General features: G+C 46.4%; 3 protein-coding genes across 5 annotated transcripts in view; all 3 read left to right on the top strand.

Annotated features, from left to right (window-relative positions):
- The first annotated feature begins 5121 nt into the window (after positions 1-5121).
- On the top strand, positions 5122-66658 carry LOC8040021 (b(0,+)-type amino acid transporter 1). Its single transcript, XM_029982156.4, has 13 exons — positions 5122-5433; positions 39030-39218; positions 43059-43160; positions 54459-54734; positions 55656-55781; positions 55870-55969; positions 57901-57945; positions 59018-59141; positions 61921-62024; positions 62122-62218; positions 62313-62462; positions 63181-63349; positions 65221-66658. Exons 1-13 carry the CDS (start codon positions 5400-5402, stop codon positions 65292-65294), a joined length of 1590 nt encoding a protein of 529 aa, XP_029838016.3. The 5' UTR covers positions 5122-5399; the 3' UTR covers positions 65295-66658.
- A 15869-nt stretch (positions 66659-82527) lies between these two features.
- Positions 82528-99087, top strand: LOC115322536 (protein O-glucosyltransferase 2). The gene is made up of 8 exons (XM_029982900.3): positions 82528-83256; positions 83800-83999; positions 84153-84361; positions 85273-85350; positions 85458-85630; positions 93776-94013; positions 95843-96244; positions 97365-99087. Exons 1-8 carry the CDS (start codon positions 83048-83050, stop codon positions 97383-97385), a joined length of 1530 nt encoding a protein of 509 aa, XP_029838760.3. The 5' UTR covers positions 82528-83047; the 3' UTR covers positions 97386-99087.
- Positions 99088-101918: 2831 nt separating this feature from the next.
- Positions 101919-121896, top strand: part of LOC8040022 (nuclear receptor coactivator 5) — a 46330-nt gene continuing 26352 nt past the window's right edge. Inside the window, exons 1-6 of one of the 3 annotated variants that reach the window (XM_029982898.4) lie at positions 101919-102311; positions 103609-103750; positions 110718-110828; positions 111238-111304; positions 113155-113265; positions 113784-113999. In XM_029982898.4, coding sequence (XP_029838758.2) covers positions 103618-103750; positions 110718-110828; positions 111238-111304; positions 113155-113265; positions 113784-113999 — 638 coding nt within the window. In that variant the 5' untranslated portion in view covers positions 101919-102311; positions 103609-103617. The remainder of the gene's footprint in view (positions 102312-103608; positions 103751-110717; positions 110829-111237; positions 111305-113154; positions 113266-113783; positions 114000-121896) is intronic. The other 2 variants (XM_029982899.4, XM_040498824.2) reach the window with 2 other exon arrangements.

The raw sequence follows: 121896 nt of genomic DNA, 5'->3' as shown, positions 1-121896 counted from the left end.
AACCAATCAGCGTCGAACTTTGGTGTGACGTCATACGTGACGTCATACCTGGCTCAGTCAATCATCATCGAGATAATCGGCGGCTTCACACAGTTTTTTTCATCCCAACGAGGCAAAGAACGTCTCATCTTAAAAGGACAACGACCGGTTAATTTCATCGCACTTGGAAAGCATACAGACTGCAATTAATAAAAAGGGTGTTTGCTGACTAAATCACCGACCTGGAAGCCCCGATGCCAAGACTCAACGGAGTTGTTTGTGCGTGGCAGTGTGCGCCTGCAACGCGGCATCATGCACTGAACAAAGGCTTGTTGGAAGTATGACAACCTGAATACTATTACGTCTTCTGTGAGCGATGTAGTTACTCTCGAAGTACAGACCAGTTGGCCTATGACGAGTTCTCCGGGAACGGGTGGGATTGTGACGGGTGGGCCGGTTCCCGTTGTCCACAACATTTTTTTTTTTTTTTTCAACGATGTACCTAGCAGGGGTGGGTATCATTTGAAATAGTTTGCGCATTTTGAATTTTCTATTTAATTATATATTAAAGAATGTACTTGTTCATTTTAGTTCTTGGTAACGTGAATCGTATGTCAAAAGCATGAATCTTGCCGCGGTTTGAGCACAATTAACATCCCATAAAAAGCAAGGAGAAAATAACAAGGAATGAACAAGTGGGATAGAATTACTGACTTTGGGGTTTTTTGTTGTTGTTTTTTCTAACAGGTTTCGCATTCACGTAATGTTATCTGAAAAGGCTTTGTTGCATAAGTGGTTCTAGACGTTTATTTTGAACATTTGCAGTAAACCTCGAATTGAACTTAATTTTGTTTTCCTGGTGCTATACCTGCCTATGTCACCTCAAGCAAATTTTATTCATAAAGCTGCTATTTTCTTATAAAAGTAATTGATTATCGTAAAATACGGACATACATTTTTATTTGGGCACGGCGGGCCCTTTCTATTCGGGGCAAAACTTAATTTTAAGGTGTCTAACCACGGAAACTAAATGGTATTTGGAAAATTATTCTAAGTATCACAAATAACTCCCGTTGTACTTGTACCTTGTAGCTAAACACTTACGCGACAGTGTAAATGCATTCGTGTTTAAATAAATTTATGAAGAACTTTGTATAGATCTGTATTTCGGCACATTTTAGCACGCGTTTTCTCCATTCCTGGTAGCTAGTATAGTATACATATTATGTACTAATTATTTAAATATACTACAAGCACAGCGTGAATTTTCTTTTACGATGCCGAAAATAGCCATAGAGCTCTCTCAGTAACTGAAAGACCGAAGAAGGTTGGGTACTACTTGCTCACAAATAGAACTTGCGGCATCTAACTTTCAACACGGACCCTTCGCAGAGCAGCGTCCCCTTGTTTCTATTTTTATCGACGCGGTTTGGGCCAGGGAAATGCGCACGCTATGCAAGCGCGTTTTCGTCCGCATAGGGTGATGCAATCACTGCTTCAGTTGCACAAAACTCTGCAAAATTGCTTATACGGCTACGTTTCTGCTACATTTCAACCAAAATGTGAGGAATTTGTACCGATACAGCGCCAAATATTAATTTTACTTCTTCGGTACTGAACCTAAAGCTTAGTATCGTTGCTGTAGACTTCTGCAAACTTGCAAAACTTTCGATTGTCGCCCTCGTACGACGCACAATTCTATTTGGCCTTTGCATCGAACACTGGCGCTGCTTCGAAGTATCGAAACATTTATCGATTCTGGGTTTGTCCGGGCGGCTGGGTAGCTTCGTTGAGTGCGCTTCTCACCGCGTGCCTCTGCACTGTGGAGAAGCAACACCCGCGAACGAAGACCACTTCGCGATCTCTCGTTCCGTTCCTCGCTTTGCCGCAGCGCCGTCGCGTGCTCAGGCGGAAAGCACTGGGAAACAAGACAGAACTTTGTGAATGTAAATGTGATGAATGTACCTTGCAGTTGAATTCTTTGATATCCTGACGAGTGGCGTGCAATACTGGTCGTGATTTTGTTTTCAAGATTTCAGACTTGGTTATGTGTAGCTCGGCAGCAGCCATCTTAAATGTCGTCACTTCTGGTATGCGTTAAAAGATCGTTTTGATCTCTCCACGCTGCTGGAAGGTGTACGCGAAAAATGCGTGACTGGCACACATTCTTGTTTTGCCTCACCAATATTTTTTTCGCATATTCCGGGTAGAAATGCTTTACTATGTTTTCGTCCCGCATTTCAAATACGGAACCCACGTGACTGGGAAGGAAATGAAACGAAACACGTCAATGGATCTCAATTTTTATGTTAAAGTCCTCGTTTAGTTGGTACCTTAATATCGGCATCAAACTGTTCGAGGTTACAGTCCACAAGTATGAACTAAAAACTAAATTAGCTTTAGCAATGTAGGAATGAAAGCTTAGCGAGTTCCGCTTGATTTTTTTTTTTTTTAAGAAGGCATCTTTATCACCAACATACTGATTTTTCATCATCATAATATTAATAAAATTTTGCATTATAGCTTAAAAAACGAAAAAAAAACTTTCAGTTTTATGTATGCAACCAACAGAAGGTTGTTTAACTGTGTTATTGCACAGTTTTACTGCAACAGAACATGAACAAAACATATATTTTTACAAATAATTATGTTATTCTAATATTATTTCAGTGAAATAGTATTTGGTTTGCCTGTGATTCCGCACCTAAAAATACAATTCGCAGATACTAATATGTGATTAACATCATCGGCACGTGTTTCGAACGTGACTGCTGATATGGGCTTGTTTAAACAAAACTAACGTTCTCGTAACAACACTATCTATACCTCGTTTCAGCTTCAGTCCAGACGCAGACGCCACTACGAGCTAATCGCACCAATCAAGCAGCTTCAAAAGCACGAGTCACTAGGCCTTTTCTGTTTATGATTGGTTCGGCGATGATAGGACACGTACGGAAACTTGACAAACTCAATGATGGTGACTTTTGACACTGGCTGATTGCTACCATCAGCTCGTAGCGTCGGCTGCGTCTCGACCTATGGTAAAACGGTAAAACAATGTGTAAGAGCGGTTAGTTGTTTTTTTTTTTTTTTTTTTTTTTTGGGGGGGGGGGGGGGGGTGTGTTTGAGGAGATCAGGCAGTCTGATGTTCATTGTGCTAACGAGTGGTTCCACAGACGTGGAAAAGCACATAAGACATTGCGTTTTCGATGGGAAGACCATCACGTTAATGTTAACATTGTCGTCGCAATAGAATATGAACGAGAACGAAGTAAATCCCTGTGACCCAGAAGTTGTTTTTTTGGTGCTCTAAAATGGCCCTTCCGCTCCATCACAAAGATTCGGACCAGACACATCTCTGCGGATGTCTTTAAACGCACTAAAAGCCCGCTCAGAATTGGGGGTGGTGGTACGCGCTATTTTATCTTGTTGAACGCGCGCAACAAGGAGAAAAGCAGCAATAAAGCTTTGTGATAACACGCACGTGAAATTATTTATTGTAGGCGCGATGTTTCCGTCTTATGTATTTCTACCTAATTCTATACCTGGTTGTTATTCCTGCCATAACATTTGGATTATAGAAATCTATAGTTATATTATAACGTACGCTAGGGAGCCAACTGGCGCTAGTGAGCGGTCTCTAATTGAAGCAGGCAGCAACCAGTCTGAAAATGACTTCCGGTAATGCATTTCTATGGGAAAAAGGAAGGGCATTTTCTCCCTGCGCATGATTATCAGAGCAAACATCACGAATAATTCTTATCTACAAGATAGCTTGGAACATGTCTCTACCGTAACTCCGTAAACGTAACTGACCAAATATCGGTCAGTTACGGCATTTTTTCTTTCAAATTCGTGGAATTAAAAACCGTGCTAAAAGTATTACATACCTGTTTTTATGCTGTAGTAAAGTGGTAATTTGAGCTAGTTGGTACATCACTAATTAGCGCTCTTTCGTTCTACTGTCCTTTTCTCTTCCGCCGACTTTTTGTGCGCTGTTTAATATTAATAAGTGTATTTATGCACACTGTCCGACACTGTTAGCGCGAACACGGCATCGGCGCTTTTCTGCAGGGGGGTTTACGTGCCAAAGCAATGAAGATCGTCCCGAAAACCAAGAAAGATGTCAAGAACGACGCACTAACACTGGGTCAGTACCCAGCTGTGCATGTGGACGATCAACATAAAGTAAAGCCGAGTCATGAGTGCGATTTGCAATAAATAGCATTCGTTTCATTCACTCCGCTGCTCGTGTATGGGTGCAAAGGTAGGTTTGTTAAGCGTTCAAAACTGATATTTGCATGCTCGAAAACTTTTAATACGGGGAAAAGCCAGAAAACTCTTACCGCCCGATAAACTCAGCACAATAATAAAAATTCAAACACCTTTTATCGAGCGCTTAACTCATTCGTAAAAAATGGTATGCAATACCAACGCACTCCCTAAAAACGAGTACTTATACTGTTTTACGTTTTTTACCCGCTCGTAAATTGGGGGTCATTTGAGTGGCATATAAACCCCGAAGATTTTCAATATTAACGCCATCAGGATGTTGGCGCTCCTTGAACAAGTCCTGCGTTCTTTTCGACTGTTATTCTTCTTGCTTAGATGCGCCGCTTGTCTTTGCACACTTGCCGTGGAACGTAGGACTAAAACCGGAATACTGGGAGGAAGAAACATTGCTCGCTGATCGGAAAAATACTGTGACTAAATCAATTTCAGTTTTATAATGTTAATATAGTTACCTACTATTCGCTGCGACCCAGGTAACAAAGGTAATTCCTGCTATACTACGGCGAAGAGACGAAATGCACGCGTGGCGCGTTTGCCCATAGGAATGCACAGGAGCACCGCAAAAGTGAGCTGGTTGCCGTCTGCTCATATTTGAAACCGGAAGTCCTATAGACACTAGCGCCAGTTAAACCTCTAGCGTACATTATAATAACTCTATGATAGAAACACGGTAAACAATCTAAGCCTCGCTTCTGAAACAGGCATCGAAAACGCACAACTGAGCAAAAATTTCGTTGAAAATTACCGTTATTTCAGACGCTTTTTGTCAAACAGAAACCAAACGGCCCTCAAAACAGGAAGTGCTAAAAGTGGCCAATAAATGCGCCGGTGATTTCAAGAGACTCGTCTAGATGGCGCGACGCTACAGGAAGACGAGAATCGTCTGCTCCACGGGAGCGCTCTCGAGAGTCCACTCCGTCGTTCCACGTTCCACAACAGCGGGGGAGGCTGGCGATCCGTCAGGCGCTCCGAACATCTGTCGCCTGAGCACGAAGACACCAAAACAAAGTTCCCGACGCCGGCAACGTGTATAGCTACTCCCCCGAAGGTCCAAGTTCACCTCAGAGAGACAGGTCGTCCGGCATCGTCTACTTTATATCTCGGATTACAGGTCCACCACGTTCATCATGTCCGCCGGATACGAGTACGACTATGCGCCGGGTAAGTCTCGTGGTGCGCTGTGCTTTATCTGGCCGCGTTTCCGCCGCATATAGAAACGCCCGATCAGTCTTCGAGAGGGCAGTTTCTTTATTCAACGCAGCGGTTGTCCACAAGTGTTGTGTCATCTGTCACAGGTTGGACCATGACGTGGGCCGGTGAAGCAACCAACGGCCACGTGATGTTGTCCGACCGCGTGTTTCTTCTAACTATAATGCGCATTTAAACGGTTGTTCTTTGTGAAGTTGGGAAATTAGCTGTTGAGAGAAGGAACACTTATCTTCTAGGAGTTGCTCTATATAGTTTCAATCCCATAGCGAAACCTCTACTGCGGCGAATTCTTGATTTCGTAGTGCATTCCTCATCTCTTGTCTTTGCGACACCTGCCATGTCTTGCGGACATTGACCGATACAAAAGACAACCTGTCAATAACAATGCTTCAATCTCCGGCGCATGCCAATTGTTACGTCTACTTCTGCTCCTCCCATCCAACGGATTTGAAAACTGCCGGTTTTCAATCTCCGGTGCATGCATGCCAACTGTTATGTTCACTTGTGCTTCTCCCATCCAACGGCTTTGAAAACAGCCGGCTGACGTATATGTAGATGTCATTACTCCAATCAATGCCTCAACACGCAGTTTCGTCAACAACCTCTTGAATTCGTTCGGCGTTCAATATGAATTCCAAAATAAAAAAAAATAAAATAAAAAATAGTTTACGATTTTTTTTTTAATTTTATTCTGACGATTCCGTAATGCTGTCCGCATTTTGCTGCCAGTCACCATCCTGAAGAAAATGAGACATATTTGAAAACCCCGACAGCAGTTCTCCAACCGTTCGGCTATGACCTGATACTCCACGGCTTTATGATGCGGCTCTTGGTGCAAAGGCTGTCTTGAGCGCCACTGAACCTTTACGACCGGCGCTCTTTTCCAGCTAAATTATTATATGATGTCTTTCTTTCTCTTTGTTTTTTCTTCATCGAGCAACGATAAGTTATGTGAACCCAAGTAGGTGCGGACGTATTTGTTTGCATTAGAGTCTCAGGGAGGGGCCCCTTAGAACGAAGTAGCCGCTTGAGAGACAACTTTTGCATGATACCAATCTGCCTTATTATTTCGCAACACCAAAGATTGTTATATACTGTTTCGTTTTATCGCGGCGATTTAAGGTAAAAGTCGTCGAACAGTGTATTAGGCACTAAAAAAATTGAACTGATTTTTTTTTAAGGTTATATTGTTTTGCAAATAGGCGACTTACAACGTGGAAATATATTTCAGTACACATCACAAAAATTTCTTTTTTTATATGACAGTGGACGGCTCCAATTTGACAATTTCACAGAAAAAGTAGTTGTAATTGTTATAGAAAGTCTTCAATTCGGTCGTGACATTACAGCATAATTCAGTTTTGTTACGGTTCATTTTTGGTCGATCTAACGAATTAAGCTTAGACACTTCTAAAGAAAAGCAATTAAATTGCAATAATTCAATTACCGCAATTGAACTGCTACCCCAAGGCGTGACCGTAGACGGGAATATCGTGCGCGAAGGAAAAGGAGAGACCAAAAAGTAGATACAAGTGTTATAACTTTAATTAGTCGTAGTTTTATCAAGACAGGAACGCTCGTCACCTGTGCCGCACGACACACCTGCGTGCTCTGCCGTTAGACTAAATGGAGAAGCTGATTAGAATTCAGTTGAAGCCTCAGAGCGAGGGGCGCGGTGTAACGGCTGCTTTATAAACTTGTTTGCGACAGTTGTGGGGAGAGTACTGATTTAATATTCATGTATCCTTTGCATGAATTCACGTAAGGCGAAAATGTCCACGCCACAGTTGGAAACTATTCGTTTCCAATATTGTGATCTGCACCTAAGCTACAGGCAAAATATCTGGAACCCCATGTGCATCAGCAGTTTGACGGCTTGGAAGACTATGTGAATGTATAGCAGAAACCCTTTTTTATTTGTTTTGTTTTTAACAGTTGCACAAGTCTCGTCACCAGACAAAGTACCCGATATGTCACACGCTTTTCACCCGGTTTCTGGTACGAAGAAAATGAAGCCTCTACTGCTACAAAGTTGCGGCTCCAATTTCCTCGCACGATTTCTTTTACCTGCGTCTCTTCGGCTATCAGCTTTCTAGAGACTGTCAACAGTGTCATGAGAACGGACCGACCAGACCGTAAACCTGCAGAGGGCGGTTTCACGCCACCTGCGTTCGGCTCAAACTGTAGCGAGAGTCCACGCTGGGTGAACCTTCGCCCCTTGCTTTTCCACGCTCGGAAGCAGACTGTTTTCGAACTCGCTCAAGTTCGTTCGAATTGCGATCGACTGCTTGATTTGGAGTAGTTGGCAACATAAAGGAGCGTCGGCTGATAGTCGAGTTTGACAAAACCGGCCGAGTCGGCGCTTGAGCTGTCGCTGTTCCTGACCAAAATGCTTCCGGCGGATGCGTAAGGGCGACTTCCACGTGGGAAGAACCAAGCACGGGTGGTTGCGACCCAATTACGTCCGCGATCATGCTTCCTGAGTTCCTCGTCGGTTGAGCTACTCACCATGCTTTTGAGGTTTTATCATCGCAGAAAAACGACGCTAATGAAGAATCGCTTACACACAAGCAAATAAAAAACATGACTCAAAAAACATATATCACCAGACGGTTTGATGGAAGTGGAACGGCCTTTTGGGAGACCGCCCATAGAGCCTTCGATTGGTCAAATTTCAAATCATCAGGTTTGGTTTCAAGACGAACTGGGTGCATTTCGAAGCGCACTTGTATAGTGAATGTTCACAATCGATGGAGTACGTTTAATTATGACGTTACCTTGGTGACTCCGAGGCAGAGTTTCGGTCTATGCATTCTCTTTGGACGGGTTTCAATCCCAGACGAGATGCCCACAATGACGAAGGTTTGTACACCAACGCGCTGTTTACAAATAAGTCCGCGTTTGCCTACACGAGGTGTGCGCACTGCGCGTGCGCAGAAGCGTGAGATGAAGCGTCTGCGCATAGGCAGCGCCGACAGCAGCGCCACCGCGGTGGCGTGACGGTCCCCGCGTGGCCTAAATTAATCCCCAGCTCTCCCCAGTGGCAGACCAGATTTATTTTGCAAGTCTCAAGCGTAAAACCACCGAAATTTTCGATTGCCACCAAGCAATTTTTTTTTCCTTTTCTGTTTACATGTGGTAACGTCCACAAAGATCGGACATTATAATACCCCATATTCCCGTGTTTCATTCGCTTTCTACAATCGCCTGTGCTCGGTGTACTATCAATAATATATATACGTACACGTATAGATTCCTTGGAGTGGTATACGGAATGACGACCCACGTCACGGATTTGGTCCTTGTTCTGTGCGCGCGTTACCGCCCGTTAATCCAATTGCACGATGTCACGGCGCGATAAATGTCTTCGTCTGGTGGACAAGACAGTGCCTGACTTTACTGCTTCCCCGAGAGGGCATGAGGTGATGAGGAATCCAAGCCTGCGTCCAAGGCCCCAACCCCTCGATTAGAAAATTGTAGGGTGTGTTGATATTCCCGCAACGCAGGAAATTCCTCGAGATCGGTGCCATTTGTTCAAGAAGCCTAGGTGCCCATCGCCAAACACGATGATTATCTGACTGAGACATGTCGGGGGTCGAGCATGGTTCCTAAGGTACATCCGACTTCTCCGAAGTTTTGAACAATCAATGTCGTGATCAGTCCTTCGATCCCTGCCGAAGAATCTTCAGCTATACGGGTTTCGGGCGGGCTTGAACCCAAAGGAAGATTCGGCGCTGCTGAAACCGACACGTTGGGCGCTGCAGCAACGTCGACTCGTGGGTGTCGCTCTCGATCGCCGGAAAAGGGCAATTGCCTCGGCCCTCTCCCGACGTCGAAGCGACATCCACGCGGCACCAGCGAACCGACTGGTTTTCCGAGAGCGTGTATAGCCGCCGACGCAGTCCGAAGGGTGGGAGGCGAAGATATCGTGCCCCATTGGGCGCCGAGACGTCCGGCCTGTCTTTCGAGCCTCACCGTGGCCTCGGCCCGTAGCGGGAAGATCCTTTGGCGGTTCCCTTTGTGACCGCCGAAAGCGAACTGAGGAGTGCCTTTCGGCGGTCCCCGGGTTCGTTTCCCACAGCGAATTCCGTCGAAACCGAACTTCCCAGACGACTCTCGATCCTCAAACTTCCGCATTATCGAACTTCACGTCCACGCTCGGACTTTACAGCAAGATAGTGTGCGCACTGTGTGCACGCCTGTCCGGCAAGGAACCTACCCACCTTTGTTTGTGGAATGATAGTCGGTCAGCGACGACGTGTGATAGATGACTTAGCAAAAGTGAAGTGCGCTGTGACAACACCGACTATGGCGCGCCCTTCGTGTTCGGTGTCACGCGTGAGTTGGAAGTTATTTAACGATTAATCATCGGACCCTCGCCACGTTTTGTAAAGAACAGTGCACAACGCTGAAGAAGTTAAAGCATCCTCATTTGGTATTTTGAGCGATATTCACCAGACGGCGACGGCTCGGAAAGTGTTCGCTGAAGCTGCGTCTGGTTTCGCTGCACGAGCACATGGCCAACGCGCTATCAGCTCGCGCAGATGGCATTTGGTACTTGTGGGTGGAACGGCTGCAAGCGCGTAGCTTTAGAATGCGCTTTCCTTGCGCGAGTGCTCGTGCGAGGAAAGCCGCAATTATTTTTGATCTTGAGTTTCTCTCTCGTCGGCGCGAAAGTCCTCCTCTCAACCAGTCTGCGGCAGCAGTCGACCGGTTTGAAGCGATCGTCGCGGGGTAATTTCATTTTTGTCGTGCTTTGTCTCGTTTAACATCGCATTTGTGCAAGGCCTGCGACGTTAATACGTTGAAAAAGGCAGGCGTTTATCGCATATTTCTGTTTCATTTCTGTATTCTTTATTTATCCATTCTGCAGCAGAGGTACACGTAGCAAGAGAAAAGTAATCGATCCTGTTCCGACATAATGAAAAGCACAATTTTTATGTAGCGGTACACGAAAGTTGAGGAAACAATATTAGGAACATAGTATAGTGAGACAATTACCAGGCTTGTCTTCGCTGTCCGTGCCACGCAATCCCAAAACGGCGATGTATCTAAACTACGAAAACGAGCAAACTTTTTCCTTTTTTTTTTCTTTTTTTTTAATCTTAAAGTTTCTACAATTATTGACGTACCCAAGTTAGTATAGTCTCTTCTTCGTTTTGGCAGATTTACTTCTTCTCTGGTTATTTATAAAGCGATTGGATTTTGAAGTGCGTGATTATGGAACATGCTGGAGCTAAACCAAACATGCACGACGAAATCCGCCAAACGTTTCGTCGTGCATATGTCCTGCCCTTTAATTATACACAAATTCATTAGCTATCGCGCACAATATTGCTCAAAACATGCATATAAACAGGCGGCATAAAACGTCTGAAATTATCTCACGGTTAATTTTATCTGTGTTTAGCCGGAAAAAAAATTATGTTTTCCACCCGAGTTTATACATATATATATATATATAGAGAGAGAGAGAGAGAGAGAGATATTGACGGTTACAATCTAGTATTATTGTGACATGTTAAGTCATCAAAAAACTCAAACCACGAAGACATGATCGTGGTGTCAGTGATTAGACTTCGACTCGACCCGTTTAACACGCACATAGTGCAACACACAGATGGCACAGCACATGCACGTTGCGCGCAGTCCTAATTCGTTTGTCCGTGCTGTTCGGATAAATACGCGAGTGAGATCGCACGTGCCATGTGTGTGTTGCACTGCGCTGTACGAGGGATGTCCCACAATGTTATCGGCCTGGTGCAGGGGTGCGAGCAGAGAACGAGACTTTATTATAGCATATGGACACTTCTTAAGATTCGCGGCACCAAAAATGGCGCACGCGCACAATTCGGTTTTCCTACGGCGGCCGGCAACATGTGGCAATCCGCGCAGTCGAGCTAAAACGAAGAAAATGAAGACATGTTCGGATATTGAATAGTTGTCTCAAAAACGCCCAACACCGGCAGGCATCCACAAAGACACGGTGGCGGCGACGTAGGCACACGATGCCCCATCCTTGTTGACCGCGACATTCAATTGAGGATGGGTCGAAGACGGCCCCTGCCTTGGCAAACCTGCGGAAGTAATCGCGAAAGAAAACATCGATCCACGATGAGGTAGCGGCAGATTGGCGAGTAAAAATTCGGGCCATTTCACAGGTTGCAGTTGAGTGCATCTTGACCCGACATCTTGACATGCACAAAGTGTCCGCAAGATGGGTTACAAGATTGCTCTCGTGCGACCTAAAAGGCACCCGCTACACCACATCCACGGACAATCTCGAGCTGCTCAGGTCAGATCCCGCGGCCTTCCCTTGCCCGATTTGTGACTGTGGATGAAACCTGGGTTCACCACTTTCAACCTGGCAGCAAAGCCTGCTGTACCTCAACGGTGGAAACACTCCTCCTCTCCAGCGCCGAAGAAGGCTCGGTCCGCTCGTTCCGTGAGCTGTCAAGGTGATGGCCACGGTTTTCTGGGATTCGGAAGGCGTGTCATCGGAAACTATACTGCGCAACCGTGATTCATCGCCTGCAGGATGCCATCGAGGCCTAACGTCGCGGTATGCTCCGGAAGGGGGCATGTCTCTCCATAGGGACAATGCGCCCCCACACCGCGCTGCTGTGGCGATGGCTGCCATCCACTCCTGCGACTTTTCGGTTGTTAACCATCCACCGTATACTCGCCAGATCTCGCCTCGTCAGACTTCCATCTCTTCCCCCAGCTGCAAAATAAACTTTCTGATGTTCGCTGTTTCGGCGATGATGACGTCATTCATGCTGTGACCCGCTTTTCAAAAACCAAACTTCCGATTTTTTTTTTTTTTTTTTATGAAGAGGATCCAGGCATTTCTGCATCGTTGGGTGAAGTGCGTAGACTTCATAGGGGACTATGTCAAAAAGTAACATAAGTTCATTCACCTCCGTCGCCTCCCTCTGGGCCAGGCCGATAGCTTTTTGCGACGCCCCTCGTATTTACCGACTTGAACTTATTATGAACAATTCTTATGCTCCTATGCCGAGGATTCCATGAAGCCAATCAAGCAGAGCCAAAAGTGCCTCGTCATGGCGCTCGTAGTCTTTGTGCGTTTGCTATTACCGAGCACACCAATCGCGCATACAAAAAAAAAAACAAATTGCAGGAGGGTCCTTTTGGGAATTCTTCGGGAATCCGTTAGCATGTCCCTTAGAAACGCCACACACATACCCCTTTTTGGGAAACGCTAACACTAACCCCTTCACTTTTCTCTTTTGGTTTTCTCTATTGCTCCCTCTATTTTTTATGCCTCTTTTTGACCTCGTTACGGGGTCAGCGTTAGCGTTTCCCAAAGGGGGGCGTGTGTGGAATTTACCAAGGGTCATGATAACGCATTCCCTAAGAATCCACCAGTGGATCTTCCTGTATTTTTTTTTTTTTTCGCCCCCTTTTCTGTACTCTGCCTGTCAGAGTACGTCGACGTCCTTGTATACGGTCATCCAAATCACTCGCGGAAAGAACCCCATCCATACCACTCGTGGAAGGAACCGCATCCATATCACTGGTGGAATGAACCGCATCCATCATTTTAACTACACACATTTCACAGCCCACGCACCGCTACTGCGGAAACCCAGAGCGAAGAACAACCGGCGACGGCAGAGCGGCCACTAAGCACGCCCGCGTTCCACCGCGCCGCGACGCAACACCTCCTAGATAGGTAACAAAAGCTGTAGTGCTGAATGAGATGGCGTCATCAGAAAGGCCAACGCTGGACACAGATTGGAGACGATTGTGTCAACGTTCGGCTCAAACTTGACTCGAAGCCGAGCGTTGACGCAGCACTCGTTCCCAATCTGTGTCCAGCGTTGGCCTTCTCTGATTAAGCCATCTCATTCAGCACTACGGCTTTGTTATGTAGGAGGTGTTGCGCGGCGCGTCCTCCTCTCTGACTTGGTGCCAGCTGTGCGCGTGTCTGTCAGTTTGTCAGCGCTGGGGAGACAGAGAGAGGTTGACGGGTGCTCACGTCAGCGCTTCGGATCAATGGGAGCGTCGCACGTGACAACTGACAAACGAAACACACCGCCGGGTTTTCGTCAGAACGAGCGTTCTATATAATGCATTAAAAGCTCACGATCGCGGCGCCTTCACAGTGCGTGATTAGCTTAGTCGGTGAGAGCGAACGTATACAAAGACGACGAGCACCGTGACGATGCATTTTTGTCGCCGCTTGATTGGCTTCCGAGGATAGTAGCGTCGGCTAGTGACGTATTACGTAATGCCATTGACGATTACGTTTAAAAATCTGTAACACGCCAAGGTATCTATAGCGAGCCTTCGTATACGTCTCGTTCCCTGTGTATACACACGGCTGGTAGCTAACAACACGGCGCATCGACGTCCTCTAAAGTATACGAGGGGCGCTCGAGCGCGCTGTATACGTTGCGTCGCACGGTTGCCTCCTCGAGTATACCTGAGTCGATCGATATATTGTGGGCACGTGTTTCTATTGTGATGCGCACCTGTTTGCGCTCGGCAGCGGGAGACCAGGCCTCCATAAGCGAGCCTCTTTTTCCGGTCCGCTTCAATCGCTTCACGTGTGTTGCCCGTTACAAGTATACCTGCCAGGTGCTGCGAGCGTTTCATAAAAGCGTTGTATCGTTGACGTGAGCGTTTTATCGTGTGTCGGCAGGAAGGGAATTTGAACTTTCGACGTCGGATGTTCAAGTGCAAGGGCACCTGCCGCGATGCTGCGTAAAAACACGCTCGGTGACCGGTCGAACCTCCGTTGCAGTCGAATGACGTCGGCGAGATGTTCGCATAATACAACTGCGTGATAGCGGAATCATATGTACTTTATGCTCATACCCTGTCAGAAAACCCTTGTCATACCGTAGGGTCCACATCGCGTATTGGAAATGGATTAACGGAGGATACAAAGTAAAACGAGAAAGAGCTACCAGTTTCCTGTGGCGGCATCGAGCCAACTTCCGCCCCTTTCGTTCCTGCCGCATCCCGTCACGTGGAGAGCGATACACTCCGCTATTTTTCGGCGTTCCCAACAAGCCCAATCACCTCGGCGCTCGTAAAATACAAAACCGGCGCCAGCGTGCTTTTATTTGTGTGAAAGTCGTTTTCAGCATCGCGGCAGGTGCCCCTGCACGTGCGTGCGTGCGTGTGCGTGCGCGTGCGTGCGTGCGTGTGTGTGTGTGTGTGTGTGTGTGTGTGTGTGTGTGTGTGTGTGTGTGTGTGTGTGTGTGTGTGTGTGTGTGTGTGTGTGTGTGTGTGTGTGTGTGTGTGTGTGTGTGTGTGTGTGTTTATTTATTTTTAAACTTTTGAGGGATACCGAGGACTACAGAAGGGAAGAAAGAATTATTGGCCTCTCAGCCTTTAACGCAGCTTATTCGGTTTTTTTTTTGTTTGTTTGTTTTTTTTCTTCTTTTTTTAAAACAGAAACAGACTAAAAATAGCCCAAACAGCAAGAGATGGAGGAGAGGCGAACGTCATGTCGCAGAGTATGAGAGCTAGGGGGTCCTTAACCTTAGCCGTCTGCTGCAACCGGAAAAAGCGAGCGAACCCTGCCGAAAATGAAGTACATGTATATCATGGCAATTCGGAGGTGACGCTGTTGGGCGTCGTCAAACTTTGTCGTTGTGTTCCGCCCTGTGGCTTTATCCTATATAAACCCTGCTTGGAGTCAAGCAAGCTAAGAAACTGAACAGGTTCGACGGAGAAAACCGGAAAGCCTCAAGACCTGAAGCGACGTGTTTCCTGTATGTACGAACGAGGGTTGGCTGAAAGTTTGCCACGCTTGTTCAGGGGTCGGCCAACACCTGAGGCAGTGCGTGCAAATAAACTCCTCTTTTGATAGCTGATTGGATAGGTCTACGGTAGCTCATTAATGTAATGGCTATAGTTTTTTTCCTCTTCTGCGTTCATTCCGTCGCTCTTGGAACTCGCATGTCCTTGAGGTCAGCGGAAATGGGAGAGTGGGGAAGAGCACAAACATTTTCATTTTTCGTTGCGTGGCTCAAGAACGGCAGACATGTTCAGCACTTCATTACGTCGCTGAATGGTTTGGCGTTGCGAACCATGTTTTGTTCCTTCATTTCTTAGTGATGTCCCCTCCGGAGGTATACGTCTTTCAGCATATTTTGGCTGGGTGCTGGTGCTTTGAGTTTCTGGTCATAGAGAGGCGTGAGGACGATCTACTGCCCATGCATTCTTCCCAGGCGTCGAACAGATTGATTCATGTTAGCTAATTTTAGTAACGATCCTGTCTGTAATTACTGATTCTTTTCAATGTAGCACCAATTGCTCCACGGAACCTGCCGACTACGTGCACGGTGCTATCTGGAGAGGCCGGCGTTTTAGATTGTCCCATCCGACTCATTACAACGTTTTGTTTCGTAGGCGGAAGGCAGTAAGGTGCTCTGAAAGGGGATAGATACATTTATAGATATTGCGATGTTAGGATGAAGGTACACATCGTGCAAGCGGAACACGTGTCAGGGTTGTGCGTCGCGCGCTCGCACTTCTATCTGACCATCTTCGAAATGCAACGTGTTGTGACTGTGGAAGAGGAGCGCTTTTAAGCTGCGCGGTATACCTGTTGCACTGACAAGACTACATTTACATTCGTCTTCGGCCTTGTTAAACGCGAGGAAAGTGTGAGTAGAAATGTCAGTCAACACCCTCACAATCCCTATAAAAAAATAAAAAAAAACTGCTTAAGCTGAGTGGACGGGGCGAAGGTTTGATCATTCAATCGGTCTTTGCGTATGCACGTAGCCAGTGGTTTAACCCAGAGCCTTTTATACTGGGAGAGTTCGGCGGGTGGGAGGGGCTTACGGCCCGCTAGGTCTAGCGGACTCAGCGGGCGCCGCTTCCGCCATGATGTGCCTCCCGGCGAGTGGGTCCCCATTGACATGCGATGTATACGCGTGTAGGTTTTGCCGTTTGTGCTTTTGTTGGCGTAAGGAGAAAGTCGAAAAATCAAGCATTTTGTTACGTTAATCATACGTTAATCATAAACTTACCTCGCACAATCGAGAACTCGGCTTCCAGTCAGCCCTTCTTGGTTTGGTTTCCCAGATCTTGTGCCTTGCGCGGTTTTCTTTTCCTTGCGGGAACCGGTACATCCTGAACCCCTTTTTCGCGTTGTTCGAGCACCCAACGGCACTGCAGCCCCCCATTTCTTTTTCATCTAACGTCTGGCAGAGCGCAGCGCAGAACGATCATTTTCATCGTCGTCTCTCGCTCCATGGACTCTAGCGAGCCGACTGCCGGCTCGAGTCAGCAGGGCAAACGGGTTTTATCAGCCGCCACCAGCCTTACACCAAACAAGGGTGAAGCTTGCAATTTAAGGTTATAATTATAATGCAATTAAATGCAAAGGTGCAATCAAGCTAGACGGCAAGGCACATCATGGCGGATGCGCACAGTTGCCAGACTGTTTGATCAGTGCTGCCAGATTGGCGGCTGGATCAAAGAACCGCCGAACTCTCCCAGTATAAAAGGCTCTGGTTTAACCATCAGCGACAGCAGCGTGAGCAACGTGATAGATTATAGGCGTTTATTTATTGCTTTGGCGTACTTCCAGAAGGTTCGTTCATGTTCGCATGGCGACAGGCGAAAGCAATGGAGGTTGAAAGGATATGGCTGGACTGGCATGCAGCACCGGCAACGCCGGTTATTCAGTTTCAGAACGAAAAACAAAAATAATTCGGAATGATAGTATGCTTTCTTTGCAGAGGCGAACGATGTACAGGCATCTCAAGTACGTGGAACGAAAAATGAAATAGATATGCGGTTGCAGGTCTCCGTGGCTCTTGTCGTTCGAGAGCCCGACTGTTATCGTTTGGAGAAGCGATATTGTATCGCCGCTTGAGTTGAGCGGGAGCTGTCTGAGGAGAAATAGGCGGTGGGACGTAGTTTAGAGACAACGGTGCGGTTTATAATCCCTTCCCTGCTCCCAGCTAAAGTGCCGCGTTTGAAACACTGTGATTTGGTAGGGGCAGGGAACTGCGCTTCGAGACAGAAAAACTATATGTCACCATCCGTGTAGCCACACCAGTGATGCACCTGCCTTCCTGGCGTTGGAGGTGTCACGCAACAAAGAGTGAACTGGGCCAGTTGGTAATAATTAAATATAATCGATAAAAATCAACTTAAAAAAAACGGGGACGAGGGAAGGAACAAACACGACAGGACGGAGCTGAACTCGCAACTAAATTCAGAACTTGAAAAAAAAAAAAGAAGAAAAAAGAAAGGAGAAAGAAATATATACACAAATCATATCTTCATCAGATAGTATCGTTACACATAAACACACTCGTCATCCCGGCTGCTCGTTGTCAGGTAAAACGTTGTTTCCCTTTCCCGTCATACGTGTTCTATTCGGCAGCCGTTACATTAGGTCTCCGCAATCTCCTGCCCACGAAAGCTTGTGCCCACTGACCTTTATTCAGCGACAGATAGTGAAGTGAATGACTTTTAACAAAACCTCACTCCTTTATTTCTACCGCCTGTGTCAGGGAGAGTTTTTCAATAGGAATAAAAAATGTTCCGTCCTTTTCGAGATCACGCACGTTTGCAGCCAGACTAAAGATAGAATTCCTGTGTGGCGCCATGCTTTGCAGGGCTTCCTGACAAGAGAAACAGTCGATAAAGGCTTTAAATAAGAAGGATGAGTTCTCTGACGTACATATACAGTATGTAGATGTCTTAGGTCAAAAGCACAAAAAAAAATGCGCCACGCACGCGTTTTTTTTTGTTTTTTTTTTTGGGGGGGGGGGGGGGGTGTTGATATCGCCCGAGGACCATCGAAAATAGGGCATAACAACAACCGCGCACCATCATTAGCACAATGAATAGGGCGTATGCTATATGTAAAGCCAGAAAGACCTTCTAACGACGCGTCATTATGGCCATCATATTACGTGCCATTCTTGTATGTACGAGAAGATAACCCAAACATAAGAGGCGCTACTTTGAAGGCTGCGCCGTATTGGTTCGGGCTGATCGAGTCATCTTGCATTTAAAAGTTGTTCTCACTCCGTTTTGTTTTTCGGCAGTGTTTTTTTGGCGTTTTGTTCATAATTGTCCAATGATTTACAATTTGGTGAGGTTTTCTTCGTAATAACATGCCGCAGATATTTATTTATTTATTTATTTATTTATTTATTTATTCATATTAACCTGGCTACGAAGGGTCGGGAAACCTTCTACGGGCTTATGCGGACATCTCTGGAGTCTGAACATGTACGGTCATAGGCAAACGAGGAGTATATAGATATACCAATGGAGTGATAGGCATGGTTCTGTATGAACTACAGGGGGCAGAGGCGCTGTCAGGCATCATGCCTTTATCTCTGCCCCCTCTGCGGATGGATAAAATCCGCAAAAAAATGAAGAAGCAAAAAAAAAACTGACACCAGCTAAACTTCGAAAAGTACGGTCGATCCAAGTTGTGTACCGCTGCTCGAGACGGATATCTATTTTGACTTTCTTGTCCATATGCACTTGGCAATAGGAAGAAAAGAGAACCGCGAGTTTCGTCCTTTTTGGCTCTGCTCCCTCACTCCCAGGATGGCCCCGTCCTCTCCCTCCTCCTCCTCCTCCTTCAGAATACCGAGAGCTTAAGAAACGCAGGGCGTGACAGGTCCCAAGTATCTCATTATCGTTCCACAGCCAATCAAATTGCGGCTTTAGCCGAAAGGAGCGCCGAGGAACCAATCAGGAAGCAAGAAGCCATCATAAGCCACGGCCTTTAATAAGCTGTCAGTGACAAAGCCTAGAAGACAATCAAGCGCATGCGCAAAGGCAGCGTGAAGTCACGGCGCTCTCTCTTGGCTTGGTTACGCGTTGAAGAGTGGAGTGCGTTGCTCGGCCGATGCTCCAACCCCGTGCTCTAAAAATACTTGGGACGCAACCGATGCATTCCCGATAGTGGACGGGCGAGGCGCGTGCATTTCTCCGCTTTGCTGACTCCCCTTCTCAGAGCCCGGTAAATGAACGCGGCGGATCAGGTTAACAACGCCCGAATCGCTCATGAGACGCGCCGTATAGGCCCACATTGATGACTCGAGAGAGTTCTTCGCGTGTGCTGGACTGCTATACCGCGCGCTTTTATAGGCAGTATTCACTGGCCGCCATATAAACCTGTGTGCACGACTGCTGAGCGCGTGCTAACGGCCAGCTTCCACAGTTATCTTGCAACCTGCATTCCGCACCATCAGGATTACCGGTCTTAGCAACCTGGTAATGTGAGCTCGTTCTGAGCATGCGCTCTAATATGGCGTTCAGTGAGTACACCGTAGACTGGAGATCGCTTTCAAAGGAGACCCCGTTTGCGCGACGCATGCCGGAAAAGTGTTCTTTTTTTTTTTTATTCAAGCTTATGTTTGATATTTACCGCGTAAAGGTGATAAATTATGCGAATAAAAAAAAAATCTGGTTTTTCGTGGAAGGCATGGGGCATTGGACCTTGGCAATCGCGACTATGTTTCGTTGCGTTCCAGTTCGAATACTAGACTGCCTGGTTGTCCGTGATACCATGGCATAAAGCGTAGCAGTTGACAGTTCAACAAGTTTCAGTTCACACGAAGCGGATTTTGGAACGGTGCAGATTGACGTTCTGATATCCGCTGTTGAGAAATTATATAATCATTTCCACGCGGCAAAAGCTTTGAAAACTAGACTGGTCACTGACTACGCTGATTTCACCTAGAAAACACGACGCAAAGGGGGAAAATAATAACCACGCACAAACGCTCGTGCGTGGAGCGCCGTGTGTGTTTAGTGTCTTCAGTTGAGCTGTGTTTTCCGAATAGAACTTCACTGAACGAGAATTCCACTGTAAAAATGGTATGGGAAAAAAAGCAAAGCGCCTTGTTTTCAGTAAATTTTTGTTCAAGTTGAATTTATATTTGCTCGTTGAACGGGGGAGTTTCTCATCTGAAAACCATGTTCAGTTAAATGTGTTCTTGTAAACTCCTTTCGAAACGATAGTTATGAAGTATCCCTTTTGTGACGTGTGCAGCATCAGCAGTGCACTCTCGCTAAGGGAGAGTTTAGTTGCACTTATGCATTGCAGAGTAAATATACTGGACTATTAAAAAAGAAGGAGCAGATTTCACATTTGTATTTCGAAGTTCGAACTGTAAAAGAGAGAAAAAACATTCCGTACATCGCTGGATAGAGGAAGGTACAAATATGACAATTCTATGGTCCTTGAGGTTCTCTGCTCTGTACATGAGCATCGTGTGTTGCGCGACAAACATCAAAACAGAAGTTCGTTTCTTGTCACACACGAATCAACTTGTCTCTAGTTATCGAAGTCACAGTTTCAACAATTCAATGTTTCAGATATTGCATTAAAGAGTATAGCAGGCGTAGGTGGGCGAGATTTTAAAGACGTTTAACATTTCTTTGTACAGTGATGTGCGGAATGTATTTCTGTTTGTTTACAGTTCTAAACCTGCTTCTATATATATTTTTTTTTTAATAGCGTACTTTAAGAATTGTTTTCACTCAACTTTTGCTATATAGTTCCTGCTCTCGGGGAAATTTCGTGTGGTAAATGCGCACGTAAATGAAAACTTCATATTGCTGGATACGGTCAAGCATGGAGGGACACTAAACGCGCCGGGGAACCTTGTGGAGACCCTTTACTCAATGATAATGTAGTGATTGCGCAGGCGAGCTGGTGGATGTTAACCATTTTGTTCTTAGCCCGAGACTGAGGCAGGAAAAGAGGAAAGTTTCAAAGTAGAAGAAAAATGAACAGTCGAGGTTAGCCCGAGACTGAGGCAGGAAAAGAGGAAAGTTTCAAAGTAGAAGAAAAATGAACAGTCGAGGACACGTCTCTATAGAGACGTGTCCTCGACTGTTCATTTTTCCTCTACTTTGAAACTTTCCTCTTTTCCTGCCTCAGTCTCGGGCTAAGAACAAAATGGTTAACCCTTTACTCCTTTGCCTTGGCCTCCACGTGCCCGGTGGCGAAGCCCACATTCCCCGCCGGTGTGAACACTTGTTAACTACATCGTCGCCTCCAGTGCCGAAGCCGACATTCTCCGTCAGCCTGGGACCCTTTGAACCTTGCCCAGTAAACAGCGCCGAGGGCGGCATGCCCCACTCACTTACCGGCGAACATCCGTTGAGGTTCGCGTTACAGTACCGAGCCGGTATTTCTCTCTCTTGTCCCATGACCATATGTAACACCCCTTGTCCCGTATGTAACACTCTCTTGTCCTATATGTAACATCCCAAACTACATTTGACCGTTCAGTCCACTGACGTCGAGCTGGCCATACCAACTTTTACGAGCGGCTTGATAGCTGTTGGATATAACGTACTAAATAGCTAATGTGCGCATCAAATACTAGAAAAAAAAACGAAATAAAAAAACACTGAGGTCTTGCAGCAGGGCCAAAAAAAACCTTGATTGTCTTACTGTAGCCTTTAATGCGTATTCTGACGTCTGTGGACTGAACGTCGAATTGTTGTTTTGGGGTGTTACATGTGGGACAAGGGGTGTACTCCTTTACACCCCCTATTTCTTAGAGTGTAGCGCTCGCCCGTGACCGTGGCCTTATATGGGCATGAGATCCTCGATTGGAGCGTGAGGGGGCGGCAGACGAAGGGGTCCGGCTGGTTATATAAAGAGATATTAGGCCGGGGGTCAGGACAGTCTTGAATTAAGAGTCTTCACCAGAGCCGGATTAAGGCATTTCGGGGCCCTGGGCTAAGGACGCTTCAGGGGCCCTAATGATGATGATGATGGCGACGATGATGATGATAATGCGGTCTGGTTAAGGCAATGAACCTGGGAAATACTGCAGTTTTCTTTAGTTTTTAATCAATAGAAAGTAGAGTCTATATTTTTTAGTGTCATCGACACATTCATTACAACTCGCGTTTGATTATCGTCTAAAGGATAACTTGTTGAGTTTAGATTGTCAACAATGATCGCTCTGCCACGTAGTCATAGACCGAAGTGCAGAACAAAACCTTTTCCATGAGAAACATATTTTATTCAAACAATCACGCTCGAAATTGAATGAAAGTGCAAAAAGGTACCGCAAATATACAAGTATTAACAATATTTACAATGCAGATTTTAGCTATACAATGCGTACATATCGCATATTATACACAATGCAATGATATCTGTGATTTGTCAGTTTCCCTACGTTGCAAAGGAACGCAAAGGGCCATCATGTTGGACCGTTTTACATGTCTCCGTGCAATAAAATGAAAGAGGGAATAAACAGCAGTGTTTGTCACGGGTGTCTTAAATACAACAATTATTAACACAACTAGCAAAAACTCAATGCGAACTAACTTTACATTCAAAACGGCATCTTGCGACTCTTCAAGCTTCAAAATTCAGATATCGTCTCGTGGAAAGATATCTGTCGCAATATATCCCTTTCGATAGACAAGATAGTTAGAGAATTCAACTTTTCCTCGCTGAGAGTGGAGCGAAGGCAATTCTTAATCAAGCACAACTTCGAAAATGACCGTTCGCTCTCGCAATTCGATACAGGAATACACAGGTATATTCTAAGGGCGATGGAAACATTGGGGAAAACGCTTACAATGTCTCGTTCCTGCAGAAGTTGTAAAAGTCCTCGTGCACTTGTATCCTGTAAAACGCAACTCTTCAGATAGTACGAGAACTGAACGACTTCAGTAGAAAAGGTCAGCTCAAGATCCTCCTTGTAGGTTTCAGCGAGCCTATCAGGCTTGCTCTCTTAGTTCGTCTTCGCTTCCAGTTTCCCTAAGAAGTTTTAACAACTGAAATTTTTCACAGAGATCGGTATACGCGACTTTCCGAGTCCTCAGCGCTGAGCTCAGGTTATCGAGAATTACGTAAAACGTGTCAACCTCGAACCTTCTGCTACCATGTGCCCTCGAATCTTCCTCCACTGCCGTGAGTTGCCTTGAGGTGTCTCGAGTGAGTTTAGCTTGGTAACACTGCTCTACGCTCAGTGCCATTGCCTTCTCCTCGAAAGCTTCAAATTTCGGCCGGAGAGAACTCACGAACCCGTCGAGAGAGTTCAGCAGGTCAACAGCCGTTGATAGGTCTAAACCAGGTTTCTGAAGTGCGACACTGGTCTTGTCAAAACGCTCCAGGATCTCGTTCCAAAACGTTGCCATAAACGCCGTTTCGAGCTTAGACAGCTTCTTGAGAAGAGATCGCGCTTCAATGCTGAGTGTCGCAGGTCTCTTTTTTGTCGCTCATCATAGTCTGCAGACAATTTTGAATACGTCTGAAGTTGTTTACAATTTCTTTGCACGAATCAGCGTGCCTTGACCACCTCATGTGAGATAGGCTTTCCAGGACAGATGGCTTTCCTCCCTGTTCTAGACTGTTGATAAAACATCTCCAGCGCTTTGGGGAGGCAGAAAAAAATACGTACAACTTCTGAGTAAGGATAAAAAACTTCACTGCCTCCGTACAACAGTCAACACTCCGAGTTACTACTAGGTTTAAAGAGTGACCCGAGCATGGAACATAAACAGCGAGTTCGTTTTTCTCTTTTATCTGGGCTTGGAGACCCTTATACTTCCCTGCCATGTTGCTGGCATTGTCATACGACTGACCCCTGCAGTTACCAATTGAAATGCCGTTCGTATCAAGAAGGGATAGTACTGTGGCTGCCAGGTACTGCCCAGTGTGCGATTCAATTGGAACAAATCCAATGAACCTCTCGTGAACATTACCCAGCAAACAGTACCGAAGTATAACAGACAACTGTTCAACATGGGAAATGTCGGAAGTAGAATCCACAATCAGTGAGTAATATTTGGCACGTTGTACCTCCTCGACAACTGGCTTCCTTACGGTCTGCGCCATCAAATCAACAAACTCGTCACAAATAGACTTCGAGAGATACGACGGATGACCTTTTCCCTTGTTGCCATAGCGAGCGATGTGATCGCTGAGAAAGGGGTCAAATTCCGCGATCACTTCAAGGATCCCTAAGAAATTCCCATTTCTAGGAGAACCGAACGCTTCTTCGCTGCCCCTAAATGCCAGGCCTCGCTCAGCCAGCAATCTAATAACTGCCACGACGCGCTTCAGTACTTCTTTCCAGTAGGCGCGTTGGGTTACAAAGTGTTGAACTAACTCTTTGTCAATAGTTGCACGAGCAGTAGAGCGAGCTAGCCACGCAAGAACAGCATTTCGGTGGTCAATGCTGTCTTCGTGGGCTCTTGCCTTTTCTTCAGCCTTTTTCCAATCACAAAACCCATCCGTCGCAAAAGGACTGTTTGATGCGGCGAACAGCTTGCACATGAAACAATACACAGACCCGTTGGACTGAGAGTACAAAAGCCAGTGCCGCTCAAATACCTCCCCGTTAGCGGCCTTCCTCACAAAAAGTTGAGGGGACAGATATCGTTCCTGGCTCGTGTACTGTCTCTCTGAAGTGGGGTAATATTCCGATCGATTTTGAAAGTACTGCGGTCCTCTCTCGATACACGCGGTTCGAAATTTGTCAGGCACAGTATCAGGCCACTTAGCTGGATCGCTTTCAACGCTGATGCCCCCTACCTCGAGAGGTTGCGGAGTCAAATCCACGCACTCGTCAGAAGCGCTGGGCGGTGACGCAACTGTTCTTGCGACATCCTCACTTCCATGGACAGCGACCGGCTCCAGTACAGTTGCCTGCAGACAGTCTCCGACGCCTGTGGAACACTGTTCAGCACGCTGTTGGAAGGGCTCCTGGACCTTGAGGCAATTTCCCGTGTCTGTGGTGGCGGGTTTCTGGGTGGTCCGTGGTAGCAGAGGCTCACGCGTCACAAGAAGGGGGCAGGGCAGAGGAGGTGGATCAGTTTTTTCACCAGTTTCTTTGGCATGATCGGTGGATTGCTGCACTTGGGAGTCAGCTTTTAGTTTTGGTGATCCCGATGGTAGAGGCTCATTCGAAGATGTCTTAGGGCAACTGGCTAAATATTTAGTCAGCTTTGGCAACCTTTTCTAACTTTATTCCCTCTCGAACTTCGTTTTTCGTTTAGCAGCTCCACTCAGATACTTGCGACCTGACATTTGGACTCCGACTTGGAAGGATTTGTCCCGCCGGAAAAGCAAGGCCTCATCATATAGCGAGTTTTCGTAACTTTGAACAAAACGCTAAAATATGGTTGGTGCAGACGAACGAAGTGATATGATTGGCTACCTTCTACTCTCACTCTCTGGTTCAACAAAATCGGTCAATCTGCAACTGAAACGTAAAGTCCAGTAACTATAAGACCGTCATTCATAGGCTGTTCGAAGAGTTCACTTTCTTTCTTTTATTTCTGGGAATCCGGAAAATTACTACCATGTGCTGCTTTTTCTTGGGGGCTGATGGTATCTCTACAGGCTTGTCATAGGCAGGGCTTTCAAGCTCATTGTTACGGACAAAACTGTCGCTTCCCTAGAAAGTCGTGTATCGAAAAGGAATTACTCCGCGCCACCCGGACTCAGCTTCTCGCGAAGTGGAATCATGTGTGCATCCTTCGGCATAAACAATCGTGCACTTGCCTAGAGGGCCACCATTGTTCGTAAAACTAACGCTCCGAAATAGCCTCAAAATAAAAAGATTTACCATTCCCGTCTGGTTTAAACTAGGGAGCACTCCGGCAAGACCACCGCGGAGGCGGCATGCAGCTTTGTTCCCTTCCCCAGCAGCGTCAAAGGCCACACTTTCAAAGTGTAAGCGCTGCTCAAAAACACGTGTTTTCGCGTGTTTTTGATACCTATGGAAACGCATGAAGAGTGTTTTTAATACCTCATGCAGATTAAATCCGATTGAAAATATAGAACATAATGGGTGAAGTTTCGAATGGATTGAATCAGGCAAATGTATTCAACAATTTTTTTGCTAATATACAGGGTGCGGCCGTAAAAACTTTCACATTTGGCACGCCTAGCAAAAATCGAATTTCAAACATACATACCTGAAATTGGGCGCACGAACGTCGTTTATTCCAAAGTTTTTTTGCCTATTTTTTTCAGACGTCAACTCTGGAGTAGCGAATTATTAGAAAGATAACAAAAATGGCCATTTCCTATGGCCTATACCCGCCCGTTCGCCGTCTGCTATCTGGTTCGCGACTCCGCTCCCAGGTGGCGCACTGAACGCAAAAACGCGGGAAACCCGCTCGAAAGGCTGGTGTCGGGCGAGATAATCGCGATAAAAAGTGATTTGAACCAAATATATGAACAATTGCTGAAATTACCTGTTTCAAGTCAAGTTCTGACAGATCGTCATGCAAGCAAGAAGACACCATGATGCGACGAGATCATTTATTTACAGCTGCTCGTCTTGTTGACAATTGCGGGTCGCTCTCGAAGACAGCAAGCACCGCTTCAATGAGCTCCTCATTTTTCAGTAGGCTCTCACGTTCACTGACTGGATTTTTCTTTTTACAGTCTTCTCCACTCACAAAACGATCCGCCCAACTCAAAACAGTTGGGCGTGAAGGCGGGCGTTTATGAAATGCAGTGCGAAATTTTCGTTGTGCTGTGGCCACCGAGTTCCGCTCCACGTACCACTTGACTGCCTGGGCACACTCACTTGCCGAGTATTGCGGCATCGCAGGGCGGCGCGGAAAATATTTTGATAATAACTGCAGAAGACAGTGCAACAAAAGCAATAAATAGGAACAATCAAGATGCCTCAGCAGCGGCACTCTTGATTCCAAAGTTGAGCTTCCACCGGGAACGGACCCGTCAACAGATAAGCAGACGACAAATGAAGACACACGTTCGTCTGCTTTAGAACATATTTTTATTAAACGAGGGCGTCCGCTAGTTTCTAAATTTAAAGTAAAAGGGCATAATCGTTCACATATTTCGGTAAAATCACTTTTTATCGCGATTATCTCGCCCGACACCAGCCTTTCGTGCGGCGTTTCCCGCGTTTTTGCGTTCAGTACGCCATCTGGGAGCGGCGTCGCGAATTAGATAGCAGACGGCGAACGGGCGGGTATAGGCCATAGGAAATGCACGTCTGCCATTTTTGTTATCTTTCTAATAATTCGCTACTCCAGAGTTGACGCTTAAAAAAAATAGGCAAAAAACTTTGGAATAAACGACGTTCGTGTGCCCAATTTCAGGTATGTACGTTTGAAATTCGTTTTTTGCTAGGCGTGCCAAATGTGAAAGTTTTTACGGCCGCACCCTGTAGGTAGCAGTTACTATAACCCAGAAGCGTCAAAAAATGTCTTATCAACTCCAGAATCACTCTATATTCCCAACGGATGAAAGTGAGGTTTGTTCCTCTATCATGTGTATGAATAATAGCCGGAGTCGTGATGCAGACGATCTACAAATTAGACCAGTAAAATACGTAATTAATATCATTGCCCCATGCCTAACTTTTATATACAACCTCGCCCTATCATCTGGTACTTTTCCGCAAAACATGCAAGTTGCGAAAGTTATACCTTTGTTCAATACTGGAAACGAAAACGAATTAGGGAATTATCAATATATATCTATACTTCCAGTATTTTCAAAAGGTTTAGAAAAAATAATTCACTCGCGGATTGTAAATTTTTGTGACAAACATTCTCTTATAACACACTATCAATTTGGCTTCCGGAGAAATCGGTCTACAGAAGCAGCATTATTAGTTCAGGAAGAATGTATACTTAAAAAGTTCGAAGAAAAGAAATTGACACTTGGAATGTTTATAGATTTCAGCAAAGCTTTTGATTGCATTAATCACACTATTTTGATAGAAAAACTCTTTGCTTATGGTATCCGAGATCTTCCGCTTGTACTTATACAATCTTATCCACAATATCGCTCTCAGTTTGTGCTAATTATTGACCAAAAATCGACCCTTTCAAACATATCGCCAGGAGTTCCACAAGGAAGTATCTTAGCACCCCTTCTTTTTCTACTATATATTAATGACTTAGTAAACATTGATCCAAGTTGCAAATATATGATCTATGCGGATGGCACTAGCATATTGCTTTCAGACAGTTGTGAGCAAAGCTTAAGAAATAAAGCCAATGCATTTCTGTTAAAGTGGAAAGCATGGTCAGAAAGAAATTGCTTAAACATAAATGTCTCTCAAAAAAAAGCAGTCATGTTCCGACTACGTGGTTCAGGTGAGAGACTTCCCACACCCCTCAACTTTGGATCTTTAAATATTGAGTTTGTACATAGTATTAAAACGCTTGGAATTATTTTTTCTGAAACCTTGCTATGGAATGATCACATTAAATATCTTTGCGCTAAACTAGGAAAAGTGGTAGGAATTATGAATGTTCTTCCCACGAGTGTAAAAAGGGTGCTATACAATTCGTTATTCTATTCCCATTTGTGCTATTGTAACTCAGTCTGGGGAAATAGATCCATGTCAAATTTAAATGCAATGCATTTGCTCTAAAAAAAGATCGTAAGAATAATTGAAAACGTTCCTTACATACATCCAACACCCAACCATTTTTCAAAATCTACAAAATTCTTAACATACATCAAATGCATGATTATCGACTGAAACTCTCGTATAAGTATGCGGCATGTGGACGTAACGATATAATCTTTGAACTCGCTCATTTAAAAGAAAAATGTTACTATTACCCATCTAGACATCGCCAGCCTTGGCATATTCCGAAATGCAGAACCAATTATGGTAAGCAGAAAATAAGCTACACGCTACCTATGTTATTAAATGATTATTTTATTCGGAATATAGATGTTATTCAGCTTTCAAAGAATAATATCCTCGATTTTTTTTTTTAATCTTGATCATGCATATGTTACTTATGATCATATATAAATGCACAAAAAATTAAATGTTCATTGTAAATACATTATGTGTCGTGTCGCAGCTGCTGAATGGGGGGTCCGGAGCTTCGTCAAGCTGCGTTCATGCAGCTTTTTCTCTGGCCTCCCATTCACCACATCTATCTGTGGTGATGAATAAAGTTATTATTATTATTATTACAGTCATCTTTGCTTCGTTGCACCCTCACCACCATACCAAGCTTGGAAGGCACACATGACCTAAAAATAGAATTTTTTTCAAGTGGTCTGGATTGTACAGCGAAAGTTAGCTCATTCCATCTTTTCACCCGATTTTAGGTGCGCTATCTCTCGAGATATTACGGTACGTAGGCAAGTCACAAATCCGGAATATCCAAGAAACTAGGAGTTTCGAGATCCACTTCCAGGTTTGTAAACACCACGATTTCGGCTGTAGAAATCCTCATGTTTCATATTGCTTACTTCGAGCACGAAGCACGCCTACACTCTAAGAAATACCTGCGCGTCTACTCACCCAGAAAACACTCGAAGAGCCAATCTCTGCGATCTAGGAAATCAGCTCAGCGAATGATGAGGCGGAACATCTGTTTAGACCTCAAAACTGAGTCTGCGCTGTGGCATGACGCAATGCAGCATGACGTTTTGCATTGCGTAATGCCACAGCGCAGACTTCATTTTTAGGTCTAAACGGATGTTCCTCCTCATCATTCGCTAAGCTGATTTCGTAGATCCCAAAGATTGACTCTTTGAGTGTTTTGAGGGTAAGGAGACGCGTAGGCATTTCTTAGAGTGTATACTCCGTTCCATATCAAGTCCGACAGCAACGATCCGATAGAGTCAATCACGCAGTGCTAAAAGTGCATCGTCACGATCTTTGTGCGCATGTCCGGCTGGACTAATCACGCGCAGTAAAAAGCGCAGAATCATGAGGCATTTACTACACCTGATTGGTTGAATCGCTGACGCACAAAGACGACGAGCGTCGTGACGATGCACTTTTGTCATTGCTTGATTGGCTCTACCGTACAGTTGGCTGCGGTCGGGCTTGAAGTGAAACCGAGTATAGACAACCACGAAAGCGCTCCTTATAACGCCAGTGCAGCCAGTTTATAAGACTTTCAGCATAAGGTATGAAAAACTACATCGAGTCCGGTTCCCATTCATGTAGGAGAATCAAGTTAAAGCGGCTCGCCGGCTTATATATATATCAACGACAACAACAAAGGTGCAACGGAAAAGGGGACCCGCAGCTATACCACGACCTTGCGTTTCTTCCGAGTCATATCCACTTACACTCACTTGAAAGTTCCGATAACGATGTCGGCCACCACTGCGCATCCCAGGCAGCTGTTTTTGTTAGTTCACTCGTGGTCGTTGTTTGTTTCTGTCGCTCTTGTTGTTGCTGTTTGTGGTGTCGCCGTGTTTACTGTAGTTTGGGACGTAGACAGCATAAACCCGGAAGTCGCCTCTATCCTCATCCTCTTCTCCCCCCCCCCCCCCCCCCCCCCCCCCCCCACACACACAGTACAGGAGGTGGTTATCTCAGAAGTCGAGGGTTCATGGGCCGAACCTTTCGAAGCCCGTACGAAGAAAACGAGTGCCGATATCGATTAGTGAAGAGCGCTTTTATCTTGTTGAAATGACTTGGCGTGTGCGTGATTGTAGCTAATTTGTTGCGACAGCTGTCTCTGTAGCCGCTCGCGATAAACTTTCGAGAACAATTGTCCGCCTTTATCTTTATCTCTCGAGACAGAGCACAAAGGGGCGAGATAAATTGTGAACAAGTCGTCTGTATAATAATCGCGCGTATAATTTCGTATATTGTTAAAAGCTTGAGCACTACAGTCGATGCGCTGCGTAGATTAGCCCAACGTGCTTTGCGCTCCCATTCCGATATATTTGATGCGGTGACTGAGAGAACACCAGTGATTGGTGTTCCGAGCGCGGTATGTTTGTTATCTGTGAATACTGTTCACCCCGAATTCGGGGCTTTAACAGGTGTGAGGTGTAAGAGGACTCTCATACAACATCAGGGCTACAATACAGTAGACATTCAGCGACGCACAGTAGACGTGCCCCTGCACATCCGTGTAGGGGCACGTCAACACCATAGGCGTGAGTCCAGAGCCTCCCGCTTTGGAGATACGTTTCTGCACGATGTGGCATGACTGACAGCAAACTTTTTGTTTTGTTATAATACGGCGAGCAAGTGTTCGAAACTGCGTCTTGGCCTTTTTGGCGCATCGGAATGCAAGGAAGAGCACGCCAATCAAAGGGGAACATAGGTAAGGAGCAGACACGTCGAGGTCGGGGGTAAACGAAAGCACGTGGGCGCGTTTGGGGTAAACAGGAGCAGACCGACTTGCACGCCGTATTGCCGATGAAGAGAGGTACACGTCTTGGTTGGACGGCAGCCGTATTCTAAGATAAATGCATTAGTAGTAATTCAATTAACTTTAATTGAAACAAGCTAAACGCGAGGGCGATCAGGCTGATTGGCGTTGTTCCCGCGAGCTTGCGCAGTTGAAAAATGTTATGTCCAATTCCCTTGGTGGATTCGGAACACACACACACACACACAGACACACACACACACACACACACACACACACACACACACACACACACACACACACGCGCGCGCGCGCGCACACACACACACACACACACACACACACACACACACACACACACACACACATACACACAATTGTGAGGCAGTGGATTTCTGTTTTGATGTGCATACAACTTGGGCGTACATGTTATTTCTAATAAACATTTGTTAGTCAGCGCGCTCTTTGTTTTATACTCATCGTTACTGGCCCCTTGTGTTTAATCGACTCTGTTAATCTATCGGAGCATTCGAGATAGTTGTTGTAGGGAAACAGCAGAAATGGAAGTGACCATGCAGCGTTTTTTAATTGACTAAACGGCTCTCGAGTGCGCGCACTTGCGCAAATGGGGCAGTCGAGTTGGTCGCCGCTGTACAGAGCTTGAAAGAAGAGGCGACATTTTCTTCCAAGTCCAGTCAGGTCATGTGCACCTTAAAAAAGCAAACAGGAGACGGGCGGAGGCAGCAGACAGCTCTCCCACTTAGACCACTCTGGAAAAGCTTGGCGAAGCAGCGATAAGATTAGACGAGGGCCGAATTACTCGTCGCCTCCTCCTCACTGATTCGGTTTTGCTCAGGAGTGTGTCACTGGCGAAATGAGACGTGGAGTTTCGTTGAGACCGACATTGATCGTCTGCCTTCGGGCTGTTTGGTTCACTTTTTTCCCAAGCTACTTGTCAAGAACGACGAACACCTTCGGGCCGTCAATGGAAATATTTCACAAAGAGTTCTGCGCGTGCGCAAGCCTTACTCACGCAATAAAAAAAAAGAAAAAAGAAAGCGAGTTGGACGGGTTGCAGAGGAGGCAGAAGAGGCAGCGCAACCCCCCTGCCAACAACCGTGGTTCGAGCTTTTCGCCGCTTGGTGTCGTCGTTGTGTGAAAAATGTTAATCAGATGTACCGATGGAAGTTGATTGACATATAGTATAATGCGTGCACGCCAGAATAGAAAGGTGGGAGCGAGGTTCAAATAACCAGCAGCCGTGAACGATGATCGGTTCTCGAAAACTCGGAACAAAGCCCTGCAGGGTGTAATAAATGCCTCGCTGCATCCTTGGAGCTTTCTTCTTTGGTGGAGAAAACCGACATCGCACACCGTTCAATTCGCTCTCCTTCCGCGACAGCAAGGCGGTCACGTGGGTGGCCCCGACAGCTAGACACTGTTCGGCCACAGGTTCTTGCAACCCGCGGACGGGCATCTGCGTCGTGTCCTGCTCTAAGAACTGGTTTCTTGTCATCGTCCGGCGTCGCTCTCGGCTGCTCGGGACCAGTTTAAAACCAAACGCAGGGAAGGGGAATCGTGTCTCTAATAAAGCGGAGCGAAATTCTTAAAAAAAAAAAAAAAAACAAGAAAAAAACACCCAAGATTAACTGGAGAAAGTCGACGGACGTCTGCGGGTGACTGAACGATTATGAGACTGCGTCTTGGGAATTTATTATAAAAGGCGACATCATGGACGTTACTAAAAAGAACAAAAAACCCATTGCTGATTTTATTTGCTCACGTAGTAAAAGAAGTCAATTACTCCTTACCGAGTCTCAACAAGGAGAGCGTTACTTGTCCCATTCGTTTCAGGTTTAAGTAACTGGTGGCTGGCATTCCCTATCGCAACGCAACAAATCTGGCAACGCAGACAATATTCTCTTTTGTAGGTCTGTATCTATACTACACTTGAGGGTTAAGATTTGATGCTTATCAATATGCTAAGTAAAACGAGAAAAAGCGCCAATGTCGTGTTCACGCCAACTATACGTCGTCTTCTGTACTTGCTGCAAAATACTGAAACATATTCTTTAAAGTTTTTAAAATAACCTTTAAAACAAAAACAAACAAAAAAACATGTCAGTATAGTTTTAGGAGCGGTCTATCAACTTGACTCTTCACGACTTTCCTCTTGGTATGAATTACAGAAGCCAGACGGGAAAATGAGATGAAGGTATAAGACTATTGTGTAACGAAATGGTTTAACGATGTCAATACAAAGCCTTATCACTCTTGTATTCGTACGAGCATGCATACCTTCACTGGAGGTGCTAGTTATTTCGTCGGAGTCTTTAGTCTTCGTATAGTGTTGGTGATCAATAATTCGTCTCACGTCCCACAAAAAAGGAAACGGCGGTTATGTACGATCTGGACCATAAAGCTCGTCATCCGAGCTAGGGCGCCCTTATACACACGCGGAACCTGTGAACCCAATGCGCGCGAAACGTTTATTTACTTGCAATTATTACGTAACAAACACCCTACGTATATTTCATTTCATTTCATTTATTTACCTTGAGGACCCGTACGTGTCCGGATATTACAGAAGTAAAAATCACGCAAAAAAAGGGAAAAACATGGTTGAAATGTTAAATGGCAATAACAAGTGAACGAATCATTATACACATTTATAAATATTTCATTTGATCCAAGAAAACATTGAGAAGTTCACAAAACTTGGAGGTTTTGTGAGGTCGTTGGGTAGTAAATTCCAATCGTCAATGGCAAGAGGTAGCATGGAATTTGCGACAAAAAAAAAGTCCCTACTTCCACCGTGTTTGTTGGTGTGTATTTACCGCGTTGATCGATACAGTTTTCACCCCTGTAGTTCGTGTAGTTTGTTACTGACAACAGTTCCACTCAGGAAACAGCTCGTTATTCGTGCGCCTTGTTGGCCAGCCAGGTCGGACGGCGGGCTCAAACAGGTTGTCTGTCGATGACACCGACACGTGTCGCTCGTTAAGGTCGGTCGACGTCGGCTCTAAATGTTTGTCGCGCCTTAACAAAAAAAAAAAAAAAAAACTGTTTTTTTTTTGCAATGGCGCGTTTTTGCTTTTTTTTTTTTTTTGCCGTTGACAGTGCTGCCTTTTTTTTTTTTTTTTTCGCAACTGCGCATTCTCGCACCTGTGCCTTTGGCAGTGCTGCACGACGCATCAGAAAGGTATTCCCACCTGTCACATAAGGGGTCTGGTTGCAGGCTTGATCTTATCAAAAGGAAGGGCATCCGAATGACTAACATAGAAGAGCCGTATATGTTAGTGCATTTGTGGCAAATAAGTAGTTCTCATTGTGTCACTTATGCGCGTTATTGTAGTCGAGGCTTATCGTTTACGCGCTAAAGAGACGTGCGCGCGAAAAAGTGACGTTGAAGTCCTTTGTCTTTTCTGTGGAATCTGGAATGTCACTGTCGCACCACGGCATACCAACCTCGCTGAAATTTGGAAATAGCAATGTGTTGCGCGAGTTGAGTCGAAGTAGTCGATAGAAATTGGCAAACAGTTCTGATATCTTCCGTACTTTTGGTCGTGGAGATGAGGTCGTTTGTTCACACGCTTTCCAAATCTGCGCACCCGTCCACACCATTCGTGCTCGCACGCACCACGCATAGGACATAGCGGGCTTTGCTTGCAACCTATTGGGGATCGGTGGCCACGAGTGCTAGCGCACACCAGCTCGGAGCACGTGGAGCAAAAGCTCGCCCTGCAGAACCCAGCGATCCTGGGCTTAATCCCCACCCCTGCCCGTTTCGGTCTGGGTGGGCATCGTACCGGCGTGCGGTCGTGTATCACTACTACGTGATGCAAGTTAAACGCCCTAGGCTAGCGGTTGTACCGCACTGGCTGAATTGCTCATCTACAGCTGAGAGAGAAGTCGCCCTTTGAGGCAGACTAACTTCGGGCTGTATAAACATACACCAATTTTGTTTGCAACCTGTCAGTGATGAGTTACCTGTCAGGGGGCCCGCGGTAGCCGTGTGTGTCAACGCACCGCAGCTCGGAGAGCGAAAGCTGGCACTGCAGAACCCAGGGATATCCTGCATGCTGCAATCCCCACCCCTGCCCGTTTCAATCTGAATGAGCGTATCACCGGCGCGCGGTCGTGTATTACTGCTGCTTGATGCACATTGAAGACCCCATGGCTGGCGGTTGTACTGCACTGGCTAAATTTGTCATCTGTACGGCTGAGACACCAGACGCCCATTGAGGCTCAGCTTCCGGCAGTTTCAATATACATACAACACAATCACCTTTTTTTCACCTGTCAGTGATGGGTTATCGTGATCATCTTATTTGCGGGAGCTCTTGCTACGCAGCGTTTTGGGAACCATAGGCAGGAAGGAGCACGTGGTCCGTAGAAAAGTATAGGGGGCATTCACTGGACGCCATGTTTGAGGGCGATGTTTAGGGCGCATGCTCAGAACGAGCTTACATTAATAGCCTGCTAAGACCGGCAATCTTGATGGTGCGGAATGCGCGTTGCAAAAGAACTGTGGAAGCTCGCCGTCAGCACGCACTCAGCAACCACGCACACAGATATGGCCGCCAGTGAATACTTCCTATTTCCTTGTCCGAGGGTTGGTGCGAACGAGGCATTTTCTCGCACCTGTGCTTTTGCTGCACTCGCCTTATGAGATCAAAGCACGGGCTCGCTCCAGCAAACCATTTTTTTTTTCTAAATTATTATGGAGAGTGAAATTGAGTCTGTACGCGTTTCATGTAGCCGTTGAAATGCGCTGTCGCGGGGAAAGTGAGAAGTTGGACGTTGGGTGTCGATTTTCTTTTTGAGCCCCACGTCTCGCTCTCATCGGTGATTCAGGCTGGACCCTGTAGAGCCGGGGAAACGAAACACATGTAATCTAGGAACAAAGGCGGCTGTATGAAAAATGAGCGTCGTTACATTAACCTGCGTCCTTTGCTTCTTTTCCTACCTTTCTCCCAACCTTACCGCTTCTTATTTCTTCCTTCCATGCGATGTGACTTGATTTCACATTTTTGCCGTGAGAGGTTTAGGAGACTGCGCGACTCACTACAGCGCGAACATGATTGCCGCGCTGCTGAGCATTTTACTAGTTGGGGGACCTTGGTCGGCGCGCCGTATGAGCACACGTTCTGCAGCAATAGTACTTTTGATTACATCATTTCAAAATATTTCTCTCTCTGACCAAAAAAAGGCAGCAACAAAAAATTATCATGGGAAGAATACAACTCTTTTGGTTTTGCTGGCTAACTCTTTTGTACTCTGCACATCTGTTTTAGAAGGATGAATATACCGCAGCGACACTTAAAATAAAAAAAAAAGGTTTGCGAATAGCCTCGTTTTATTTTTACCCGTATTTTTTACGTCTTATATTCCTTCACATGTGCTCCACAGGGAGCTATTTCTCGGGGGAAACGAATCGTCTGTGTAGTTTAACGACACCGTTGTTGGGCTGGTTCGTGCATGATGCTCAGCAAACTCGTAAGCGCACAAAGAGACGAACACCAAGGAGGGACACGGACAACAGCTTGTCCGTGTTCACTTCTTCGTGTCCGTCTCTGTGTTCACTTGCAAGTTTCCCAGGAATCGTACAAGGGTTGGGGTTTTCATCCAGGTTATGTTGAACGGACAGTGATCGTTTTACTTTTCTTCTCTTTGTTTCCTTTGAAATTTTGACATTTTTGTTGCTTATTTTAATGCTAGATTTAAAAAAAAAAATGTATGTGAAGTAAACTTGTTTGCTTTGTTTAGTATAGCCTACATATAAAAACCGACGGAGATGATGAAAATTATGTTACAGTACTGGCTCTAGCTAAGTGCCAACATGTCCGTTGGTTTTTGTTTAGGTATTAACTAAAGAAAACGAGTTTGAGCTTATTCGTGTTTTCACGAGGTAAAGTTTACATTAAAAGGATGTCTGGGTTGAATTTTCTCTCGCGTAATTCACACCGATTATTTTTTAGCAAACGACTCATTGTTTGCTACGAGGAAGAGTATTTCAGAGCCAGTGCAAACGACTCCGGAGGTGTGCGCCTTTAAAGCAAAGTGAAAAAGAAAAAAATATCACGAGTTTCCTTGTAAATATTAAAAACAAATCAAATTTATTTAAGTTTAAATTTTTATTTGAATCATGTTTAAATCGTTTTTTTTCTAGATATATTGTATCTTGCATTATTTTACTATACGACATATTCATTGTCAGTCATTTCAATAAATTTGATTAGGCCTCTAAAAAATAGTCGTCGAAAAGTAGTTAATTCTAAATTTAATTATGCCTTCAAGAACTCACTGAAACAGTCTTGGTGATGGCTATAATTGCCACTTTACGTTTCCAAGTAGGACAAGCTTAATTGTGTTTTAAGCGTGAGTGAATATGCTTTAATTGTCCTAGTGCGTATGAAGTTAAAAGGAGATAAATATTGTAATCTTCTGAAAAGAGTTTTCATCCCATCTAACTCTAAGGATGACCGATGCCACACATTCCCACAAATCAGCCTACTTTCGTCCTGAAGCGCTGCCTTCCAGTGGAGTCAAAGAAAACACTCAGACGTTGATCACTTGTTTTTCTTTTTTCTTTTTTTATTATTGTTGATGTTTTTTGTTTCTTTTGTACGTAATGATTCTGCGATGTAAGTCAGAAATAAATGTTTTCATTGAAAGTACCGAGCTCCAAATCGCAATAAAAAATTGCTTTCGAGCTTATTTGTTTTGGAAAAGGTCGGTTTTAAATTCATTTGGAAAATCCGCGTGATTTAAATTGGCGCCACGACAGAAATGCAGACTACAACAGCACGCTACAAAACAGCACGGTTAAAATAGTACATACGACGCCGTACAATAGTACGGCCTCTTTTTTTTTTCTTTTTTTTTTTTTTCTACGTTGTTGTTAACGTCACATCACTCATATGATTGCTGTTTCGTCGTGTGCTGTGTTGACTTTGCTGTGTTGTTTTGGTATATACGTGCGCTTCTGTCGCTTGACGTTCTGACTGTGCTGTCTTGACGCGTATTGTTTCGATCGTGTTGTTTGTTCTGTCGCGTTCTCATTTAAATGGTGGTTTAAATCGTCATTTAAATTCTGAAGGTGACATGATCTGTCTCACGTTCACGCGAGACAGCTGATGAAGCACTCCTCGCTGCACAACCTGTAATAAAGTGGAGATTTGGGCCAGTTGGTTCATTGCAAACAAAAGCGCCGAAAAAATGCAGGGACACAGTCGAAGGGAAACAAGACAAGGTGCACTCTCAACTGAAGTATATTGAAAATTCGCACGTTATATAGCCACAAAAACCCTGTTTACCCTATCTGCTCAGTCCGCGTTTCAAAAATTCAAACTCATTTGTAGATAAAGATAGGGACGTGTCACTTATACATTTCTTCTCCATGGTCCTTATTTCAAATGTAACCCGCCTGCTTCGGGCGCTTCTCCCGTCTGGCGCAGTGTACAAGCCCACGACGACTCCGCTGGAACGGAACGGACATGCGGCCAACGGCGCCATCCCGGACGACGACGACGATGACCCCCGGAACCACGGGGCGAACGTGGCGGTCATGGGCGAGGGCACGGTGCAGCTCAAGCGACGCGTGGGGCTACTCAGCGGCGTGGCCCTCATCGTGGGCACCATGATCGGTACAGGCGATGCCGGCCAACCCCGTCCGTCCACTTCGTGGCAAAGAGCGAAACGTCGGAGCAGAGCACTCCGACGTTACGTTGTCACGTGCCTCGCTCCGGCGCGCTGATTGGCTCACTGGGGCCGTAGCCTTCGCCGTCTGACACCCGTGAAACGGAGTGTGGAACGCTCTGAACGCTCCACCGGTCGCGGGCTCGCGGGTCAGGAAGAGGGGGTGCGTTGGCGCAACGTTGGCGGTATTCACTCGAGGGACAAAACTCCGGACGTGACGTCAGCCGGCGAGGCTAGCCTCACCGTCTCCGACGCGGAGCAACAGCTTGGAGCCAGCGTCGCGGAGTCGAGGAGCGTTTTGTACGTTTGGACTGTATTTGTCTACGGTATTTGTACCGTCTGGGCATACCATCCGCACCTCCGTCTCGGAGCTCGACGTCACTGCGCCGTCTCAGAAATACGTGTCGTCAGCATCACGTGACGCGCACTCCGCGGGGCGAAGTGGCGGATTTCTCCCTCGTGTGAATACTATATCTCTGTTTCACCTTGTGTTGTACCGCAAAAAAGGCTACAAGCGCGAGCTCCTTGCTCCAGGGCACATCTCGGCGGCACAAGCTCTCGTGCACCAAGGGCAGCTGCCAACGCTATGAGCTCGCGCTTCTAGCCTTCGCTGCGGTACAGCATAAGGTGAAACACCCCGTTATGTACGAGGAACAATGAAGCGTCGAAACGGAGGACTGCGCTTTCTTTGTGGAGCCGTTGAAGTTTGTGCTAACGAGAGTGCGCTGTTTGAATCTCTAGCTTGCCACTCGTGTTTAGCGCCAAAGTTCTCTGCAGGGTTGTTGGAGGCACGGGCACGACGCGTCGCTTTTGGAGGACTCCCAACTGTCTAAAATTATACCTATAACAAAGTTGACTTTCCTCGCGCGAATCTTCGTACAAACAGAGCATCCTGCAGAGCACCGCAGTCGCGCTCGGCTCTGCACATTACGCAAACGAGAGAGCCCAGTCGCGTAAAAATATTTGTTTGCCTGAGCACTCGCGCAGCGAAAGCACTTCTTTTTTTAGTCACGAGCTTGCACCCATTTATGTGAAGATCCTTGGCCCTGTGCCATCCTCAGCGTTCGAGCACAAGGCGCGCGCAGCGCGCGCGCGCACGGTTTCAGAAGTTGCAAAATTGCGCATGGTGCGCTGCGGATTTGTAAACATTAGAACTGTACTGTCTATATACGTATACATCGTTCCAGAAAAGGGTATCTGGCATCTAATACTGTAGAACTTTAGGTGTTAGTGCGTGTGTCGCGCGTTATCCTCGCTTGCGCCGAAGTGGCAGGTTCGAGCAGCTGAACTGTTACTCTTTTGTCAACATTGGATTCCACTGTCGGCAAATCTATCGCCCAGCAGGCTATCTGAGCACATCAGCACGCGCGTATTTGCCGCTTTGTAAACCGGGAAAAGCGCATCTCAGAACACACGGGCGCACTCATTAAAGAGGTCACGAAACGATATCGGGTTGGAATGTTCATGACTTCACAGGGGCGTACTGGTCTTAGTCTGGCCCAAGTATACTCGCACAGACCGCCAATGATTCAGAAGCTTCTTTGTCGCGGGGAAATTGGGAAACTAAAAGGGGTCTAGTTCTTTTAGTCTTGCCTTCGCAAAGCTTGACGCAATTGTGGGATCGAAACCACCCGGCTAATGACTCTCGAGCGAGGCTCGTGGTTTGGACCCGAGAACTGCGTGAGCACTGGACTTCGGCTCGTAACGATCAATGCCTCGGCGGACAGTCGGGTATAGTGGCTCGTGTCCAACCGAACTCTAGCAATGCCTGGAGCTCAGAACGCGTTTTCTACTTTGCCGACCCCAGCGCGTGGCTATGATTAACGTTGGAGGCATAGGATAGGTACCAGTCCATGTGGCCGCTTGTTCTGGTTCCGAGTTGAGGGGGTGAACGATGCTCAAATTTCTTAATTTTTATGGCGACTGCCATTACATAGAAAGAAGAGCTAAGGCAAGTTTATTCAGTTATTAACGTTAGGCAGTGATTCTAAGGAGTATTTGGAGAAAGTACAAGAATCGCTCCATGGCAGCAGCCCGAAGCTTAGCATTCTAATCACCGACAGGATGAGAGGAGGAGGGGCTCTCTGCCACACGGCGGGACCAAGCGGAACCAAGGGACCGGGACAACGTCGACTGCTACATTTGGTGAGCGCCGCGCCGCTGACCAATCGCAGCAGACGGCGTTGTTCCAGTCCCTTAAAGGGCCCTTGAAAATAAAAAATAAAATAAAAAGTTTTTTTTTTCTTCTTATAACAGTGTGGGTGAAACCAGCGTGCCAAAAAAAAAAATTAACTTACACACAAAAAAAAAAGGAAGCTTTAGAGCAATATTGATGGCGCAAGACGTGATTTATTCGATAGTCACCTCTTTTCCACTTGTTTTGTCTCTCGGCATTTCGGGCCCGTGGAGGAGAGGTGGATCGGCTCGCCTTCACGTTGAGGTGGAAGGAGCAAATTTCCATTTCGTTCAGCGAATGACCATGCCATGACGTCATGAACTTTGCGCGCAAAGTTCCCATGCTCTCTCGCTGTCAATATTGGTCTAAAAATTTTTTTTCGCGTAAAATTTATTTTTTGACACGCGTGTCCTAACCAGACTTAAAGAAAACATTTTTTTTTTTTTAGGTTTTTAAGTTTTTTTACACACTTGCAACCGAGTAGGGCCGGCTGAGACAGGACCTGCTCCGCAGCAGCGCATTTGGTCCTGCGCCGTCGCAAGAGGCTTAAAAAGCGGTCTCGTCTCGCTCGGTCGTACTCGGTTGCAAGTGTGTGAATGGGTCGTAGTACCGCCGTGCAGCTGCGTAGCAACGGGGGGTGGGGGGCCCCGGTGTCCGGGTACCAGGCGCCCCAGTCACGTGGGGGGGGGGGGGGGGGGGGGGGGCACCTCTGCAAGCCGCCCCCCCCCCCCCCTTTACTGGCATGGTTGCGATCTCGGGGATTGGGGAGGGAATTGGGGGGGGGGGGGGGGTGGAGCTGAGGTTACAAAAGACACAGGGGCCCCGGGTGCAGGATGGCCCAGCTACGCGACTGCCGTCGTGTAACATAGGGCCCCAGGAGGTCTCTTTGGGACGGCCGAAAGAGGCGCCCCGCACGACAAAGGGCAACGAGCACACGTTGCCTTTTGTCCTGCTTTGGCTGCACGTGCACAAGCTCTTCGGACGTCCAAGTGTGGTCGAATGTAGGAAACTCGTGCTGGGGGCGGGACCACTCAAACTCCTCCCTGCCGTTGTCATCCTCTCAGTGACTACAGAGAACGGTCCATTCACTGGGTTCGGCGTGACCCGATAACGCGAGGGCTTCTCGGAGAGTTCCGGTAGTCTGTTTATGCGCTCCTCCACGACGCGCAGTAATTGGGAAAGACGGCGTTTCTTCGTGGAACTATAGCAATTTTAAGAACCTTCGTGCTCTGGGAGCACGTCGGAAAAAAATTAGCGCTAAACAGGCAAACACACGAAGAAAACGTAGTGGCCCGCCGATAGTGGGAGGTAACGAGCTTGTTTACAAACAGGCGCCAGTGAATACACGATTGAGCAGTAAGCCCAGTGAAGGGCAGGGCCTCCACATGCCCGGCCTCCAGCACGCGCTCGTTGCCTTCCATTGTGCTCCGACTGCGCGTGCACGCTCGAGGCGTGCGCGCTGGAGGCGGAACTACCGAAAGACCTCCCTACCGTTCTCATCCTGTGAGTGACTTTTAATTTGAGCTCCTCCGAGGCTGACCCGAGGAAGCACGAAACGCGTTGTGTTGCTTTCTCCGCTTGCGGGCGAGCTCTTCACGACTCCGTCTTGCAGGTTCCGGTATCTTCGTGTCTCCCAAGGGCGTCCTGGAGCGGTCGGGCTCCGTCGGGCTCAGCCTCATCGTGTGGGCGGGCTGCGGTGTGCTCTCGCTCTTCGGTAAGTCGCCGGAACACCTCGCGAAGATCAGTTGCAACGAGGCCACTTGCCGAGGCCGCCCGATACGCCGGCGGTGCACGCCTGCGCGCTGCACGATGCAGACGCCCGCACCTTGTGCAGCTGTCGGTGTCTTGCGTCTCACTTCGTTACTGCCTAGACGGACGTGCGGCAGCGCTTTGTGTTCCTATTTTCTCTCTTTGAGCATATCACCTGATGATGTCCCGGCCGTCGAGAGGCTATGTGCCCAGCGGTCAGTAGAGAGTTTTAGTAGGTGGTTCCGATGACTCCGATAACGATACCCGATACTCCGTCGCCGCCTTTGCGCGTGTATCGTGTCGTTATCGGGGGTATACGAGATATAGGAACGGTCTACTGAACTTATCTTGTTTTTATCGTTTGTGCTGTCAGACGGTTGTACTGAAACAGTTACGGGATACTCTTTTTCATTTTCATTAAACAGCACGTACACACACTGTATTCTATCCTTGTTCGGAACCTTGCCTGGTCAAGCTGGTGATGTAAATTAGAGCGTATATGATTCGCCTTCGACCAACTTTAATTCGGCGAAATAACATCGATAATTTGGGAGCGTGAGCTCGGAGATGTTTCCATGGCGCACATAAGCAACATAAGCACACGAGGATTAGGACCGCCTGTCGAATCTCATGAGCCCGCTCAGACAGCTTCCCCTTCAAGCGACTCAAACTACTGAATGCTACTAGCTTCTCTAAATTCCTATTGTCCTCGACATTTGACCAACACCCCCACTGTAGAGTTCCTGTATAGCTACCTACGGTAGCAGAGTTGCGCATTCAGCCTCGGCGCGTGGCCGTAGCGGCGGCTTTCCCGCACGAGCTGGATGCTTTGCTCCTCACGTGACTAAATTTGGCGAATAGCGGCGCCGCGCGCACCGCCGCGCATGGAAAACAGGAGAGGAGGAAAAGGAGGCGGAAAGCAGGGAAACATACGCCGGGGCAAGAGAAACGTCGGCGGAGCGACCGTAAAGGTGGCTTTCTTGCACGCCACCGGATGCTTTGCTCCTCACGTGATGGGTCTCGGCGAATAGCGGCGTGGCGGCGCGGGGAAAACAAATGCGCAACTCTGGCTCCCGTAGGGAGCCTATTCAGGAACTCTACCCCACTGTGGTGAAGAGCGCCATCGCGCTCCGTTAACTTAACATTAGCAATAAAGGCTACGAGCGAGAGGCCAAACCCCTGCAAGGTTTTCTTTCCGTAATGTGGATGTCTTCAGCAATGATATGTACACTTAAGAATCGCCCCATGACCCGTCGTCACCAGTGGATGAACAAATCTACGTGTCTGGATTGTCCGCTGGGGGACTCGCTGATCATATAGTGGCCTCCTGGCTCTCGTAACTCATTCTAGCCGCTGCCATGTCTCTGGTCGTGCACTCAATCACGTGGGATTGCAAAGCTTGCTAAAGTTACCTTCGAGTTAATGCTGCACGGGTCGGCGCACATGGAGAATCAGTCATGGATGCTGTGCTTGCGATAGACGACTGGCAAAATTTCAAAGCTTCAGGGTAGTACATGCCAGTGTAGTCTCATGAGCTGCACGCGCTCGCTTTGTCTGGGTGGGAGATTGAAAGTAAATGACTAAAATAAGACGATGGCTAATCCGAAACTTTCAGTTTGTTCCATATTTTTGCACATAGACTATTTCGTATAAGCTTGGCTCTACGCTTGGCACCATATTGACGCCATCTCACAAGTTGCCCGAAGTGCTGTGAAGGACACGCGAGTACAAAAGTGCACCTCTGCAGTCTGTTTTTTTTCTTTTTTTGGAGGGGGGGGGGGTATTTTTTATGGGGCGAATTCACGAAACCATTTTAGAAAGACTGCGCTCGCGTTTGTGGTTCCCACAACAGTGCACGCAGTTCTTGAAATAGCGGGCCATGTGCCAATTTCTGCGTACGAAATCGCGGGCAACCAGTGCCGGTGTGCTGCGGCAGTTTTGCTCGTTCCCCTTTTTATGCCGCTTGTTTTCACTTTTGTTCCAAGATAAAAAAAATGTTGCTTTCATTAATTCAAAACATGTCAACGTCCATATCTGCCCGTTTACGCAGAATGGGTTCAAAACCCAAAATTCATTAAAAAAAAAAAAAAAAAAAACAAGTCTTAAAAAGTGCAACGTGAAAGTTAGCATTAAAACCTGATTTCGTTGTCCCACCAACTTCCCCGCTAAATTTACCGGGAAAAAACGTAACAAGCATCGAACAAATTCCACCGCACATTCTGTGCATTTCCGCTTCTATCACGTAGAGATCGAGCTCCCTCGGATTTTTTTAAAATGTATACATCTTCTTTAGCTCGAGGGCATTCGCAAGAAGTGCAGCCGTCTTGGCCGTTTCTGGAGAGAAAGAGCGAGAGAGCAAATCGCCAGCAAACATCCTCGTGCTCGGAGCGCGTCAAGATGCTAGAGGACGGACGTGATACCAAGCAGAGCTGTCGCGCGAGAACCGGAAGTCATAAAACACTAAGACGCCAGATGCATCCTACGGTCCCATAAATAAGTGACATGCCTTCCGCAAAACCTCTGGCGGTTCTGTTTCTCACGTTTGCCTTATCCCCCAAGCAGACATAAAACGCAGCTTCGTCCAGATGGCATCAGCTGCACGGATCTGCATCTCAGTCTCGATGGGAACGCGCACGTGCCGTGTATTATGTGCGTGTCTGCTGTGTGTGGCGAACGTTGCCGTGTGTTATACTTGTATGTAGCGAACACGACCAGCTGAGCTGAAACAACGGCGGATGCAACCCTCCGAGACATCGGGAGGGGAAAGCCGAGCGGCGAGCCACGGAGAAGCACGGAACGCCTGGAAGCTACAGACTGTGGGCGCGGTCACAGACCGGACAAGACGCTTCTCACAACCCCGACCGACTATATCCTAAACCGTTAAATACATATATCCTCGCATTATCCCAAATTAACCGGTGCATCTCGACACGTTTCGACAACATTTCGGAGCACGCCACTCGATGCAATGGCGATGATGCTATAGTGTATCGACCGACTGCAGGTCATTATTAATTGAGTCTGGATGTTTATTGGCGTCCACGAGGCATACTCGTCTGCGGCGTCGCTTCGAATCTATATGGACTCTTGCGGAACTACGGATGCGTCGTTCGCGCGACCCTGACCGCCCCGAGTCTTTTGTTTAAGCAGTGGCACTCAGCCAGAAACCTGACTGTAATTATACTCACGGTCACGACAACAGTACATTCAACCTCTACGAGCCCCATATGATTGCGATGTTATCTTTATACGGCCGAGGCGCTTAGAGATTACATTCGTCGGGTTTGGTTTCAGGCAGCAGTCCGTCTTTCTCCACATGCTGGGTCTCTCTCGTCGATGATCGTCTTCGTGTGTTCGGAAAGTTGCGGAGGCGTTATCCACGAAAGCGTTTAGTTGAGGGCCTTACAACGCTTCTAGCTCGTTTGAACGTCCTTATCCGCAACTTTGACGGCCTACAGGGGCGCGCTAGTTTCTACCGAAATGGCTGTTATCTGGATGATCGTCGTAGAACAGCAGCACGAGGTTAGGCCTGCGACGCGTAATCTAATTTTGTAAAATACGTGCGATATAAGAACCGTACTTTAAACTTCCACACCAGCTAGGCTATAATGCAGTGCGCACTGAAACACAGAGTCTGTGAAAAGTAGACGGCAAAATGATCGACACCCCTAACAGCCGTGCGCTTCAGGACAGTGACGTACGAAGAAAAAGATCTGGAGCAAAGCCACCTAAAAGAATACGCTCTGCTGCGAGATACCGAAAGAGATGAAAGGAAAAATGGGAGGACGTTGGAATCGTCACCTATGCCACCTACTCCGCCATAATGGGTGGGTAAAAGCATTTTGCTTCGAGCCTTGATGGCGTCGATTCCATGGAGACACATCAACCCGACACCCTTCCTACATTCATGGTGTTGGACGAAAGAACTTCACTAAGGCTACGTCGTCTAGCTCTTTAGACATCGTGTCTTTGACAAGATATTCATGTTGCTCTCAAGCACTCTGGATGCCACGGCTGAGTAAATTCAAAGCAATTGACTTTCGCCAAATACCTTTCCCTGGCTCATCTGTCTCATTTGGTACAACGGGTCGCCAAATGCACGCTCGAAACCCTTCAAGCACGGCATTGGGTTCCCCGCGCAGGCTGAAAGTGTCGCGCTCGGGGACTTGTGTGGAGCACATGGCCGTCTGACATAAGAAAGCAATAAACACGTGCTCCGTACAAACCTTGAGCATGATGCTTCCGAACACAGGCCATACTCTCGTCGATTTGTTGTTTAACCAGTCGCGTGTGCAGATATCTACGCCCCCGGCCCCGAAAATTTATTTCTATTTTTGTTTGTGCTTTAACATCCAATGTGCCGAGAAACTGAGGGGGTGGAGGAAACGAGAGGAGACGTCAGAACGAGGAGCTCTGACTGGAATGATTAGTGGGGAGACACAAAGCTATAGCTGCCATTGTCTCTACTCACTGTTCAAACGCGTTCAAACGCGAACGCGGTACGCTGGACGCCGGCGTTTAGCAGTCGAAAGCGTTCGACGAGTGCAGTGGCGACAATTGCAGCTAGCTTTATGTCTATACCCTTTCATCATTCGAACAAGAGCTCGGCGTTCTCACGTCAACACCTTAAACTATAGATTGAAAAACATTTCTTTCTACGCGTCAGTTCAAAAAAAGCCTTCTTGGCAGCTCTTGGCCGATGTTGCTTCTGTTGAATGGCGTCGCCGATTCGAGAGACGAACATCTGGGGCTTCGGCCCCAGAACTTTGCTCTGTCTTCAAATATGTACGATAATTGTCCGGGCTTATTTCACCCGATTACACGCGCAAAGATGTCGAGTGACATCAAACCGCTTTTCGCGCAATTCTGCGCACAGCCTTAGCGCACCTAAAATGATAGCTTCACTCGACTGAACCATGCATGAGGCTGTGCGCATACATATATCCCACTCTTATTACCGCTCATGCGTGCGGGTCGGCGCTAGCGCTATGGCCTTGATGGCGGTTGCGGTTTGATTGGGCGGGTTGCAAAACATTTCCGGAGGGTCTGATCGCACGGTGACATTGTGGCGGACAGGAAACAATAGGCAACTATAATATATTAAATCGCATAAAAAAAAAATACGCGGCATGCACGGGGTTGCAGCCTTCTACTTCTACATTTCCGCGGGTTACACGAGCCAATGAAGCAAACACATTTGAGTATTCGAACTATGATTGCTGCCAGGCCATACGAGTGACAGAGGAGGTCTTTCGTTTAGTTTTCGATTCTACTGGACTCTCGAGCCACCAATGCACAATAACAACGCATGCAAGGCAGGCGGCGAGATCAGAGGCTGAAAAAACTGACAAAAAAAAAAATAATAATTTTGGAAGAGCAGCCGATGGGGTTCTGTTTATACTCCGTTTCGCATTAGGTCCAACCTCAAGCCAACGCTACTATCCGATGGTTCCGATCGAGCAGCGCCAAAAGCGTATACCGTCATAGCACTCGTCGCCTTTGGGCTATCACCGGCTGCTAAATCAATCACGCCGACAGCGAATGCGGCGTGATCCCGCGCTTTTGTTTATGCGTGATGGGTTTATAACCGGTGCGAGGAAACACACAAATACAATGAGCGCAGTGACAATACACTTTTGGCGCTGCTCGATTGGTGGCTTCTTGGGATCCGAGGCTGCGGTCGGACTTAATGGGAAACGGAGTAGAGGCAAACCTGCAATACCGTTTGATTTGGCGCTATCTAGCTAGTGAAACAAGAAACATTGGGTATGCCTGGGAGTGGCGGCTGCATTGTTCAAACGTGAGCTATGCGAAGCGCAAGTTCGTCTGCTTTCTTTGCAGGGGTTGTGGTGACGTCAGAACGCCGAACTCTGATTGGCTCTGATTGGCAGGATGGTGGGTAGACCTCAGAGCAGCTTGCTTTGAGGTCTACCCACCATCCTTCAATCAGAGCCATTCAGAGCTCGGCGTTCTGACGTCACCACAACCCCTGCAAAAAAAGCAGACGAACTTACGCTCCGCATTACTTTGGTAGCGCCGCTTAGCCTAGTGTGTGAAGCAAGAAATACTGGGTAGGCCAGGAAGCCGTGATCGCATTCCAGTACGGCGGAAGCTACGGCCTTTGCGGGCCTACCGGAACGTGATTACGCATCACTAAAGTCCCTAGATAAGGGCTTCCTAGAAGTAGCGACATTGAAGCGCCGACTGCGTGACGGTGCAGGTTTTAGGAGGAAGCGAATGGCGGCGCACAGCAGAGGTTTGAACTGAATGCCGCCATTTGGTTCCAGCGGAATGTGCCTTGTCATTTGTATGCGTTGTCGTTACTTGTAAAGAAAGCCCATCAAAGGACTTTACGTATCACCGGAGTGCACTTTTACTGCGAAGAAGTATCGGGCTTCTCGCTGCGTAATGCTCCAATATGCATGTGCGTTGCGCTCGTATACGTCGCGCGTATTGAAACAGTCGGCACGAAATGGGAGGCTTATCGTTCACCCTCTGCGGAGTTACAACGCGCCGCCTGGCTGTTGCCAGCTGGATATAGAAAGATCGCCCCGAAAGGATTTTTTTTTTTTTCTTGCGAAACTCAGGTTGTGTTTGTGAGGCTTTCCAGACGAACCTTTAGGTTTACCGACGCCCGAGAGCGCTTTTTCAATCGACCCTCTCCAAAACTGAGCTCCTTGTCGTTTGTAACGCTTGGGCTACTTCAGCTTTTCACGAGGTTCGTTCACGCGTGCTCAGCCGAAGAACAATCGAAGAAACACCGAGCTCTCACTACGTGTGGAGCGTCGGAAAGTGCAACTGAGAGATTTAATAGGTCTGTAGCGTCTTAGGTTGTTCCAGCACGATTCAGAAGTTAAAATGGTCTGGAACGGTTGGTGAGAACACTAACCTTTTATTTAGTTAACTGATTATTACTTGTCCAAATTTATAATAATGATGAAAGAGCGATGTCGGCGTCTGTCCAGGCCGCTGGTCCCATGTCGTCTCGCTGCTCACTCCGTCTCGTCTCCCTGTGTCGTCCTGCGCCGCATTCTTTTGTACCCTCGTGGCGAGGGTTACCTCGCGGTGGCGTGAAGTGGTGTCCTCCAACCTGGCAGGGGTTACAGGTGTGCCGATGTAGAGGCCCGTTTCTGTCTCTGGCGGGTGGGGGAAAAAATGGTCCCAAGGGGCAAGGAATGGGGGGTAATAACCACGCAAAGTTCCCCACCCAGGAATCAAATTATGGCTTGGAGCTGCGTATTGTTTTGTAATGAAAGGAAGCGGGGAGAGTCGCTCGAACATTCTCGGTGCCAAAACGTCGCAAGCAGGTCCTTAATTGGTGAGCCGAGACACTACAGGTCGTTCCGATAGTGACCCCCGATTCTCCGCTGGCGCCTTTGCGCATGCATTGTATCGTTATCGGAGTCAATAGAACGATCGACTAAAACTCCCTAATAATGGCTTCAGCTATGCCTGTCGCCAGTTTACGCATACGGCCGCATGACGCCATGGTCAAAAGTACTTGTGCCGCTTTACTTATGCCATCAAAAACCTTTTACCCGACCGTCAGTTGTTTATTTCCAATGTCCTCAGTCCTTCGAGATGTTAAAAAGGAGAACGGGCATTATATTCGTGTTGAAAGTAGCTTCGTCAGAGCTAACCGGGTCCTCGACGGTGACAATCTCTTCAGGTGACTAATCCAGTTTGCAATGGCGGCGGAGAGTAGCGCACTTAGAGACTGTGGATATGGGATCGGAGGGACGCGCGCTGCTTCCAAGCTCAAAATACGCAAGACAACTGGGAAAAAAACGACACGGCAACGAGTGAACGCAACTTGTATGTGCCGAGGTGCGCTTCCTCGTGTGTGCCGTGTCGCGTCCTCTCCTGTGCAGCTTCGTGAACATTCTTCTTCTAAGTAGCGCACGTACTGTGGGGAGGACCGTGGCTAGGCTGACTAATCGCAGTGGTCGACCCCAGTATAGGAGAGGCGCATGTCGCTGATTCGTTGCCACTGTTCCCGCGACTCGCGATGATCGGTCTATTTGCTAACGATTACCAAAAAAAAAAAAAAAACTCGGAAAGTTTATGACACGCGTGTTGCAAGAAGAGAAAGCATGCACGCGAGCTGTTCGAGACACGACATACAGTGATCCGATTGGTCCGAATCATTTTGGAGCCCCTTTTGGAGCAGGCAAAGAAGTCAATTTTGACGTATGCTATTTTTGTTCCACTCACAATGCTATGGAATTCATGTGTTGACCTGTGCAACTTACAGTGTGCCTCCTTTGTTTTCCCACCCCCGTACAGCCATCCATTAGCATGCATTTTGAAGCGGACACTTTAATTCTCCCTAAGCACTCCCCTGTCTGTTAGTTGGGCTTAAGAGCGCCAGATACGACAACGCTAATGGGCGACAAGAGACATTTCGTTTGTTTATTAAGCCCCATTACTGATGCCACTTTTGGAACACCTGCTTATTGGAAGCGCGCGCAAAACAGTGGCGCCACCGTGCGGCTTTTATCAGAAGCATTTCGCATAGACCACGGCCGGACTGGCACAGACATTCTGTGTAGCAGCCAACTTTTCCAATCAATGTCAGCTTACGTCACCAGAGCACTATACAAAACGTTCGGGGCCACAGTCGAACTTTTTTTTACGCAAGACCTGGAAATTGATAACAGATCCCCTCCATGTGCTGGCTAAAAGCGCTGCGATCGTCTCAATCCCAGTACATCTACTAGATCCGCTAGGGAGGGAAAAGCAGTCTGAAGATAAGAGGAACGAAAAATACTTCTCACGTAAATTTTATCAATTATTGGCACTGGTGAATGTTGTCTCGCATATATTATATAACATATGTACGGGATATATTAAATATTAGTTCAAGGAAATATTTTTGAGCATGACGCTCAAATTATTGTTTTGAATGAATGTTTGCTTCTTAATGAATGTTTTCTTAACGCTATGAACATTGTAATAAAACTGCAAGTTTATGTCAGTTCAGGAATAAAACATTCAAATCATTACGCAAGTCAAGAGACCTTTAAATGTATCAACACTTTTAACTTTTATGACGATACAAGATCAGCACGTGTGCGATAAATATACACCTTGCTAAAAGTCCCCCCCCCCCCCCCCCCAAGAAAAAAAAAAAAGCTTTCTCGGACTTAACGCAACCGGTATAGGGTTAAGTGTATTCCCAAGCTTATATTCCTGCACTGCTAATGATAATTTACTTTTAACTTATTATTTACTGGGTGAGGCCTTTTTGAACAACCAAAAGCTTACGTAGAGGTGGGAAGCAAACGTAAGATTTGAGATATTAATTAAACTTATTGTGGAGGTCAGCTCTATATAGATGAAGGAATTTAGAAATTCACTCGCTATACCCAAATATAATTCGTTAAGTCTCAAAAAAATTATTCCATTAAAAAAAAAAAAATTCACGTGTCGTCAGAACTCTTACGTTACGTTATTTTCTTGCGTTTTTCTACGTTGCGTATAAGTCAGCGAAACATTCGTGATTCGAATGTCGCGTGCCAGACCACTTCCTTGAACTGGTAGCTTCGCTCAGTATGTACGTAAGCTTTCGTTTTGTCACGTAACGTAAAAAACGGGACAGTGTGAACTAGCCTAGCGTACAATTTTGCATAATAGCCACGTTTTTATTTAGAAAATTTCACTGCAAGCTATAAACGTTTTATTCGCTCTATTTATTTATTTATTTGTCTATTTATTTTTGTACCTGACGCCCGCGCGTGCACCGTCCCGCTCTGAGAAGTGATTTCCGCTGAGTACGCGGCTGCGCTGCAGAGAAGCGACATTTGCAGAATCGCGGTGTCCATTTCGCGGATGTCTCTTCTCCGCGGTGCACCAGTGCCCACGGTGAGAGGAGGAACTAACGAACCAGTCCAAGCAGACCCTGAACAGTGAGAAATATTGCAAAACTTCCGATTACGGCCAGTGTTCGTTGCGAAGGTCCGATCGTAGAGTGATTATTTGCATACAAAGAACAAAAGTTTTCGGGATATGTTTTTATAATCTTACCGCAATGACCCAGCAGTGTAGCGGAAACGGAGCTATACGGCGAGCAAGTATTCCAAAATGCGTCTTCGGCGCATCCGAACGCAAGGAGAAGCACGCCAAAGAGAGGACAACATGTATACTATAGTATATGACGCGTAGGGAAATAAAAGCACGCGGACGCGTAGGGAAACAGAGGCACGTGGACGCATTTGGGGGATAAACAAACGCACGAGGTGCGCACGCCGTAAAAGTTTCAATACTGAGGAATAGAAATGAACTTTTGGTGAAATCTTGGCGCACATTGTTCACATTTTGGTGAAGTTCAGCACACAGCACAGCTTGGTGCAAATGTTGTCAAGTTTAAACCCTAAAACGAGTAAAATAAAATGAAAAAAAGCCAGCATGTTTGGTTGTATGTTTCCCTTCCATCAGCTTAGAGTTTAAACTAGGACGCCTTTGGGCTTGTTTTGAAAGGAACCGGAATCGAAAATCTCGCGCGACGTTGTATCTATTCCACGCGCTGTGCGTTCCATGGACAGTGCCAGTATTGTCAGAGTTGTCTCGATACGATCGGGTTTACGAACAGACGGGTCTTTTATACCGACTCGAGCGAGCGCACTTATCGAGAGTCTGCATGTCGATCACCGTCAGTGTTTCCCTCGAGCTCATCCTTGTGACCGGGGAACGTCGACAGGCGTTCTCCAATCGCGAGTTTCTCACTGATGATTGAAGGAAGACCAGTGCCCGATGTTCCGGACGCATCGCGGGGCAGGATACTTGCAGCCATTTTTAAGTCTTTATAATCCGGAGTGTCTATACTTCGTTTCAGCTTCGGTGCGAGCGCGGCCGATGTTATGAGCCGAAGGGCCAATCAAACAGCGAAAGACGCACATTTGCAACGTCATGGCGTGCTCTCTGCAGTTGATAGGACCAGCCGGTATTCGCCGCCTCTCTGTGCGTGCTCCTACGCCGGCTAGTCCTATCATGCATAGAGAGCACGCCATGACGCTGCGCTTTTTGCGCTGTTTGATTGGCTCTTTGGCTCATATAACATCGCCCGCGCTCGGACCGAAGCTGAAACGAAGTATAGCCAGTCGAGCTGGCGCCGAAAGTGCTTCGTCTTTGTGTGTCATTGGTATCACCGGCTAAACGGTGAGAGCGTCGTGACTATGCAGTTTTGGTGGGAAACGGGCGCTCGAACAGCCAACTTGACTGACGCGGCCGTTGTCCCATGGCCTCTGACAATGCCGCCTCCCAGGCGCGCTCTCTCTGGCCGAGCTGGGCACGATGATCCACAAGTCGGGCGGAGACTTTATCTACATCCTGACGGCGTTCGCGGGCGACCCGCCGGCCAAGGGAGGCCTGCGTCCGGTGCCGGCCTTCTTGCACGCCTGGACCACGGTGCTCCTGCTCAAGCCCGCTGGGCTGGGCATCATGGCGCTCAGTTTCGCCAAGTACCTGGTCCAGCCGGCTTTCCCCAACTGCAACGACACACCGCCGCTGCCCACCAAGATGATCGCTGCCGGATGCATCTGTGAGTCCGCGTCACCGGCGGCGGTGTAGCCAGACACTGCCACCCACAAGACAAGCCTGCGCCCCCCCTCCCCCCTAAAAAGAAAAATTAGCATTAGTGGATCGGCACAGCGTCGCCTAGCTCGCGTCAGCGTCGCCGCCAGCGCGTTTTGCAGCGTTTCACAACGAGCGAGACGCTAGAACGCGGTGACGCCAAGAAGCACCCGTCTGCTGCTTTGTGTCGTACTCTCGTCGAGCTGTTTGCCGCTTGGGGCGCGATCCACTAACGATGACTGCATGCGCCGGCCTTGTCTTTTGCGTGGTATAGAGCCAGGTCATTCCGTCGCGGACCAGATCCCCTCGTTGGCCGCAGGTCATTCGCGGAAAGAATCCGCGGCGGTGAGGGACACTGTGGAGTAATGTCAAGAGGGTCGACAAGTTCGCCATGAGGCAGGACACTGCCCGTTGCGAGCCCCATAAAACGCACTCATCGAGTAAAGCTCCGGCGTCTAGGGCACGCCACTACAAGCACGTACGAAAGTGGCGTTTCAAAGCCGTACGGAACACTGTTGTTCTTTAGATTCAGATATTTAAAAAAATATATCGCGATTAATTGTATAGTTCAGTTCATCGTTCCGTGTTAACTCTCAATGGCACCTTCTGTTGTTGGCGTAGCATTTTATGGCTGAGCTTTTGAATCGTATGGCTGCGAAGGTAGCTTTTTTATGTGTTTTTAGTTCATATCATGTTTCTGCTGGTTAGAAGAGGTATCACGTTATACCTATCGTAGAACGAAAAACTATTAGATATCAGGTTGCTGCTTTAGCGAATGTAACCTACACTCTGAACGTGTACAGAGTGTCTTGTAATACAAGGAGCGACACCCAAGTCGCTCCTTCCGAGAACAACAGGGCATGACTGGAGATGTTCGGTGTGCGCTCAGGTATGGTGACGTTCATCAACTGCTTCAGCGTCAAGCTGGCCACTAGGATACAGAATATCTTCACCGTCACCAAGCTAGTTGCTGTTGCCGTCATCATCATCGCCGGAATGGTGAAGATCTCCCAAGGTATTCCCTCTTTGTCATATCAAGGAAGGACCCGACAACGTCGCTTGTCGTGACTAGCTCTACTCACTGGTTCGCTTTTTACTTCCAGGGCACACGCAGTACCTCGCTACGGGTTTCCAAGGCACTACAACCTCCGTGTCGGAAATCGCCACCGCTTTCTACTCCGGGCTCTGGGCTTACGACGGATGGTGCGGACGCCGTTACGCTACGATATTTCTTGTTGCTGTATTTTGTGACGACATAAAACAGGCACTCGAAAAGATAAAATATTTTATCTACATCGGCGGTTCTCAAATGGGGGTCCGCGAAGGCATTCTAGGGGTCCGCGAAGCTTTGCCTATTCAGTCAAGCGCGGCAATAAAAGTTGTCTTTTTTTCGGATTGAGAGGAAATGTTCCAATTTTCGGGTGAGTTTTCTCATGTGTATGTCAATGAGAGAAGTCTACTTCACCCTAGCCCTTAGTTTATCCAATTATTAAATCAGTACCATAATTAACCTATACCCTTTCCCTTCGCCTCTTCACGAAGCGGATCTTCCATCATTTCCGCCGATCCACAAGGGGTCCGCGAAACAGCAATGGTTGAGAACCGCTGATGTACATTATATGTATGGCTCCGTGTTTTCGGATAAATTCGAAAAACTCCGAAAAGCACCCGCCGGTAAAATTTCTGTCAATTCGGATTTATCCGATAAACTCCGAATTGTTATGTGTCCATGCCCCCCCCCCCCCCCCCCTCCCCCAGCAATTTTTTTTTTTTTTTTTTTTTACAATTTGAGCAGCGCAGGATCAATGGTCCTGGGAAAATGACGCCATGATTATCTTTCAAGCCTCGGACCGTTGTCAAAAGGGGGTCTTACGGCTTGTCTCGTCAAGGTTGGTTCAGGGAATCGGGTCATCGTACCATTCGTGTCACGACAAAAGTCACCCTTTTGGTTTCCAGTTTGGGCCATGGGATTTGGGATTTAGAGAAAGGAGAGGGTATGTTTCTGGAGGGGTAACAGAGAAAGCTATGGGCCATAGAGATTCTATACAATAGGAAAGAGGGGCAGTTGAAACTTCTCTATTACATCCTCAACCACTCCACCTCGCGCGGCCGCGGGAGAGATTGATAGGATGACTACGAGCTTCTTTGCGGCTACCTCCGGAAGTTTATTGATTTTAAGGTATCGACGTTTATCGAAGCCACACTTGTGTGTGACTTTTGTCGTGGATAAATTAGTATTGCCGACGACACCAACGCCAAATTCAACTGAAGAAATCTTAATTGATACAAGCGCGTTTTATTTTTTATCTGGCATACGTTTGCGTCCGGTTATTATTTATTATTTTTTAATAGAAAACACTGCGAAATTAATCTCCGAATTTAGGAGAATTGCGGATTTACGAAAAATAAACTCCGATCAACACCGAATGTTTGCTAAAAAATAAACTTCGAAAAACACCCTCCGAATTTCACGAAAAATAAACTCCGAAAACACGGAGCCCCAATTATATGGGATAAAATTAGGCCATATATTTTCCGGTGTCTGTTTATGATAAAAATTGGCGGATGTTTTTCGGTGTTTATTTATTTTTCAAATATCGGTGTATTTCGACGAGTTGTCTCGCGCGGATGCTAAAAACGGCGCCTTTCGGTGGGTCCATTGTTACGAAATCAGTTGCTTTCCGACCTTTGAAACAATAATGAGAGCCGGTGTAGCGTTGAAAACTGCCGTCCTCTGATCTGTCGGGCCCCTGTTCATCAGGGTCAGTGATTGAACTGATTGGGGACCGCCAGTTTACTTGATTCTTGACGACAAAGAACGCTCAGCAAAAGTCACGAATGGCCGTTTTGGCGAAAATTGTAATCGCTTAGTGCCAAAATGTTCCTAGAATCGATGTTTTTCGGTTTTAGCCGATTTTCTTTTCGTCACCAGCGCATGTTTATCGGTGATATTTGGTTGAAACCGGAAAGCACACAGCCTAGATATAATATGCGGATGTACGATATAAACGCTAAGAGAGAGCGAAAACAATACGGCAAATAACAAAAAATAACGCGAGGCCATGCTTTTTTGTGCATAATACTTCAATCGTGTGTCTCTCTTTGTGTGCATTCCTTTTTTTTTTTTTTTTCAGGAACAACCTCAATTACATCACCGAAGAACTGGTCAACCCATACGTGTAAGTGTAGTACAACTATTGTAGCGACGATTTTGCAGAGTGCTGGCGGCGCTCTTTTTGCGCGCAATGTTTAAATCGTGCAAAAAAAAAAAAAAACGGAAAACTGATCGATGAATATCTAAAAAAAAATTGCCTTCCGCGATTTCTTTAAAATGCTAGCCATCAGTCGTAACTACTGTCAATGCTCCTATTGCAACATGACCCATAGAATCGATAACGGAAAAGTTAATTAACAGATTTTAGTTAATTCGCCAACTTACCGTGACAGTTATTCCCTCATCTAATGTCCGCCGAGCTTGATTAATATATGCTGAGGACAGCAACCGCGTAACTTTCACTAATTGTTTTTAAAAACATGTGTTCGAATTAAAATAATATTTATCAAATCATAAAACCATTCAAATCAAAATTATATGTTGAATAAAAATATTCTCGTTGTTAATATTATTAGTAGTAATAATAGTATTGGTAAAAAAAATGTGAAGAAGCGAACAGCGATGCACGAATGAAAGCGAAAATGAGCTTCCGCATCACATAGTGGACATCAGCGTTTCGATTGATGATTCTTACTTCATTTGAATTTTATTCGTGCTATTTTGTATATAGTCTAGGTACCGTAGATTGGATAGTATCAGCTGCCTTTTTGGGAATACGGTTGAAACCAGGAAGGTCAAGCAACCAAATGTCACATTCGCACGTTGTTTGGTTCGAATCTCTTCACCGATCTGAGTAGTGCCCAGGCAGAATAGATATCGATAAGCGTGGATCTTCGTGATATAAACAGCGAAGACCCGAAACCGTTAAAGAGGTCACGACCAATACGACCCGAAACACCCGATCTCGCTTTTTTCTTCGTGTGCGGTCCCCGAATTGCGGGGACCTCTCGATTTGTAAGAGTCCGAAATATGCACCTCAGCTTCGCATTTCCATTCTAGTTCGAACCACAGCTCTCTAGAAAAACTGACATGTACGCCGAAGGAGTGCGAAAGACTGTTTCTGCTCATATTGCACGCGCTAGTATACAACTGACCGACGACAGCCCTTGACCCGATCGTTCTTTTCCCCCTGGCAGGAACCTTCCTCGGTCCATCATGATAGGCATCCCGTTGGTGACTCTCTGCTACGTCCTCATCAACATCTCGTACATGAGCGTCATGTCTGCCACCGAGCTGCTTGCCTCGGAGGCCGTTGCTGTGGTGCGTATGACGGCAGAAGGCCCCCGTGTTTGTAGTATAAACAGTCCCTTGCACATGTTTGTGAAGTAAAATACACGGGAATGAGCTATAGGTATGCTAAAGCTTAAGCAAAAAATACGGATTAAGGAAATCGGGTGGAGCTGCGACGGCATACCATTCCCGGAGTTGCCGAACCTCTGGAGAGTGCAGGTTCGTTTTTCGTCTCCAAGCAAACGAGGTTTGTGTGCGTACCTACAGAAACGTTACAGTTTGGTTGCACGAACGGCAGGAGGCGCCAGCCTACGGATTCCGAGGTGACGGGTTCGAATCCCAGACGAGGGGCCAGCATTCTGAGGACGATTTCAGTTGCACGTCAAAGATCCCCAGGTGGTCCATATGAATTTCCAGCTCTTCGCTGGGGCGTGCCAGATGCTTTTGGTTGGGTTGGCTCGTTACACGTACCCCCCATTCGTTCATAAACGGACAGGAGATCTTTTGGTTCTCCCTCCGCCTTTAGCACGAACTTTGTACTTTCGATACCCCTTCGGCATCTTCCGAGCCTCGAGCGTGCACGCGCAGTCAAAGCACGATGGAAGGCAACGAGCGCCTGCTAGGCATCTGAAAGAGACGCCCTACAGTCCTTGACCTAACAGTGACGTCATTTTACGAGTATAACGCCTCCCCTTTGAAGCAATTCGGTCGCATGCCAGTTGTGTCTTGCCAGTTGGCAGGATTGAAAATAAACAACTCTTCCTCAAACCCCCACACACAGGCACGCAGACGGACACACGCACAAATGGCTGTTGTCGTGCTTCAGGGGGAAGTTTCACTTACCCGTAACTTGGCGTGACTAAAGGAAATGCCAATTAGTCTTCGCCATGCTTTCGTCAGGATGGCACCTTATGATCTCGGTAGCAATACCGTTGGTGAGAGCGCCGTAGACACGCTGCCGAGATAACAACGAGGTGCCGATCACAAATACGTCACTACATTCGATACGCATCATTGAGGCGCTCTTCGGTATCCAGTTTCGAAATTGGGCGATAAGAACGTGAAGAATGATGGATAAGTGTCTCAAAGCCGGTTGTCGTCTCGCGTATAAATTTGTTAAACAAGTGCAACATAATTCATGTCATTCCCCATCTGATGTCCGCGGAGCCCTATAAACACAGAATGGATACGTTATCCCCGTAACGACCGTTCCTTTAAGTGCATTTATTACAGCGAAGCTGTATATGACTAGTTCGTCGGTTTTTTTTTTTATTTTTTTTTTGTGTCCGTTGACAGAACAGTAGTCGACAGAATAGTCGACAGAAAACCATCGCGCGCGCCTTATCTCTTATCATGGGAGTTTTACATTTGTTTCAATAAGAAAACCACAAAACAAGTGTCAAAACCACGTGATAGATGATAAACACGTAGCGCTCCCCGCATGCATTTCTCAGTAAAGATTGCGATTGCATAAGCTGGCCGCGGCAACGGCAGCGAAAGAAGTCTTTCATATATAAAAATGTTTTGGTACAGTTAATTTACTTTTCTTTCGACAATCATTTGATATAAACCCTTTTGCTGTTTCTGTTTACAAACATGAACTGCCGCTTGCGTCCCAGGCGACTTCCGGTCGCACCGTCTTTGCAAATTGCTTATGTCACCAGTGCTAGAAAGCATAAATGCTACACGGACAACAAAGTTGGAGATTTAACGAGGGCCTTCGGCTGTACAGTATTACATCTTGGAGGAGGCAACTTGGTTTACAAGAATACTGGAAACATTTTAACAAATCTCGCACTCCTTCGTTCTTTTGGCGTTCACCTGGAGAATCGGTGGTTAACCGTTTCATCTTCATTTCAAGCAGCGATGCTAAGGTGGCCTTTGTTCGTTCATTGTTTGCATAAACCGGAAGTTCTCTAAGACGTCAAAGACTGGAGCACCACTTGGTGCCGTTTGCCATAAAAAGGGTCTATAGTGCAGTGAGCAATCGTTGCAGGTGATACCAAAGCTTCGCTGTCCGACTACCTTCACAGCGTAAATTGAAGCCTTAATTTTTTTTTTGACAGACATGTACGATGTTTTATTTCATAAGCAGAATCTCAAGATGTAATGCGCCGAGAAACTGGGGGAGAGGAGGAGACGAGAGGTGACGTCAGAACGCCGAGCTCTGGTTGGAAGGATTAGGGGGTAGACGTGAAGCTAGCTGCCAAATTGTCTCCGGTCCACTCGTCGGACGGATTCGAATGCGAGAGCCGGACGCCGGCGTTCCGCCTTCTAACGCGGTCGACCGGTGCAGTGGAGACGAAGGCAGCTAGCTTTAGGTCTACCCACTAATCCTTCCAACTAGAGCTCGGCGTTCTGACGTCACCTCTCGTCTCCTCCTCTCCCCCAGTTTCTCGGCGCATACCCTTTTCGTGCATCAGTTCATTATGACGAGTCGAAATGTTAGATGCACATCTGACTGATCTGGTCCCTTGAACACACTACCCTTTCGTGGCATATTGCACTCCGAGAAACCTGGAGTGTGTACTTTCCCTCAAACAGTTGTGAGAGCGCTGCAGTCTAGGCGGGAACTGAATATGAAAATCTGTTTAGACCGCTAGAAATACCTGCAATCGGCACTGAGCTCTGGCCAAAGCGGAGGCTGTTTTAGGCCATATTTCCAGCCTCGTTATCCGCCGAGCACCCTCCGTACATTGCCGCGCTCTCCAAAGTTCTTTGCAGGAGAGCAGACGCTCTAGATTTGTTGCTGTGTGTACCTCGGTTAACTCGATGTCACTGATGCCTCTGTCCTCGCATATCTTCGCAGCGTTTCGGGAACCACGTTCTGGGGCCGGCCGCCGCTCTCATCTCTCTGTTTGTTGCCGCATCTACGTTCGGCTCGGGCAACGGCACCACTTTTACGACTGCCAGGTAGATATGCAAACGCGCCCTCTACAAAAAAAGCGGGCTACTCGTTGCTCTGTTCCTTTGACGTTTGTTGGTGGCTCGGCCACGGCGTACATTGCAGGATCGGATTCGTAGCCGCCAGGGAGGGTCATCTCTCTGAAGTGCTCTCATATGCGCACGCCAGGAGGCTCACCCCGGTCTCCGCACTCGCTCTTAACGTAAGTCCTCGCTGAAGATCCGAAGTTCGATTAAGGCGTTCGAAACCATGCACCTTTTCTACCGTTCATCCTCGTCGACCCGCGTCCCCCGCAGTGCATCTTGTCCATCTGCATGGTTTCCCTGGCGGACATCGGCAGTCTGATCGACTTCTTTAGCTTCGCGGCGTGGATGTTCTACGGGGCCACCATGCTGGCCCTCATCATCCTTCGCTGGACAAAGAAGGACGCCTACAGACCTTACCGGGTCAGTGCATACGGTGCCCGCGCACCTGCAGGGATTAACCGCGGATACGCGCAGCAGAACCGGCGGATGGGGATGGAAGTTCATCGCTGCAATATTGCGGATAGCGGATCGGCTGCGGATCTGATGCGGGGCTGGGTCCTTTGTGCGCGGATTAAATGGTACGGTGAAACGCTTCGCCGAGTTTTTAGGCGGGATGTTGCTGGGGCGGGACCGCTTGATGCAGTGACCGGAAACTCAGCTTCTCATCCCGCACTGTGCGGGATGAGAAGCTGAGCTTCCGGTCACTGCATCAAGCGAAGCAGCTTGATGCAGCGAAAGATAACTGCCCTCAGCAGAGCGCACAGGCTGCAGCCTGTGCGCTCTGCTGAGGGCAGTTATCTTTCTCCCCGGCTATTTTATCCAAATACAGTTTCGCGAAAGGGACACTGTTACGAATTTAACGCGAGGTGGCTATTTAAGGGTATCATAAAAAATACTAATAATATGATTACAAAGCGGACCACCCTTTCAGAAAACCAGTTCCGTAGAAGGTCTTTCCCATTCCTCTTCGCTGCATGTCGCAACTAGACCTTCCGGAATTGGCGGCCAAATGCTCCCCGACTATCGAGCGCAAAGTCCTGGACTTTTATTGGGGATCGCGTATAGTGCCCTTTTCCCAAATTTTCAAATTTAGAATTCTTGCGGGATTGCTTCCGAACCAAGTGTGCGATGTGCGCAGGTGCCAATCGTGATTCCATGGATCGTGCTGGTGCTCTCCATCTACCTGGTAGCGGCGCCTATCATTCAAAACCCGCAGGTGGAGTACGTGTACGCCTGCCTCTTCATCGCCTCTGGCATGTTCTTCTACGTGCCCTTCGTCCACTACAGGCTACGCCTGGGCATCATGCGTACGTATACACGCGCTTCTACTTCACGCCCGTAGACCCTATGATTTGGCATTGTCTTGTGGACATTTCGCTTTCCTTCCAATCTTGTATGCACGCTTGCAGTTTCGCGCACGCAGAAAAGGTGCTTGGTTAACTGTACTGAGGGGCCGCTTACCGGCGTTGATCGGCGTTATTGAACGACCGTATGAAATGGCCTCAAGGGATGGCATCATTTTAATCATTGAGTTGTGCGCATTATATCTTGTGGATCATTATTTCAAAATCGTAAAAATGGATAACGTTGCAAGTTCGAGATTGATTTTCTCAAAAACCAAGTTTTTTAATATTTTTTTTTAATCTTTGCTTTCTCGAAAACAAGACAGTTTCCTCCCAAGAATATTTTTATTTATTTATTTATTTTCACATTACACCGTTTTTGTCTCGTTTCTATCACCTCAAAGTGAGGTGATCGTAATAGGCAAGGCGACGCGTACCACTGCACCCCCGTGACGTCACGTCGCGGTGGTGCTGCGGTTGATTCCTAGGGACCTTAATAAGCGCCGTTCACACACTTGTTACCGAGCACGACCGAGAGAGACAAGACCGGCTTTTAAGCCTCTTGCAACGGCGCACGACCTGCTCCGCAGCACCGCACCTGGGGCGAGGGGGTCTCGTCATCAGCCGTACAGCTGATGATCACTGTTGCCATCTCTCTCTAGCAGATAGTCGCCGTTTTGCCGTAGGCGCCCGAATTTAAACTTTGAGCCGTGATATGAGTTATAGACAAAACTGAAAATAATGTACAGGCAAAAACCACGGGAGGAAAGGCGAGTGAAACATGCGGCCTTGGACAGTCGGGGGAAAACGCTCATTTCCACCGCGGCCGCTTCTCCGCTCCGTAACTCGTGAACAAAAAATAGTCCGAACCCGCGGCCTGCACCTTTCTTCCAGGTAGAAAATTCCCTACAACATTCCTTTCTTTTAAATTTAAAATGTAATTATTATTATTTTTTGCACGATTTGAGATAAAAGCACCTAAGAATGCCCACCCTAGGTTATCCACATTTAACTCGACCTCCCCACCGCGAAAACTCTTCTTCACTGTACACAAATTCGGGAACACCCACCTGCAAACAGCCGTACAGCGCGTGAAACTCACGCCGCTCAATCCTATGATGCTACATGGTTAATTTCCTGTATACCATCAATTGTCTTTGCCGCGAGTAAGAAACGGGAAAATATAGCTAAGCAGCCACGCCACACGCCTTGGACCGGCTCCTAGTGGCCGGCACCGAACGCGCTCTTTTCCTCAAGTACCCAGCGAATGGAAGTCGCTTCTTAGCCGCTAGCTTTATGAATACAAACTGATCTTTCCTACAAACGCTACAATGCAAAGGACTAAAAGAGAAGCAGCTTCCCTTCTTGAAATGGACAGCTTAGCTAGGTCAGCTGCACGTCCTCCGCAGCACCAACGTGACGTAGTCGTCGCCGTACAGCTGATGATCAGTGATGCCAGCCCTCTCTATAGCAGATAGTTTCGGTTTTGCCATGGACGTCCGAAACCAAATTTTGAGTCACGGCATTTACAAAACTACACACAACAATTACAAAAGAATGTGCCCTGTAGTTCAGGGTCACTGACTGAGCTGAAAACTGCCGTAATCCGAAATTTGAAAATTATTAAAAAAAAGAACACGAAATGAACAAATCAATTTAAATGCAGGAAGAAACAGAAAAACTATCACTGAGAGTGAAAAGGGGACTTTACGAACGAGATGCCGAAACATCGGCACCGGCCTCTCTAAAAAAATCCCCTTTTCATTTGTAGGCCGCTCAAAAATGACGACCATTATTGAAATTACGTTTTTGTTCTTTTGTTTGTCTATTTGCAGGCAAATTCACCATCTTCGTACAGCTACTGCTCAACGTTGTTCCGACGACGTATACTGACAGTACGCAAGACTGAAAGCGGCCAAGACATCAAATGTTGTTGCCGCCTTTTTTATGTATACATATATTGTTGTTTTACTTCCTTTTCTACAGACACGCGCGCGCACATTTGTAGAGCGCGGTTTTCTAGTTCAAAACCACGCCACGAGGGAACCGTCCCAAGGCGCCGGAACCAAGCCTGTGCCATGTTTTCAGACGTCACGTTGCGTCATTCCGGCCCTTTTTATGGGGCACCGAGACTGATTAGCTGTCGAAAAGGACAAGCTGGTTTCTGGGAAAGGGAGCTCTCGCATGCGCAGTGCGATGAGAATTTATAATACTTTGCGACTGATGACAGGATGCGGGGTGACATGTTTTATTCTGCCCCAAAATTACTTCACCTTGGGGATTTCCCCTGAATAATTACTTTTCCGACAGCTGTATTCATATCGTATACGTTCTTTTCGCTCGAATCGAGGAACCAGAACACACATGAAAAAGAACGCCACTCTGCCTTGTCCCGGTAACGAAGCGGGACAAGGTGTGCTACCGAGCTCAGGCAGACGTCTTGTAAAGTGGCACCTTGTTGATCACTCCTTAGCCCCTTGGCCGGCGTCATTCGTCGTTCAACTGTAAAGTCTGCGGCAATATGATCTGACCCAGTTGAGTGTTAGCTGAAAGGGGTAAAATGCGGCATGGGTTGCTTTCGGCATCCTAAGCTCTGGAATCGACTGCTACATCGAAATAATAAAAAATGTGGCAGTCCATTTCAGCCCCCTTTGTCTTAAAGGGGCTGTGCAACGATTCTAACGTTGAAAGAATTTGCAACTTGTATTTTTTTATGTTGTTTATCTTGGCACAAGTGAGAGAAAACGCACCACCTTCCCCCGACCACTGCAACTCCACTGCGCAATCGTAAGGTGTGTTGTATACCATATGTTTGTATACTTCGTGTAGACGAGTCTAGGGTGTGTTGGACTTAGCTTGGGAGTGTGTTAGGGAGACGTTGGGGGTCTGTGCATAAGTCATTGGGCGGCAATGCGTGACAATATCCGTTCTCCACCTGTCGGCAGCAGACGAAACCGTGCTGCTATGGTGGCTGTGGCTCGAAGTTGTCGAAGAAAATTTGTTTCGCTGCTTCTGCTCGAGTGTTGTACCACATAAAACAAAATCACAGGTGCCAATGATATATGTACCGGTGCGAAGTGTTAATATACAGTGTGCGAGTTCTAATGTGAATGATTTAGAAAAGAATCGGCTTGCTTTTTTATATTATTTTTTTTTGGGGGGGGGGGGGGGAGAGGGGGAGGGGAGGGGTCGTTGAGCTTTATAGTAATAAAATTTCGCCCGGTATTCGCGAGTGCTCACATTTCTGGGAATAAAACAAATAAGCAAACAATTGATTTGTTCAGTTCCTTGCTTCCCAATCAAACTGACTATAACAGATTCATGCCTGCGACTGTGTGCGGATGCATTTAGCAAACTTCCCGTCGATATATCCGCGAAAAGTCGGATGCTAGCACACATTCAACGCACGAACAAAATAGAATGCGGAGAGTGTCCACGCACTCGTGCGCACTAGCCTTGACTGTGCTTTTCTTCGTAACACCTCAGGCGACGCATCGGCTTGCTCCGGGCGTGAAGGCCCTGATAGGTCTCATGTAGTACATACGAGGGAAATGATTTTAACGCGAAAGCATTAACTGTCCCATAGAGTGAGCCGGCGTCATTGGCCGCACCAAACGGCAGATAAATTTCCGAAGCCGCGATCTGAGGCATCCCTGCTTTGAAGCCACGCAGAAAGGCACGCAAAACGGCAATGATACGAAACCGCGCGCGTCAGTTTCAATCAGCGCCTCCCCATGGTGCTGCGTGTCCGCAAGGCAGCGGCTCCACACCCAAGGTACCAAAGTCAGCGTGGCGAGAGCGCGCTGACCTTTGTGCATGTGCAGCAATTTGAAAATTATTACAATATTTTATATTTAAACTTTTGGCGAGCAATTTTTCTTACGATATTTTGCCACCAAGAAGAGAGGCACAACGGAGCATGCGTGTCGGTTCTCCTGCAAGAACGACGGTTGCTTCCCGCAATGCTTGGATAGAAAATGGCGTATCATTGCGATTCACACGATTACCATGCGACGTCCGCGCTTTCCCGTGTCCCATTGTTCGGCAGCACCATGAGTTGCGGAGTGAATTTTACGACAGTGTGAAATGCGGGACATTTTGACGATTTTCGAATTTTTCGCGGGACGCGGGACACGCGCCCTCAATGCGGGACAGTCCCGCGAGTCGCGGGACGGGTGGTCACCCTAATGTCGTGGGAAATGAGGGGGGAAAGTGAGAGCCAATAGGGTGTACGCGTACAGGTGACAACAGAATGCAGGGGATAGTTAAATTATACGCGGGTGGATTGGTGTACAAAATGGGAAAGGGAAAGAAAGGCTTGTCAAAGTTAGAGTCACTACAAAGCGACGGCACGGTCGGCCATCTGAGAGGGCGCACCTCGCTTCGCGCCTTTCATGCCGTGCCGCATGCATCGCGGTTTGAGCGATATTAATTTGCTTCAAAAATAACGCAGTTTTCCACCACATTTTTTTCTCCGTGCCACTACGTTGCCTGAGGTTGGCTCAGCGCAAGCTTTCTATTAGTCAAAAAATCATTGGAGGGCCCTTCCCTTTAAAACACCTCGGGATATGGGGACTTTGAAGAAAAATTCTGGCAACAAATTTTACACTCAATGGACAAGAAGTGTTAAACTACTTGATTGAGCAGACCACTAAGCGATAAAGACTAAGCGATTATTTTAAATCCTGTAATAGTCATGCGGCAGCTGACTTCCAGATATTGCAGAAAGGGGCCTTGGGAAATTTGCTTTGCATACAGTTTCCACTTTTTTTCACTGCTGCATTTGGTTTTTTTGGGCATTTTTCACAGGTGCTGCGGAAATAATCAATGCAATAACCGTACAACACAAACAAGCTCATAGGAAAAGCAAACTACCAAAGTTTAGAAGTCTACTGATTTTTGCTGATTTTTCAAGCTGAAATCTACTGACGCGAGCCCACGAGCTCTTTCGCTTCTGGGAGTACGTCGCGGCGCGAGATTCGTGCCACGTTCGTGCGCGCGCAGCTTTCTTTTCTTTTTTTCGTGGAAACTCGTTGTATTTGTAATGTGGTCAAGCATGGATTTTCGTCATCACCACACCACCTGCTGGGCCAAGTGGGGAAACAATTAATGCCGAAAGCCGGGACACCAATCGTTTCGAGTTCCAATGGACGTGAGGCACGCTCTTTTTGTCTTCTCCTCTTGCTTAAGTTTCTCATTAAATGTTTGCAACAAAACCTAACTGTCGCAGTGGTAGTGAGTATTAATTGTTTGATTTTGGCAATAGCTGCGATGGTTTCAAATAACAAAACCAAATCCTATCATTGTTTAGGATTCCCCTTCACTCGCCGCGAGAAATATGGCATTGTCAAATAACTGGCGACTTCTATGTAATATCAAGATCGAGCACAGATATGCTCACTTCAAGATATGGTAAACTTTTTGTTGTGAGCTGTTTATTTGGCATTGCTGTCAGCGATTTAAGCGTCTTTTCGCGAGGAGTGAAAATGAGCCTAATTATTCTTCGATTAACTGAGGATGTGCGATGGAGCGATCCATACTGGTTTTCCGTTTCGTTTAGCAGTGACGCACTCCTAAATTTGAGTGATAATATTAAAAACTAATACAGGTTCTCGATGAAGACTAAATACCAAAGAGCTGAGCTTCTGTTTCTTTTTTTTTTTTTTTTTCTAACCTCATTGCTTAGTTTCCTTTAGTTGCAGGACACCGTCGTCGGTCTTTACTTGTGCTTTCTTATATGATCAAATTTGATATGATTATCAATTTACCGTGGAGGCATTTAACTCAAGGAGAAGAAAAATAGAGGAGACGCGAGTATTTAGTGTCTCAGTGTTGAACTCGAAGTACCGTTTTTTTAATGGAGGCACAGAAAATGCTCGCTGTTTTCATATGACCGTATCAGGCACGCAATGGTCAATCAAGCAAATCAATTTTTTTTTCTGGGCTCCACGCCTGTGGCTGGACGGCGCAAGGCTTGTGACTATACGCCAAGAAGCTCGAAAAGAATCACGAACCTACAGAGGGTTAATGTAAATTTAGCGAAGTGTTTTTGCAAGGACGCCTTCGTCGCACGTAACCTTAAAGGGATTGTCCGGTCGAATTTCGTATTCGAGAAAACAATTGATTATCATTGTTATTGCCTCGAGACGCGTGGTACATGCAATATCTGAATTTGATGTGCCCCTCTGCATGAGTAATTGACCCCGTAAGTGATGACGTCACAACAAGGCGTCTGGGTCCAAACAAACCGTTGCTAGGGACGTTGCTGTGGACTAATGCATGGAGACTCCACATGAGGCTAGATTTTTGCTTACAAGTAAGTAAATAATTTCTTGTGAGCAACCTAACTTCTTGAGATCGAATTATGAAGATGCTCTTGTCGTCTCAGTGTCGTATTGCAACAATGAAAGCCATTTCTGAAATATTCCACTCCGCTTTGCTTTCGTAGCGGACAACACGATAGATTTGCTGGCCTCTGTTGCAGCGGGCGACTTCATTGAATTGCGTCGGTAAACAAGGGACAAAAACAATTGTGCATTGCCGTGGCCGTAAAGACCTCCGCAATGTGCTTTTTTTTTTTTTTTTTTTTTTTTTGTGAAGATTTTAGTTTAGCTCAGAGGGGTGAAAATGCCGTACAATCGAAACACACCACGCAGATCATTTACGAAGACGACCTGAACTGCATTACCGGCGTAGTGCAGGCCAGTAAGAGAAACAAATCGTACGCCGTCAAGGTAATTCGTTTATTATTACTATTATTGAGGTTGTCAGGTTTTTAAAGAATTCCATGTCTATCGCGATTTTTCAGTAACCATTGCAGCGATGGTTACAACCAGGTACGACGCACCTTCACATAGCGCAAGTCCACAGACAATATTTGGGATCTCGACCGACCGCCTGAAGCGCTTTTCTCACGGGTCCAATGCGATCTTTTAGCAGACGATCATCTCGATCAACGCCCCTTTCGATAAACCATATTTTGCATCGCACCCCACTTTCCTTTAAGTTTCTGAAAATCATTTTATTTAGAGCAAATGCAATATCAGAATATCGTCCTTATTCACATGATTCAAACGACGGCGCCGGCTTGGCCTGCCGGCGTGTGGCAGACGGCATACTTCTTGCATTCGTCGTCTGCTGCAGGCATCTTGAGGGCCGGAAGTTGCAGTCGTAAATATTTCATAAACAAGCGATTACCGGCACACTTCTGTCCAAACATAAATGACATTCAAGCTTTCTATATCTGCGATTTTTAGAAGTTTAAATTCTACTCCTGATTTTTGAACGGTCGGGTTTTCGTAGCGAAAGCTAGCCACATGTACTTGTCCATAACAACGACCCTAGCAACGGTTTGTTTGGAGCCATGACGTCACGCTTACGGAGTTCATTGAATTTATATTGGTCCAATCGCATCCTAGCGTAAACGCTGTTTTCGTTGCAACACTGGAGCTATGACGTAACACAACGCAAAGCGAACATTTTTGTCTCGTCGTTTGCCTGCGAGTGAACGCCGCAGCTTGCTTCGTTTTTGTTGTTACGCTCGACTTGGTTTGTGAATGGGCAAGATTTTTGTTGCGCGGTTGGGTGCCACAACCACCGGGCAGCACATGCGAGCCAAGACATGACGTTCCTCACTTTTCCACGAGACGTGCAGTGACGAGCAAAATGGATCGTCGCCGTGTGTAGGGACTGCGGTTCGCGTCAAGATCGAGATCCCGCTTATGCAGCAATCATCTCACAGAAGAGAGCAACGAGCTGAGCGCTAAGCGGGCAGAAGGCTCGTAAGCTGAGGTGTGATGCTGTGCCAACGATATTCAACTGCGTCCCCTTATTTTCTATTTCGCTAGTCAACCTATAGCGCCGCCCGGTCGGTGTCAGGGGCACGAAACGTGTATTGGCGCCTGCCTTTCCGTGAATACCTGCACACGGAGCAGCACTGTGTAATTTAAGTGCAATAAAATATAACAGAATACAATACAATAGTCGCCGAAATCGGATCAATGGTTTTGATTATGCAGCGAACCCGAAACCAACAGCTAGGCCATCTGGAAACGATGCCAAAAGTTGTATTTAGCACGCGTGCAGCCAGATTCTGTTTGACCCGCGCGTTAAAATACGATTCACCAAGCTCGTCCAAGTCAAGTGACGACATACATTTGAACGATTCGTCGTTTGCCTTCGACCCGCGGACATCGCCTCCAAGGGAACGGCCCGCAGTCTCATAAGGGAAAGACCCGCAGCCTCATCACCGATCCCGTGGTCCGCCGATATCTGTACCCAGATGTCGCTTCGTATACCTAGGTGCTGCTTCAGAGGAAAAATCGGCATCCTCTGCTTTAGTTCGATCGGTGGCCGTCGTAGTTGTGTCTGCGCGAAATGGCATACCTTTGCTCGAAGCAATTATGGCTGTTTTCGAGTAATATCCTGCTAAAAGGTGCGATTTTTATTGCACACGCTTGGAAACTGCATTAAATGGACGTATTTAAGTAGGGTACAGCCTACGAGACTATATATTTCGAAAGAAAATACAAGACGCCCATCGACCAACGCTTGTTATCCCGACCATGCGACAAATATTTGCGTTTTGTGACGTCACACAGCAGTTACGGATGTCAGCCATTGACACTGGCAAAATTCGGGGTGCAATTTAGTACATACGTTCATGACAGGTTTAATTAATAAGGGGAAATCACATATCGAAATAAAAATGACGTGTGTCTGTACGATGGCTCCCTGGACGTAACGAGCGCAAAAAAAGTACTTCCGGTTTCGACCGGACAATGGATCGCGGATCGGGAGCCCGTCGTTGTCGCCACCGGCGGCCATTGCTTGACACCAAGCAATGCACGCAGGTCTATGGGAGAAACGCAGAAAAGTGCCAATATTGAAGCATGTACGCTGTGCTCGGAGGCAAGTATTTTATGGTGTGCTGCGATCCTTGTGTCGGGTGTTTGGAGATCGAATTGGTATTCGTCAAACGTTCGAACGCCGATTAAAAAAATCAAACGTGCCGAGCACCTACGGCTGAGCCAATGGGCTGAGCTGACAAACTTGATCTCGTAATGGAGTTAACAAAGGAGCTTGCCGTCCATGCGACCGTCCTCGGGGAAGCTCAGAAGTTGATGAATGACAAAGAAGTTCCATCTCGACAGCAGCTTTCCGGGAGTGAGCGGATCCCGCGTAGCAAAGCCTTCGAGCTTCTCGTCTGCTAAACCAATACCACCTAGAAGACAAGGCCTGCGCATGACGTTTCGTTAGTAGATCCCCGACCCGCCCCAAGTGGCAAACACCCCGAAGCTTGACGAGAGTAGGGGCCGCGTCGCAACTACGTCGCATTCACTTGCGGCCGCAGCTGTGTGCGTGACTGCTGAGCGCGAGCTGATAGCGAGCTTCCAGTGCATTTGCGACGTGCACGCGAACGCTCCCTCGGCCAGGAGCGCGAGCTAGCATGCGCTCCTGGCTTTGAGACGCGCATTTCTAGCGCGCGCGCTCGTTCTGCGGTAGAACGCTTCGAAGCAGCTACCCGAGGTATAAACAGCGCCCTCAAAAATGGCGTCCAGTGTCAGCGTCCAGCGTCCAGCGAAGGGCTTTCCAACGTGAAGATGTCCAACGAAGGGCTTTTCATCCCTTCGCGCAGCAGTAAGGCAATTTCGCTCATGCATTTGACGCTCCACGTGAACGTCTAACTTTATCGTATGCTATTTGCAAGAGACACTCGGCGTGAGCATCTGTTTCATTATCTGTTACACAAACCACTGAAGCAGGCGATGGAGCAGACGATGTAGCAGGCGACGTTGCTCATCCGGGCTAGCTAGGGGGCGCTGAGGGGATCTACAGGGTGTCACAAAAGAAAATTTACACTGTCGTTTTTACCGCAAAAATAAACTAGGCATCGCCGAACGCTCATTCTCCGCCCAAAGGTAGAGCTAGAGGTCACAACCAGATGCCAAAGTTTCAGCCTGATCCGATAACTTAATCAAAAGTTATAAGTGATTTTCTGAAAATTTTAATGGGAAAATGGGGCCCATTTCTGCCCGTTTTCGGTTTCTGGTGCCATAGAGCCCCATGTGTTTGAAAACTCCGTCGGCCGCCATTTTCCCATTGAAATTTTCAGAAAATCACTTATAACTTTTGATTAAGCTGCCGGATCAGGCTGAAACTTTGGCGTCTGGTTGTGACCTCTAGCTCTACCTTTGGGCGGAGAATGAGCGTTCGGCGATGCCTAGTTTATTTTTGCGGTAAAAAAGACCGTGTAAATTTTCTTTTGTGACACCCTGTACTAGTGATGACGTTTAGAGGAGGAAACGCGCAGGCCTTGTGTTCTAGGTGGTATTGGCTAAACCCACCTCAACGAAACCGCCACCGACTCCGCGGGAGCTCTAGGTAACTCGCCTCATTCAGCTGCACTACAGCAGAGTCACTCTCGATCACAAAATATTTATTTATAAGAATTGCAAGGGCTGTCATTTTAATGTTTGTACGCAAGCTATTTGGCGGGCTTATCGAAAAGCATTGAAAAAAGTTTCAGTGCCGACAACAACTTAGAAACGGGGGAAACGGCACTTTTTCTCGCTCCTCCCATAGAGTCCCATGCATTGGCTGGTGTGAATCAATGGCCGCCGGTGGCGACACTCGGCCCCAGCTGCCGAGGCCGCGGTCCATGATCCAGCCTACTACAATAGAGATCAGTGGGACAATCCCTTTGACGTTTTATCCTCTTTTGTTGTTCATTTCTTTGATTCTTGTGTGAAAAAATAGTGAGAAATTTTTTCTGTATTTTCTACTGTCTGTTGAATAAAAATGAACTCAAAAGGACAAGCATTGCATATTTTTGTGTATGTTTCGCTTTCGTTGCCTTGGTAGGTTTCTGCTGCTTTGCTGCTGGTCACGCGTTTCAGTGCTGGCTTGTGTGCGCTTCAACGCCCATTAACCAGCATTCAAACGCGAAAACCAGCGGCAAAGCAGCAGAAGCCTAGCAAAGCAACACGCAAACCGGGCAGAAAAAAAAACTAATATTTTTTTTAATCTAGGTGGCGCAAGCTACCCTCCATCTGTCCAAACACAATGGCGCTGCCGTGCAGTTTCGGTTTTGGTTTCGCTGTGCCGCCATGTTGATTTTCGTTCAGGCTCCGGATACCGGGGGATTCAAATGGCGCTGCGGACTCCCAGGGTTTACCAATTCGCGTTCCATGGGCGGTATAGGAAGTTGCATTCCTCTGGCCGCACTCTTGACAACAACGCTTGGAGCACGCTGAAGAGAGCGCGCTCGCCTCAGTCGAGAGTAGGAAAATGGAGGCACAGCGGACGAAGCGGTGGTATGCTGTTATGGCAGCAGCGGTGCTAGAAACGGACCACCGACGACATTCTACTTACTAAAAGAAGGTCCTGGGTGAAAGGTTGGATGGAGAATAAAGAACATGGTATACAGAACCAATTGTACAAAGAAATGCTAAAAAGCGACTCCGTGGAGTATCGAAGACTCCTTCGGGTGCCCCATGACGTCTTCGTTAACTACTGGTTCGCGTCTGTCCGTGAATACAGAGGCAAATACAGAATACAGAAACAGCCGCAGAGAACATTTATGCACTGGACGAAAGGCCTCACTCACCCACTTCGTATGGCTCAAATTGCGAGAACAGTGCAAATATTTCTCCAATCTCCCGTATTGACGCTTTGAGGTTAGTTCTCAAATATAGTTCGCTGCTGATGTCCCACAGCGCAGGGAACTCCTCAATAAAAACAAATTAAAAAAAAAAAAAAAACTTTTAGCTTTTGCATTTTGGTGAAGAAGTAAGAGCAGCGGAGCTGCAGCTTCTTTTTCTCGGCGGTGGCTTTCCAGGCGAGCGATCTGCCCTTTGCAAAGGAATCTGAAGCGCTCGACGCAGTGGAACTTCAGGCGATAGCGGAACGAGCAAACATCGCCGCTCGTTCCGTTCCTGCTCTTCTTCCTCCAAAAAAATGTCGCCGCCATCTATGAGCGACGGCAGCAACCAGTTGTCTGGTCGCCGAGGCAGGAAAGTTTGCCACGATCTATGAGCGACGGCGGCAAGCAGAGTGTTGCGTCGACCACGGGTGTCGACATTTGTTTGGTACCGGACACGATCCTGGGAAACTAACCCTTAACAACTCCACTGTAAAAAAATGAGTTGTTATTTATTTTTGTTATTCTACCACCGTGCCACTACAACAGTAATGGCAAGGTATTGGTAATGGCGCAGGCGATTCCGAAAGCGCGAAAAGAACGCGGCGACCCCCGTGGCCAGACGAGGCAAAACAGTATCGCTAAAAGCAGCTAAATGCAAACTACTCCGCCGCCCATCCGCGGAGCTTTCGTGCTGACAAAACGAAGCCTTGTTGCCTTCGCCACAGTGCAGGACGGCGCAGCGAGGCATCAAAAAGGGGATGACGTGTGTCTCACGTGATGCGCGATCCGCGGAGGAAAGTGGCGGATTTCTTCTTCGTGTGGATAGCCCAACATGCTCACCACGTTCAAGGCTGAGCAGAACTTTTCATGCCTATGTCGTGCCGCGCTGTACTACATCGGCCAAACGGGTCGCTTGTTTAAACGACCGGCTCCGGGAGCATCACGAAGAAGTAGAGGACGCCGCACCCAACAGTCAGCGGCACCCGATAGACATGCAAAGAAGGGAATGTTGCGGCTGCCCTTCCGGCTTTGCCACCACGATCATAGGCTCATCGTCTCTTTTACTCAGAAAGACCTCGGGGCCCCGGCGGCTCGGTTAATGCCCTTTTATCCCTAAATCCCCTCCTCCCTCCCTTCTTTCTTCCAATGCTTGCTAGTCGTGGCACCAGCAAGTGCCCTCCCTCCCGAAAAAATGTCCTGGCTAAAGGGCCTACCACAGTGGTGAGATTGGCTTTTGTGGATATATTTTTAGCGGATTACGGAAAGACGTACTCCTCCCGTCGCGCACCGCAGAGGCCGCCCTTAATTTAATGCCCGGACTCAACTATTTGCAGAAACCTAGAGGGGTCTACTTGCCACAAAGACTGCGCTGTGCACTCTCTTAAGAAAAGGTACCACTTTACATCTTTTAGGGTGTAAGTGATTTGTCACTCTAGTTAGGCTTAAAAGGTTGATAAAGTTACCCCTTCCACCTCGGAGCAACTTATTGCACCCTATGTCGGGGTGCACCTGCACTCCCTTGGGGAGACAACCTTAACTCTATGTGGCTAGCAATATCCTTTATATCAAGTGTAATTTTACTTCCTTTAGGAAATAACAGGGCCTACTTTTCAATTGAGGGCTTCACCATTCTAGGAGTGACAGCCCATGCTTCAAGGGAGTACCTTACCCCTTCTATAGGGACAATAAGTCAACCAGCTTACACCCTTCAGAGGTCAACTTCACCCCTGCTGGGGTGTAATAGAGCTTACCTTTGGGATGCAATTTTTGTTCCTTCGGGGAGCAAGAATACACTTTTGTGGGAGCATGTTGAGTGGTACGATCTGCAACCCCCCCCCCCCCCCCTTTCCCCCCAAAAAAAGAAAAACAAAATTGCTCATGCGTCTGCTTTCCCGTGCACCATTCGGAGGTTCAATGACTGCAATCCATCAAGCGAAAAGGGCAAATGAAGAAAATAAAGATTACAGGAAAATTCATTTGTTGATTCTTAGGAAATGCGTTAGCATGACCCTTGGAAACGCCCCACACGTCCTTCCTTAGGAAACGTTAACGCTGACCCCTTCACTTTTCTCTTCTAGCTTTCTCTTTTGCTTTATTTTTTAAGCCTCTTTGTGGCCTTGTTCCAGGGTCAGTGTTAGCGTTTCCCAAAGGGGGACGAGTGTGGCGTCTCTCATGGGTCATGGAAATGGATTGACTAAAACTCCGCCAGTGGATCTTCCTGTAATTTTTTTCGCCCCTTTTCTGAACTTTGCCTGTCAGAGTACGTCGACGCCCTTGGATACGATTATCCATATCACACTCGTGGAAAGAACCAAATCCATACCACTCGTGGAAGGAACCGCATCCATATCACTCGTGAAGGGAACTGCATCCACCGTATTAACCCTTTCGAACACTGTGCGCACAAATGTTTAAAATACCAGCCTTCTTAGGGGTATGTAATATTATATACTGAGTAATTTAAAAAAATTTTAGCGGCATTCTATACTCTGGCAACCAAAGTTCGCGAAAAATTTTGTGCAAATTTTCCTCAGAAACAAAGTTTGTGAGGCAAATGTTTTCCAAGATAAATGATGCACGACGTTTGAAAGGGTAACTACACACACAGACATCACAGCACATCCAGACTCACCACTACTACGGAAACCCAGAGCGAAGAACAACTGCCAACAGCAAAGCGGCAACTGAACACGTCCGCAATATTCCGCCGCTCCGCGACACAACGCGGCGCCTCCTCCTCTCTGGCTCTGCGCAAGCTGTGCAGGTGATTTCGACGAAAACAAAAGGGTCCGTTTTGACGAAAAACCGGCGACGTCTGTCAGTTTGTCAGCGCCGGGGAGAGAGGGAAAGGTTGATGCGTTCTGATGTCAGCGCTTCAGACCAATGGGAGCGTCGCATGCGTCGCCCTCTCACCCTCCTTCTCCCTTTCGCACCGACGCTTACAAACTGGCCGACACCGCCGGGTTTTCGTCACAACGAGCGTTATAATTCTAACCCATTGAAACATATTAAGATACAAAAATGAAGTCAGCAATGAAAAAAATACGTCTTAGAGATTGCTCGGTGTCCCACTCCGTCATAATCTTGAGGTCCAAATATATTTCCAGCCTTACCATTTACCAAGCTCCACCTGTAGATCATAGTGATGGGATCTCCAAGTAATCTGTCGGGAACCAAACACAGGCATTTTTAGCGCGCCTCCTATGTGGGAAATGTGTTGCTTCCTAAGAGAACTGTACCATCGCTGCACAGTAGACAGTAGACTGCAGTGACTAAAATATTACTGAGGAGGCTGATATTTGAGAATTTGCCCAAATAAGTAGCAAATAGCTTCAAGATGAAGACGACTGCATCACAATGATAGAAAAATCATTGTTTCTGAAATTGAAGAAGTCAGCGTTTATTTCAGTCTTGGATCATACTCTTTGGCAAAAACAAGGTATAGAACGGAACTACTGAAAACCTTTGCACATTTGTGGACTATAGATGTGGAGTTAATCACAATATTCAGTAAAAGAAAATAAGATCACAAAATCTGGCACATATAAGAAAATAAAAATAGTATGGCAGGAAGACGTACAATAAAGCCATAAAAAGGTTTAAAAAAATTAGCTATCACACGCGAGAGCAGAAGGAATGCTCTATCCTGAAACTGGCTATAGATTCACTCGCTGAATACAAAAAAAAAACAGCAGGAAATGGCATTCACAAGTAGTAGAAAAGTTACAAGACATGTGAACTTGAAAGTGACACCTTCTGTGCCTTTGGTGAAGATGGCTAGACTGTTGTATGAATAAATACACACACAGCACAAAATATCACAACCTTCATTACTCTAACATGGATCATAAAATCCTGTTCCTTTGGGTTAGACTTCTAAACAATAGAAACTTGAGTTGTACCCGCACCCTATATACAGCTAAATGTGTACAAAAAAGGTACGAAGGTGTACTGCAGAATCTCACAGCAAAGCAGCTAGGACTAGACGTGCCAATGGTATGGATCAGTTATGATGACATTGAAAATAATGAGCCACACTTGTAAAAAAAAAAGAAAAAAAAATTGCACACAATTTTTTTTTTTTTTTTAGGGACGCGACAGCAAGATGTTTTACTGCCTGGACTGAACAGGCACGTCTCAGATGAAATTTTAATTTACAAAATGGTAAAATATTTACACCTATGTGCAAAATGGCAGAATCGAGGTTATTTTTGGTTTCAAAAACTGTTTTGCAACGTAAATATTGTACACTTTCTTTTTATGAAAATTCACTTTGAGACATGCCTGTCCTATTATGGCAGTACAATATTTTTTTTTTTTTTTTTGCTGGCAGTGTTTCTTTAAGAGCAAGTCATCACTTTAACATTGATGATAGGATCTGTCATCCTGTCGACCGGCAGCGTTCCAAACACTGAGGTTCACCGCTAGAAATTAATTAGATGGCATGCAATAATGTGCTTAGAGGGGCCAGTTGGTACATTGCAAACGGTATGGAGTGGTATAGAACGACACGTTGTTTACAAACAAGCCCGAGTTTTCCCGCACCAGGTGTGTGCAGTGCGCGTGCGCAGAAACCGAATTCTCGTGAAGCGAAGTGTCTACGCATGCGCAGTGCCGTCGACAGCACCACCGCAGCTGCGTGACGTTCCAGAAGCGGGTTGTTTACTCCGGAGTAATTGCTCACACAACCCTCCTCGATCGGGGGGTAACGTCGGATCAAATCGAGTAAATACGTCACGTGATCTGTTCGTGAACTGCTTTCTGCGGCGACGGCCGTCAAAGCCAATCAAAGCTCGCTTGCTTCGTTGGCTTTGGTGGCGTACGTTCGAAATGACAAAGAATGAGGTGCAGCCATTTATGTGTGGTTATTTCGACTTGCTGTTTTCAACGCAGGAATTGACTGCATCACATCCAGACCGTACACCTTCCCCGGGAAGGTATACCTGTTGTCAGGGATGGGCAAAATACATGCAAATATGTACCTAAATACAAATACAAAATACTTCGTCAAAAATGTATTTAATTACAAATCTAATTACATTTCCAAAAAAGCATTTAAGTACAAGATACGAATACAACCAAATGTATTTGGTCTCCCTCCAAATACTTTTCCAAATACATTCCTCAAAATTTGCGTCAGCGACTTCAGGGCACCTGCAACGTGTTTCTGGGTATCTCATTTTAATTTTGCATTGCACGCTCGGGAGTTAGTGTGCGAGGTTCTAGTAACGTAATAGAAATATAATCACAAAAAAAAAAAAAAAGTAATCAGCTTGGACGTAATAGGTGAAAAAAGTACAGAGCTTCACGCAGCTTTTTTTGTCGATAACATTTTGGTATAGACCAACAAAGAACTGAGACGACCAAGACGCGCAGCACTAGCCAGAGAATTTTTTATTGTTGCAACTCGTACCAGTTACGAAAATCTGGACGACCCGCGCATTTAGAATGTTCCAGGCAAAAGTATGGATGGAAAGTTTTACAAGTTGTCACAGGCACTTATTTAGCCAGTCTGCCTGTGAACGTCGATTTCGTCACTATTCTTGCCCTGGACTAGCACCGTAATCACAAAGTCACTAAACGCTTGTGCTTGATTGAGAGACACTGCATTCGGTGCAGAACGTAGTTTTCTTCCTGCTCTGGACACGTCTTAGGATGAGCAAAATGAGTCGTGACAATAAATTTGAGGGGTGTATTTTCGCCCACGAAATTGTATTTATATACAATTGTATTTGAAATACCCACATTTTAGTATTTAAATACACACGTCAAATATATTACCCAGTTCGTAATTAAATACAAATGCAAAATACACAAAGTATTTTAAATACTGCCCATCCCTGCCTGTTGTTATTATCAGAGTGCGAGCGTAAGCAGGAGCTCCTCCGCATCCTCGTCCTCGGCGTTGGAGGGAATTCCGTAATCTTACGTTCAAGGCTGAAAATGTTCGAACGCTGTAGATGATGTGGAAGTATCTTTTTGTTTTCCCCAGAGTGTGTGTAATGAGAGGGCAATGGTTGTAAAGCAGCGAAGGCTTCGGAGATTTCATGTACATGATCAGTCAACAACCCCTCCCCATCTCCATCCCCAAGAAATTGCCTAGAGCTGTTTTGAAGTTTTCTTTGTGATTAATCATATTTGCGTTAGAGCGAACGTAAGTTACATATCACTGTCGAGAAAGCCCCCTGCGCTGTTCCGCTGCACCGTGTGGAAGCAATTTCCGCAAAACGTAATCGTTGCAAATTACGACGCGTGGAACATACGCGTTTAGGGCACCTGTGCTAGATTTACAGCGATCGCGCTGATTGATAAGAACAAATTTTTGATGTTTCACTGATAGAAGTAACGAATTTTGATTTCAATATACAGCCCAAAAGGAAGGTGAGCAAAAGTAGAGTAAAGCGGAGCATGTGCAGTTACTCTAAGCAAAAGGTATGGTGGCGCCACCTCAGAAAACACCACGCCGTCATTAATATTATCGTCTCTTCTAGTGCTTTCTCCATGACCAAAAGAGATCGTCTGCTATTTTCTGCTATCGCTGCTGTTTTCTTTTTGCCGTAGCCCAAGACGAAGCCAATCCGTGAAGTATCCAGCTGATTATTAGGGGTGTCGCGAACCGGCCGAGGTTCGAGTTCGACCAGGTTCGACTTTTTCGACCTTTTAGTAGAAAATTCGACGAACCTTGTATTGAGGTTCGACTCATGTGCGCATGCGCGACAGGCTGGCCAGTTGGCTTCGGATTGGATGGTGATGGCTAAGAAATAAATTAAGGGCAGCGCTGATTGGTTATTTCACTTAATACAGTACAAAAAAATTAAGTTATTAACTTCTTCAGTGATTAGAATTAGTTTCTTTAAATTGCAACTGTTTCTAAAATAAAATAACCCTTTTCTTAATAAAGAATTCTCCAAACCTAGACATGCTTGTATCAAGGTCTGGCCACACTGTCCACAAAGTCGAACCGGTCGAATCTGGTGAAAAGTTCGAAGGTTCGTCGAACCGGTTCGACCCAGTCGAACCCCGAACGTTCGACCTAAAAATCTGGTTCGACAAAAGTTCGCGACACCCCTACTGATTATGCCAGCCGTTTCAAAATCGAGTCGCGGTCGCGGCGGTCGCGGATCGTTCTCGCGATGTCACGTGGTATTACCCGTCTGTTCTGTTCTGTTCTTCCTCTGTCCTTGTACTAAAGCGCAAACATGTTTTCTTTGAGCAATAATCAATAAAATAATGTTTTCTATTACACTACCCAGGTAGCTACGCTTATTTAGTGCAGCTCATTCAGAGCTCATTTAGTGGCTCTAGTTGCGTCCAGTGGTTGCGTCAGATTTTGTTGTATTTATTATGGTATCATCAGTGTGGTATCATGCAGAGCTCTGGTATCATGGTATCTATTCTATTTTTCATTTAATTCAAACCTGTGGCTCTGAAATCTACTGAAATCTGTTGACTTGTGGCGTCATCTAGGGTAGCCACCGAGAAACATTCCTGTTTCTGGGTTTTGCGTGGTTTTGTCGGTTTTATTTCTTCCTTTGTGAATGATGTAACTTACAAGATTCGTCCAGCTGGTTTGGCAGCTTCAAGCCGCTTCCGCTGTTTTTCATTTTATGTAGTATGTTTGCATTGAGGGTTTTGAGTGAGTTGCTTGAGCGGCGTCTTGCAAGGAGGCGAGAGGGAAGTGGAAAGTTGGGGAGAAGGCGGCGACGTAGCCGGCGGTGCGATGCGACCAAGAAAAGGCGAAGGCCAAGCCAGCCAAGCCGCTGAGCCGCGCGAGGAGCAACAAGAAAAGTTCTTTTCAAAGCGTGCGCGAAAAGATGATGATGCTTCGTGGCCGTCTTGATAAACCCGTCTAGGTGGGACCATTAACTTGCGCTTCGTGCATGCGCCTGTGAAGCGAGGCTCCGCTGGAAAGCTCTTGCTTGAGCAACGGAGAGGTGTTTGCAGACGAAATTAGACTGGAAGATGCATTGATCGTCGAAGCGGAATCTTCCTGTCAAGCTCAAGGTTGTGGCAGTATTATGTCGTTCCTCGCGGTCGCTTGCGTGGCATTTGCGCTACGGGTCGCCGCCGCTGCGGAGCAATGTCCCATCGCAGAGTGCAAAGAACGGGCCCCTAGTCTCACCCCCACTGGACAGTCGGTCCGAGTCTACGGACCAGGACTGCGCGGCAACTTTCGACTACCGGCCAGGTACTTCTTCGTGCAGGTCGTCGACGCCGATGGTTCCAAGTGAGTTAAGGGATCGTGCTTTTGTTCTTCAGCGTTATGTCTCGCTCGTTCGTTTGTTGTAACCACCAGCGACCGGTACCGCCGGTACCTCCCCCATACCTCGTGTTCCTTCCTCGCTCAACGCGCAAAAGCAGGAAAATTAAGTAGCCCCCTTTTGCGGTGATCACCCTCATGTTTTCCTTCTCGAACGTAACCGGCATACAACTGTGAAGTGGTGCCGTGGTGTGTGGATCATTCCAAGGCTACGTCCAAGCTTGGAGCCAGAGTCCTTACAGCCATCTACCGCATCCACCATTTTACCATGCCACAAGGATATCATAAAGAATGCTTAATTTATGTCATGTGACAAGATCCGTTTATGCTTTTCGTGTAGTTTAGGTTCTGGTATGCTTGTCCCCAACTATCAAAGTCTGAAGTGTGTTCATGGGCATATCCAGATAAAATAAGGAATGAACAATCGACCAACTAAACTGTATGAGCTAAACAAACGCTTTTGAGAAACAAGCTTCTTTGGGATTTTTGGGTTTTCTCTTCTACAAACAGTTTCACTACGTCTGCACCTGGAAACCTCAGCGTGAATATCTTGGGCACACAGAGCCACTGCAGTATTTGGACCCAGGTGCTAAGCCGCGGGGATGGCTTATTCTTTGTCCGCTACAAGATCTTCAGGACCTGCCCTGAAGCCAAAATCGAGATTGCATATAAGGGATCTCCACTTCCTGAATCTCCTATCCTGCTCAGAGGTAAGACACAGCTATTTTATCTTTTTCTGCATTATGCTTTTGTGTTACTGGTGTATATTAAAGTTTTTATCTGCTCACATTGTACATTATGTTATGATTGAAGGGGTGACCAGAGATCTTTTTTATGTGAGCCTCCATATGCTTCCAAAACAGGCCCACTTCACCATGACACCTGCAACTGTCCCATTCCTTACAATGAATGGCTTGGCCATCTGGAGTGCCGTGCTGTTGACCCCCAAATACTGGCCGACCTCAGAGATTTTGAGAAGGTGGACATGAAGAAGGTGCTCCAAGATGCACTCCAGAGATTTGATCGCCCTGGATCCGTGAGCTTCTGCCACTATGCGGTTGTGAAGAACCAGGTACATTCTCTTGCCATAGCTCCATAGTATCGAGGTTCCTTCTCGGCCCCTGCATTGCAAGATTCCAACCCTAGGTCGTCGCAGAAGTCGCCCATAAAGCTCCAATATTTTATTTTATTCGGTGGGCCTATGAATGCAAAATGCATTCATAAAAATGCAGTTTGAATCTGAGAAAACCATGTAAATGCACAATATTCCAAGAATATAGCCATGCCCTAGTCCAAATCATAGTATGTTTCTTTACTAGTGTTAAAGGGTTAATACATTCCAGCATCATTCACAGAGACATGAACAAAAGTTTAAAGGCAATATTTGTTCAGTACCTGTTCGTTCGATTGCCTGATGAAAACAATGATGTCTCTTCCATTTGCCTTGCAATGTGGGTATTACACAGACATTGATGCCGAGTAAAATTTGCAAAACTGCAACAACCTCAATGTTTACATCGGTGTTTTACTCATTGGTGCAAAGAAATGCACACAGTGACCACTTTCGCTCAAGCCAATCATGTTAGTTTTAAGCGGATGGTACAGAGGATTTGGAGCCCAAGTTGAATTTTGTGTCATCCAAAAGTTGTTTGTGCAAAAATTTAAAAAAATCAAGTGATTTCAAGTTTACAGCTTATATCTTTTTAAGAACAAAAATTTAAAAAAAAAAATTCTTTTTTAGCTGGAAGCTAGTGGAGTTTTCATAAAGTATGAGCTTTCTGTGTGCAGGTGTCAAGGTCTGCATATTGTAGAAATCCTATACATGTTGTAGAAACTCTATACTCTGAAAAGTACTATTGTCCTGGCACGGGTTGTTAATGGTGGTAACTATTATTTTTTGTTTCCTACCTCAGTCTGAAAGTACTATTACATAGGACATTTCAGCAAGCTTTCATCTGAGCTCCCTTTTTGCTTGTATTTTAGGTGTATAGGAAATGCTACGGCCAGCACGTCGGCTTCAACATGTTCATGGACCAGATTCTACTCTCTCTTGCGAGAAAGGCAAGTGCCAGTTTATTCCTTCAGGCCTGAACTACAACCCATAGCAGTTTGGCGTGCCAACCGGTCTCAGTAGTGGTTGTGGCCTCTGAGATGAAAGGTCTTTGCAGGTTGTCCTCCCAGACGTGGAAATGCTGGTGAATTTGGGTGACTGGCCCCTGGAACGCAAGGACTACTGGGGGAAGCCGGTGCCCTTTTTCTCCTGGTGTGGCTCCAACAGCACCAGGGACATTGTCATGCCCACCTACGACCTTACCGAGTCGTCTCTCGAGATGATGGGCAGGTATGTTCCTTTGCTCCCTCTCAGATATTGCACGGGCACTCACAATGCCTGTTAAGAAATCTTCGATTAAACACTATACTTCGTTTCAGCTTCCGTCCGAGCGCAGCCAAAGGCTGAGGGACGGTTCGCAACTTCGAGAAGAGCATTCCTACGCATCACAAAGTAGTTCACAAAAGTAATTTCGTTTAAAATAACTGTTTTGTGCGTAAAAACTGCACAATGTTCCAGATGTGTAGTGCTGGGAATGATTTGCAACTAAAGGAATCAGATCTTTGAAGTTTACGTTTCTATTAATATATGTAAATGCATGTGGTTCAGTGAAAACATGTATATCCGCTGGCAACACGGCTGCAGCGTTCGGTTTTTCTGTGCGATTTCGTTCTCGTAATCGCCGAATCATGTGCTTCGCTGCTTCCCTCACCGAGTCGCTTCAAAACGCCCTTTCGCAAAGGCACATTCGGGCGTCAGGCGCGAGAAGTCGTGATGAATGTCTACTTTCGAATTCGGCAGAAGACTCCGGCCGCGTCGTACCGCGAATGCGTTGTAAAAAAGCAAAGCGTCCGGGCCACTACAATTCAGATACGCGGCGAAATCAGGGCAGCCCTTTACCTGCCGATCACATTGAACGCCAAGAAGCTGGTGGAAAGGACTGCGCCTCGAGCTCTGGTATATCCAAACAATACAAGGAAACATCAATGGCCGGGTCATCGGGAACCTTGCAACGTGTACTTACAACTCAAAACTAAGCCGAACAGGTGGAAAGCTCGGACACAGATGCCAGCGGCCAGCCTACGTACTGACATCCCCTGTGACTACGTTTCAGAACGTGAAAGGGCACTTTTTAAACCTGTAGCAGACGATATCTTTGATACACCCGTAGCAGACGAAATACTCGGTTAGCGCGGGCGGCGTGGCCGACCGGCGGCGCAGCGGAGTGATACAAAAGTGCAGGCGAGATCGCGTGACCTAATGCCGGCGTGTGATTGGCTCCGGCCACACTTAGCTTTGGCTGCGCTCGGACGGAAGCTGAAACGAAGTATAGCAGTTTCTCTTTCTTTCACGTACTTGACTTCACCCAGGTGAATGCAGGGGAGAAATTTTCTGATTGTGTTCTGTTATCTCGAAGCGGTATCCCTGGGTTTCCCCCTCTGCACTGTGGTCAGAGACTCAAACCAAAAAATGTAACATTACGATTACGGTTATCGTTTCCTGTTGATATTGGTTTTTTATGGTTTTAGAGGGAATGTCTCGTGGCAGGCCACGCGATGGGCGGAGGGGGGGGGGTTCGCGGAGCTCTACCTTTTTGGGTGCGTGCTTCTGACCCTAGTGACTCCAATGGTTACCAATTACACATTCCTAAAAGCTGTTTCTTTTTTTGGTTTTTTTTTTTGTTTCTCTAATAATTTTTTTTATTGGAATGCTAGACGGCCGTTTTATAATAAACGGTTTAAAGTAGTCCCAGATATCCCACAGCGGGACAACATTGGTTGTGGGTACGTTAATACCGTCTTGAAGTTAGTATGCCTTCAACGAGCGATTTGTCTCTCAGCTGTAGATGAGCAATTTAGCCAGTGCAGTACAACCGCTAGCCTGGGGTCTTTAATGTGCACCACGCAGTAATGATACATGACCATATGCCGGTACAATGCTCATCCAGATCGAAACAGGCAGGGGTGGGGATTGAGCCCAGGATCTTATGCAGCGCGTGCTTTCGCTCCACGTGCTCCAAGCTGGTGTGCGCTAGACGACTCCGCCACCGATCCCTCTCCATCAACACAATAACAAGAACTCAAAAACATCTTAATACTTCTTATTGGTCAAAAGTTGCACACGTTTCTATCTCAAACACTTGTTCACTACACTATGTTGTATTTGCTCGCTCTTTTCGCCCTCTGCTTTAAAAAAAAAAAATGAGAAAAGAAGGTGCAGACGCAAAAAGTGAAAAGAAAGTGTGGGCGCAAAAAGGCAAGATATATAAATAAAAATTTATATATTTATATAGGACGAAGACCAAGGGCCGCCGACTGTTTTTATGTCCGTACTTCAAAACATTGAGCGCGCCTCTGCCCGCGCATCCAGTTCAAGTGCACGTGGGCCTTGTGCTCCTCGGCCACCACGCTGAAAGACAATGAAGGGGACATCATCAAGTATACACGTCACAATTACCCCTGGGCGGGGGGGGAGAAGGGGTTGTGGGTGGTGTTTGCGGGGGTGGCATCCATGTGATGTGGGGACGCAGCAGGGGTGTTCGTAGGCAAGAAGGCGGTATTGGTGATTGGAGTTGTACGGTAAGGAGCACCTCGGAGATGGTGCTCGAGAAGGGTTGGCTGGGGCTGAACGTATTTCTTTAGTCGATTTACATGAGTAATGTCATTAAAACTGCGAGTTGGGCTAGTTGGCACTTATGCATGGTGGAAAATATGCCTAAAAAACACAGACAAAGAAAGAAGCACACAGGACGAGGCGTAGACCTCACCTCGTCCTGTGTGCTTCTTTCTTTGTCCGTGTTTTTTAGGCGTATTTTCCACCATGAATAATGTCATCATCTCGGAAGCGGGCATCGGATGGCGGTGAGGGTGGTTCGGCATGGCATGTGACTGGTGTCGTTTGTTTGATGACGCGATATGGCCTGACATACTTGCGCAGGAACTTGTCTGCTAAGCCTTGTCGCTTGATTGTCCACACCATGGCGAGGTCTCCTGGCGCGTAAGTTGCGGCTCTATGCCACAAATCATGGCGAGTTTTCGCGGTATGCTGCTGCTGAGCAGTTTGAAGTTGAGCCAGTTGGCGACACTCCTCGGCACGTCAGCTGCATGAAAAGGTCGTTCTGATCACTCGCTGTATAAGGGAAGATAGTGTCCATGTTGCACGGTGCTTCTTGTCCATGAAGTAGGGAGAGAAACCAGTGGTATCTTGCTGTTCGGTATTGTACGCAAATGTGACGAAGGGCAAAATAGTTTCATAGTTGTTATGATCAGAAGCGACATACATCGTCGTCATATCTGCGAGGGTTCTATGAAAGCGTTCGGTAGGAAGAGGTGGTGTGATGTACGACGTTGCAAGCCTTTAAGGTTGCCCCTACGGTTCGGAAAAAGAACTGACGGCCTCTGTCACTTGGTGCACTGTGACGTAGCAGGATGTTCGCAATAAAAAAAACTGGCAACAGCTTCAGCAGATGCATTTGGGAGTGCAGCTGTTTCAGCGTACCTGGTAAAGTAGTCGACCGCGGTGACTATGCAACGATTTCCTTAAGAAGAGAGTGGGAATGGTTTGTGTCCAAAGAGGTCAATGTCAACGTGTTCAAACAGACAGCCTGGGCAAACTAAGGGTTGGCGTAATCCTGTGGGGCGCTTGCATTGCTGCCATTAGAGACATGATTGTACATATCTAAAGACAGTGTCAAAGTTTCGGCCAAAAATAACAATGTTTGATACGTGAATATGTTTCTGCAAATCCCATATGGTCAGCCATAGGGTCGTCGTAGAAAGTGTGAAGAAGGCCAGGCCGCAGGTGCGTAGGAACTACGAGAAGCCATCGATTGCCATCTGGAGAAAAGTTGTGGCGATAAAGGATTCCATCACACAATGAAAAGTACTGCATTGGTTTTCTTAGTGCAGGGGTGGTCCAGCTGCGCCAATTGCGCCATTTTGATAAATTCTCCTTTACCTGCGCCTTGCTGCGCCTAAAGACACAAATTGCGCTAAACTGCTCCAAACCGTGCCAAACTGCGCCAAACAGGGCTAGTCGGTCCGTGAACGAATCCTTTTTTTGGAAGAATGGCGTTTTCGGCTGGCAACCCGGGGGAGTTTTATTTTCTAGGCTAGGTGGTGCTAGAGCACTATAGAGCTATATAGTGCTCTAGGTGGTGCAAGCAGGTGCAAGCTGCCGCCTGATATAACGGGTAGAGCCGTTACCATAGCCATCACAATCCAATTCAGGTTTCCGGCTCAGTGGCATTATTGCGCATTATTGTTTTGTTGTGACCGTTTTGATATGCGGCGTTGTGGCTGTTCATTTCTGCATCGCCACTACTAAGTCCTCTTAAAGCGGAGCCAACGTGAGTAGTTTTTTTTTTTCTGCATGCGCGTTTTAAGTTACAAACCCCATAGTAGAAATTTGCTCGGACGCTCGTTCACCAGCAGACCAGCGGCATCAATACCGAATGTGGTACTCTTTTCGATCGCGTGGTCGTTGCTTGATTTCCTTGTTGCGAATTGTTGCATGTTCCTTTTCATGTCAAATGCCGTAAACGATTGGTCACCCCTTGGTTGTCATACTGTCGCACTGCGTGCGAACTCAGAATAGAGCTTACAAACATGTTTAATAAATCGCTATAGTTTCGGACTTTCGGCAGCCGTAATATATATATAATAATAAAGACATGGCACAGAACTGTTCTATGTTCATGCTGCTCCAAAATGTTTAGTTTTCCTGATACCAAGGTGCTCCAAAACAAGCTTTTCCCTGCTCCAAAAGGGGAGTTTATGTGATACGAATTGCTCCAAAATTGGGCTTTTCTTGCTCCAAAAATTGCTCCAAAACCTAAAATGGCTGGACCACCACTGTTAGTGCCTTGTTTGAGAGATCGGTTGGTCATTCTAATTACCGAACAATGCCCCTAATCCAAGGATCTTTCTATTGTTCGGTTGAGAATGAGGTTGTATGAATTGAAGCTGAGTCAAAAGCGTCATCTATATGATCTAGGCGTTTGTCTGGACCCTCGACAGGACAGCGTGAGGGTCCGTCTGCATCCGTATGCTTCCTACCAGATTTGTAAGCGACTGTGAAGGTGTGTTCCTGTAATGCCAGTATCCATCGACCGAGTCGTCCCGTTACGTTCTTCAGTGAAGAGAGATAACAAAAAGCATGATGGTCAGTGACGATTGTGAAATGGCGTCCATATAAGTATGGTCAAAATTTGTTATGCCCCAAACGACGGCCAGGCACTCTTTTTCTGTTATTGTATAGTTCTATCGGGGCAGAGGGAAACCGAAATTAACCCGGAAAAAGCGCGCAAAGGGCGGAGATAGTTGCACCCCGGAAAAGGCGTCAGAGCGTGACGTGTTGCAACACGTACATTGCTGTCAACACGTGACCAAAAGCTTTGAACCAATCCCAAATCGGCTCATGGCCTGCTCCCCGCGAGCCAATCTAAAATTCAAAATCATTGCGTGGTTCTGGTAGGTCCGGAATTGATACTTATCATCTGTATCTTTTATTGTGATAACTGGCACTCCTTGTTTTCACGGATAATTTTCACACTCATGAGGCATGTCCCTGACCTTCAAATAAAAGAGCAAAGTAAAAAGAAAAAAAAAAAAAAACTTCTGGCCGTATGCTAATGGCTGTTAGTAAAAAATCAGCCTGCAAACCGCATTGCGTGGTGTACGATGGCCTCCCAGCAAGCATTTTAACTGAAGAAAAGGTAAATATGGTTCTTGCTTACGTCAATGCACAATTACGTCAATGCACAAGGAAATGTCACCTTAGCCTCGTCGATTTACGCCGCTCAACATCCACAGAGCCGTGTGCCAGCTCGTGGTTCGTTCATTAGAACCTTTAATCGGCGTCGCTCAAGTGGATCTGTTGAACCTCTTCAGCTTAGAGAGCCTGCAGCCGCCACAGTTTATCTCCTATGCAAAAAACAGTGCATTCACTCCATCCCCCTCAGCTGCAGCTCTTAATACATTGGCCAGTCTGGCCGATGTGTCAACGACAGTTCGAGAGCATGCCAATGAGGTAAAAAATGCTGCCCTTGATCCCTCTGTCCCGAGCTATCACCCTATTGCCGAACACGTCGCAACTTGTGCATCGTGTACCCCAGTCATGGGCACGTTACCAGTAAAAAGTGTTACAGTTACCTAGGGGGAAAAGTAACTCAGTTACAGTCACCGGCTTCAAAATGTAACGTGTTACAGTTCCAGTTACTGCAAAAGCAGTAACGCCGTTACTGTCGTTACAGTACGAAAATTGTACACAATAAATCACAAACTAAAACAGTATTGTTTTACTTGTTACACTATAGTGGGAGGAAAGGTAAACTGAGGAATTGGAAAAATTTAAACCCGAAGGGTGTTTCTTTTTTGCTTCCTTCGCCGTTTCAGCATTTTGATGTGCATAATTTTTTTGCAATAATTGTTATAACTTCGAATCAACTGTTTTTCAAAATTGCCATCGGCACGCATCAGTGACCGTTCTTGTTCATTTTTTACTCCGAAACCAATGAGGACACAGATGTTCACATAATTACCTTATGGGATATACTCGGAAGCAGACCTAAAGATAGCAGGTCAAGCAGCGTCGAAAGAATATACGGGGAAAGGAGACAAAGTGAGGCCTTCTGGCGCTCTACGAGTGTATGACGACCACCGCAGCATCTGTGTCCGAAATGCCAACTGTGGAAGACCAGTATGCATGCATCAAAAAACAGCCCTTTCTCTCACTTAAGACACGTGTTTTAAGGGAAATCGCTTCAATTGTAGCACTGCATAGACTCCCCAACAAAGTGTCCTTGCGTTGAGGTGTTTCTTGAGGCTATCGACGAAAAAGACAATTACACTTGAACCTTGCCTTCGTGTTTACTCGAGCGGCTCCAAAGAGAATGAATAAGTTAAACAAGCGCCGACTTTCTGCACAATATGGGGACGGTTTCCTTGAAAACTAATAGGGAAGAGGAAACGGCGAGCGCCTGAGTGTAAAAATGACAGCACAGGCATATACAACAAAGGGGAGGGAGAGGGTGGTAGGGGGTAGGGGAGGGGGTTCGGAAACAGCCCAGACGGAATACTCGAGACATTTTGCACGACCACCGATACCCGCAGATGGTCCCCACAAGAAAAGAGTGAGCCAAAGTCGGTGAAACGCACATTGCACCCCTATCACCGCGGGCGCCCCTTGCTTTATCTCCCGGTTTCATGTTGCCTCGTTGATTGTAAGCTAAACCAGGCAATTCTTTGTTTGTTTAATGCGTGGCCACGCTTTTTGTTTGTTTTTTTTGTCAACAAGCAGTTTCGAGAAAAATACTTCAAGATGGGAATTTCACCATGTCCGCAGCAGTAGGTTCTAATTTATATAATAAAAAAAAGTAACTGTAACGGCCTAAACAGTTACAGTTACCCAATAAAAAAGTAGCAGTGTTAAAGTTACAAGTTGCCAGTTTTAAAGAGTAACGCGTTATAGGTAAAAGTTGCCGAGAAAAAGTAACTAGTTACCGGTAACACGTCACTAGTAATTAGTTACTGCCCAAGACTGGTGTACCCCCAACTTTGAGGCCACATCAGTACTAGCTTTGCAGAGGTCAAGGTATGGACAGGAAATTTTGAAGTACTTCAAAATGCGCCACAGCCCTACAAATGTCGGTTCCCCCTCACTAGCCCTATCCGAGGCTGACCTTGCATTTCTTCCATCGGAACCTCAGCCTCAACCTCCCTCTGTCTCCTTCACCAGTTCATTAGGGTCCTTCCGTTCCCCCCTTTTGCTATCCATGCTATTTCGGTTCCTTCCTTCTTTCCTAGGGTGACCATATTCCTCAAGGTACGAAACGTCTTGGGAAAGGATACCGCAGACTGCGGATGCAGCAGATTTGTGTTTCACGGTGCTATAAACTCGCAGAAACCAGCTAAACTTGCATGCCATAGGAACCGATATCGTGCGCGCAGATCGCGGACAAAAAAGCGCAGGAACTTGCTACGAACTCGCATGTCACAGGAACCGATATTGTGCGTGAAAATCATGGAAAAAGACGCGGGAACTCGCTGCAAACCCGCTTGCCACGTTCCAGTACCGCTGATCGCACGGTTGATGTTATTCCTGTCGGACATTGCATGATGTCCAACGGGGATTGGGGGGTGGGCAATGGTTTTGGAATTTTTATGTTTCAGATATTTAACCAAAAAAACAGGATGGGAGATCTCTCGGGGGAGGCCGCCCTTTCGGGATTTTACGGCATGTTCATAAACATGCAAACATGCTCCTTCTATTTTTTTTTTTTTTTTTAAATCTTCCAAAGTATGTGCACAAAAGATTTTATTCTTAATAATTAGTTTCCAAATTGCGGTTGGTACTTGCCTAGTATCTCGCGGTAGGTAGTCAGGGTCTGTTTTGTTGAAATTGAGGAATATTTTTTTTGTGGGCCTGCAAGTGCAGGGTGACGCTGGACATGCTATCAGTGCAAGGTCATGGTGGTCCAGCCTGGAAGGACAAGGAACCATCTGGGTTCTGGAGGGGCAGGGACAGCCGCCAGGAGCGTCTGGACCTGGTTGCGCTGTCGCGCCGCTACCCTGACCTGCTGAACGCTTCGCTCACAAACTTCTTCTTTTTCCGTGACAAGATGGAAGAATATGGACCTCAGGCCAGCCATATCTCTTTCTTCGACTTCTTCAGGGTGAGCTGCATGGCTTGCTACATAGCACACACACAACCTTCCAAGAACATGCTACTTGTATTCAAGCTTGAAAGTGCTCTCAGTTGCGACATGCATCTGCACTCACCAGTGAAGTCTTATTGATGCTGCAGGACCAAGCTCCTCCCCCAAAGCCCTTCACTCTTTCCACTTTAGTGAGCGAATGCTGGAGAGGAGGCAAGCCCACTCTCCTCTTCTCCAGCATTTGCTGGCTAAAGTGGCCTTGTCCTGCTTTTCTTAACCTGCAACAGTGTAACTTATTTTGTTTCTTCTGACCCATTGTTTTAGCTTGAAGCCTTCTACCCACATTATCAGAAATGCAACATGATTACACAAGTGGTTCATGGACCACTTAAGAAGCCTCAGAGCCTTTCTTTCATTAAAAGAGAACAATAATGTACCACTGCCTATTTTATTAACGCAGAAAATATATTTCTGCTTGCTTTCGCTTTCATGAGTCGGCTTCTTCAGAAAGAAAGATGGCTGCATGGAAGCGCATTGACACTGCAAGAAGATGCACCACAGTGCATTGGAAATGACTCTGCTGACACTCTGTCAGATTTTTGTGCTGTTTGAAAGGTGTCTATCGTCCTAATGTGCCACAAATAACCTTGGCAATATCGCCTCCTGTACTCGTATTTGCCTCAATAACTGTAGTGCAAAAAGTGTGGCTCCTTGCAAAGTGTTACTGAATTCCCCATTTATGTGGCACATACAAAAAAAGTGCATAGCATACAAGTATGTGAGCACATACGTGTGTGCATTTAAGATCAGTTATTTGTTAATTTATCGAAATCTACACATTTAAATGCACAAGGTATCATTTCCTTCTCTGGCAACTGAATCTTGTAAGAACCACTTAAGGCAGCGTATGAACTACCGTAAAATTCCATAAGGATGCCCTCCCCCGAGAGATCGCCCATCCCGTTTTTATGGCTAAATATCCGTAGCATAAAAATTCCGAAAAATCGCCCACCCGCCGACGTCACGCGATATCCGACAAGAATCACATCAACCGCATGATCTGCGGTACTGGTACATCTGACAAGTGAATTCATATCGGGTTCCCGCGTTTTTGTCCGTGATCTGCGCGTGCGATAACGGCTCCCATAACACGCGACTTCCTGTGTGTATATTGCATTTTGAAATGCGAATCTGCTGCGTCCGCGATATTCATTCCCGTGATCTGCATGTGCAATGTCCGTTCCCGTGACAGGCAAGTTTGTAGCGGGCTCCCGTGTGTTTATTTCACCATAAGACTCGAGTCTGCTGCATCCGCGATCTGCGGTATCCGTTCCCATGAGATGCAAGTTCTCGACGAGTTTCCGCGGGCCCTTCGCACTGTGAAATGCGAATCTGTGGCATCCGCAACATACAATAACCTTTCCCATGACACAGGAGTTCGTAGTGGATTCCTGCGGGTTTGCCTCATCGTGAAATGCGAATTTACCGTGTCCACGATCTGCAGTATCAGTTCCAGCGTCACGTGGTTTGTAGCGGGTGCCTGGTGTTTATCATTCATGTTTGATGAAGTTTTGCTGTCGCATCCCCACAGATAGCACACCCCATCTTTTTCACCATTTATCTCTTCATTTGGGTGGGCATTCTTACAGAATTTTATGGTATGTTCAAAACTTGCTTTTTTTCTTGAGGTGACGATGAGTATGAATGTCTGTTGACTCGTTTATTTGGTCGCCCTTTCTCATGGTGCACGCCGGCTTCGCTGAATATGTTACTCTGACATTTGCCCATTGGTGATTGCCTTCCACATTTCTGCTCACTCATGAGTTTTGCTGCTTTCTTTTCCTCAGCACAAGTACCAAATCAATGTGGACGGCACGGTGGCAGCATACCGTTTGCCCTACCTGCTGGCCGGTTCTGGTCTCGTCCTCAAGCAGGACTCCGAGTACTACGAGCACTTCTACCCACGCCTTGTGGCCATGGAGCACTACGTGCCATTTCGGAGAGATTTGAGTGACCTGGTGCAGAAGCTCGACTGGGCTCGCAAAAACGACGAGCGTGCGCAGCGCATTGTGAGGTCGGCTCAGCAGTTTGTTTTGGATTACTTGCTGCCGCACCATGTCCTGTGCTACTATGCCCAGCTGTTGCAGGAGTACTCTCTTAGGCTCATCAGGAAGGTCGACATTCATCAGACCATGGAGCATGTGCCTCAGCCACGCGACGAGTCCTCTTGTGCCTGCACCCAAGCTCAGGTCAGCAACCAAGTCAATATTGTTGGGGTCGCAGATTCTTCCCAAAGTGATGCATTTTGTAGCATCAACTTGGGACAAACACTAGTGTGTGTGCACGCCTCTGCATTGCCCTGCAGACATTTTCTTCCTATGTTGAGGGAATTAAAACGAGTCAGTGCTTGTCCTGTGTTGGCACTTAGCACTGGCCTTCTGTCTTTCTGCACATTTTGTTTTAAAGGCTGACCCACAAAACAATTTACAGCTTGGTAAAAAAAAACTTTCCCAGTCTCTTCATTCCTCCTCGTGCTCTTCCTTGGTGCCCAAAATGAGCAGATCTGGGAGCCATGCTCTATTCTCTGCTAAGCTGACCGGGCGGTGGAAGCTCAATTCTAGCTGGACCTAATCAATGCAGAGCGCAAGTTTGTCTGCCTCTTGTGAAGGGGTTGCAGTGACATCAGAACGCCAAGTTCTGATTGGCTTTGATAGGAAAAATACTGGGTAGACCTCAATGTTAGCTGCCTTGAGGTCTACCCACTATCATCCGAATCGGAGCCAATCGGAGCTCGGCGTTCTGACGTCACCGCAACCCCTGCCTGAGAAGCAGATGAACTTGCGCTTCGCATTTGCCTGCCTTTTATCAACCGACCCAGCTCTCTGTGTGATAGTAGTGCAGAAAGTGTGATCATATGTTGCAAGGCCGACGGTTGGCTGCTCCAACAAGTATGTAGCTTCCATCGCTCTGTCAGCTTATTGGTAAATGGAGCGATTCCTTCAAAAAAGAGGAGGGCATTCCTCTTTTCTGCACTGGAAAGGAGTAAATGACGGCCAGTTTTCTCATTTCCGGCTGCATGTCAGCGAGGCTTTAAGTATGCAGCGTAAGATTCTCGGCCACAGCTTCATCAATCTTGTGCACCCTCAGACAGGCACGTATCCAGGGGGAGCCCATGGGGCCCCCCCCCCTGAAATCTTTCATTTTGGTGGGGCCTCCTTTCCCCCCTCTGCCTCACAAAGCAACTTGCCCCCCCCCCCCCCCCCCCCCCCCTAAAAAGAAAATCCTGGGTACATGCCTGCCCTCAGATGAAATCTGTTTCAAGACCTGTGGCAAGTGCAGTTCTTCAATAGCTTATCTTTTCTCTTCCAGGCTAGCCACGACGAGCTCTGAGGCAGCGTCTTGAGCACCTTCGGGAGGTGACTCTCACCAAGGTCATCCCTTTTTCAAGTGACTGTTCCCAAGTGTCAGTCTCAACAAAAGAGCCATACTTTCTTAGTGCAACTGGGTGCTGCTGCATAGATGCATCATTAATTGTACTAGTAATTAGTAAAGCCCTTAATAGACTGCAATTTTGTGGGATGCGCAAAAAGCGAAGAGGCTTTTTGCGCACCTGTGTAAGACTAATACTCTGACTTGCTGTGTCATTAGCATTTGCAACATTTACAAAGGTAATTAGGCAGTGCCAGCAGCTGTACCAAGAACCTCCTGACCAAAGGATTGTTGTCCAAACAGGGACATCACAAAGACAGCATGTTGCACCAATAGCGGTGTCCGTATTATACTGGGGGACAGGATCCTTAGAAGCTCAGACACTCGCAGCTATTTCAGTAAATTGATCTAAGCAAAGAAGGCATTCAAATTTAGCATAGAGAGACAAACTTTGGCTGCATAACGTCGGGGTGTTCACACCGACATCAACAACATTTATAAACTGTCTACGTCTACCAGTTCCACTGTAGATATCTGGATGACTTATGGGCTTGCAGAGCTCTACTAATACGGAGTAAGCATTGTTATTGTGGATTCCTGCCTCATGCTTCTTGTTCAGTAGGTGTTCAAATGTGAGGCCAATGTTCAGTTTCTTTCTAGAAAAGGCAATTGGTACTGCTGTGCACACTGTACAAGTGTGGAACATTGCAATTCTGTCGCTTGCTTTGGATTGTCGGAGTTGAGCAACGCTGGGCTAGTTATAGGTTTTCTGCTTTAGCTGTTTTGGAGCATATAGGAGTAACTGAAGACTAGTTTTTTTGTCAGCATTTCTGGTTCATGTTGTTACAACCGGTGTGTTGTCCAGTGGTTTTTGATTGTGCCAGTGGTGGCAGGCATTATAAGTATGTGCTATTGCTTTCAACTTAGCAACTCTACAACTTGAGCCAAAGATAAAAAGTGTGGTGTTTTTGTGGAGCATTTCAAAAGGGAGGGCCTTAGAGTTGCTGTTTTTGTAGCAACTTCTGTGATAGTAGTTGAGCACTCCTTTTACATATGTTTGGTCACACTGTCTTTTTCCACCACCGAAACCTCTGTACTTCTATTTTTTGAGGATTGTGTGCAGTTTTATGAGGCAGCTGGTCATCTTGGGTTTACCTGTGCACTTTGTAGTATTATCTGAACTGCTGACAGTCTTCAGCTGCAGTGATGTTTTCTTGAAGGCATCCTACTTTCTAGGGAAGTGCTTAGCTTTATGCAGTTTGTGTCGCAATTCAGAGCAGTGATTGTCCTGTCTGCAGTATTAGCAACTCTCATCAAATACTCATTGAACAGACCGTTCTGAGGAACTTTGCTTCAGTGCCAACCCAGCACTGGCCTAAATCCAAGGAATTCATGGTTTTGCACTAGGATCCTTAAAAACATGCTCAACTTATGCTAGGATTGAAACTGCATGTGAAGTGAATTCGTACAGTATTCAGCAGGATGTATTGGTGCCAGCTTCCTTTTCAGCTGACATTAGGCACATCATTCAGCAAATTTCTGCACCTCAGCACTTCTTGGCACAACTTTTTAAAGGTAACGATAAAAAAAAAAAAAAAAAGGAAATATTTCAGATTCCTTGGGCATTTGGATTTCAATAAAATTTGGAGCTATATCCCTTGAATTTGCTTTTTCGTCTATTTGGACATTTGAAGGCTGCTGTGAGATGGTGAAGATGGAGGATCTCCAAAGGAACCGTGCAAAGTGTGTGTATGCGGCGCCTTTGTCACTGACTCAAAGTGGGGGTCTATGCAAGACGGCGGGGCCGGGAACGCCTGCTGCGATTCGTATGCACGCCGACGAAAAACATAAATACCAGGTGTCCCAAATAGCAGCCAGGCTCTTTAAATCGACCACGAAATTCGGTTTCTTAACCTATCGCGCTAGGATTTTGTGCAGCGTTGCCCACAGATGGTGCATTTTTTTGTTGTAAAATTTGCAAAGAGTGAACTTTCCTGAGGAAAAAGTAGAAAGAGAAAAAGGCTCAACTCCTATGGAAGCGCAGCGAAGCCACCGGTCTTCAAACCATAGGGCGCCCTATTGTTTGCAGACCGGTGGCTTTGCTGCATTTCCATGGGGAAAAAAAAGCACAATCTGTGGGCAGCGCTGCACAACATCGTAGGTTAATGAACCGAATTTTGCGGTCGATTTAAAGAGCCTGGCCGCTATTTGGGATACTTGGTAGCATATTTCCAAAACGTGGCCCTTCCAGGTCTGCTCGCTTGATTTACCTGCACTTGCTGCACCGGTGCAGAAAAGTGCAGAGCAGTGTACTACCTGCCTATCTATTGAGATACAACCGGAAGTTCACCACACTACACTTTTCTGCACGGGTGCAGGTAAATCGAACGAACCTTTAAAATTATTAACTTTCTTATTAGCTACTGCCATCATGAGTGTACATTATAACCCAGACAACACAAAGACATCCAGCGGGCATCCTGCGGATGTCCCATCTGGGACGTTCAGGATATCCCGTGGATGTCCTAATAAAGTTCAGAAAACATCCGAAGTGAAACACAAAAGGACGTCCAGTGGATGTCCAAAAACAGTTTCTGGACCATGTAAGGACATCCTTAGGGCATTCTGTATTTTTGTAACTCTACTATCTTCATGTACTGCAGCTGTTATAATAAGAAGTAGACAGGTGCAATGTGGTCTTGTTTGAAACAAATCAAGTTTCATTATTTATTGAGCAAACATATCGTTGGAAGGGCAGAAACATGAAGCATATGAGGTGGCATCAAAGCTCCTCCAGAGGCTGCGATATCTCCACTGCTTTCTTGTATGTGCCCGAAACAAATTATACAGAGAACTGGAAAACATTAAACACCAAAGGCACTTACCAGCCCAGCCCTCTGTCCCACATCTGACTTGCATCCAATCAACTCTCGGTTGCACCCTTTCGATGGTCATTCGGCAACGCTTTGTAGGAATCTTTTCGTTGGGCCAAAATGTCAAGCCACGTCCCTTGCTGTCCGCCTCGCTACGATAGCAAACTTGCCGCCTAAACAAAGCAGTAGCAAGCATATGTCTGTCAACCGAGCAATTTATTTTTTTTCTCCTTTTTCAGTGAAGCATACTAAAACCAGATTAGCTTGCGCAGAACGTCCAAACAGAAAATATTATAAACTGGGACATTAATAAGCAAGCATACGAGACGTGCGATGCTTCTGCAACTGATTCAGAAGAACCACAGCGGGCCTCCCTACCGAAGAGCCATCCGGAGATTGAGCCGAGCTCATCACATCTCACGGTTCCAGCGGCTCCAGCAAACTGTGTTCGCTACCGCCCGACGAACGCGACGATGACGACACGCTGTCGTTCTCGGTAGACCAGCCATATCGCCCCTTTCTACGATTCTCCAAGATCCTCGCCTTTTCTTGCGATGGTCAACCTCTGCGAATGCTGGAAATTTTCAGCCTCAACCTAAAATGTGATACCCACCGTGATCAAAGAGAACATTAACAAAACCGTGCTTACTTTCTGCAGCCATGAGGCTTGTCCGTGTTTTCGTCTGTTTATTCGGCAACAAAAACAGAGTTGTTTCCCGCCATTCTCGCGCAGCGCGCGCAAATGATGATGATGATGCTTGCGCAGCGGTGGCGGCGGTGGCGGCGGTGGCGACTGAAAGCTTTGCCAGCTCTGCCTCCGAGAACATATTTGCTTGGCGTACAGGGGTGCTATGTTGCGCTTTTTGCACTCCCAGGAGACTTGGAAGAGGGAAGTGACGTCAACGACACAGCAAACGCAGATTGGATGTTGACAGAAGAAAACGAAATCAACACCCAATCTGCGTTTGCTGTGTCGTTGACGTCACTTCCCTCTCCCTAGTCTCCTGGGAGTGCAAAAAGCGCAACATAGCCGACATAGCCCCCCAGATTGCGTAAACCTGCAAACTTGATCACTTGCAAATTTGTTTCTGCCCCCTTGGGCGTGTCTGTTGCCGGCCGATGGGGCTATAGCCTGTCCTTGACGTTGTCGACTGCGTTTGCAGCAGGCGCGGTCAACTGAAACGCAAAACAGGTCGAGCAGTACGCAGGGGAACACAAAATAAATTTGATGGAACCAGTGGATGGAACCGAAAACGATACGATGTCCGCACTAATCGAGGGAATCAAGCTGTGATTGCACAATTAGCTTGTGCGGCGATACCGCGCGCGAAATGTCACTCCAACAGCTAAACCGCCCGTTTAAAAAAAAAAAAAAATCTGTCGGACGAGTGAGATCTGTGTGCGGATTGGGGGGGTGGGGGCGACGTGATCCCTGCCAACGCCGCTCTGGGACGCCCGACGGACGTTTTATTTTTATTAGCGGGCTTTAGTAGACCGTGTTTCCCCCTCCGCTAAGCCCCTCCGCTACCCGGAACTCTACAGCCAAGGTTGAGGGTCTGGGCTCTGACTGACTGCCGCCACTGCCTCAATTTAACAGAACGATGTGCATTCTGATTGGCTCGAACTTGCCCAGTCCCTCAACTTGGAACACAGACAGTACAGGACACACACAGAGCTGAGATAAAAGAAATTAAACATGAGGAAGATACATAAGAAAGGGGGGACGGACAACGAAGGGGGGACGGTCAATAACGTTGTCCGTCCCCCTTTCTATGTATCTTCCTCATGTTTAATTACTGTTCCTCATGTTTAATTAGTGCTCAAACAACTTGAAACCCCCAACTTCCCCGCTAGGTGGATCACGTGCCTTTTCTTCGTTTTCTTCTCTCCTTTGTTGCTCTCGCTCTCGCCGTGGCTCTGGTGGCTCTTGCACGCCACATATTTAATGGCCGCTCTGTCGTGTGAGTGCGAATTGGTTCAGTGTAAAGAACTGTAACCGCTAATTTTGCCTCAGGTAAGCCAAACAAACCCGCCAGCCTCTTAAGTTTACAGGTACTGTGGTAGCACCAGAAATAAAACAAGGCTGATGATCCTATTGCTCGCGATCGTCAATGGTCGCCGGTCTGGACGTTTTGAAACGTAGCCCTAGACCAAAACGCCGCCGCAGTCCTCCAACATTTTACATTGGGCGCTTCATTTCGTCATTCTAAACTACTAGTCTAACTTGTGTTAAAACAATAATAAAATAACTCCCGTTTTAGCGCTGCCGAACGCCGGAATGACTGAGTAGTCCTACTCGTATGCACATGCACGGACTCTTAATAAGTGAAGCTAAAGCTGTCTAGATCCTTATTTTTCACGCTTGGTAGCACACCACATTTGATTCACTGCTTGAGGATACATTCTAATAGTTTTTATAACTATATATATATTTTTTTACTGTAGTCAATGATATTCTCAGTATCCAACTCGCGGGACGCTATGTAAATTTTTGGTCTAGAAACGCGCAGCACGATTTTGTTTACTTGCTGCCTCCCAATTGGAGACTTTGCGCAATAATTTCAACCACTGGTCTCACCAATGCTGCCATTTCAAACTGGGTTAAATTTGACGTTGTGGACATTGACCCTCATCAGCTTGCAATCTCATGCTGCTTCTGCATAGTGCCCATGCAGTGATTTGGTGTTGCGAGATTTGGTTTACTATATTTGGACAACCCCTGTGCAATCCGAATTCGTTTCGAAGTTGGGAAGCATGATGAGCGTTTCATGCAGCGCATGATATTTTTTCTTTATTTATTGAAATGGCAATAGAATGATTGCCAATAGCTAAGTGTGTTCTACCTCCTTTGCACATTAAAAGAACAGCCAGTGCTTGGTTAAGCAGGACAGGTAATGAAGTTCTATTTTGGGTGCAGTTCACTTTGTGAGAGGTGTAGATACACGACGCCGAGTCGGTTGGCATGTTAATCAGCACACGGGCACTGTAAACTGTCCCCACTTGCTGCGCTTCTGATCAAGCCTTTGGGTTTAGTAGCCCGACAACGTCTGCTCGAGATCCTTGTTTTGTGCACCCCTGTGCTGCCATACAATGCATTCCTACAACAACTCTGCAACAGCCAGAAACAGAATCCAGGTTTAATGCCTCAACTCTTGCAACAGGGTTGTGCGCATGGATATTGAAGTCACAGCTCCAGTGGCTTAAAAGAGCCGGATACCACACTGGTGGTCTATTGCCTTGTGCGGCACCTTGCCCGGGGTAGCAAGGCAGGGGCAGCATGGGAGGAGTTGGATGTCATCTGGTTTTTGCAGGGGAACTCTATGGACTCAAACCTGGGCAGCGACACCTCTGATCCAGCCAGGGCATCGTCGCGGATCTACGTCGGCAATCTCAAAAAGCACATTTTGCGCGAGGACTTGGAAAAGCTCTTCATAAAGTACGGAACAATACAAGGTGCGTCTGAGAAGCCCCCTAAGTGCACCTCCTCCCTAGTACACAAACGAGGCTTGAGAGAGACATAGGTGCAGGGCAGTGAGCCATGTTTACAATGTAGGAAGAATTCCCTAGTTGCTGACAGGATGAGAACTGCAGGGTAGAGCTTTAATTAGCTTCCTACCTTTAATAAGGCTTGGGAATCTCGTGAACCTAGAGTGTGCACACGCAACCCAAGCATGGAGAAAGGCAGTGAGCACATGCTGGAGGCCGGCCATCAAGTAGAGATGCCTTGCTGTTCTTGTCCTGACAGTGGGCCTTCCCGACATGGTTCGACTCACTTCCTGAAACCTTGGCCCAGCCTGACTAAATGCTCCTTCGATCTCTGGTAGAGTCCTCATTGCAGAGCCAAATGTTTTCTCTTAAGTAGTCTGCTTCGTGATAATTCATCTGCTGCTTTCATTGTTTTCAAAGAAATGCAGTCTTCACTGCATTAATTATTGTGCCTTCCTTTGCATGGAACGGCAGGGTCATTCTGAATGCTGATCATGCATGTTCATATGAAGCATGTGTAAGTTGTAATTTTTTATTGCAGTCGACTCCTGTTAATGTGATCGCTACCATTTCTGGCAAAAGATGTCATAAAGCGAACATGTTATATTATTAAGCAGTAAAGGGGAGGGGATGCTCGGAGTCATGAATGCCAATTAAACATTTTCTTAGGTGTAGATTTAATCTACTGACTTGAGCCCTGCCTTGCTCTTGACTGAGATTTGGCCAAACATAATTGCGTTTCATGTTCCTAAAATATGGACCAAGTTACAATCTGAAATCCAGGCTTCTACCCACTCTTCAGAGGTGTCCGAAACCTCTCTGGAAGAACCTGGACGAAATGAAGATCTTGCAAGTCGTGCCAATGAAGCCGACGACAAAAGAAGTCGCTGTGACACAAATCTTAATTACTTTAAGATGCATCTATAACTAAAAAAAATAAGTTGTATGCCTGTGAAAGGTTTTGTCTCCCTAGGTGGTCATATAACAAAATCTGCTGTTTTAGATCTGTTATGGGAAAAATTAACGTCGCATGAAAAGGAGAAAAAAGAAAAGAATAAACAGTTGTTAGTCTGCACCCATTCATGTACGTTGTGTTTCTCCTCATCTCAATGTAACTCATTGTCTTCTTTTCATTTTCTGGTCACGCGTTTGTTCTGTGAACTTCGCAGCGCAGCACATTCAGCTATGTTATACACCAATTTAATTTACCCATTAAATTTCATGGGGAAATTGACGTCATGTGGACTTCGCAAGTCTTCGCCCAATGTACGGGGGAAATTGATTCACATGTGGGTTCTTCACTCTCGAATTGACGGTTTGATGCGAAATAAGGGTAATTGGGGGCCTAGCTGGAGAATGCTCATACTTGTGTCTTCTAACTAATTTTAAGCAATTGCAACTTGAATACTGCAATTCATGCACTATAGGACTTTGATGGTAAAGGTTGCTACCATTTTTTTTTACACAAGTGTGTTAGTGCAGGCCAAGCAAACTATAATACAGCATATAATACAACAAGAAATACCAAAAGGAAGGTCTACCAAGAGGTCATCTTTACACTTACCCAATTATCTAAATGAGAAGGCAGGTTTCAAATTAAACTACTGATAGCAAGAAAAAATTGTCACAATATAGACCAAGCTAAAGAAGTCAAAATTCAGTTAACCCTTTGATGGTCGTCGCCGTACATGTACGGCAGGATTACATATTTGAAATTTTCCCCCTTGGTGCGAAACTGCGTGCACTGCGCGAGGTGTAGCTTTTTGTTGTGTTTTTGGCGAAATATAAACGTTAGATTTGCACGGTATTTAGCTTTGCTGGGCTATTTATAGTTCTCAAATTAGACGCTCCGCGCACGTGATGCTCACTTTGCTTGCCGGCTGCTCTGGTGGTAATGTCAATTAATGTCAATGGGAGCAGTAGCTCTTCAGATTCAGACGTCCAACGATTTTAGCAATTTAATTCAGAGGATGAGAGCTCATCATCCAATGGAGAAGCTCTGTAAAGTACTTCCGGTTAGGAATCTGAAGCCGCTGGAATGTCGCTGAACCGAATGTGCCAAAATGAAACCAAATGGAAGAAAGGCGACGACTTTTTGCCTTCAGCATTTTCATTTAATGCGTCTAAACCTAAACAGCTTGCAAGCACTGTAAGTGCTCCCTCTAGATAATTAAAGAACTGTGCTTTGACCTTTTTATATATATATATATATATTCGGAAACAAAACCTGACCACTAGGAAACATTGTTTTGGGGGAAAAACTAAACCGTCAAAGGTTTAATGAAATAGCTGTAGGATTCAGAGTGCCCAAATGTGGTGTGTGAGTTACTTGGCTTCTTGCATGTGTTTGATCAAATGAAAGAGAGCGCTTGAAATACAGTGTGACTCGCATTGGAAGGGACCTCTGCAATGCACCAATGGCTTTGAAGTCTTCAGTAGAATGAGATACTGCACAGAGACCTCCCAAATCCAGCTTAGTTTTTTTTGGGGGGTGAGGAGAGGAGAGGGAAGGCGAGAGCAGGCAGGAAGTGAGATTCTGCTAGAGCAGAGCACATGTGGGGAAAGCAAAGGAGCCGACTAGTATTCCTTTACCGCCCGCCGCTACAACCGCACCGCCCAAGATCTCACCTTGACCTTGCAGGGTTCTACCATTCCTTTGCCCTGTGTTATTCAGACAAGGCTCTCTACGAGGGAGGCCAGAAGAAACAGGGCGCGCAGCTTCCGCACTTTCCTATAGACCCTTCTCTGGTTTTTCCAAACTGGCAGGGGGCACAATGGGAAGGAAGGCAGCATTGGACCTGCTCTCAAGATGTGTCGTTGCGTGCCTTGGGCATTGGGGCAAAAGCTAGAATTCCCCCCCCCCTTTTGGAACCATGGCCCAAACAATGTCGCTGCTTTATAGAGAGATCTGGACTCCATCCACCCCTAAGCTTGCAGTGCAATGGAAGCTATGTGCTTGTTTGACCAGTCACGCATTTATTTTGATCATGCTCCGACCCATACCCATGCACAGAGAGCAGGATTAGATGATGAAAGGGGGCGGGCGGTCGATTGGTCCGGCGAGCGCATAGCTCCCACTGCTTTGTCAGCTTAGGGGTGAACACGCCATGCCATTTAACCCTTTGCCTACCGCAAAAATTTTGAAAACAAACAATGCGAAAATACTGAATTTTTTTATGTGCCCTATAAATTTAATATGCAATACAAAGGCCAAAAACAAATGCCAAAATATTTATTATATGAGAAATCTTTGAACACACTGCAAAAGAAAAAGGGACTGAAGTTCCGCTTCACTGCATTACCGCAGACAGTTACATCACCTTGCACATGGACGTTCAGGCCGGGCATAGCAGTACTGCAGACAGTTCACATCACATTGCACGCAAAGCGAACGCAAAACGTGGAGGGGCTGGAGGGGGATTTTTTACACTGATTCTAGTCCATGCCGACACACCGACACAATGACCTCTTCGAAATCGGAGTCGCCTAAGCTCAAATCCAATAACTCAGTTGCATTGCTCTCGCTGTTCGATGAAAGATTCATTTCCTCGTCTTCTGAATCTGAAGAGACGTCACAGTATCTTCCTTTTCGCCCCCATTTTGAGGAAAGATCGTCACTATGAACGCAGCGACCAGAAGTTGACGTCGGCATTTTTAAATCCCCTGTTGCCTGCGTTGGAACAATTTTCTGCCAAATTCAGAAATTTACCAGGTTTTTATTTTCTGTGAAGCGCCATCTATCCACGGCAAAGCTCACTGGAAACACGTGGACTAGCCCAGTTCGTCCATGGTAGAAATTTGGAGCCCGAATCAACGTAGACGAGCCCAGCCCGTCTTCGGGGGGAGCGGTACAAACAGTGTGGAGGAACTCAGGTCGTCCATGGTGGGGAAAGCGTTAAAGGGGCGGTGCAACAATTTTATGATTAAAATACTTTGCATCTCGTCATTTTTACGTTGTTTATCGTGTCCCAGAGGATAGAGAAAACACTTCCTTCATTAAAAATGTTGCGATTCCGCTGCATAATCGCAAAGCAAAAGTCGAGCTTTTTCCCCCACCTGCAGCCCCAAGTGGCAGCCGAAGGAACTACGGCGGAAAGATTACGTGACCTCGCTCGGCTCTAAGCTGCAGCATAGCGCCCGCTAATGTACGCAGAGAGAGGGACGGGAAGCGTCCTCCGAGATAGCACACGGGAAGCTACACGGCACTCCGAATGACGTCACTGGGAGTGCGACCAGGTGTGACCCTGAAGACTGGGAGTGAGTTGAGGGGTGCCCGAATTGCCAATCTTTATCTTTTTTTTACGCAACAACTAGGACACGCAGGCGAAATCGGTTTTCTGTTCTTTACTTCAGAAGTGTCAGAGGGCAACTTCCAGAAATCTTTGACCGAAGTCCGAAAATCGTTGCACCGCCCCTTTAAAGGGGTACTCCGGCGATTTCTTCATGGTCCCCGATTTGCTTGAAATTTTGCTGAACTCGCCAAACATCATCGTCAAAATAGTATCTCAAATATTAGGTCAAAATAATTTTTTTTCACAAAGTTATTGAATTTACAATTTTGGTCCTCACCGTGTTTTTCAAACTGAAAGTCTCTACTGGCAACAACGAAAAAGTGACGTCAGTGGAAGTGCAGGGGTTCACTCCTTGGACTGTAGAATTTGTTCCCAACTGATTCGAAGCAGTTTCATGGTGTCAAATGAATGCTTTGGAAGCTTGCTCCAGTCCCTGCGCTCTAGCACGGAACAAATGATTGGCATATTCTATTCTTTAGACTGCTCGCTCGACTGGCAAGCCTGCCCACCACTGACGTCACGGCACTGAAAAGTGCGGGTATATTTGAATGTTGGTTTTCGCATAATTTTCATTTGCCGATTTCGCAATAACTACTATGAATTTCGCGATACTAAATAGCATAATGGAAAGGGTAAAAGCCGGAGGGTCAGAAAATATAGTTAGTTGAGGTAGCTAAAAAAATCGCTGGTGTACCCCTTTAAGGGGATACTTCAACGAAATTTGAAATATTCCCGTCATGTTCAAAAATAGGTTGAATATGATCCACAATAATCGTAAATGACAATCGCACGTTTGTATTTTGAGCCAGGTGGCTGTATTTTTCGTTATAAACGGCCCACTCTGGCAAGCGCTCGGAGAAGGCCCAGCGGAGACCACGTGACATCCAACGCAATCGTGACGTAGGTTGTCTCAGGACGAGCACAGCTACGGCGAGGCTGACGTCGAGAGGATAGCCTAGTTGTTCCAGCCACCGAAGCGGCTGCTTTTGTACGAATTTTGAGTGACGGGTTAATCTTCTGTAATCTTGTAGGGGGACAATAGCGACTTCTGCAACACACAAAAGGCATTATCGGGAAGAGGGGAGTTCCTCCTGCCCCTCTTCTCTCATCGTGGCCGGAGGCGAGACAACCTCCGTCACTAGCTAGACGGGCATTACAACCAAGGCGTTAGCGACATCCACCAGGTGCTCTTTGCTAATCATTTAATTCGTTTTAAAATTCCTTTTCGTGACTTTTTTAACAAGATATTGGCATGTTCAATGTGATGCTGCTCCTTTGAACACATATAGACCAAAAAATGAGCGCCGAAATTTCGTTGTAGTATCCCTTTAAGCCCTCTGCCAAACGTTTAACCGCCAAAAAAAAAAAAAAGAGTAGTGTGTGCACAAGCTGCACAAAGACTGCCAGGTGGCCTCCGCACTTATGCTGCAGGCTGCATTGCTCATGACCCGCGAGAGAGCAGGACGCATCCTTTTCGCTGCAATGTTTTGTGCCCCCCTCGGTGGATGGGCGATAACACCGTGTCTGTTTTTGTCAAGACGCCAACAACTGTTACGTCTTCAAACCAACACGTCGCAGAAGGCACAGCTAGTGGGAGGGCAGGGCAGGGCAGTCCTGTATTCCCCGCACCCCCGTGGGCTCCACCTTCCTTCTGTTTCCTATTTCCCTCGTTATCCCATTTGCTCCTGCACCCACTCCATGGTTCTTTCAACTGTCAAGTTGTGTGATCCATTTTTTTTTTTTCTAATCTGACTTAGAACAACGTTGCCGCTTGCCCACACACTTTCTCTACTTGGCGAATCCTCAGTGGATTTTTAGCATACATTGCGGTATTCTTTTTCCATTTATTTTTTGCCGTCGACAAGCATTGTTTGTGGTAGTTGTTGCGTTGACGGTATAAAATGCAATTAAGAATGTCCGAAAAAAAATTGCACTTGGATAGTTGAAACGTAACAGCAATTTATGGTCAGTCTTAGCTATGGACCGGCACCAGCCCAGGTGCAGATCCAGAACTCAGTTTTGGGAGGGGGGGGGCGGCGGGGGCGGCGGGGGCGGGCGGGAAATTTGGGTAGGGGGGAATCTAAAGTAAGGTAAACAGGACTTAGGCTTGCGCCTTTCGTTTTAGCCGTCACAGAACCACACTGCGCCAACAGCCCCTAGATGTGCACCGCTGCGCCTACCTATTGGCTCCAAGCCGTGCTTTGAAACCGCCGCCGCAGACTTCAGTCTCGGTTGAAGCGACGGAGTGGTTCTCCAAGTTCAGAGAACAAGTGTGCCTGCTAGGGTGCGACCTACCCTATTTTGAACCCGCGTCCTTGAGTACCGAGCCTTCTACCACCTGGCAGGCCGGTAGTTGGTCTTATCTTGGGAAAGGGGGGGGGGGGGGGGGGGGGGTCGACTTTGTTTGGTGGGGGGCGGCCGCCCCCGTCGCCCCCCCTCCCTTGGATCTGCACCTGTACCAGCCTGCTATCCAGAAAACTGGCCATGCCGGTCCAAAACCGGGCAGGTGGCATGTTGAGCCATAGGCATCAAAACCTGCCTGAGTTTACACAATTGCATCCGAACTTGCGAGGGGCCAGTTATGGGCATTGTACTCTCTGTTGTCTAGTTCTCACTTTGTTGTGGCTTGCTGTCCCCATCAGGCATCTCGCTGCACAAGGGAGGCTTTGGCTTTGTCCAGTTCAGAGAGGAGGAGGAAGCTCAGGCAGCTGTCAAGGGCGAGGGAGGCATCTTCTTCAAGGGCTGCCTCTTACGTGAGTTGCTGTTGCTCTGCTGTTTGGATTTGTTTAGCTCATTTGGCTTTTGGGGTTGGTGCTACTGTGGGTCATGTGGTTGCTAGCATGTGATGCCGGGACATCCTGCGTCGCATCATGATGTCGCAATACGAGAATTTAGTGGCAAGTTTTTTCTGCTAAAATTGGTGTGAAAAATTTCTGGACATTAAGACATACATAAACTGCACTAAATTTAATGGGAAAGCTTCCCACTAAATTTAGTTTGTGTAATTTCCCTCCATGTTATCATGTTTTCGTAACGCTCTATACTTAAAAACCAACCCTAAAACGCATTCTGCATGAAAAAATGGTTCCTTTTCTTAGCCGGTTGCAGTGGGCTTTAGTTATACCTGTGTGTGCTACCGTGACACTCAGTCTGTTGTTGCAGAGCTGAAAGTTTGCAGTGCACAAGAGTCTAGGCGTCCTCTTCGGGCGAATTCAAGGGAACGAGAAAGGTGAGACTATCTTATTTTTGGCATATATTGTAATGTTTACTTTTGGCTGCTGGAGGTCTGTGATAGCATTATGTTAGGTGCCTGATCTGCTTTTTTTTTTTTTTTCTTACCTTCCAATTCTAGCAGGCCCAAGAAAGGGCAAGAGCGTGGGTCTTCAAAGTAGGTCTGAAACATGTTTTTTTTTTTTTTTTTTTTTTAACAATGGGGGTTTGGGAATAGTGTTGTAGGAGTCCTGCAGTCTGTCTGTCTGCATACATCAAACTGGTTGGGCAGTTATAAGAACCACGTAATGAGTCTTACAGGTTATTTCTTTTTTTGAACAGTGCAGTAGCTGTGTAAAAGAAGCTTTTTCCCACTAGCTTTATATCGATAATTTCTAATTGAGATTTGACATTGCCATTCACTTTGCTGACAAGTTGGGGGTGTCGGCATTAGCCAACGATATTGACAAGACTTGCTCCTTGGTTCAGTTCAGTTTGTTTTTGAAACAGTATTTGCTAAACCCAAATATCGCATCCTGGTTTCTTTAACCCCTTCTTTGTTGTAAAACTCTTAGTCGATCTTTGTTTTGTTTAGCATGTCAGTGATAGCATTAAGTACCAACTCTAAATGAAGATCCCACTTATTGTGTGCTCGTGCATTGGGAGCACATTATACTCTTTTGTTCAAAGTTTGCTAGTGAAACTGAAGTTAGGTGTACGCTTATGGCTCTGGCATATCCTCTTGCTTGCACAGCTGAGGTGCATTCAGAGCCAAGATGGTCTCACAATCTCCTTGGCTCTAATTCCACTTTAACCTTTTATTGACAAATGTTGCCTACAGGCAACATACCACGTAATAATTTTTTGTTTGTCTCGGTTTTACCACATTTTTTAAAATTTAGTAGTCTGGCAACAGTCTTGAAGATTGAAAGTACTGCGCCATCTAGTGAAAAAATATGCATAGTTGACGAGAGAAAAAAAAGTTTGGCGCAGAAGTATGTGGTGACCGAGAACGGCGGAACGGCGAAAAATAGGGATCAGTGGTGGCTGTTTAACTTGAAGCCATCGTATGTGCAGATAATGACATTTACACTTTGATTGTTCCGATCTTTTGTGCAACATTTGCTGTTACTCAGTACAAGTTTCAGTTAGGATGTTATATGCTTCGCTGAAAATTGTTTTGCAGGAGTGGTATCTGAGTTGTGTGATGTCGCTTGGCACTTGTGTAACCAGTCACAAATTTTATGATCAAATATAGCCCCCTTTTTTTAAAATTTTATGCATACTTCGCTGGGCCCGTTTCGTTTGGCTGACCTGAAAAACTGCTTTTGTTTTGAGCACGAATCAATCAATCAATTCACAGCATATTTCAATGTTTTCCACCGTAATATCTCAATGGCGTAGCAACCATTACGTTCACTGACCACAATTTTGCTGAGTAAGCAAAGCTGACGACACTTGTGACTCGCATAAATTAAGCTACTTATGTCTGATAAATATAAACTAAAACATTTCAGACCTCCAGAAAGAATGCTAACATCATTTGAAAACTGCTAAATTTAATGGGAAAACCGCCAAATTTGTTGCCCTGCAAATAAAACCTGTCATTGTCATTTAAAGGGTGAAGGATATGATCCAAGCTCAAAGTTGATTTTAGATAAAGACTTGCCTTACAAGTAAAATGATAAAATTTCATGTTTTCTGTCTTGTTCTAACCTTTTGTTTTCAGAGTTTGTTAGGGTGTTTAGCCCCTTGTAGGGGAACCTTTTTGATGATTTGTTGAACTATTGCCATCAGCCCATTTCCAAAAGTCTTGATCCTGCCGAGTTGTGCCTTGACATCTGGTGGCTCATGCTTTGCGTATTCCAGCAGAGACTATCACCAGGATCACCCAGATCGGCGACCAGCCATGAGCATGGGAAGGGAGCGCTCCCCGATTCGACGGGACTTTGACGAGCGAGAATTTAAGCGGGATGACAGGTGCGCTTGGCCTTTTGTGACAACTCTTGGTGTTTCTTTAAAGATTTCGTGCTGGTACAACAGGCCCGTCAATTGTAAAAACATTGCACCCACAATATTTATTTTTTTTACATCAATGTTTAAAGTGTTTTTCATTGCATTGCAAGCTTGGCACAATTTGACTTTGTTCTAAAGAAAACTTGTGGCAAGCTTGTAAGGCTGGTACCCGTTCCTGAGGTACTTATTTGACAAAAAAGATGTATGCAGTAAATCGACTTTACTAAGAAGAGGTTTCATCTTGTAAGGAATGAGGCTGTAACAGTTTGTCCAAAGACGCTTTGCGGGGAGCGGCTGCTAGCCTCGAAAATTGTTTGTTGTAGTAATTGTGGCAAGTTGCGTGTCTGGCCTGACTTAATGTGTCAAGTTGCTCTGCCGTCGTCACTCCTGGCTGTAGAACATTGATGCAATATTAATCTCGATGCGCGGCGGGTGTGTATATGAGCTGCGTCAGAACGTTGATGCCTGGTGCCCTTGGACAGGTCGCCCATGGGCAAGCCCTTTGACCGATCTCCTCCCCGCCGCGGAGACGACGGATTTCCACCACCCGATCGCCGCTTCGGGAGGGAGGAGTCGCGTTACGGTCGTGATGCCCACCCCCCTCCGGCCCCCTACGGCCGAGACGACTTTGGCCGGGGTGGACCCCCCGGTGGACCGCCACGCGACAGCTACGGTGGCCGCTATGGACGGGACGAGAGGTATGTGCTAGATCTCCCGGTTTACCACGTGCGTGTGAGAAAGGTGCACTTTGCCACCTCTGTGGCATTGAGGGGCCTTGGTGTTCTTGGGCAACTGCACCTAGACCATGGGTTCTTTTACTGGGCTTTCAGGAACCCATGGATTCCCCAGAGTGCCCTCTGGGGTTCCCCGAGCACCTATGTTCTCTTGATCGTCCCGACCCAAAGTGTAAAGTGTGTTCCAATTATGGCAGTATGTAACTCTGACGGTCAAGTTTTTTCCCCAAAATATGTTTCCCAGTGGTCGGGTTTTGTTTCCAAAGGAAACAAAACCCGACCTATAAAGAAAAAGTCGATGTACAGGTGTTTCTTTCTTTTTTTAACTATCTAGTGGGAGCATGCACAATGTGTGCAAGCTGTTCAGGTTTAGAAGCATGAAATGAAATATTGGGGATGAAAAGTTGTCACCTTTACCCCATTCTGCTTCATTTTGGTGTGTCCGCTTCTGCGACATTCAGGCGGTTTCAGAATCCGAACCGAAGGTACTTTACAGGGCTTCTTAATTAGATGGTAAGCTTTTATCCTTTGAATTAAATTCTAAGAAGCGTTAAAAGTCTGAATGGGAAGAGCGGGCACTCTACCGCCGATCATATCGAACTGGTCACACGTGCAGATCTTATAATTTTGAAACTATAAATAGCCCCAGCAAAGCAGAACATGATGTGTGTGTATACAGTGCAATGTAATGATGAGAAAACCGTAAAATGCAATCATTATACTAGTTGATTATTATTGTATCTGGACTGGATACCCCACGCAAAAATGCATGGTCCTCTAGAAACTGATCATTATATGTGGTATCGTTAGAAGTGGATTGCACTATATAACGTTTATAGTTTGCCAAAGACATTACAAATAGCAAAACCTCCCGCAGTGCATGCGGTTTCATATTTAGGAGGGCACTTTCAAAAGTGTCAAATCAAAAAATACGCTTGACCCTTTGACCCCCCACCGAAATGGGTGAAGCATGTTTGAGTTTTGCACTGGTGCACAGCTAAGAGCCCAAGATGCTCTGGTGTGTGCATAAATTTTTACGATATCTGTAGGCAAATGTACTGTGGAAATGGTAACAATGCCAAGAGGGGCAAGGGTTCCTTAACTGTCATTCTAGGCAGATGGGCATTTCTCACGATAAAAAATGTTTGAAAACCCATGACCTAGGCTGACGGTTCTCAAATCAGGGTCTGCGAAGGCATTCTAGGGGTCCGCGAAGCCGTCTCATCAGTCAGGCCCGGCAAGAACAGTTGTATTTTGTTTTCAGATTGAGAAGAAACTTTCCAATTTTCGGGTGAGTTTTCTCGTGTGTATGTCAATGAGAGAACTCTAGTTGAGACTAGCCCTTAGTTTTATCCATTTATTAAATCATTATTATAATTAACCAATACCTTTTCCTTCCCCTCACCACGAACAGGGTCCTCCACCATCTCCGCCGATTTACAAGGGTTCCGCGAAACATCAATGATTGAGAATCACTGATCTAGACTAATCAAATCTTGTTAATTTCCTCCTCCCTTTGCAAAATGTTTTGCACTAGGAACGCACCGAGCGTTTTTTGGCTCGTTGATTGAAGAAGGGTCCCAGCCGAACACCGACACAGCTCTCGTGTCCAGTGCATTTTTGCACTCGGTGGTAGGGTGGTGGTGTGAAGTGCACGGGCCTTTCTAGTCTAAGTCGGGTTGACCTGAGTTGTCATAATATGTCTGTCTTGTTTCTAGCCCAAATTATGTGCACAGATATTTTCATATCACTTAAAGAAGGGCTTCCAGCAGTGTGTGCAAATGGTGTTTAAATGAGTGGTGGTTCGGTTTACTGGAAGCAGCGAGCATCAAATGAGTATATCTTATTGCATACTTTTAGTATTTAATTGTTTAATAATTAATTATTGCATGTGTGGTTCTTGTAGCAAAATAAATTCTAAGTGTGGGCACACATATAAAAGAAAACTACTGTCAAGAAGCGTTAAAAAAGGCAAGAATAATTCAAAGGTATTGAAGCAATATGAGGTCCACTTCACGACTGTATGTGGAAGAACCATTTTGTTTAATCCTCTGTTTTTAATCTGATCTGAGCTCAAATAATGTGAATGCAAATGCAGTTTTGTCTAATTTTGTTTGAGTAAATGTTACGCAGTAGTTTTAAGCAGAAGCATTTTCTTCATGACTGCAGTGGCCTAAATTAATTAAACAAATGTTGCGGCTGTTTCTTTTTTTTTTAACACCTTTTTTTGTATCCTTTCATGTACATTATAAAAAGGATCTCAAAGTGCACATACACAATCAAGGATTATGTCGTAATTACTGATGAGCAAACTAAGTAGTACTTAAGGGGAGACGCGGGTCTTAAAGGGGCACTGACACATCAAAATCATATTTTTTTTTATTATCCGAAACGTTTGATAACGATGCCGGGACATTACCCTCAAAATTTGAAATTTGGGAATTCAGTATTTGTGAAGTAAAAAAACAATTTCCAAATGCCGAATTCGAAGTTCCCGCGCGATCGGCGCTGGTGCCTTGACGTCAAAAATCGCGGCGACCTGAGAGTCGACTTTCTTTCACCACTCCCTGCTGTTGCCATGGCGACCCAAAGCGAGGAGGAAAGGAGTGAGCGGCGGCCGCGGCGGCGTTGCGGCGGACCGGTTTTGAGCGGTGTCGCCTGTTTTCCGTTGGAGGATACAAATCCAGGAGACGGCACCACAACCAACTCCCGATTTTTGGTATTTCAAAAAGAAGGGCCGTAGTGCGTTCGCAATTGCGTTAAAAAACATGTTTTACGATTGCCGTCATTAAATGTTATAGAGATGTCGCCTACAAAGCTTCTAAATTTCCTGATTTTTGACGTCACCGATCAAAAGAAGCGAGGAGGCGAGAGGCGGGAAAATCAAACGCCAAAAATAAAAAGGCGCGCGCGCGCGGGAAAATTTTTTTCGCGATGCGGTTTTTTTTTGCGTGTCTATGACTGCAACTTGCATCGTTTTAGACAATAAAAATAAATACGACCTTTGGGGTGTCAGTGCCCCTTTAAAATGGTCAAAAAACGCGAAATTTCACGTTTTTCGAAATTCACATATTTGGATTAATTGTAGTCTAAGGTACCTGCCTGCAAAGTTTCAATGTCGAATTCAATGTCTAAGCATGAAAAAAATGATATTTACAATGTCCCCGCAGAGCCCTAACACAACGAGTTCAATAAAAACAAGTGGAACTTCGCGCCCCGCGCGTTTCGCGATCGCTCGTCGGATCGCGGCCATCTTGGTCTTGTTGGAAAGCCGCTTATTTTCCCCACGTCCCCATGCCATTCATTATCGCGACAACATCAGGGAACGTCCGCATTCCGCGGGTTTCGAAGGCCCCAATTGCGATCGCTCATTGGCCGGCTAGCAAGGTGCCCGTACGTAAGAGCACGCGCGGCGCCTAGTGCCCCTGCTATTGGCCTAAACGCGCCCCTCCGCTCTTTTTCTCCTTCCCTCCTTTCCGTTCCCGCGCTGGCGAGAGGTGCGTTGGGTGCGTCGTCTGCTCCTGGGCCCGTCTCCGCCCGTCTCCTTAGGCCTGTCTGCTTTGTTTCCTCCGTGGTCGAGCACACGTTTTAGTTCCCGTTTTTGCGCTTGCGTTGAATATTGTTGGTTCGTTTTCCTACGAAGTCGCGAGTGTTTTGTTTTGTTTCGCTTCGAGTTCTCGAGATGCCGGACGACGCTCGGTTGAAATCGAGCACGCGGCAAGCGTTCGGAAGGAAGAGGAAGCGACCGTGGAACAAGAAGCCGAAGCTGTCTGCTGCAAGTGCGCCACCGCGATCGGCACCGCCGGATGCCTTGGATCTTCCGGAAACATCAGCCGGAGACATTGCGACTCCATGCAGCAGCGGCAGTTTGTCGAGCTTTGCGAGCGCGGTTCGTGTCGACACCGCATACTACTCCACAGCCGAGCAGGCGCAACGAGTCGCACGATCGGACGAATGCAAGCGTGCGCTATCGGAAAAGTCGGCGACCCAGCGCAAATTCGACCTCGGCGTCACCACAGGAGGCCAGACGCGCGACGCTGGGACACAGTTCATTGTAGTGGACATGAAAGCTTTCAAAGCATGGAGAAGGACAATCTGCGTTTGCGTAAGGCCAACGCTGCCCACCAGAGCAGCAGCAATGCAAAGCAGAGGTTCTCCAGGCAACACCAAACTGGAACAGCTGGGGACTACAGTCCTGGACAGCTGTGAGGGGCTCCCCTTTCAAGTGCTACACGAACAAAGGCCCTTTTTGAGGGCCAAACAATATCTGCTTTCGGAACGTGGAACTTCCTTGGTGCTTCTTCCCGTTGTCCCTTATAGAGTCTACTCATTCTTTTATAACTTTATTTTACATTGCAGACATTATTTCTCAGTTTTATATTATTTTTTAAAGGTTCTTGTGAACGGATTGCAGAATTTCTCATCTCAATTTGTTCAGATAGAACTATGCTTCATATTGCTGAACATTATTGCATGGGATCCCTTACTCAATTTTATGCAATGAGTGTCAAAACTTCAACTGCAATTTTCTCAGCTTCGCATTTTTCGTCTACATGCCTAGCCTTACGGTTGTTTTCATGAGATTATTCTTCAAGGATTTTTATAAACTTTATACCGTTGAATTCAGAAAGAAGTGAACTGCAGGGTGATGCTATTTTTGTGTGACAGTATCGGCCCGAAATTTTATTATTAGTGATAATGTGACCTCGTTAGGCTTTGTAAATAGTGTACTTGACCTAATTAGACTAGTTTTATACAATGATCTATCTTTACAAAAATATAAATAGCATCATCTTGCATGACAGGTCTTTAGCTACAAATCCATATCACTTATGCAAAAAAAAAATTTGTATTAGAAAGTTCCTTAACGAGTCGTAAGAAATGACCTAATTAGGCTTCATTATTTTCTTCGTAACTCAAAAAGTAATTAAGATATTGCAGAACTAATTGGATATTTGAAAAGAGGAAGCCAAAACACATATACACACTGATTTTCATTATAATCCATTAATAAACAAAAAAGTCGATTTTAGAACCAGTGTCTTGCCTTAAGCTAAGGAGGCTCACTCTATCAAAGCAGTAGGTCTCATGCAATGTCTCAGTGCGGGTGGATTTGTCAATGATTATGACAGTAGGTGTTTGCAGCCTGCTGGTGAAATGAACTAGACTATAGAGATGGGTGTCAGCGGCATAACTCCTCATAGCCGACAATAATCTTGTGGCATTGGAGCACAAGGACTCATCTCAATGGGGACTTTGTATTTCATTGTATTTCAGCGAAGACCTCCGGAATCTTTTGAAAACTAATCCCAAAAAATTTTGGAGTTCAGTTAACCGCAAGCAAGTTTCCAAGCTCTACCGATTCACTGGTCCCTCGGGAGATGAGCTCGATACTGCTACAGTGTCCGAACAGTTTAGTAAATTTTTTAGCGGAATGTTTTCTGAACACACCTTCCCCCTACCAGAGTCGCCTGAGTATGATATACTGGTATAAATGAGTCCAATAACTCTATCTGCGGATGGAATTCAGAAGTTTATAGAAAATCTTCCGACACACTCAACCTCTGGCCCTGATAAGATCTCAATGGAGCTACTTAAGCTTAGCAAATATGAGTCTTCCACTCTTCTCTGTTCTATTCTTCAACAATCCCTAAATACTGGACAAAATACCTGCCGACTGGAAACTGGCAAACGTCACCCCTGTTTTTAAAAGTGGTCAGAGGAACGAGTTTACGAACTACCGACCAATCTCTCTGACGAGAATTCCAAGCGAACTAATAGAACATGTATTACAGTTGAATCTCGTTAATTCAAACTCTCTTAATTTAAACTTACGGATAATTCAAACTAACATACAGGTCCCATCCTATGCATCTCTATGGAAAGAAACTCCCGGTAATTCAAACTTTACTTTATTCAGACAAATTTTCGATCCCTTTTGAGTTTGAATTAACGAGATTCGACTGTATTTTCAAATATCATGGATCACATGCTGCAAACAACCTCTTCTTTGTTAACCAGCACGGTTTCTGGCAGTCTCTTTCTTATGAGACCCGTTTTTGAATTTATAACTCACATACATAATAACTTTCACTGTAAGACGGAGACCCATGCAATATTTATTAACTTTCAGAAAGCCTTCGACAAAGTGTCTCATCATTGACTTATGCTTAAACTGCACACTTTTCAAGTAGAGCTATCTGCCATTGAATGGATTTAATATTTTTCCTAACTGCTCACAAAGTATATGTTATGATCATTGTTCTTCACACCAAAAAGTAGAACATGGAGTGTCACAAGGAACCGTGCTGGGTCCACTGCTTTTCCTTTTGTATGTAAACAACTTGCCGACTGCTATTCGTTCCACCATCCATTTGCACGCCGGCGACTGTGTGGTGTATTGAAAAATGATGTGCGTTGAAGATTGTATTCAACTTCAAAATGACTTAACTACTCTAGAAGAATGGTGTGGAAAGTGGCAAATGCAGATAAACACCTCCAAGACAAAAATTTTAAATTTCAGCAATAAACAAAGTGCCACGGTATTCAACTATTTCTTTGATGCACCCATTGAGTGTGTGCACACATACAAATACCTTGGGGTTCATTTCAAATCAAACATATCTTGGGAGCAACATATCAATCACATCACTGCAAAGGCAAACCAAAGTCTTGGTTTTATAAGACAAACATTACACATGGCAAATTGGGAAACAAAACTCGTTGCTTATACCACCCTTGTTTGCCCGTAGCTCTAGTATGCATCTACAGTCTAAGCTCATTGGAACAGACCTGGTTACAAGAGACATTTGGATATAACTAGGGTGTGCATTTTCCGGTTTTAACCGAAAAACACCGATAAACATCCGTCGGTGACGAAAATACAAAATCGGTTAAAACCGAAAAACACCGGTGGTTGGATATTTTCGCCCTGGTTAAAACCGAAAAACACCGGTCGTTGCTAGTTTCCGACCTAGCGAAACCCTTTCCCCGTAGAGGTTCGTCAAACGTGTTATCTCGTGGATCCTGCATTCTTCCAGTGTTTATACATGGCTTGCAGGTGGCGTCAGTCCGCCCTCCTTTCTGGAGGTCAAAAGCGTGTGTGTAGTGAACGCAGTGGAAGCTAAGCCATACGCCTTTCCCCTATTGTGTCTCCCATGGCCCCCTTTTGGGGAAAAATTAACACAGTGGAGGGTAGGCTCTCACGTGCCTTTTCCTCATTGTGTCTGGCCAAGTGATGTCGGTGCAAGCCATGTATACAGAGGTTGCTGTGGTTCCTGGAAGACACTGCCAACGTCCGTGTCGTACAGGAGCGTGCGTTTTCATAATTGCGGGTTGCGAACCGCAAGGAACGTGCTGCCATGACGGCAGCACGTTCCTTGCTTGTAGATGCAAGCATGTAAGTATGCTTGCATCTACTATGATAACCAAGTGTTAGAAATAGTTGCTTCCTAGAGAAGAATGTATGAACTATGTGAATAAAATTGGAACTCTCTGTCTGTGATAAATCGCTTTTTTTTCACCGATATTCACTGATTTTAGCCTCGTCGTGAGACGTTCCACCGAAATACACCGGTGTTTTGAAAATAAATAAACACCGAAAAACATCCGCCGATTTTTCTCACAAATAAACACCGGAAAGTACACACCCTAGATATAACATACCAATTTGTGAGGTTTGGTTGGTTTTCCTCTACATACCATTGACTCAACTTCATATCTGCATACAACATACTCCTTTTACAACAGATCGAAATCTTAGTCAAAATCAAGGTCTTTTATAACGAGCGTAGACTATACAATATGGAACCCCCACCAGGCTTACCCGATACAGAAATTAGAATCAGTACAATATAGAGCC

This window comes from Ixodes scapularis, unplaced genomic scaffold, assembly GCF_016920785.2.
Source record: "Ixodes scapularis isolate PalLabHiFi unplaced genomic scaffold, ASM1692078v2 PGA_scaffold9__187_contigs__length_104089568, whole genome shotgun sequence".
Lineage (NCBI taxonomy): Eukaryota > Metazoa > Arthropoda > Arachnida > Ixodida > Ixodidae > Ixodes > Ixodes scapularis.
The sequence above is the reverse complement of the archived record's forward strand: the minus strand, read 5'-3'. Positions and strand labels throughout refer to the sequence as shown.

What these genes read in the sequence shown, in the direction of transcription:
- LOC8040021 (XM_029982156.4), top strand. Translation starts at nt 5,400, where the DNA reads ATGTCCGCCGGATACGAGTACGACTATGCGCCGG. An exon ending in CGAGTACGACTATGCGCCGG is followed by an intron (nt 5,434 to 39,029) that starts GTAAGTCTCGTG and finishes CGTCTGGCGCAG; the next exon opens with TGTACAAGCCCACGACGACT. An exon ending in GAACTGGTCAACCCATACGT is followed by an intron (nt 57,946 to 59,017) that starts GTAAGTGTAGTA and finishes TCCCCCTGGCAG; the next exon opens with GAACCTTCCTCGGTCCATCA.
- LOC115322536 (XM_029982900.3), top strand. Translation starts at nt 83,048, where the DNA reads ATGTCGTTCCTCGCGGTCGCTTGCGTGGCATTTGCGCTACGGGTCGCC. An exon ending in TACTCTCTCTTGCGAGAAAG is followed by an intron (nt 85,351 to 85,457) that starts GCAAGTGCCAGT and finishes AGGTCTTTGCAG; the next exon opens with GTTGTCCTCCCAGACGTGGA. An exon ending in CTTTCTTCGACTTCTTCAGG is followed by an intron (nt 94,014 to 95,842) that starts GTGAGCTGCATG and finishes TCTTTTCCTCAG; the next exon opens with CACAAGTACCAAATCAATGT.